General features: G+C 43.6%; 1 protein-coding gene across 3 annotated transcripts; it reads left to right on the top strand.

Moving 5' to 3' along the window:
* Positions 1–25640: 25640 nt before the first annotated feature.
* On the top strand, positions 25641–140834 carry ADAM11 (ADAM metallopeptidase domain 11). Of its 3 annotated transcripts, none has more exons than XR_005779850.1 (27): positions 25641–25738; positions 40601–40788; positions 44962–45038; positions 48264–48327; positions 75778–75872; positions 76829–76889; positions 79903–79957; positions 81171–81226; positions 82124–82198; positions 82639–82707; positions 85738–85904; positions 95380–95464; positions 104153–104243; positions 104326–104377; positions 120098–120197; positions 122434–122505; positions 123907–124002; positions 125547–125627; positions 127436–127486; positions 129382–129445; positions 131718–131817; positions 132365–132484; positions 135747–135785; positions 136204–136318; positions 136686–136776; positions 137206–137223; positions 139340–140834. XR_005779850.1 is itself a non-coding variant. In XM_040437472.1 (27 exons), the coding sequence occupies exons 1-27, from the start codon at positions 25681–25683 to the stop codon at positions 139353–139355; spliced, it is 2268 nt and encodes a 755-aa protein (XP_040293406.1). In that variant the 5' UTR covers positions 25641–25680; the 3' UTR covers positions 139356–140834. The 3 variants fall into 3 exon arrangements, 2 of the variants coding, with proteins under 2 accessions (XP_040293406.1, XP_040293405.1); XM_040437472.1 differs by having other exon boundaries at positions 135747–135897; XM_040437471.1 differs by having other exon boundaries at positions 135747–135915.
* Positions 140835–144179: the final 3345 nt, after the last annotated feature.

The raw sequence follows: 144179 nt of genomic DNA, 5'->3' as shown, positions 1-144179 counted from the left end.
TACTTTTTTGCGGTGCAGAGGCACAGCCAGAAGCACCACCGAAGCACACTGTAGCACTCATATCCCCGATCCTGGACCCATTGGAGTGAATGGGTCCATGATGCGGGCTGCACACGGCCGTGTGCAGCCCGCATCATGGACCCATTCACTTCAGCATGTGCTACTTTTTTGCGGTGCGGGCAGTCCGATGCGGATCGCGAACCCCATTCAAGTGAATGGGTCCGCGATCCTCATGCAGCTGCCCCATGGTCTGTGTCCGTGCATTGCGGACCGCTATTTGCGGTCCGCAGCACAGGCACGGCGCCCTTACATTCGTGGGCATGAGCCCAGAGTGTGTTTTTGAATACTTTTATATGTACTTTCTTTTATTTGGATCTTGATTATTATTTCATTTTATCTTTATCATTTTTTACTTTTCTTAAACTTGTCTGCAGATGTGGATGTAATGTGGATGACGCACTTATGGGGGATATCTGTGGATGACGCACTTATGGGGGATATCTGTGGATGATGCACTTATGGGGGATATCTGTGGATGACGCACTTATGGAGGATATCTGTGGATGACGCACTTATGGGGGATATCTGTGGATGACGCACTTATGGGGGATATCTGTGGATGACACATATATAGCATAAGATGCTATATATGTGTCATCCACAGATATCCCCCATAAGTGCCCTCCACAGATATCCCCCATAAGTGCCCTCCACAGATATCCCCCATAAGTGCCCTCCACAGATATCCCCCATAAGTGCCCTCCACAGATATCCCCCATAAGTGAGCCATCCACAGATATCCCCCATAAGTGCCTTCCAGTAAGTAATGTATTAGTGGGGTGAAGGAAGGGGGCAGGGACACTTGCGGTGGGGCCGGTGCACACACCGGGGGCAGCTCCTACCTTTCTGCTGCAGGACATTTCGTTCCTCCTGAGCGGCGGCCTCTTCACCCCTCCACCCCTCCTCACAGTGGGCAGCCGAACTAGAGCCGCGCTGCCCGCTCTTCTGCTGCTGTGCGCAGCGTGACATCTCTCCCTCCGTCATGCGCCTCCTGCCCCACCTGCCTGCTTCATTCATAAAGTGGAAGGAGCAGACAGACGGGGCAGCAGGCGCATGACGGACAATTTACAAGCAGCTTGAGTGGCGCGATATGGCTGCGCGGCCGCCCACCCGCCAGCCCAGTGGCGTAGCGTAGGTTGCCAGCACCCGGGGCAAGCCAAGTATTGCGCCCCCAACCTGTGACCACTCCCCTTTTTACAAATAATGCAGTAGATGTCATCTGCAGTCCTATGTAACACCACAGGTAACACAGGGATAACTCTGAGTACAGATAATGTAGTAGATGGGTGATGGGTGTGAGCCCCAGAATTCAGGACACGCACAGTGTGACCTGAAGTCTGGGGCCAGGCGTCGGCAGTGTGGCCCAAATTCTATATCCACCCCCCCCCCCCAAACAGATATTTGTATGGACATAACATACATTGCTATGAAAAATACAGGAGAAGATCGCACCATACCTGTTACATCCAGTGACCTCTCCTGTGATGTAGACTTTCCTCAGCATCTTCATTCGGAGATAGGACCGTCATGATACCTTCTTTCAGCCGCGTCTCATCTCTGTAGAGTTTCACAGAAAATGTTTTGGATTTCTCACTTTACTATCATCCTCAGATAACAGACCTCCCCTGTAGTTCCCATAACTATAATGCCCTCTGTATAATTATAATATATACTGGCCCCTCTATATTATTATTATTATTTCCTCCTCTGTATTAATATTATTAATATTAAAATGGCCCCCCCTGTAGTATTATAGTAATAATTATGCCCCCCTTCAGCATACAGTCCCATGTAAGATACAACCTTCCCCCTGCCTTCAGCCCCTCCAGCATACAGTCCCATGTAAGACACATTACTTCCCTGCCTTCAGCCCCTCCAGCATACAGTCCAATGTAAAATATATCACTCTCCTGCCTTCAGCCCCTCCAGCATACAGTCTCATGTAAAATACATCACTCCCCGCCTTCAGCCCCTCCAACATACAGTCCTATGTAAATAATATCACACTCCCTCTCTTTGCCATCTGTCTTCAGCCCCTCCAGCATACAGTCCCATGTAAGACACATCACATCCCTGCCTTCCAGCCCTCCTTGCACAGTCCCAGCTACTTTCACACTTGCGTTTGGGGTTCCGCTTGTGAATTCCGTTTGAAGGGGCTCACAAGCGGCCCCGAACGCATCCGTCCAGCCCCAATGCATTCTGAGTGGACGCGGATCCTCTCAGAATGCATCAGTCTGCCAGCGTTCAGCCTCCGCTCAGCAGGCAGACACCTGAACGCAGATTGCAGCGTTCGGGTGTCCGCCTGGCCGTGCGGAGGCAAGCGGATCCGTCCAGACTTACAATGTAAGTCAATGGGGACGGATCCGTTTGAAGATGACACAATATGGTGCAATTTTTTCAAACGGATCCGTCCCCCATTGACTTTCAATGTAAAGTCTGGACGGATCCGTCTGAAGCTACTTTCACACTTAGAATTTTTTCTACAATATAATGCAGACGGATCCGTTCTGAACGGATCCCAAGTCTGCATTATATGAGCGGATCCGTCTGGGCAGACACCAGACGGATCCGCTCTGAACGCTAGTGTGAAAGTAGCCTAATAAAATGCATCACTCCCCCTGCCTTCAGCCCCTCCAGCATATAGTCCCATGTAAAATACAACCCCCCCCTCTGCCTTCAGCCCCTCCAGCATACAGTCCCATGTAAAACACATCACTTCCCTGCCTTAGCCCCTCCAGCATACAGTCCCATGTAAAATATCACCCCCCCTGCCTTCAGCCCCTCCAGCATACAGTCCCATGTAAAACACATCACTTCCCTGCCTTAGCCCATCCAGCATACAGTCCCATGTAAAATATCACCCCCCTCTGCCTTCAGCCTCTCCAGCATACAGTCCCATGTAAAACACATCACTTCCCTGCCTTAGCCCCTCCAGCATACAGTCCCATGTAAAATATCACCCCCCCTGCCTTCAGCCTCTCCAGCATACAGTCCCATGTAAATAATATCCCCCCCCCGATTCCTTCTCCCTTCAGCCCCTGCAAAAAGCCCCCCCAAGTAAAAATAACAGACAGTCACTATTCTCCTCCACATACTTACCTTCACACTCTGCTCCTGCTCTGTAGAATCTCCCGCACATCGTTAGGCCACGCCCACTGGACGACGAGACTCCGCCTCTTCCCTTGACATCATCATACCTCCCAGGATCAACTACATTCTCTTACACTACGTTCGCTCTACTGCCTTATAGGCTTCAGGCTGAAACCTATGAGGAAGAACCTCTCATGACCCTCATTGAAGTGTTTGCCGCCTGGCGCCCCCTGCAAATTTGCGCCCGGGGCAATGGCCCCCCCCCCCCCACGCTACGCCCCTGCGCCAGCCCAAACCAAAGAGCCGCAGTGAAGGATCAAAAGAGCCGCATGTGGCTCGCGAGCCGCGGCTTGCCGACCACTGCTCTAACCCCTCAGCTAAGGTGTTTATCAATGGGGCTCTATCTTCATCATTTCCCTTAACTAATGGCACGCGTCAGGGGTGCCCTCTCTCACCCTTGATTTTTATTCTAGCGATGGAGCCCCTGGCCCAGGCCATTAGACTCAACCCAGATGTACCTGGAATACAGATTGGGAAGACTAAACATTGCATTTCCATGTATGCAGGCGACGTGCTTATGACACTCTCATCACCTCAAACTGCCCTTCCGGTAGCTCTTACTATTATTAAAGAGTATGGTCGCCTATCATATTATAAGGTCAACGAATCCAAGTCCCAAATCCTCCCTCTAAACATGGAAAGTAACATGATAGACTCCTTAAAAAGTGCCTTCCCTTTCGATTGGAGATGTGATAGCATAAAATACCTGGGTATAAATTTACCTCCAACCTTTTCCACTATGTTTAGTACCAATTATCTCCCCTTATTAGAGATGATCAAGCAAGACTTTGCCACATATAGCAAATCTGAAATATCCTGGGTGGGCCGCATTGCGACCTTCCAAATGTTTATTTTACCTAAGCTTTTATTTATTTTTAGAATGGTTCCTATAAAAGTCCCCAACTTCTTCTTTTTTAAGAAGGCACAAAGGCCTACTCAGCTGCTTTGTATGGTTGGGAAGTAAACCTCGAATCGCAACTAGCACTCTCACAAAGCACAAAACCAAAGGAGGTCTTAGCCTTCCAGATCTTAGGGATTACTTCCTGGCCACCCAAATACAGGCATTGAAGAGGTGGTGGAATATGGACGTTCAAACTCCCTGGGTACAAATTGAATCTACGTCAGCCCCAAACGGTCATTTAAAAATTCTCCTGATTAATAGCCTGAGTGTCACTAAATCTAGGGTTCAGCCTTTACCTCTTGTGATGAAGACCTCAATCTACCATTGGTGTCTCTTTCACAGGAAATGTGCTCCGGTTCCGGTCTCACTGCTAGATTTATCACCTTTACAGCTAGTGGAATTACATATTCCAGAGTTAGACTTATCACCATGGGGCCCCTTAGGTATCAACACACTGAGTCAACTATACAGTAACGGATCCTTAAAGTCCTTTAGTGAACTCCAGGAGGAATTTATGATTCCTAGAGGAGATTTCTTTAAATACCTACAGGTTCGGCATCTCTTACAATCAGTATCTCCTTACCAAGTGTTAGCGTACAAGGGAATTTTTGAAATGTGGGCCTTACCAACAAGACCGGATAGAAAGGAGGGAATAAGATTTCTATACCAAGCTATAGGCATGAAATCCACTTTTACCAAATCTGCACCACTTCTGGCATGGGACAAGGAACTGGAAGCAATTATACCTGAGGTTGATTGGATGGAAACATTCAAATTCATCTCCAAAACCTTTCATAGCACATCTTTATATGAGGCTGCTATAAAGTCATGTTTAAGATGGTACTATACCCCTGACAAATTGAGCAAAATCTATCCTGGTACATCTCATCTTTGTTGGCGTGGATGCGGACACAAGGGTACACTACTACATATCCTTTGGGGGTGCCCGTTGATTTTAAAGATTTGGTCAGATATATTTGAAGTTGCCTCTAAATTTTGTGGTATTACAGTTAACAAAAATGTGAACACTGCTCTCTTTTTCAAGGGCATACAAGCTATTCCACCCAGGAGTAGAATTCCGGTGGCACATCTGCTACTTGTGACTAAATTAGCTCTGACCAAATATTGGAAATCAGTAACCATCCCTTCTGAGGCTGAAATTCTTGCCAGAGTCCAAAATAACTGTGCTTATGAAAAAGTAATGGCATACAAAGATCATAGAGTGGATAAATTCTTGTATCAATGGGAGCTATGGATGTTAATCATGCCCAAGCCTTCAAACCAACCCCATGATGTGTCTCTCTAAAACTGTCTGATCATTATACTACTGTAATGTTATTAGCATCAAGGCAATATTTATTCTTTGTTTTTTATCTTTTATTTTACTTTTTTCTTTTGAGTTATTTGTGTTATTATTAGTGTGTGTTATTTTATGTCCTTATAACACTTGCTTATATGTGTTGATACTTGACACATAATTTATAATATTACCATCTATGAGTATCCATATGTATCATCGACTATCTGGATTGTATTGATATTATAATTGATGGTATGCATCTTTGTATTGTTAAAAATTTTCAATAAAAATTATTGAAACAAAAAAAAAAAAAAAAGAAGAAAGCCTAACAATCCTTTAATCAAACGAGCCAGAAAGTACAGGAAGCTTACTCCATTTTTATGAGTAATCCGTCTGAAACAAATAAACGGAGGTGGGTGGTAGAGCGTCAGGCATTTGAAAATTGTGTGAGAGAAAAAGAATCTTTAAAACAGTCAGAAATGGAAACAAAACTGTACAAATACGGTAACAAGTCGGGGAGGCTATTAGCAAACCTAGCTAAAGGGATGAGAACCCCCCAATATATTGCTTGCTTGAAAGACACTGAAGGTAACTTGAGTCATGACCCGGCGGTAATTAATTCTATAGTGGGAACCTACTATGAGGCATTGTATAAAGATGAGGCACAATGCGACTTGACAGACACTATTTTAAATAGGGTTAAATTGCCCAGATTAACTGAAGAACAGCTCCATTTTTTGGATGCAAACATTTCCTTGCAGGAATTACAGGGGGCCATTAAACACCTAGTTAGCTCTAAAGCCTCAATCCCTGATGGATTCACTGGGGAATACTTCAAGGCTCTTATAGCCCAAATATCCCCTGTTCTGCTGGAACTGTTTAATGGTGTCCTCCAGGGCCGTATCCCATTGGACAATGAGAATATGTCATATATTAAGCTGTTGCCCAAGTCAGGGAAGGACCTTTTGACACCGGGTTCATACAGGCCCATTTCTCTGATAAATGTTGATGCGAAATTGATGGCCAAGATTGTTGCAGATCACTTGGCTACGTTATTGCCTCAGCTAATAAGACAAGAACAGGTTGGTTTCGTCCAAGGCAGGTCCGCAGTGATGAATATAAGGACTGTTCTGACGGTTTTGGACAGGTTGCAACATCTTGCAGTAAGGGGGGAGCTCCCTGCCATGCTTACCCTAGACGCTGAGAAGGCATTTGATAACGTACGGTGGGCATGGATGGGAGCTGTACTGGATAAGATGGGCTTCACTGGAGCTTTTAGGACATATTTATCCCAGATGTACCATAACCCGAAGGCAAGGGTCTATACTCAGGGCTTCCTATCTAAACCCTTCAATCTTCAGAAGGGCACCCGCCAGCGGTGCCCCCTATCTCCCCTTTTATTTAATCTAGCCCTGGAACCACTAGCTAGAGAGTTGTGTGAATCCAATGTCTTTGAGGGTATCAAGATTGGGGGGTCTCAGGCAAAAGCGGCATTGTTCGCAGATGATATAATCTTATTTTTGGCCCGCCCGAAACAACACCTAGGGAGAGTGATGGAGCTACTGAGTGACTTCGGAATATATTCAGGGTACTCAGTAAACAGGTCCAAATGTGAATTACTTCCTTTGGCGCAGGGCGATGATGGGGTCTATATCGGCTCTATGGGATTTGGTATTGCTAAACCGTCGACACAACTTACATACTTGGGGATTAAAATAGGAAAATCACTGCATTCCATATATAGATTGAATTACCCACCACTGTTCTCTAAAATTAAAAGGGACCTTGACAGATGGAGAAATTTACCCCTTTCCCTGATGGGGCGATGCCACCTGATTAAAATGATGGGGGCGGCGAAGCTGATGTACCCCCTTCAAACTATACCCTTGCTTCTACGTCACGCAGATATTGCAGACCTAGAGAAAAGGTTTACACATTTTCTCTGGGGGAAGGCGAGAGTCGCATTAAAGAAGCTGAAGCTTAAGAAGGAACAGGGAGGACTTAATTTTCCAGATCTAAGGGGTTACAATTTAGCGTGCCTTAGCAGACATATATTAGATTGGGCTAACCTGACGTCGTTTGATTCTAATTTACGTATAGAACGCCAGCTGGTGTCACCTTGGAACTTGATGGCCCACTCCCGCCTATAGCAAAGTGATCGCTGATACTCCGAGACACAATCATTACGTGGAAAAATGTGAGAAAGCTTTTTGGCCTCCCTTATCAGTTTTCAAAGCACCTACCACTACAGGGTAATCCTAAATCCCCCCTGGACACAGTGAAAAGTCTTTTCAATCCTGGGCGACCAGGGGAGTGACTAGGATAGGAGATTTGATACATGAAAGAGAGGCTAGATGGGCATCACCGAGTGAATTGGAGGAGAAATGGAATTTACAGGGACCAATTCAGTTTCCTTATCTACAGGTACAAAGCTATGTAAAAGGCTTAATAAGGGACTTATCTACTGAATGGCAGCGGAACAAGTTTGACTCATTTCTGGGGCATAAGAGTAAGATGTCTATCTCAGGGATATATAACATACTTAGAGCTACCTGGGAGGATTCCATTGCTGCAACTTTGTACAAAAAATGGGAAACTCAACTGGGGGTGACGGAGATTGAGACAGTTGCTCGTTTGGGTATTCAGGCAGTGTATAAAGCAATCCCTAATGAGCAGATGAGAGAAACCCAGTTCAATTCTTCATCGGGCAATATATGGGTTTGACTTACCGTCATTGTCAGTTAGACCTGATAGACTTACCGCTTGTCCTAAGTGTGACACTCCAGGGACGGATTTATATCACGGTCTTTGGGCATGCCCCAGATTGGGCAGATTTTGGTCTCAAGTGTCTTCAATTTTGAAACGGCTCGGTAATCGCCGGTCTGAACTAACGCCATTATTAGGAATATTTCAGGCAGAAGCAAAAGAGACAACGGAAAATGAGGAGGGCAGAGGGAAAAATAGATTGTCTGTACTTGAACATAAGATATTGCTGGAAGCAAAAAGATGCATCTTGACATTGTGGTTGTCAGCAGACATCCCCAGTTCTGAAATGTTGCTGGGTCGAATCAAGCATTTATTTCAGTTAGAATGGCGTGATGCTACCACCAGAAAAGAAATACTGGGGAAAAAACTATACAAAACATGGAGGGTATTTATCTTGCATTATGTTCCTAAATCAGAATATTCCACACTGATGGATCCCTTTAAACTCACAGCATGGTACCTAAAAGAAGATTTGAAGGGCCAGTTGGGGGACCTAAAAGTTTGAATATGAGGTCATACAAGGGAATAAGAGTTGACTGGGATATTCCCAGAGAAAGGGCTAGTTCTGATATAGTGAGTGGCCGAGACGTTCAGAGAGGACAAAAGAGGGGGGCTGGTTAAGAAGGGGAATAAAATGAAAAATTGTATGTTTGGCTATGTCAAGAATGAATCCAATGCAAATTGTGAATTGAACAAGTATATGATTTATTGAGTACATTGTCTACAATGGTGAGGTATTATAATATTCGCTTTTGGCATGGCAATAATAAAAATTTGGTTAAAAAAATAAATAAAAATAAGTTCCTGTGGGTAAAGAGACTCTGAGGTCACCTAACTATAACAACAGCCCAACTGTCATTGGGCAGCATGTAGAAAGAGTGGCCGTGTAGTTTGGTGACCTACACTTTATCCCCATGATACTGGTTGATATCAGCAGTATTAGATAATGGGGGGGTGAGGTTATGGAGGGTGGCGGGTGAGTCTGCCTCGACCTTAGATATTGGAGTCAAAACTGGTGAAATAGGAGAACCCTCAGAAGGTGAAATAGGGTGAACCAAGAATTGTGTTGCTGGTAGATTAAGCGGGGTACAGGCTGTCAGAATGTCATCACTGAATAAGGAAGTCAGGGGGACAGGTATAATATGAATCTGTATTATATGAATCTGTAGCTCTTACTAGCTTTTAACTCGGCACCCTCCAATAATACCACAATCTTTGATGGACAACCCACTGGCCCCTCCACATTGTTTTCTTTTTGAGCCCTACCTCCCATCATCACCCCCACCTCGCTGTATCCTATCAGAGAGAGTCCGAAAACAACCACTATAAAAAATTTCTTCTATCCGTTGGGCCAGAAACCAACCTCAAAAAGAAAAAATCTAGAAGAGGCTGCGTGGTGGGGGGGGGGGGGGGGGGCGGACATCGCAAGAAATAAATATACAATAGAACTATCAATACAGTCCATCAGGGCATTAGGTATATTCAATCTATCCACCCACAAATTATCCAAAAATGAAATATCATTATTAGCTAAAGGCCTTTCTTTTTGCCCAATGGCTAAAATTGACGAATTCAATCTGTTTTTCGATTTAAACAAATATCGCAAGAAACTTACAATAAAGAGACACTTTAAAATACTTAAGAATGCCCAAAAAAAAAACAATACCACCAATAGGAAATTCACGACCTACACAGGAGACACCAACAGCCATAGCATCTGGATTGATCCCTACTTCAAACTTTTATCCCATACATCACAAGGGCAACTTTATTGATACCTTTTATATGGTAGTTGCGGATGAGTTTCGAAGTCCCGAACACCAAACATAACCTCTCGCCTGAAGAAAATTGAAGTCTAATATCAATGTAGTTATTCGGAATGCGGATAAAGGGAGTGGTATTGTCATACAAGATAGAGCTGATTATATCAAGGAAGCCGAAATAATTCTTTCAGATACCCAATGCTATATGCGACTACGAGAAGACCCTTCCGCACATAAGAGAAAGAAATTCTCTATGCTCATCAAGTCAGGTGAAGCTTTTTTGGACAAAAAAAAGAAAGGGAATATCTTGAAGTCAAAGAATCCAACCTAGCACTGTTCTATCACTTACCCAAACCCACAAGAATCTGGATAACCCCCTAGGAAGACCAATTGTCACGCTTCGGTGTGTGGGAGGGAAACACCACACCGAGCATAGGAGGGAAGGGGGGAACAGGGAATCAGGCCTGAGAACTAGTGAAGGAAAATGGACACCTCCTAGTGAAACCCTAACCAAAATCCTGACTGACTACCAGTATGAACAGACCCCAAAGGTAGGTGAGTTCATACGCAGGAATACCTAGAGTCCTATCAAGCCCTACAGGACCCTGGTACTAATGGCAGGGATGAGACTACCTGTTCCTCCAAAAGGAAGGACGAACAGGAGTCTCCTTCAGGCCTAATGCAAACAATTGGGAAATGCAACACAGAACCCAAACAAAATACAAAAGCGAAAGGAAAGACTTAACTTCAAAGAAGCAATAGAAGCATCAAGAACTCAGCCGAGATCCAACCACAATCTATCCAAAGATCCAAACAGAAGCTATAAACCGCACAGCATTGTGGGAGAAGCGACTATAAATAGAGAAGGTTAAATTACCCTAAATTACCTAAATTACCCCTGGGGAAATGAGGTGTGGCAAGCACCAGAAACAATACAGACGTCATTTGATCCAAACGGAAAACATGTCAGATCAAACCACGTGTTGCCAGTCTCACCGATCTCCTGCCACCTGTTGCGGGAACGTCCATGACACTAATAATCTCAGGGGTAAACTCTTTGACACGTAATCCTTTCCATTACATTGATATTTTTTACAAAAACACGTACTAGGACTCAGATCTTATCTTAAAGATTCCACCTCAATAATACTTGAATTACAACAAATCATATGACAGGACAATAACTATTGGTTGACCCTTGATGTTTCAGCACTCTACTCTAACATACCTCATTCCCTTTGGACCAAATGTGTAGCTATTTAACCTTAGATCACACTATGCCTACTGATCAAAAAGAGTTTATCATCAAGGGTATTCAGTTTATCTTCACACATAACTTGTTCGTCTTTGAGGATCAGATATACCGACAAATAAGGGGGACTGTAACGGGCGCGAGATTTGCAAATCTTTTTATGGGGGCCTTTGAGAAAAATTACATTTATGATACTGACTTTTGGACACAAAACATATTCTTTTTTAAAAGATATATTGACGATCTGATATTCATATGGAAGGGTGACGAAACATCCATAAATCAGTTCCTTTCCCATATTAACAACAATGACTGGGGGCTGGCATTCACAGGGTCATTCAACCAATATAAAATCGAATATTTATACCTTGAGGTTTACTCTGAAGGAGGCCACATTTGCACATGTATTTTTTTCAAGACTGTCAACAGTAATAGCTTTATTACATGCTTTATATACATTATAACAAATGGAAATGCAATATCCCCTATACCCAGTTGAAAATTATTTGTCCCAATTGCACTAGGGAAGAGGATTTCCGTGAACAAAGTGCTATATTATCAACTAGATTTACTGACAAAGGATACCCAGCTTGACCTCATTTTAGGTGCACTGAAAAAAGTATAGTCACTGACACAATTAGAATGCTTATTACCACTGAAAGAAAAACCCCTTGAAAAAATCAACACCTTTGAATAGAACTTTGTCACTGCATATAATGAAAACCACAATATCTCCGGAAAATTCAGGGTGACGTGGATAGATGGATACATCTTCCTCTCTCCTTACTGGGCAGATGCTACTTATTAAAAATGATTAGTTTCGCACGGTTATTATACCCTATACAAACGATACCATTATTACTTAAACATGCGGATATACAATCTTTGGAAGCAGCGTTCCGCTACTTTATCTGGAAGGGCAAGCGTCCGAGGATTTCCCTACGAAAATTGCAGCTTCCAAGAGAGAAGGGAGGAATGAATTTCCCAGACATTAGGAGATATAACCGCCAGTAATCTTAGACATGCCCTGGATTGGTTGTCAGGAAGAAGTAGTTATTCGAATTACAAGTTGGAATCACACCTAGCCGCCCCCTGGTTACTGACAGCGTTGCTCCATACTAAGTTTGCTAATCTGCCTCAACCCCTGAAGAAAAGCCTTATTGTAAAAGACACGGTGGCAATGTGGAAAGCGGTTCGTAAGGAATATGGGCTACCGTTTACCTTCTCGAAACATATGCCTCTTTGGGGACATCCTGAATTTTTGGAAGGCAGATTTAACAAACAATTCCATGAATGGAGGGATAAGGGAATATGTACAGTCTCTGATGTACGGCATAGTACAAGCCTTCGTTATCTTAGCTTTGAAGAATTGTGCACCAAATATAACTTAAACTCTGGTCACTATTTGGCATATCTTCAGGTGTACAATTTTTTAAAACACAGGATTATTGACCTAAGAAAGGAATTCCCCACTAATAGATTTGACCTCCTTAGAGGTACAATGACTTCCCCATTGTCCCTATCAGATATACAGGGTAGATTACATGGAGTTCGGCAGGAGAGTTCACCTCTTCAGCCATTCAGGGCATGGGATAAGGAGCTGGATGAACAAGGGGTGCATGACGACATCCTGAAGGGGTGGTTATGTCTGAGGAAAGTGACCCCTAGTGAAGTTTGGCGAGAAACACAATTTAAGATAGTGCACAGAGCCATATATGGTTTTTATAAAACACAAACTACTGTTCAGGCAAATAGGATAACACATTGTCCAAAATGCAAGCTGGAGAATTCCAACTTATTCCACGGATTGTGGAATTGTCCTAAAGTAATGGAGTTTTGGGGGACTTTCAAGGAATGGTTAAAAAACGTAATGCGCATCACGATTACATTGACTACAGGGTTAATTCTATTCCACTATGATTACGAAAACTCGAAAATAATACAGATTACACATGTGTGCATCCTAGCAGCAAAAAGATGCATACTAAAGAAATGGTTGCTACAGGAGACCCCCTCAATTGAGGAGATCATCATACAAGTAAAATGGTGCTTGCACAGAGAGCTCTTTCTAGCAGAGCAAGGTACTGAGAAGTCACTGCAAAAGTTAATGACCAGATGGAGGGGATTTATCATTAATGTATTAGATTCCACGGAAATTAAATTGCTTATGGATCCTTTAAAACAAACATCCTGGTACTTACTGGAACAGATGAAGGGTTCTTTGGGTAAGCTAGAACAGTAAGATCTTTGAAAATCTTAGGGAATCAGAAGAACGTTAGTGTTGGATAATAATTTGACCTTCGAGAGGCTAGGGGAGGGGGGAGGGGTGGGATTTTGAATATGTTATGACTACTATGTTGGTTACTTTAATTCTAGGTTGTCCTTGTGATGAGACATCCTCCGATTGATTTTGCTTTATATCACTCGTCACAATGCTTATGCAAAATGATATTGTAAACATTGGAAGAATGTATATTGTATATGCAACTGATATTGGTCAAACTAAATGAATAAAATTTGGTTTAAAAAAAACCAAAACACAATATCATCAAATCGGTTTTGGCCAAACACTGGTAAATCCTGAAGAAGGATCCAGTGTTGAGCAAAATCAATTAGATGGGCACGTACCCTCAAAAATACGTTGGCCCCCAGTAAGCTTAAATGAATATCTAAGACTGAGGATATAATATAGGATGCTATATAGAGCAACACATACAGCAAGCAGTAAATTTGACCAACCTAAGTGTTTATGTTGCAACTCTATATTCCGGAGAGAGTTTTTTTCAAACCGAAAAGATGGGGAATTATTCCCAATCAGAGGGTCAGTAAATTGTAATTCTACACACGTGATATATATCCTAGAATGTCCGTGCAGTTTACAATAAGTGGGTCGCACTGTCCAAACACTTCGAAATAGGCTTAATAAGCATAGGTCAAACATTAAGAAATAAACATAGTGTGTCTAGACATGCGGCAGAAAACCATGATGGTTCCTTTTTAGGTTTTAAGGTAACACCTATCGAACAGGTACCAGTACATGAGCGCAGTGATCTCGGTTATATAAGACGACGTGAAATGTACTGGATTTTTTAACTCAACACTCTGAATCCATACGGACTTAACAAGGCTTTCGAAATTAACCTGTGATCACTGAATTTCCTTCAGAAAGCGAGATTGCCTCTCCCCCTTTGTTTTAAACAGGAGCTTTTATTTTTTATGTATTCATTGTATAGTTTATATTATTATTCATTTTACTAACAATCTACCCGTCCATAAATTACTATTTCATCTGGTCTCCTAGATAACAATCGAATTGACACCTGGATTTATATCATTTACTGTCATTACGGTAGATGTGCTCTTGTACCATTGTATGTTGTATCTTTTTTTTTTTTCTCTCCCACCTCGGACAAAGTCTTGGTCCGAATAGACAAAGTATACAACCACTCTTTCTACATGCTGCCCACTGACAGCTGGCCCGTTGTTATAGTTATGTGACCTCAGAGTCTCTTTACCCACAGGACCTTTTTATATACTAGCCCTAGTGACCTCACACACACATACACCTACTTTCTATTATTCACATACTTCTTTTATTTCTATCAATAGACAATTTACTTTATATTGATATACTCTTACATACTCTCATAGGAGCCATGTGACCATAACCACAACATATGCCAATTATTTTCTTCTAGGGAGCGACGTCGAGCCGCTCCCCCTCTTATGATGTGTCATATGTTCCCAAGTTCAACATGTGTTTTCTGGAGGTTTTTTTGAGTATTTATACACCCACATGTGTGTTATACCTGATGTAGGCAGCTTTAGTACCCCCAAAATGTGTTGTCCTTTACCTGTTATATCAATTATACCTGTAATAAAGAAGATCTATTCATTCCAAGTTTCATTGGCATCGGATTCTTTGCTCCTGAAATAGGATTTATTACTTCTCCACATTGTTGCCTTGAGGGATTGGGCACTCTCTTCACCAAGGATCTATTCCTACTGCAGCATATCCGGCCTCTGGTTAACGAATCTTCTAAATGCCTACAATAGGATTGTGGCTATTTATAGCACAACCTCATAGGGTGAGCCTTCACTTTTTTTTGGTCTGATCCTCACTGAATACAGAACGTGCTCCCCTATTTTGCGCTCTCACTTGTGTTCAGTTTCCTCTGGACACGCCCACTGTATTTTTCATCAGACCACAGGACATGGTTTCAGTAATCCAAGTCTGCCTGTCTTCATCAAACTATTTGTATCTGCTTTCTTATGCATCATGTTTAGAAGAGGCTTCCTTCTGGGACGCCATGCAGACAAATTTGATGCAGTGTGCGGCGTATGGTCTGAGCACTGACAGGATGACCCCCCACCTCTTTAACCTCTGAAGCAATGCTGGCAACACTCATACATCTATTTTGAAAAGATAACCTCTGGATATGACGCTGAGTACGTGCATTCAACTTCTTTGGTCGACCATGGCGAGGCCTGTTCTGAGTGGTACCTGTCTTGTTAAACAGCTGTATGGTCTTGGTCACCATGCTGCAGCTCAGTTTCAGGTTTTGACTATCTTCTTATAGCCTAGGCCATCTTTATGTAGAGCAACAATTCTTTTTTTTTCAGATCCTCAGAGAGTTCTTTGCCATGAGGTGCCCGCCATGTTGAACTTCCAGTGAGCAGTATGAGGTAGTGTGAGAGCGATAACACCAAATTTAATACACCTGCTCCCTATTCACACCTGAGACCTTGTAACACTAACAAGTCACATGATATCAGGGAGGGAAAATGATTAACTGGGCACAATTTGGCCATTTTCACTTAGGGGTGTACTCACTTTTGTTGCCAGCGGTTTAGACAATAATGGCTGTGTGTTGAGTTATTTTGAGGGGACACCAAATTTACACTGTTTTACAAGCTGTGCACTGACCACTTTACATTGTATCAAAGATTTTGAAAAAATAAAATAAATGTGAGAGGTGTACTCACTTTTGTGAGATACTGTATGTTGTAATACACCCACTGTGTAGTGGCACAGTTACGGTAATTGACAGAGGGGAATAGTAACACCCCTTTCAAACATTTTCAGGAGACACAAATGCAGACTTGTAAGGATAAGTGATTCAAAATAGATTTTTCTTGGGAAATTCGACTATAGTATTTACTAGCTGAAGGACCCGGCTTCGCTCGGGTATATTTAATCTATGTCATTTAATGTTTGTGTGTGTCGTTAAAAGATATCAACACTATCCACTATAACAGTGACATCTACAGCACCCCGCCCCCAAAACAGTGACCTCCACAGCCCCCACCCCTTAACATTGACCCCCCCCACAGTGCCCCGTCCCTTAAAATTGGACCTCCATAGCAGCCCACCCCCTTAACTTTCACCTTTACAGCAGCCTTCCCCTTTAACAGTGACTTTCACAGCATACCACCCCCTTGACAGTGACCTCCACAGGGGCCCGCCCACTTAACAGTGGCCTTTACTGGATCGGGGGCGTGTCCTTTTGAACAGCTCACTCTAAGACAGCAGCACTGTACTGTCTGAGTGTGAGCTGCAGGGCCTGCAGCTGACAGAAGTTGATTTTTACCTTCATTTTTTCAATCCCTGTCGGCTCAGGAGTGGGAGGGGGCATGGCCTAACTGGATCATGGGCGTGGCTTTGCTGGACCCGGGGGCGGGGGTTTTAAGTTTGTCTTTTGAGGGTGGACACATTGTGGCAGGGGGCGTGTCTAGGCTCCTTCCTGCAAGAGTGACGCCCCTCTGTGCACCTTACTGGCTCATTTGCATACCAAATAAACTGGATTTTCAGAGGATAAAAACATGTATTGCTGGAACAAAGGCACGTCTTGGAATAAGGTACTAAGTGCTATTAGGCCATGGCTTTACTTCAATAGCAGTTACCCTTGTGACAGATTTCCTTTAAAGCTCTCCTAAAGCAGTGAAGAAAAATGGCTGGGTTGTTATGGCAACCTGGAGTAAAACTGTGTATGTGAAGACTGGAGGACCTGCCAGCTTCTAATGGCTGATAAGAGTCATGTGACCAAGCTTCTATTGGCTAATGCATTTTTTGGGAATATCTCGGTGCGGATTCCTTTAGCGGACATACATACTCACACATACACTCAGCTTTATATATTAGATTAAAACAGATGCTCTATACTACACCACACAGGAGAGCCGACAGATCCTCTATACTACACCACATAGGAGAGCCGACAGATCCTCTATACTACACCACACAGGAGAGCTGACGGATCCTCTATACTACACCACACAGGAGAGCTGACAGATCCTCTATACTACACCACATTGGAGAGCCGACATATCCTCTATACTACACCACAAAGGAGAGATGACGGATCCTCTATACTACACCACACAGAAGAGCTGACAGATCCTCTATACTACACCACACAGGAGAGCTGACAGATCCTCTATACTACACCACACAGAAGAGCTGACGGATCCTCTATACTACACCACACAGAAGAGCTGACAGATCCTCTATACTACACCACACAGAAGAGCTGACAGATCCTCTATACTACACCACATAGGAGAGCTGACGGATCCTCTATACTAAACTACACAGAAGAGCTGACAGATTGTCTATACTACACCACACAGGAGAGCTGACAGATCCTCTATACTACACCACACAGGAGAGCTGACGGATCCTCTATACTACACCACACAGAAGAGCTGACAGATCCTCTATACTACACCACACAGAAGAGCTGACAGATCCTCTATACTACACCACACAGAAGAGCTGACAGATCCTCTATACTACACTACACAGGAGAGCTGACAGATCCTCTATACTACACCACACAGGAGAGCTGACGGATCCTCTATACTACACCACACAGAAGAGCTGACAGATCCTCTATACTACACCACACAGAAGAGCTGCTCTATACTACACCACACAGAAGAGCTGACAGATCCTCTATACTACACCACACAGAAGAGCTGACAGATCCTCTATACTACACCACACAGGAGAGCTGACAGATCCTCTATACTACACCACACAGAAGAGCTGACAGATCCTCTATACTACACCACATAGGAGAGCTGACGGATCCTCTATACTACACCACACAGAAGAGCTGACAGATCCTCTATACTACACCACACAGAAGAGCTGACAGATCCTCTATACTACACTACACAGGAGAGCTGACAGATCCTCTATACTACACCACACAGGAGAGCTGACGGATCCTCTATACTACACCACACAGAAGAGCTGACAGATCCTCTATACTACACTACACAGGAGAGCTGACAGATCCTCTATACTACACCACACAGGAGAGCTGACGGATCCTCTATACTACACCACACAGAAGAGCTGACAGATCCTCTATACTACACCACACAGAAGAGCTGCTCTATACTACACCACACAGAAGAGCTGACAGATCCTCTATACTACACCACACAGAAGAGCTGACAGATCCTCTATACTACACCACACAGGAGAGCTGACAGATCCTCTATACTACACCACACAGAAGAGCTGACAGATCCTCTATACTACACCACATAGGAGAGCTGACGGATCCTCTATACTACACCACACAGAAGAGCTGACAGATCCTCTATACTACACCACACAGAAGAGCTGACAGATCCTCTATACTACACCACACAGAAGAGCTGACAGATCCTCTATACTACACTACACAGGAGAGCTGACAGATCCTCTATACTACACCACACAGGAGAGCTGACGGATCCTCTATACTACACCACACAGAAGAGCTGACAGATCCTCTATACTACACTACACAGGAGAGCTGACAGATCCTCTATACTACACCACACAGGAGAGCTGACGGATCCTCTATACTACACCACACAGAAGAGCTGACAGATCCTCTATACTACACCACACAGAAGAGCTGCTCTATACTACACCACACAGAAGAGCTGACAGATCCTCTATACTACACCACACAGAAGAGCTGACAGATCCTCTATACTACACCACACAGGAGAGCTGACAGATCCTCTATACTACACCACACAGAAGAGCTGACAGATCCTCTATACTACACCACATAGGAGAGCTGACGGATCCTCTATACTACACCACACAGGAGAGCTGATAGAACCTCTATACTACACTACACAGGAGAGCTGACAGATCCTCTATACTACACCACACAGGAGAGCTGATAGATCCTCTATACTGCACCACATAGGAGAGCTTACAGATCCTCTATACTACACCACACAGAAGAGCTGACAGATCCTCTATACTGCACCACACAGGAGAGCTTACAGATCCTCTATACTACACCACACAGAAGAACTGACAGATCCTCTATACTGCACCACATAGGAAAGCTTACAGATCCTCTATACTACACCACACAGGAGAGCTGACAGATCCTCTATACTGCACCACACAGGAGAGCTGATAGATCCTGTATACTACACCACACAGGAGAGCTAACAGATCCTCTATACTGCACCACGCAGGAGAGCTGACAGATCCTCTATACTACACCACACAGGAGAGCTGACGGATCCTCTATACTACACCACACAGGAGAGCTGACGGATAGAGATGTCCTTGCGGTTCGCCCGGCGGTCGTTTCGCGGCGAACTTTGCTCGTTCATGGTTCGCCGAACAGACGGACATATGGCAATGTCTGCCGGCGCCATATTCTTTGTATTGTGCAGAACTTTGACCCATGATACATCCATCAGGTGGGACAAAACAGCCAATTGAGACGTTTCAGCACATGGACGCACCCCCTACCCTATAAATAAACCCGATCTGGCCGCCATTTTACATTAAGTTTTTTGCCAGTGTAGAGAGAGGTTGCTGTGTGGAGCAGGGACAGACTATTAGGGACACCAAACGCTAGCTAATAGGGCCACAAAAGTCCTTTTAAGCACTAGTATAGGTGTGCTATCGATAGGTGTGACATACAGAGGGGTGTGATATACTTATAATATACCTTCTAACATAGAAAGTATATTATAGTGCATTTGTATTGTGCAGCAGTTGTGTGCGGTTCTGCTGCGATACCGCAGCTATATAGAGGGACAGACGCTATTCGAATAACTAATTGCAACTGGTGTGATATACCTGTTGCCCCCAAAAAACTGATTAAGGGGTGCGATATACCTGCTCCCACAAAATATTGATTGAGGAGTGTGATACATCGGCTTCCACCAAATATTGATTGAGGCCTGCGATACACCGACTTCCACCAAATATTGATTAAGGGGTTTGATATGCCAGCTTCCAGCAAATACTCATTATTGGGTTCTATATACCTGTTTCCACAAAATACTGATAGAGGGATTGATATACCAGCTTCCACCAAATATTAATTGAGGCCTGCAATACACCGGCTTCCACCAAATATTGATTAAGGAGTTTGATATACCAGCTTCCAGCAAATACTCATTATTGGGTTCTATATCCCTGTTTCCACAAAATACTGATAGAGGGGATTGATATACCAGCTTCCACAAAATATTGATTGAGGCCTGCGATACACCAGCTTCCCACAAATATTGGTTAAGGGGTTTAATTTACCGGCTTCCAGCAAATACTCATTATTGGGTTCTATATACCTGTTTCCACAAAATACTGATAGAGGGTATTAATATACCAGCTTCCACAAAATATTGATTGAGGCCTGCGATACACCTGCTTCCAACAAATATTGATTAAGGGGTTTGATTTACTGGCTTCAAGCAAATACTCATTATTGGGTTCTATATACCTGTTTCCACAAAATACTGATAGAGGGGATTGATATACCAGCTTCCACAAAATATTGATTGAGGTTTGCGATACACCTGCTTCTACAAAGACTGCTCTTCCATAGGGACTTTGTGACAGAGTCATTTTGAAAATGACAGGCAGAGGAAGAGGCAGGCCATTCCGCAGGGGTGGTAGGGGTCGGGCAGGTGCACCAGGCCGGAGCCTAAGTGGGAAGTTGGAGAAGGTGCGTGCGATTACGTCAAAGTACGCACCAGAGTTGGTTGAGTGGCTCACTCAGCCTTCCGCTTCTGCACCCTCCTCATCCTCTGTATCAGCACCCTCCTCACTCTCTGCTGTGTGCACCCCCAAAGACACCACCACCACCATAGCCCCTCCACTCGAGTCAGAGGAATTATTTTCCCATCCATTCCCAGATCTTACCGATGCGCAGCCATTCTTGGCATCGGATGAGGAAGAGGAGGTAGCAACGGCCACCACCCAGCGGTCTGACGACAGTATCCAGATCAGCCCAAGGAGAGTGGTCCCCGTTGTTGCTGCCTACTCCGAGATCTCTAGTGTCAGTGGTGGTGAAGGTGACGATGATGACGAGTCGATGGACGTCACATGGGTGCCCACAAGAGAGGAAGAGGAGGGGAGTTCAGAGGAAGAGCTGGAGCAGCAGATAGGGAGGAAAAGGAGGAGAAGCAGGCAGAACTCGCAGTGCACAGGAGGCAAAAAGCAGACTGCAAATGTATCTGGAGCGAGATATCCACCATGCACGGTCACATCTTGCGCTCCCAGGACGCCGGCACATGGCTCCGCAGTGTGGGCTTTTTTTAATGTGTCAGCTGCTGACAATAGTGTTGCCATCTGCAGCCTGTGCTGTCAACACATAAGTCGCGGTAAGCCCAACACTCACCTAGGGACGACCGCCTTAAGAAGGCACCTGGCCTGCCATCACCAAGCCCAGTGGGAGCAACACCGTCAGAATCCACAAAGCCACACTCCCGGCGCTTCACATGCTGCCTCTTCTCCTTCTCCTCCCATTTGTCCTCCACTCCAGCTTCCACTGTGCCGTCGTCGTGTTCATCTGACAAAAGGCAGGCTTCCGTGGCCCAAATGTTTGAACGTAAAAGTTGATGGCGCCGGATAACCTTCTTGGCCAACGCTGACCGCCGGCTTGTCGGAACAGCTAACCCGCCAACTATTGCTGTATAAACTGGTAGACTTGGAGGCCTTTAGAAAATTTGTTGCCATTGGCACACCGCAATGGAAGGTCCCTGGAAGGAAATATTTCTCCCAGAAGGGCATCCCGGAGCTATATGGCCATGTTTAGCGGCAAGTGAATGTATCTCTGGCACTCAGTGTCGGTGCCAAGATACATCTGACTACAGACATGTGGTCTAGGAAACACGGGCAGGAAAGGTACATAACTTTTACTGCCCACTGGGTGAACCTTCTGACGGCTGTCAAGCATGCAACTCGTGGCACCTGTGTGGATTTGGTGTTACCGCCACGGATTGCATGCAGGCCTTCCTCTTCTTCTCCTACTCCAATTTCCGTCTCCTCCTCGGCTGACTCCTCCTTTTCCACTGCTACCACCTCTTCCGCTGCACCCACCCAGCTCCCCAGAACCTGTTCGACGTGCCAGGTGAGACGTTGCCAAGCTGTGCTGCGGCTGTTGTGCCTGGAAGCCAAGAGCCACACCGGTCCTGCACTCCTTTCAGCTCTGCGGTCACAGGCCGATCAGTGGCTAACCCCGATCAATTTGACAGTTGGTAAAGTGGTGTGCGACAACGGTGCCAATCTACTGAGCGCGCTGAAACAGGGCAAAATGACACATGTGCCATGCATGGCACACGTCCTGATTTTAGTCGTGCAGCGATTCGTTGGAAAATACACCGGGGTCCAGGACGTCTTGCGGCAGGCCAGGAAAATCTCTGGCCATTTTAGAAGATCTTACACAGCCATGGCTCGCCTTGCTGACGTTCAGTGGCGACACCACTTGCCCGTCAGACATCTGATTTGTGACTGCCCGAAGCGCTGGAACTCCACCTTGTATATGCTTGATAGGCTGCTCCAGCAGAAATGTGCCGTTAACAACTACCTGTACGAACTCTGCGGCAGGACAGGTTCCGGGGAGCTTGTTTTTTTTTTTTCACCGCGCCAGTGGTTGCTCATGAGCGACGCATGCAGACTTCTGCGACCAATTGATGAGATCACCAAACTGTTCAGTCGCAGCCAGGGCGCCATCAGTGACATTGAACATTACGCCTTCTTTCTGGAGCATGCATTGTGTTGTGTCATTGATCAAGCCATCGAGGAGCAGGAAGATGAGGAAGTCACAATGCTGAATAAATTTCCAGGGGGGCTACTTCATCTGGGACAAGTCAGCAGGAGTCTGAAGAGGAGTCAGAGGAGGATGGTGCCTGGGGGAGGAGGTGGAGGAGCAAGAAGAGCAGGCTTTAAACTTTTCTGGGATCCCTGGTGTTGTCCATGGCTGAGGGGAGGAGACCGAGGACAACATTCTCCTGTGCGATTAGCAGGAGCCAGGCTTCCACAGCTTCCAATTTAGTGCAAATGGGGGCCTTCATGCTCCAGTGTTTGAAGAGGAACCCCCGTATAAAAAGCATAAAGGGCAAGGACCAGTACTGGGTGGCAATGTACTTAGACCCCCGGTACAAACACAAAATGGCGGACATGTTACCAGCATCCCAGAGGGCTGTCAGAATGCAGCATTTCCAGGCCTTGCTTTGAGAAATGCTGCATTCTGCTGTTGCGGGCGCTGGCAGAGGAATTTCCACCCACAGAGAAACAGTTGCGGGTACCAATCCTACAGCGCATGCAAGAAGAGGGCGGTTTGAAGATGTGTTGGTCACTTCGGATATTGAAATCATTCTTGCAGCCAACCCATCAACAGCCGCTCACCGGATCCAGTCTCAGACAACGCCTAAACCGTCAGGTGTCCGACTACATCGGGTTAATGGCCGATGTGGACGCTTTGAGAAGCGAGGAACCTCTTGACTACTGGGTGTGCAGGCTTGAACTGTGGCCATTTGCCATGGAACTCTTGGCTTGCCCCTCATCGAGTGTCCTGTCCGAAAGGACGTTCAGAGCAGCAGGGGGGAATTTTTGGGGCCTGTAGTGCACTGGCCTGCAGTAAAATTGATATCCAATGGCCGTCTAATATACCTCCAGCCACATAATCACTTGATGTTTTCTGTCCGGTGAATGCCTAATGTTTGGGGCCTGTACTCCCATGGTCTAAAATATAAATTTTCTAGGCTCCAGCAGGGCACATTTTTGACAGTTTCCCTTTAAGATGGATAAAAATGGCCCCTGATTAAAATACATATTGTTTGTGGGAATTTTTGCCATTGATCCCCTTCTGGTATGTCACTGTCCATGTTGTGGGACGATTTGTGCACTTCTAGTAAGTATTTGGTGGCTGCAAATATGACCTTGTAACAGCGTCCTCGGTGCGACACTGTCCCCCTGCCCGCCGTCACGGTTCCGGGCACCGTGCTCACCTGTGATCATGATCTGTGTTTCTCTGTCTCTGCTGCTGCTGATCTAAGTTTAGGCCAACTAACTATAAATTGGTGTAGTTTTACTCAAAAAATTGGGGCACATTTTCTGGCGCATGGAGGCTTATTTAGGCCATGCCTCTTTCTCAAGGAGCCATATGCCTTTCCTACAAAGCCATGCCCCTTTGTTGGGCGAAGTGTAAAAAGATTAGAAAAGTTTATAAAACAGTTTGTAAGTGTGATGGAAAGCACACATGCAAGTTTTTTTTTTTAGAACTAATGTCAGCAAAATATGGCTTTCTTTCAGGAATCTTCATCTCTATAGGTAAAAACAACATAAAGAAAAGGCTAGCGGGCAATCACACTATTTAAAAAAAACACCTGTAAAAGATGTCACAAAAAACGGGGTAAAAAAAAGGGTGGTTATTCTGGAGTTTTTACAGACAAGTATAGGACATTTCTGCAAGAATTTAAAAAAAAAGGGAGGCATGCGCTCGGTCGGTAACCCTGTTTCGCGGAACTGCAGTTTGCGGATTGCAAAAAGGATACAGTCAAGTGCATGAGCCCGTCATATTACACTAGTGCAAATTTGTGTGCATATGGACCCTATATAATGACCACTTGAACCCATCTTTTTGTACAATGGTGGGTGGCTAATTCTGATTCACATATAACGCTATATAAAATAAAATTTGAATCATTTTTTTAGTGCAGAAATGTAATATTCAGACTCCTCTCCATCTCACCATGACATGGGGCTCCAGGGTCTAATCTATAAGAAGCTGACTGTATCATTCATGAAGCTCTAGGCATCTTACACCAAACTAAGGGTTAATGCAGTTTCCCTGAGCAGCAGGTTTTCTGTGGACTGTCGATGTATCAGGGATTATCATCGGGATACAGGTTGCACGATCAGTGTGTATGTGATATAATGAGGGAGACATGGGGGAGCAGACTGATAGGTATAGCAGCTGAGTGCAGGGGAGGGGGAAGGGAGAGGAATGATGAAGATGAAGGTGGAGGAGGAGGAGGAGGGAAATATTCCTCACGTGTCTCCTCTATGGTAATACTGGATCTCCCCACACTGCAGAGCCAGCATCCAACCTCCTGCACACTGCAGCCCGATGGTGACAGGCACACAAAGGAGCCGGGCTCATGTCCACTGCCACCAGGGCGAAGCTGCCTCCTGTGCCCGGGGCTGAGTGATTATGTATGAAGGATGCGTCTAGGGCTGCTCTGGGTTGTAGCTGCTGTGATCTGTGCCATGTCAGAGCTGGGTGAGTGCTATTCCGCAGAGGGGGAGGAGGTGATGCTTCTGCTCCCTGACATCTGCCCTAATTACCCCCATTCACCCTAACCCTGTGGTGACCCTCTTCACATCTGTAGTACTGAGCCAATGGAGCATCTGCCATCAGCAGAGACCATCAGCAGCAGCAGCATCTCCCCCATCTCTACTACATGTTGTCTTCTACAATTCCACCTACCTGCTGCTTTACTCCTTCCCTTGTATCTATAGTTCTCTATGGATTACTCTCTACCCCTTGTTCTGTCATGCCTGTACCCTCCTGATCTACATCAAGCCTACACCCTGTACCCCTGATCGTGCCATTCCTGCACCCTGTACCCCTGATCGTGCCATTCCTGCACCCTGTACCCTCCTAATCTACATCAAGCCTACACCCTGTACCCCTGATCGTGCTATTCCTGCACCCTGTACCCCTGATCGTGCCATTTCTGCATCCTGTACCCCTGATTGTGCCATGCTTACACCCTGTACCCCTGATCGTGCCATTCCTGCACCCTGTACCCTCCTGATCTACATCAAGCCTACACCCTGTACCCCTGCTATTTCTGCACCCTGTACCCCTGATCGTGCCATTCCTGCACCCTGTACCCCTGATCGTGCCATTCCTGCACCCTGTACCCCTGATCGTGCCATTTCTGCATCCTGTACCCCTGATCGTGCCATTCCTGCACCCTGTACCCTCCTGATCTACATCAAGCCTACACCCTGTACCCCTGCTATTTCTGCACCCTGTACCCCTGATCGTGCCATTCCTGCACCCTGTACCCCTGATCGTGCCATTCCTGCACCCTGTACCCCTGATCGTGCCATTTCTGCATCCTGTACCCCTGATTGTGCCATGCTTACACCCTGTACCCCTGATCGTGCCATTCCTGCACCCTGTACCCCTGATCGTGCCATTCCTGCACCCTGTACCCCTGATCGTGCCATTCCTGCACCCTGTACCCCTGATTGTGCCATGCTAACACAATGTACCCCTGATTATGCTATGCCTACACCCTGTACCCCTGATTGTGCCATGCCTACACCCTGTACCCCTGATTGTGCCATGCCTACACCCTGTACCCCTGATTGTGCCATGCCTACACCCTTTACCCCTGATTGTGCCATGCCTACACCCTGTACCCCTGATTGTGCCATGCCTACACCCTGTACCCTATTTGTCTTCTGCTCCTTCCTTGCATCCATTGGATAATTCTCCTGCATGCTTCTTAGAACATCTGCTTCATCTCCAGCCTACACAGTGTACTCTGCTTACTGATTATTCATCTCCATATAACTGTGACTATTGCCTCTCCTGCCTGTATGCACCTTCATACATCTGTGATATTGGCCCTCCACCCCAATGTACTGGAGATTACTGACCCTCCAGCTCCCTATACCCATTGTCACTTCCCTTGCTATATCTCCTTTTCCTTACATCACCTTTTTTTTTACTCCTTTCATTGCTCATCCATTCCATCATCATCCCTCCCTTTTCATCATACATTGCCATCTTCCCTTATGAGAGCAATTACATGATCTCTCTGCATTGGCATCATCAGTGGAGAGGTGCAAGCTGTCTTGGAGCAATCTAGGTTAATAGGAATGCTTGTAAGGATCTGAGATGCTAATTACCACCATCAGATAAGAGATCTATGTGGGATCACCAACATAATCTGTGCACCATGTAACCCTAGTTTATGAATCACCCTACTCATATTTTCCAATAATTCTAAGAAGGGACCATAACACCCTTCCCCCTCTTTCCTGCCATCATCAGGCTTTCTGTAGTATCAGCAGATATACTGCAATGCATCAGGTAGATGATAGATGCTGTGCTGGGAGGGTGGGAAGAGGTAGCAGCTTCTTACAAGGGGGGATTGTTCTCTGTGCTCCTCATAGGACGGCTAATTGAAGTATCCAAACTTCTTATCCCAGTGGATGCAGTAACAATACCAAGGATTGATCAAGTGTATTGAGGATAGTTTCCAAGTCTCGATCACAGATTTTACATTTATCTCTCTCTGTATGCTTCTACCTCGTTGTCTCATCTCGTAAAGGACGGAGCTCCTATGTGCTCCCATAGTAATCAATGATAGTTTATGACTTGTGGTTAGTTTCCATCCCCACCCCAGAAACAGTCCATTACCAGATAAAAATGCCACTGTAATTTCAGTGATTTATGTATACATTTTCAATGGTGGGTGCAGTTCTTCTCGGACTACAGCATAGAGTGGAGGCCTTCTGTGCTCATCCCATTTATGATAGGGCAGGAGTCATCTTGTGAATAAAGAGGCTTTTGTAAAGAACAGATTCACGACAGACATAGGATATCTGACCTTCAGTTGTCCATGTTAGCCTCTCTGAAAGCACTTTTTTATGTAAAAGCACAAAAAGAATCATAGAGTCATCTTGTGAATAAAGAGGCTTTTGTAAAGAACAGATTCACGACAGACATAGGATATCTGACCTTCAGTTGTCCATGTTAGCCTCTCTGAAAGCACTTTTTAGAACTTTCACTTGGATAAAAACCTATGTCTGTTTGCAGCTCTCTTCACATCATGTTTGGGGCGTATGTGCCATTGAGCCAAGGCTGCTGTACGCCTTTCGAATGGCATATGTCTGCCCTTGATCACAACTGGAAAAAGTATAATGTTGAGATGGAATATGCATCTATTGTAGGACACTGCTGCATTAACTGAGCTTTTCCATATGGGAAGTGGTATGGCCCATGGGTAAAAAGGGTATTCCAGTTGTGAGAAGTTATCCCCTATCCACAGGATAGGGCCGGGATAACTATTGGATCCGTGAAGGTCCTCCCCCAGCAATCATGCCCAACATGCTGCACTGTTCATTTCAGGAGCCCCCGAAAGGGCATGGGGTCCCTGATCTCGTGATCAGTGATAGGATCTGTGGATAGGGGATATCTTCTCACAACCTGAAAACCCCTTTAAGTCCAGTTTAGGAGGGCCACTTCATTCAAGTCAATGGGACTGAGCAGCAATACTAGACATAGCAAGTGGACAACAATGGTGCTGTTTCTAAGGGGAAACTACAGACCCCTTTTTCTGATCCTAGACGACAAGCTTCCTGTCCGCTTTCCCATGTCTTTTTGGATCAGAAAATCAGAGTGTGGCACAAGAGGAAGAGGAAACATTGCTTGAAGAAGATACAGGATGATGTGTAAAGCAGTGCACGCCAGAATTCTGGCTCGAAAAGTCAGAAAAGAGGACTTTTGCAACTGTTTGGGCTCACTTGTGCAAAACTTTGTGATTCTTTTTGTGCTTTTACACTACTCACTCCAGTGAGTGGTAAGCTTTTTTAATGAGACGTAGGGCAGATTAGCATAGTAACGTAGTTTGTAAGGGACGTTTGAGACATTTGGTGCAAATAACGGCAATGCAGACTCAAGAAAAACTGACTTTAAAAGTGACCATCATAATAAATTCCCCCGCTGTATGTATTAGGAACTGTTTAATATGTCCCCTGTGCAGCAATGCAATCCGTCATTTGATCTAAACAGACGTCTAAGAAAATGGATCTTCTGTAATGTGATGTGAAAAGGGACTTTAAGGTGTTTCTGATAGTTTTTAAAATCTGCAGGGGAGCAGACAGTCTTATAAAAGCAAAGACACACCTGCTAAAAGTCCCTCCGTTTCAGTGTTGTGGTGGCAGTCTCAAGGGCTTCCAGTACCCATTGGACTGAAAGTGCTTTTTCTGACTTCAGTTGTACATGGGGAGGTGTTATCAGTGCATTCAATAGACAGTCAATATTCTTTGCCTCTGACCAGGACTTCTTTAACTCAATGTGGCAGATTAACAGTTTAAAATGTAGAAAGCCCAAACTTAGGCAGTCTACAGATGCACCAAATTTATTATGCTGCATAATACATTTGGGCATTGCAGGACACTTTCGTCCAACATTTGGAACTAAATTGGTTGGCTTAGTTGGCACGAACATTTTGGCACATTTTTGGCAAACGTTGCATCCTAAGCCGTGGCCTTTTTTGAGCTTTAAAGCCGAAACAGATGTGCAATGGGCCTGATGCAACATTATGTGCCAGAAATGCATCAAAATGTGGTGCATTTTACGACAAGCTGTAGGTGCAATCACATTAGTAAATTTGACCCATGCATGAGCAACCATGAGTCAGAATTATGGCACTTGTGGGGTCCCAGCATGAATGCCCAAGCAATCTAATCTTTCTCAATGACATGACTATAAATTTGGGTATACCCAATAAATAAGTGACTACCGTGAGTCATGTTAGTACTTAGGTGGCCTGTTGCCTAAAAAATCCAGCCTTTCTTCTGCCCTGAGTAAATACAGCAGAGAGTGTGGCATTGGCAGCACAATTAGATGGGTAAGAACTACACAATCCTTCCTTCACAAGGCAGAAGAAAGTCCAGGTTTTATAAAAAGCCCCCCAAAAAAAACTTTAAAGGGGTTGTGCAAGTTTGGTTGGGTAAAAGGCGTTTAAAATCTCCCCCTGTTGACCAGACCTTTAAAGGAAAGATTACTTACCTGTTTCCTGGCGCTGGGTCCCCGCTCCTTCTCCTCCCGGCCTGCGATGCTCTGCTGGACTCCTCACTGTAAACATCTGGTTTGACATGGCTGCAGCCAATCGCTGGCCACGGAGGTGACCTGCTCCCCTTGCCTCATGACAAATGGTCACGTGACGCCAGGGGATCCGGTCACCGTGTGGCCAGTGATTGAAAGCAGGTGGCGTCAAACCAGATGTTTTCAGTGAGGGAGCCCAGCGGTGCATCACAGGCCAGGAGGAGAAGGAGCGGGGACCCAGCGCCAGGAAGGAGGTAAGTAATCTTCCCTTTACAGGTGCGGCCAAGTACACATTCTTGCACAACACCTTTAAGGTTTAAACAGGGTTCTGGTATTATATAAATAAAGTCTAAAGGGGTATTCCCATCTGTTAAATTCATTGCCATGAAGTTATGATAAGTAGGTTGGACCTCTTGCCTGGCCCCCCCAAATGCTGAGAACGAAAAAGCTTCAGCACTGATTCAGCTGGTGCCACTGTACAGGGAAAGACTGTGACATGGCCAGAGAATTCGAATCATAGTTTCTATCCCAGAGGTGAATCAACCACTTTTTATAAAGTGATGGCATTATGATAAGGGAATACCCATTTAAAAGCTATTTTTTTAGATGGGTTGTCCAGGTTTTTTTTTTTATTATTAAATCCGCCCCCCTCCCCCCCAGGGTACCAGTAAAGGGAAATATGCTTACCTGGACCCAGCCACTCTATTCCATTTCTGTGGCTCCCAGCTGTCTTCACGGCACTTCTGATCCCCACCTGTTGACCTCCTGCATGGACATGGTCATGAGTGCCGCTGCGGCCAATGTCTGTCCTTACCGGTGACGTATCCTCAAGCGACACATCACTGCTGGGTCACGTGCGGCTTTGGGACACTGCTGAAGCCAGTCATTGATTGCAGTGGCACACATGACCTTGGCTGTGCAGAAGTTGACAAGTGAGGACCGAAGGATTAGTGAAGACAGCCCGGAAACCATGGAGCCGAAACAGAGCAGCATGGAGCAGGGAGGTATGGATCTCTTCATAGGTACCATTGTTGGGGGGATTAAAAAAAAATCTTGGACAGGAGGCACTAAAATGAAAACGAACAACTTTGCAATAGGTCATTTCTGTTTGTTTTCCTTCTACAGCTCCAGTTCACACAATGCATCTCCATGGTAACAGGCAACTCAGTATATTCTCTAAGGCTTCGTCCTCATCTGCGACTGGAATTTTAGTATTCTGTTACGGCATAGGAGCAGAATGCTGGAATTGCCGTATCCAGGCAATGCGGGACACTACCAGACGGATCCCATTCACTATAATGGGGTCCATCGGCATTCTGCTGGACAAAAGACTGGTGCACGCAGCGGTATTTTATCCAGCTGAATGCCAGAATGCATCCCAAAACCTGATGGACCTGACTGATTATAGTGAATGGGATCTGTTAGGCACAGGCAGTGCGGCTATTCCGGTATTATGTTCCTATGCCTATGTTCCTATATTCGGTATGTTAGCAAGAAGCAAGGTACCGATAGAAGGGAGTACTTTCACACAGCTTTGCATAAATCAATAGTACAGGCATGAAACTTTGTAATATATCTTATCAGACAAAAATGCATCGTTCTTGAGTTATCAGCTGTTCCCTCCCCCCTCCTTTTTTAAAACCAATTTTCTCTCCAAACTCTGTGTCAAATTTCTCTTATGAGATGGAATGCCTACTCGCTGGAGGATCAGATTACATCATCCCATAGAACTCTATGGAGAGTTGAGGGGAAGAGCACTGAGCTGCAGTCAGTAAGAAACAAGTAGAGAGAGAGGGACATAATTCAGCAGCTCATAATAAGTGGTATATATCACCCAAAGTGCTTTATTCACATCAACGCTGCTCAGCACTTCATTGTAATGTCCTATATAATGAGAGTTAGGAAGCAGAATTGTCTGTCCCTATGTGTAGTCTGTAGGTAGACATCATTACAGCTAGTCTCCACCCATCAGCTCAGAGACAACTGAAAATTAGAGACTGAGCCCACAGAGGGGAAAACGGCTAAAAATGCCAGATACAAGTCATATATTGGTCAGATATAATGCCATCATTCATCTATACACACATAGCAGCTTTTTCTTAAAAGTAATCCGAAATTTATAAATATTATTTACGTAACAACTGTAGAAAGTTAAAAAAAGGAACAGCTCACCATCTAGCTTAAGCTAGTTTCACATATGCGGCAAGAGATCCGACGCGCTTTGTCCGGTCGATTCTCTGCATATTTGGCAGTTTGCGTCCGGATTTCATTACTGTCTGGTAATGCCGGATCCAGAGAGCTCCGGCAGGCTGTTCTCTGCAGGAACAGCCTGACAGATTTTGTGCCGCATATGTGAAACTAACCTTACAGAGCAAAAGCACAGTCCACATGTCGACAACAAGTCTCAGCCAGTGTCCTCAACAACAGAAGGTCCTGCACTCCACTCTATTAAATCCAAAAATCTTTTTCCATATAGTTATAAACGGATTTGATGGGACATTACATCGGGTTGACTCGTTTCAGGCGTCATGCACCCTTACTCAAAGCCAAATCTCAACCACATTATTCTTTTTAACAATATGGAATATAGATTTTTGGATTTTATAAGCAGTTCAGTGCTGGAACCTCTATTTTGAGGGTTAAGATTTTTGAGGCTGCTGCCTTAGTGCTGCAACAGGAATGAAAGTCCCATTAGACCCGATTCACACAAGAGAATTTTCTGACTGCACAAGGACTGCTTACAGATCCATTAAGATCAGTGGTGCAGTTCATATGTCCATTTTTCAACACAGGCTGTTGGTCCATACCAAGAAAATAGTAGTGTCCACTATTCTTGTTAGTTTTTTGCTACTCATTCATTCTCGTATATATGGAAGTGGGAATGAAACAGAAGCACCTGGATGCCATATTGAAATCCCCACAGAATGTCATAGGCTCATTTTTTTATGGATGTAACTTGGAACGTCTGACTGAGCCAGGCTTTAAGGAGGACCTGTAACCTCTCCTGACATGTCTGTGTAATTGCATGTAATTCTGGAGCATCTATTCTTATGACTCTTTGATGTGCCATTCCTCTATTATTCCTGCTAGATATTTATAAATTGTAGAGAAGAAGGTTTCTGGTCAGGCGCAAAACACATAGGATCCAATCCGTCTCTTATAGGTGAATCTTTTTTAATTCCATAAATAAAATAAACTAGAACAACGCGTTTTGGGGCTCAAAGTGTCCCCTTCATCAGGTTAACAATAGTCACAATGAATAATCTCAGTACAGGTATAAGAAGATACAAAAAAAACGCCAAAAAACGGATTACCTGAGAGCTGCCCACAGATGGGAGGGGCTAGCTGCAGGTAATGTGTCACAAATATACATATAACTATTCAAATTATACAAGTGGTCACAGTATATAGTTGCAGCCAATACTTAGAGTTCATAAAGAGGGGTATATTATATATAATTTGCGATTCTCTCTTGAGTTTATTATAATTGAGAACGGAGGACAGGAGTCACATGACCGCAGTGATGCGGTCATGTGATCGGAGCAGAGTAACTTCTGTGTATGATACCCGGCGCCTGCGCTCTGTTTAACTATCCTTATTGTCCGGGCACCCGGTCATGTGATCGCAAGCCTCATGATCACATGGCCAGTGTCCATGGCTACAGAGACGCTGATCTGGGGAAGATATGCGATCTCACTATCTACACACCGGGCGGCTGCTATAGTGGGGCGCAGGACTGCGATCAAGGTCAGAGACACGGGGCTTGTTATAGTGAAATAATACTGTACATATATTTCTCACAATTAATAAATAAAGAGGGTGCATATGAATGTTGCTGTGGATTCATCAAAGAAGAAATACAAATAGACATATATATATATAGAAATAGACATATATATAAGGCAAAAATCGATGTCCTTATATGATGAATAAATATATAGTGCAGAGATCTCAATCAGAGATTAAAATATATATATAGTATGATAAATGAAGCAATAAAAAGAAGGGGAGAAATCTACACATTGTTGCTAAAAAGCGCTAATAGCCATAAGGCACGTTATTTTCTGGTAGTTATAATGTATAGGTAAAAATATAAATATAAAAATATAAATATATGAGTATACATATGGAGGCGTGTCGGCATGCGAACCCCTCCACTTTGTTGGAGGCGAGGGGTTAGGTGAATAAATATCACTGTGATGAAAGATAATTGTTGCTATACGTTTAGACACAAAGATAAAAATAGAACTAAAATGTAAAAATGGAGATAAAACCAGAGATAAAGATGAAAAAATGATAATAATAATAAAAAATAGAATAAAATTAGATTAGTACAGTGAATACAAAGAAATATATATATATATATATATATATATATATATATATAGATACATATATATATACCGATAAATGGATACGCTAGCCGATCTGATCTTTCTTATAAATTGATTTCAAAAGCTTCGTTGAGGCCATATGGATGCAGACTATTCAACTTGAAGATCCAGTACATTTCTCTACGTCTAATGTGTTGGATATCCTTATGTAGATGACACGGGATTTTCTCTATTGGGGTTACCTTAAATCCAGCTGAACTGCCCTCATGGTGTTCCGCAGTATGTCTAGATACACTATGTTTCCAAAATTTCTTCTTGATCTTAGATCTATGCGTATTTACTCTATTGCGCAGTGTCTGGATCGTGCGTCCCACATATTGTAGGTTGCATGGGCATTCTAGAAGATATATAACATGACTGGATTCACAGTTGAGTGCGGACATAATGGGGAAGGATTCCCCACTCACTCGGCTGTAAAAAACAGACGTTTGACATATATTAGAGCAACATAGGCATTTTCTATGTCCGCACTTTGAGCTACCCATAGGGGCGGCAGCATCATCACTCACGATATGATGTGAAGCAGAATTGAGTTTGCTAGGTGCCAGGATATTTTTGAGGGTACGTGCTCTTTTGTACGTAAGTCTAGGAATTTCAGGAATAATTTGATTCAGAATGGGGTCTCTTTTTAAAATATGCCAATGCTTTTCTAAAATTGCTTTGATCGATAGATGGTTTTGATTGAAGGTAGTAATGAAGTTGCAGCCATATTTTCCAATACTAATCTCTTTCTCCCTTTTAGACACTGGGATCAGACATTTATCTTGGGTGAGTCCTGTGGCTTTTTTTTCTTGCGCCAGAGATGATGTTAGAGGGATACCCTTTCTGAGTGAATCTGGAGCTCAAAATATCGCACTGCTGGTGAAAATCTTCCTCGCGGGTACAGTTTCGTCTGAGTCGCTTAAATTGACTGAAAGGGATGTTTGTTTTCCATTTTCTATAATGTGTACTTTTGAAGTCTAGATAGCTATTGCTATCTACCTTTTTAAAAAAAGTGCGTGTGTTTATTCTGTTGTTTTGGATAAAGATTTCTAGATCAAGAAACTCGGTCCTTTTGTTGTCAGACGTACCCGTGAAAGTAATACCCCAATCATTGGTATTAATATATGAGATGAAATTATCTATAGATGTTTGGTCCCCATTCCAAATGAGGATCAGATCATCTATATATCTGCGGAAGAAGACAATGTTTTTATTGGCCCAGAAGCTAGATTGGTATATGAATGCCTCCTCGAACGCCCCCATAAACAAATTCGCAAAACTGGGCGCGAAACGCCCTTAACATTCTTTCCAATGATAAATATTATTTACCGCTTGAGTGTGACCCCTCTGAAACGTATCTAGGAGAGTTTCAGACTTTAATAAAATCTGGGGATCTCTGTCTAAATAAGAAAGAAAGGGAATATATTATGGTCAAAGAGTCCACACCGGCGACCTTTTACCACCTTCCCAAAATCCACAAGGACATTCAAAATCCACCAGGACGTCCCATAATATCGGGTGTCTCTTCTCTTACACGAAATTTGTCACACTATATTGATATTCATCTACAAAAACACGTGCTTTCTCTAAAATCCCACCTGAGAGACTCTGCATCACTCATCTCCATACTCAAAGACATTGAGTGGTCAGATGATTACCATTGGGTGACTTTGGATGTATCAGCACTATATTCGAACATTTCCCACGATTTAGGGATGAAATGTACTTCCAGTTTTCTCGATAAGGATCCAGATATGCCCGATGCACAAAAAATATTCATTATGAGAGGTATTGAGTTCATACTCACACATAACGTGTTTACATTCCAAAATTACATTTATAAACAAATACGCGGAACCGCGATGGGGACGCGTTTCGCACCCAGTTTTGCGAATTTGTTTATGGGGGCGTTCGAGGAGGCATTCATATACCAATCTAGCTTCTGGGCCAATAAAAACATTGTCTTCTTCCGCAGATATATAGATGATCTGATCCTCATTTGGAATGGGGACCAAACATCTATAGATAATTTCATCTCATATATTAATACCAATGATTGGGGTATTACTTTCACGGGTACGTCTGACAACAAAAGGACCGAGTTTCTTGATCTAGAAATCTTTATCCAAAACAACAGAATAAACACACGCACTTTTTTTAAAAAGGTAGATAGCAATAGCTATCTAGACTTCAAAAGTACACATTATAGAAAATGGAAAACAAACATCCCTTTCAGTCAATTTAAACGACTCAGACGAAACTGTACCCGCGAGGAAGATTTTCACCAGCAGTGCGATATTTTGAGCTCCAGATTCACTCAGAAAGGGTATCCCTCTAACATCATCTCTGGCGCAAGAAAAAAAGCCACAGGACTCACCCAAGATGAATGTCTGATCCCAGTGTCTAAAAGGGAGAAAGAGATTAGTATTGGAAAATATGGCTGCAACTTCATTACTACCTTCAATCAAAACCATCTATCGATCAAAGCGATTTTAGAAAAGTATTGGCATATTTTAAAAAGAGACCCCATTCTGAATCAAATTATTCCTGAAATTCCTAGACTTACGTACAAAAGAGCACGTACCCTCAAAAATATCCTGGCACCTAGCAAACTCAATTCTGCTTCACATCATATCGTGAGTGATGATGCTGCCGCCCCTATGGGTAGCTCAAAGTGCGGACATAGAAAATGCCTATGTTGCTCTAATATATGTCAAACGTCTGTTTTTTACAGCCGAGTGAGTGGGGAATCCTTCCCCATTATGTCCGCACTCAACTGTGAATCCAGTCATGTTATATATCTTCTAGAATGCCCATGCAACCTACAATATGTGGGACGCACGATCCAGACACTGCGCAATAGAGTAAATACGCATAGATCTAAGATCAAGAAGAAATTTTGGAAACATAGTGTATCTAGATATGCTGCGGAACACCATGAGGGCAGTTCAGCTGGATTTAAGGTAACCCCAATAGAGAAAATCCCGTGTCATCTACATAAGGATATCCAACACATTAGACGTAGAGAAATGTACTGGATCTTCAAGTTGAATAGTCTGCATCCATATGGCCTCAACGAAGCTTTTGAAATCAATTTATAAGAAAGATCAGATCGGCTAGCGTATCCATTTATCGGTGTATATATATGTATCTATATATATATATATATATATATATATATATATATATATTGATATATATATATTTCTTTGTATTCACTGTACTAATCTAATTTTATTCTATTTTTTATTATTATTATCATTTTTTCATCTTTATCTCTGGTTTTATCTCCATTTTTACATTTTAGTTCTATTTTTATCTTTGTGTCTAAACGTATAGCAACAATTATCTTTCATCACGGTGATATTTATTCACCTAACCCCTCGCCTCCAACAAAGTGGAGGGGTTCGCATGCCGACACGCCTCCATATGTATACTCATATATTTATATTTTTATATTTATATTTTTACCTATACATTATAACTACCAGAAAATAACGTGCCTTATGGCTATTAGCGCTTTTTAGCAACAATGTGTAGATTTCTCCCCTTCTTTTTATTGCTTCATTTATCATACTATATATATATTTTAATCTCTGATTGAGATCTCTGCACTATATATTTATTCATCATATAAGGACATCGATTTTTGCCTTATATATATGTCTATTTCTATATATATATATATATATATATATATGTCTATTTGTATTTCTACTTTGATGAATCCACAGCAACATTCATATGCACCCTCTTTATTTATTAATTGTGAGAAATATATGTACAGTATTATTTCACTATAACAAGCCCCGTGTCTCTGACCTTGATCGCAGTCCTGCGCCCCACTATAGCAGCCGCCCGGTGTGTAGATAGTGAGATCGCATATCTTCCCCAGATCAGCGTCTCTGTAGCCATGGACACTGGCCATGTGATCATGAGGCTTGCGATCACATGACCGGGTGCCCGGACAATAAGGATAGTTAAACAGAGCGCAGGCGCCGGGTATCATACACAGAAGTTACTCTGCTCCGATCACATGACCGCATCACTGCGGTCATGTGACTCCTGTCCTCCGTTCTCAAATATAATAAACTCAAGAGAGAATCGCAAATTATATATAATATACCCCTCTTTATGAACTCTAAGTATTGGCTGCAACTATATACTGTGACCACTTGTATAATTTGAATAGTTATATGTATATTTGTGACACATTACCTGCAGCTAGCCCCTCCCATCTGTGGGCAGCTCTCAGGTAATCCGTTTTTTTGGCGTTTTTTTTGTATCTTTATATACCTGTACTGAGATTATTCATTGTGACTATTGTTAACCTGATGAAGGGGACACTTTGAGCCCCGAAACGCGTTGTTCTAGTTTATTTTATTTATGGAATCAAAAAAGATTCACCTATAAGAGACGGATTGGATCCTATGTGTTTTGCGCCTGACCAGAAACCTTCTTCTCTACAAGCATCCTTTGGGGGATTGGGCCTCCGATCCCAAAGATACCTCTTCTGCGGCTGCATCCACGGATCCGAAAAATCTCTCTGTTTTACTTAAATACCTACAATAGAGTTGTGTCTATTTTTGCACAACCTAAAAAGGTGAGCACCTTTAACTTGTTTTACAATTAAGTTTGTATTGAACATACTACCCTATTGTGCGCCCCCCATACCCCATCTTTTGTCTCCACGTTCCCCTCCTGACCGAGGGGGACTCTAGACTCGCCTGTGGTTTCCAAGATATTTATAAATTGACAGCAATCTTCAAAAAAGCTCCTCCTGGGTGTTACAAGATAGGGGTGTGTCCCTGCATGGTCTGGCACTATTTATTCAGTGCTGCCAGGGTCAGACTGTGCAGGGACACACCCCAACTGTTAACACCCACATGGACCTATATAGCAAACTGCTGGCATTTCATTCATGACTTCTAGAAGAAATAATAAAGGAGTGGCACATCACATAGTGAACAGATGATCCAGAATTGTTCTTACATGGGGAATTCAAGTAGTTACTAAAACTCATGTCAGGAGAGGTTAAAGGAACCACCTCCACAAGTGTTTCAAGGTTTCAAGAGGTTCCTTCCAGAGTGATAGTAAATGCAGGTGTGGCAGCAGACTCAGTAATCTAGGAATCCTTGACAGAGTCACACCACTACCAAGTACTAGCATGACCGTATAGATAAACGTCCTACATTACACAACACTGATCCCTTGCAGGCACTTTCTACCAGTGAGGTATGCAGGATGAGGAACCCTGTTAGATAATGCTAAGCTCAACTGAGTAGTGATCAATACTCGGTCGTCCTCCATGGAGCCCCTGCCACCATGCCCCCTTTCTCCACTATTCCATACTATGAAATCCCAGCTCATCTGGGACATACAACGGTGTTCTCTTGGCAAATGAAGTCTGTGAACACATTTCCATCACTAAGGCCTCTTTCACACATCAGTGAATCACAGACATGTGCTGTCCATGACCTCCACAAACAGCACACATACCCATTGACTTTAATGTGTGTATTCACACAGCAGTGGTTTTCCATGGACCGTGGGTCACTGTTGATACCACGTAAGCATGCCCTATTTTTTTGTCCGTGATTACAGATCCCTTACGCATATTATAGTCTATGGATCCATGAAAACCATAGACACAACACGGATGCCATAAGTGTTTGGTCTGTGGTTTTCACAAACAATTGGGGGGAGATCCTCTGGAAATTAATTTTTAGCCTAGCATTGTCCAAGGAATACGGGTGACACACAGAGGATAAAAAATGGACACACGGAAAAGAAAAAGAGGTCTAATTGGAGGGTTTTATCTTTTCTGAACATAATGTGAGGAGCACTTCTGATACTGAAAGCCTCTAGGAGTCACCACTCATAACTATATATTCCTCTATGTTCTTTACTTTAGGGCTTCCTCTAGAAAATTCTACTTCCCCCACTGATACTGGTCAGTCTCAGTCTGTTACCAAATGGCACCAGACCCTGGAACTTCCCCAGATCACGCACCCTAGCCGATTAATTGGGCGGACATCAGGAGCAGAAGCTCGAAGATACCAGCTGGACACCCAGGTCAGAAATGACAGCAACCCTAATCTAGTAAGTGTCCTATTTTTAATTCTTTTCAGTATCTACAGAGAAAACACAGATTGCCAAAAAGACCATGTTATCCCGTGAAAGTCCCAAATTGTTGTCTTGAGGGGAGATTACTTATTTATGGTGCATTTTGGGTTTAGAAGTAAGGATTTGCTTTTTATTTCCAAAAGCAGTGCCCCTCTTGTCCATGAACTTTCCCTGGTATTGGAGCTTAGCCTTACTAAAATGAATGGTGCTGATCTGCAATACCAGACACAGCTCATGCCCAAGAGGGGAAAAAGATTTTTTTTTAGACAATCCTGTCTTGTGGCGCACATAGCCTCTGTGGGTCTGTTTGCCTCCATTAGCACTGCTCCTGGAGGAATGGACCTCCGTAATATGGAATGTGCTGAATTAGTAAAAATCCCATGTGTCTCCATATAAATTCAGAGGCATACCGAGCTCCAGATGGATCTTTGCAACTCTTTTTGGATCCACTCTCAATTATGAGGGAGGGGGGACTGCATCAAAATGCAAAGTGTGAACATAGACACGGATGGATGCCGAGTAACCTAAACTTCATTCAGTCAGTTGTGTTAGCGCTGAAATATGGACATGGAGGAGACCGTTGCGTGTTTGGTCACCTAACTGTGCAGTTTTCACCCCTATCCTTTAGTATTTGATGCCTCCATAGATAGCTAATTTGTGGGTGTAACACTTTTTTGCTTCATGCTCGTTGATACAATTTGTATCCTTCTTCTGGTTCATTATTTTGGGCTTTATTCCAGGACACAGATGTAAGAAGAAGAATGTGTGAGAACCGCCACATGTCCCATGTTGTCCACAAATCCTCATTAAAAGTTTGGCCTCATTTTACATTCAAATACGATAAAACCTTATGTTTAATATAACTTTATGAGATTGCAACTAGACCAGAGCAACACATCTACAGGCTGCATGTATCTAAGGTTTCTTCTTTCAGTGACCTGTGATTAGAGAGTAACATGTTCCTCTGGAGATCTTCTTTGGAGGTCTGCACAGTCCAATGGTCCTTAGCTGTGTAGCCATGAGCCACACAGAAGAATTATAATGTGCAGGACAGGCCCCGTTTTTATGAAGTGCTACACCAAGGGCTGAGAATTGTCTTCGTTTTTCCTCCCTTCTTTGAACCCCTTTTGATGTACTGTACTTCCTTATGGCCGTCCCTTAAGAAATATGCTGGGCCCTTTAGCTAAAGGTGGCCCTACACTTAACATAGCTGTCAGCCAAACACACATTGTAGGCCTCAAGAAAGCATTGGGTAGACAAGATCTTTCCCATTCGTGATGTTTCAGTAAAGACAGCTGCTGCTTAATACCATGGGGGGCATGGATTCGATCTCTTTATTGTTGGATTAAACAAACATTTGGCTAACAGCTATTCCTTCCGACCCCACAAGCACACAGGGGACAGGAATGGAAGCTGATCATCTTTTGTAATAGCAAAGGATCAGACATATTAAAGAGGACCTTTCATGGGAGTTTTCTAGTTTAATTAAATACCTTTCCTTGCTGATGCTGAAACCCTGGTTGTTTTTTTTAAATACCGCTTGTATGCCCCACTGTGGCAGGAGACGCAATCCAATCACAGCGGACAGAGTCACAGCCAGGGAGAAAAATATAGCTCACCTTCTCCCTGGCTCTGACGCTTGTTCCGCTGCTGGGTTTGGCAGATGTAAATCTACCACGTATAGGTACCTTAAGAGATTGTCCCACGAAAAATATTCAAAATTATTCAAGCCAGCACCAGAATCTCAATACATTTGCAATTGCATGTAAAAAATATAGCATAAAGCCACTGTAGCGCCAACTGCAGTTTGTTTTGTTCCTTTTTATTTCTCTGTCCACCTGAGTAACATAACTGAGGTGGACGCACATGCTCAGCTCTATCCTTCAACTGCCACCAACTGGATCTTCTTTTGGAAGCTGTGGCAGTTACAGGGAGAGAGCTGCAGCAGAAAGGACATGCCCACTGAGAAATGATACACCCCCTGATAAGAGACAAGCCCCCTGAGCTGCCAGCTTGGAATAAATCTAGTAGAGCAATTAGAACAATAAATGGCATACTTACCAACATTTCAGTTGGTAAAATTGGGGCATATAAGCCCCACCCCCAGGAATGCCAGAACCCGCTCAGAAATAACTACTTATGGGTGGGGTTTGTGTTAACCCCACCCATTTTTGGCATTTATGGGGGACTGTCTATGAAGTGGGACGATATCTCGATCCATGTGATGTGCAGGGCTGCTTCTGACTTTGCCTGATTAACGTTTTTTACATTAATTACAAACCGGATTCCAAAAAAGTTGGGACACTATACAAATCGTGAATAAAAACTGAATGCAATGATGTGGAGGTGCCAACTTCTAATATTTTATTCAGAATAGAACATAAATCACGGAACAAAAGTTTAAACTGAGAAAATTTACAATTTTAAGGGAAAAATATGTTGAATCAGAATTTCATGGTGTCAACAAATCCCAAAAAAGTTGGGACAAGGCCATTTTCACCACTGTGTGGCATCTCCCCTTCTTCTTACAACACTCAACAGACGTCTGGGGACCGAGGAGACCAGTTTCTCAAGTTTAGAAATAGGAATGCTCTCCCATTCTTGTCTAATACAGGCCTCTAACTGTTCAATCGTCTTGGGCCTTCTTTGTTGCACCTTCCTCTTTATGATGCGCCAAATGTTCTCTATAGGTGAAAGATCTGGACTGCAGACTGGCCATTTCAGTACCCAGATCCTTCTCCTATGCAGCCATGATGTTGTGATTGATGCAGAATGTGGTCTGGCATTATCTTGTTGAAAAATGCAGGGTCTTGCCTGAAAGAGATGACGTCTGGATGGGAGCATATGTTGTTCTAGAACCTGAATATATTTTTCTGCACTGATGGTGCCTTTCCAGACATGCAAGCTGCCCATGCCACACACACTCATGCAACCCCATACCATCAGAGATGCAGGCTTCTGAACTGAGCGTTGATAACAACTTGGGTTGTCCTTGTCCTCTTTGGTCCGGATGACATGGCGTCCCAGATTTCCAAAAAGAACTTCGAATCGTGACTCGTCTGACCACAGAACAGTCTTCCATTTTGACACACTCCATTTTAAATGATCCCTGGCCCAGTGAAAACGCCTGAGCTTGTGGATCTTGCTTAGAAATGGCTTCTTCTTTGCACTGTAGAGTTTCAGCTGGCAACGGTGGATGGCACGGTGGATTGAGGTCACTGACAATGGTTTCTGGAAGTATTCCTGAGCCCATTCTGTGATTTCCTTTACAGTAGCATTCCTGTTTGTGGTGCAGTGTCGTTTAAGGGCCCGGAGATCACGGGCATCCAGTATGGTTTTACAGCCTTGACCCTTACGCACAGAGATTGTTCCAGATTCTCTGAATCTTCGGATGATGTTATGCACAGTTGATGATGATAGATGCAAAGTCTTTGCAATTTTTCGCTGGGTAACACCTTTCTGATATTGCTCCACTATCTTTCTGCGCAACATTGTGGGAATTGGTGATCCTCTACCCATCTTGGCTTCTGAGAGACACTGCCACTCTGAGAAGCTCTTTTTATACCCAATCATGTCGCCAATTGACCTAATTAGTGTTAATTGGTCTTCCAGCTCTTCGTTATGCTCAAATTTACTTTTTCCAGCCTCTTATTGCTACTTGTCCCAACTTTTTGGGGATTTGTTGACACCGTGAAAATTGGAATCAACGTATTTTTCCTTTAAAATGATACATTTACTCGGATTAAACGTTCGATCTGTCATCTACGTTCTATTACAAATAAAATATTGACATTTGCCATCTCCACATCATTGCATTCCGTTTTTATTCACAATTTGTTTAGTGTCCCAACTTTTTTGGAATCCGGTTTGTATATGGGATAACCCCTTTAAGAAGGAAGAGAAGAGGATTTATTCATTTTTCTTTATGTTTGACACCTTTGATGATATTCTTCAGTCACTCTATTTTAAACCAGCTGTTTTATGGCATTCAGGCTATTTATGTTTTTTAAAAATGTAAAAAGTTCTGTCCTGATCCCTGCGTCACAATGATAGATAAGCCAATAATGCTCAGAAAAGTTTCTCAATCTCTGCTCTTCAGGAGACATAATTACTGCCTGATTTCACGTTTTCTCTTTGACTTTTGTGCAGCCGGCTCACCTCGCCAGTGTCAGCTTCCTGGTGCCAGCATTCAAGAAAGAATTTATTCTGGACCTGGAACTTAACCAGTGAGTGTAAATGAATATTCCCCCCTTTACCTGCATCCGCCTGAATCTGGGTCTGTCTGGCACGTGTTTTCTTGGTCTACTAAATGGAGGGGAATGAAGAATTGTACAATATACACACATAGGGATCAATGTCCACAAAGTGCAGCCAAAGTACTGTATAAAGGCCTCCTTACAGAATGCATGAAGGAACATGGAAGGCGGAAAGTAGGACATGTTCTAGTTTCTCCTCCCATTCTTTCTGCATTGAAGTCTATGAGATACGATCAAATATTCATCTGTTCCCACATTCAAAACCAGGCAGGAACACATAACAGCATGGGTAATCTTTTTTCCCTCTATGGAAAACTATCTATCTATCTATCTATCTATCTATCTATCTATCTATCTATCTATCTATCTATCTATCTATCTATCTATCTATCTCTCTTATATCTAGCCATCTATCTATCTCTCTATCTATTTCTGTCTGTCTATATCTATCTTTGTCTGATATCTATCTCATATCTAATATCTTTCTTTCTGCCTATCTTTCTATCTAAAAATGTTATATAAAGAGATGATCGAATTTCTATAAATTTGATTCAGGTCTGATTCAATTCGGACCAGAATTGATTGAGCCTGAATTGAAAGTGCTTCAATTTCCCTGAAAAGCTGTGACTCTCTCTCCAAAAATATTCCCAAACTGAATCATCTAAAATTCTGATTCTATACAGTCAGGTCCATAAATATTGGGACATCGACACAATTCTAACATTTTTGGCTCTATACACCACCACAATGGATTTGAAATGAAACAAACAAGATGTGCTTTAACTGCAGAGTCAGCTTTAATTTGAGGGTATTTACATCCAAATCAGGTGAATGGTGTAGGAATTACAACAGTTTGCATATGTGCCTCCCACTTGTTAAGGAACCAAAAGTAATGGGACAGAATAATAATCATAAATCAAACATTCACTTTTTAATACTTGGCTGCAAATCCTTTGCAGTCAATTACAGCCTGAAGTCTGGAATGCATAGACATCACCAGACGCTGGGTTTCATCCCTGGTGATGCTCTCGGCCTCTACTGCAACTGTCTTCAGTTCCTGCTTGTTCTTGGGGCATTTTCCCTTCAGTTTTGTCTTCAGCAAGTGAAATGCATCCTCAATCGGATTCAGGTCAGGTGATTGACTTGGCCATTGCATAACATTCCACTTCTTTCCCTTAAAAAACTCTTTGGTTGCTTTTGCAGTATGCTTTGGGTCATTGTCCATCTGCATTGTGAAGCGTCGTCTAATGAGTTCTGAAGCATTTGGCTGAATATGAGCAGATAATATTGCCCAAAATTCCTCCTGCTGCTTTTGTCAGCAGTCACATCATCAATAAATACAAGAGAACCAGTTCCATTGGCAGCCATACATGCCCACGCCATGACACTACCACCACCATGCTTCACTGATGAGGTGGTATGCTTAGGATCATGAGCAGTTCCTTTCCTTCTCCATACTCTTCTCTTCCCATCACTCTGGTACAAGTTGATCTTGGTCTCATCTGTCCATAGGATGTTGTTCCAGAACTGTGAAGGCTTTTTTAGATGTCGTTTGGCAAACTCTAATCTGACCTTCCTGTTTTTGAGGCTCACCAATGGTTTACATCTTGTGGTGAACCCTCTGTATTCACTCTGGTGAAGTCTTCTCTTGATTGTTGACTTTGACACACATACACCTACCTCCTGGAGAGTGTTTTTGATCTGACAAACTGTTGTGAAGGGTGTATTCTTCACCAGGGAAAGAATTCTTCGGTCATCCACCACAGTTGTTTTCCATGGTCTTCCAGGTCTTTTGGTGTTGCTGAGCTCACCAGTGCGTTCCTTCTTTTTAAGAATGTTCCAAACAGTTGTTTTTCCACGCCTAATGTTTTTGCTATCTCTCTGATGGTTTTTTTTTTTTTTTTTTTTTTTTTTTTTTTTTCCAGCCTAATGTTGGCTTGCTTCACTGATAGTGAAAGCTCTTTGGATCTCATCTTGAGAGTTGACAGAAACAGATTCCAATTGCAAATAGCACACTTGAAATGAACTCTGGACCTTTTATCTGCTCATTGTATTTGGGATAATGAGGGAATAACACACACCTGGACATGGAACAGCTGAGAAGCCAATTGTCCCATTACTTTTGGTTCCTTAACAAGTGGGAGGCACATATGCAAACTGTTGTAATTCCAACACCGTTCACCTGATTTGAATGTAAATACCCTCACATTAAAGCTGACAGTCTGCAGTTATAGCACATCTTGTTCATTTCATTTCAAATCCATTGTGGTGGTGTATAGAGCCAAAAATGTTAGAATTGTGTCGATGTCCCAATATTTATGGACCTGACTGTATATTCCAATTTTTTCCAAGATCTGATTCTATAGAATCGATTCACTCTTCTCTAGTTATGTACAGTGACAATTGTTAAAGAAAAATGCGCACATCATTTAATAATGGTAACAGGTAATATTTCCGTGAAGTCTTCAACATACCCTAACAAATTCTCTACCCTGGGAGGATTCCAGTTATCTGTAATAAACAGTTGACCTCTGTTAAAAGAATGTAATTTGCATGTGACTGACAATCCCTCACCTGCCGAAATTTGTATTGTGGGAGTAACAACACAAAGCCTAAAATGGGTGTTCTGGGACCCAACAGGAAAGTTTCCAATATACAGTACTAACTGTCTTGAAGTTGCCTGGATGGGCCACTCTTGAGCTCATATGACATGCCTTACTTTGGAAATCCTACATCTACCGACATCATGTCCTTTAGCCAGATTACCAGGTTTTCACAGCCAGGACGTTAGAGGTGTTGTGGACGGGGCCAGAACCAATTGTCTACCTGGTGCATGCGCAGGTGATCTGGATTCTGCAGAAGTGACCTGCCTGTCCATAGACCAGGCCGGAAACCTGGCATTCTGACTAATGGAAGTGATGTCAGCAGATGAAGGATTTCCAAAGAGATGCGCTTCACATGGCCAGGTTCCAGAGCGGCCAATCCATGCAACTTCAAGACGGTAAGGATTTTAAAAACTTTTCTCTGCAGACAAGTTGTAATTAAAGATGGTGTGATGGGTTTCACTAGGTCCTTGACTGCGTGATAGATAGAGCATAGGTAAGCAGTATGAGATAGCTAATTTTTTACTTTTGACTGAAGTCTGTTGTTTTTGCAATAATTGCCTGACTGTGCATTATCTTTCTCTTGTCCTAGTAATCTCTTGTCTTCTGGATACGTAGAAATCCACTACAGTGATAACAACAATTCTCGTGTGCTGGTGAGTGTTTCACTATGTATTCTTAAAGGGGATGTTTCATGACAGACATTGATGGCATATTGACAGGATTTACCAGCATTTTCAGCATTTATCTTGTTGTCAGGAGTCTGGCTGATGTTAACCTCCTTAGGTGAAGTGGAAAACAACATGTTCCTTAGGGCGGCAAAACACATTCAGTGGCCGTCGTTTGGAGAACAGCTGTCTCTCCAGACTCCCCCATACACATTCGGTTTGAATGAACGCACATGAGTATTGAATGCGGAGGGTGGAGAAAGTGGCTGACAGACACTTTTGGCAGCAGCTTATCTCCTGGGAGAACAAAAGGATTGGACAAAAATATTCAATCCTCACAATCCTTCTCTTCCCCGAAATCCCCACACACACGTCGACCGAACACACTGTTCTCAGCAGGTTCAGCCGACAATACACTAATATGTATGGGGACCTTTAGTTCTCCTGTCATCTCTGCTCAGCTTTTTATAGATACAATGGAACTTAAATTGGGCCTGGAAAAACCTAAAAGTAGCCTTGATGTTTTAGGCAGCTCCAAATTGTCAGAAGGTGGGGCAACACAAATAGGCAGGGTCAGCAATACCACAGTGCAGCACAGAATACCATCTCAAAAGAGCCAAATACCACAGTGCAGCACAATATACTGTCCCTCTGTGATGGCCATCAATAGTTGCCACATTCTGTCCTCCTCCTCCACTTGTCTCTAATTAAGATATGGAGCAGGGGGCTTAAGAGGTGATATGTGGGCCACATCACCAAGCCAGCTCTACCTTCAGCATGCTGCCTAGACTTCCCCTACTAATAACCCCTATAGTGCCCCCAGTAGTATTTTATTTATTTTATGCACTTAGTCAGGTCCATAAATATTGGGACATCGACACAATTCTAACATTTTTGGCTCTATACACCACCACAATGGATTTGAAATGAAACGAACAAGATGTGCTTTAACTGCAGACTGTTAGCTTTGATTTGAGGGTATTTACATCCAAATCAGGTGAACGGTGTAGGAATTACAACAGTTTGCGTATGTGCCTCCCACTTTTTAAGGGACCAAAAGTAATGGGACAATTGACTTCTCAGCTGTTCCATGGCCAGGTGTGTGCTATGCCCTCATTATCCCAATTACAATGAGCAGATAAAAGGTCCAGAGTTCATTTCGAGTGTGCTATTTGCATTTGGAATCTGTTGCTGTCAACTCTCAAGATGAGATCCAAAGAGCTGTCACTATCAGTGAAGCAAGCCATCATTAGGCTGAAAAAACACAACAAACCCATCAGAGAGATATCAAAAACATTAGGCGTGGCCAAAACAACTGTTTGGAACATTCTTAAAAAAGAAGGAACACATCAGTGAGCTCAGCTACACCAAAGACCCAGAAGACCATGGAAAACAACTATGATGGATGACCAAAGAATTATTTGCCTGGTGAAGAAAACACCCTTCACAACAGTTGGCCAGATCAAGAACACTCTCCAGGAGGTAGGTGTATGTGTGTCAAAGTCAACAATCAAGAGAAGACTTCACCAGAGTGAATACAGAGGGTTCACCACAAGATGTAAACCATTGGTGAGCCTCAAAAACAGGATGGCCAGATTAGAGTTTGCCAAACGACATCTAAAAAAGCCTTCACAGTTCTGGAACAACATCCTATGGACAGATGAGACCAAGATCAACTTGTACCAGAGTGATGGGAAGAGAAGAGTATGGAGAAGGAAAGGAACTGCTCATGATCCTAAGCATACCACCTCATCAGTGAAGCATGGTGGTGGCAGTGTCATGGCGTGAGCATGTATGGCTGCCAATGGAACTGGTTCTCTTGTATTTATTGATGATGTGACTGCTGACAAAAGCATCAGGATGAATTCTGAAGTGTTTCGGGCAATATTATCTGCTCATATTCAGCCAAATGCTTCAGAACTCATTGGACGGCGCTTCACAGTGCAGATGGACAATGACCCAAAGCATACTGCAAAAGCAACCAAAGAGTTTTTTTAAGGGAAAGAAGTGGAATGTTATGCAATGGCCAAGTCAATCACCTGACCTGAATCCGATTGAGCATGCGTTTCACTTACTGAAGACAAAACTGAAGGGAAAATGCCCCAAGAACAAGCAGGACTTGAAGACAGTTGCAGTAGAGGCCTGGCAGAGCATCACCAGGGATGAAACCCAGCGTCTGGTGATGTCTATGCATTCCAGACTTCAGGCTGTAATTGACTGCAAAGGATTTGCAACCAAGTATTAAAAAGTAAAAGTTTGATTTATGATTATTATTCTGTCCCATAACTTTTGGTTTCATTAAGAAGTGGGAGGCACATATGCAAACTGTTGCAATTCCTACACTGTTCACCTGATTTGGATGTAAATACCCTCAAATTAAGGCTGACAGTCTGCAGTTAAAGCACATCTTGTTTGGTGGTGTAGAGAGCCAAAAATGTTAGAATTGTGTTGATGTCCCAATATTTATGGACCTGACTGTATATAGCGCTACTATATTCCACAGCACTTTACAGATATTATGATCACTTGTTGTCCCCAATGGGGCTGACAATCTAAGGCTGTTTCCTAAGTGGCCAAGGAAAGAAGAAAACAGTAAAATACTTGAGTCTGGTTCATAATCGCCATCTCTGGTGCAGGCCACAGACGTTTTCAGCTGCGGCCTGAGATGCCTGCGTCCTTGCCCCATTTCTACACTGCTTCATATAGTGGCCTATGATGGTGAACAGCGGGTCAAGGCTTCCATGCTACACCTTGGTATTCAACTGTATCACCGTCCTGAGGACAGCAGTACAGTTGAATTCAGGAGGGCCCCTACAGTCACCAGCCAGGTACATAGTTACCTGATTCTCCTAGCTTTCATTAACACTGAGAGTATTGGATCATTACGTACCTGGCCAGTAGGAGTGAAGAGGGCTCGGATAGCCCTCTGGCCATCGTCTCACCGGGATCTATAGCCAGTCCACCCATGTGCCCCACTAAGCAGCCCCGAAAAAAGCCATATGACACAGCAATTTTTTTTTCTTTCCAAAAATAGCTTTGGCCCCCAGCAATATGCGATCATGTATGCAATGACATAACCCCTATATTTTGCAAAGATCCTTTAGATTTTTCTGTATGTTAAAAATACTTTGCGCTAGAAGTTCTGGGACCTTAGCTGCTCAGTTTGAGCCTTCAGTTCAGACTCCAGTGACTTCAGTGGAAGTCTTGCTTTATTTTTGTATGAATCATATAATCTTCAGTCTACTGTCACTATACCTACGCTTGTTCATGCACCCCCTATACAAAGGTCTTCCCATTATGCAGTTTCTAAAATTCTAAAAAATAATAATTAAATTGTGAGTAAAAGCATAATTGTTAGCACATTTGCCTGCCTCAGCAATAAAAATGTACTACCCTTCTCCTGGTTCATTTTAGTTGTACTGTAATTTCTTAATTAACGAAAAAATTAATTTATTCCAAAGGGACGCAGATGTAAGTACAGTTTATGTAATGTAGTTTTTCTTAGCATTTTTAAATAAGATCCCTATACTTACTTATCCATGTGAAAGTTAACAGTGTTGTGTAACCTGTATGGTAACCATAGGGGACAACAGACCATGGATAGGTCATCAATATCAGTTTGGTGGGGGTACGACTCCCCGCATTCCCACCAATCATCTGTTCAGTAGTAGCTCTGTTGCCGGAACTTGCTACTGCTTTATCCCCTGGTGTACTCAGAGCTGGTTACAGCAGCACTGTTCCCATTCACTTCAGTGGGAGCAGTTCTGCAGTAACCAGTTCTGTCCACTAGTCAGTGGACCGAGCTGTGTAGTTCTGGTGCGTATTTCCGGTACTGGTGGCAAGGGTGCGGGGTGTTGGACCCTCTCGGATCTGATATTGATGATCTATGCTAGGGATTGGTCATCAATTGTAAAAACCTGGAGAACCCCTTTAAGTCTTGGGACACCCCATTAAATTTGGATTTAGGAAATAAATGGACAGTAAAAAGGACCACTCACAAATGCATGCCTATATTGAAATGCTTTATTACAGTAGAAATGGCCTTTAATGTTCTTCTTTTATCCTTTGCTATACATATACAGTGTATACTGTGAACATAATATACTGTAATCTATAAATATCTACTTAGTGCATCTGTGTTATTCAATCCTTTTTCCCTCAAGATAAAATGGGTCATACAGAGAAGTCAGTGTTCACTTCAAGCCGCTCTTCAGCTTCTTATTTTGCACGTTCTCTTTCATCCGAGGCAGGACTAATAAATGAAGGTTCAGCTTACCTCAGGCCATGTTCTGTGGGAGGTGGAGAGACCCAGATATTGTTTTATCATTATTTCCGCTCCACTTAAACAGTTGGACCCGTTATATAATGAAACGTTAAGTACTAACACAGAGGACATGTAGACAGTGAAACGGGGCCAAGGATATTTTTGTTGTCTTTGCATTTTACCAATAATCTGTTGTCCTGTGTATGACCATTCACAGAATAGCAAAATGGCCAATTCTCCACTCCATGGTCTTTCAGTTGGACATTTATGGTGAAAAAGGTGTATGTTTTAGGATGAGGTTTAAAGCTGGTGACGTCTTTCAACAATCCCTTTTTTGTTAGGAAGGTCCCCAGACAATACGGTGATCACATAGTGTCCTGCTGCTGAAACCTCCAGTGATCAGCTGTAATCTCTGAAGCAAGGCATTTTCCAAACAGCGCCACCAGAGGAGAATTGAAGTATTACATAGTTTACTCATTCTCATCAGTGGGTGCAAAAAGGCGCCTGGTCCTCCAGAATGATAGATACTCTTTGCAACTACTCTTTGCTCTGGACAATAGATGCAAATCCTGTGAATGGATACTCTCTATTAACTCAGATTTCTCTAATACGGTGTTTGAAGAAATGCCTGGTTTATAGGACAATAAAGGGGATGTCCACCTTTAGGGTACTTTCACACTTGCTGCAGAGGATTCTGGCAGGCAGTTCCGGCAATCCTGGCGAAAACGGATGCATTTGTGAGACGATTCGGATGCGGATCCGTCTCACAAATCCATTGCAATACAGGATCCGTCTTTTCTGGTTGTCATCCGGAAAAACGGATCCGGTATTAATTTTTTTTCAAATTTTTAAAAGTCTGCGCATGTGCAGACCGCAAAACCGTATACGTTTGCCGAACACTTGGGGCATTTCAATGGAAATTAATGTCGGGATCCGGCATTCCGGCAAGTGTTCAGGATTTTTGGCCGGAGAGAAAACTGCACCATGCTGCGGTATTTTCTACGGCCAAAAAAACGTAAGAGGGACTGAACTGATGAATCCTGATGCATACTGAACGGAATGCTCTCCATTCAGAATGCATTAGGATAAAACTGATCAGTTTTTTTCTAGTATTGAGCCCTTGTGATGGAACTCAATACCGGAAAACAAAAACGCTAGTGTGATGAAAGTACCCGTAAGTGATGGCCTATCGTCAGGATAGATGCAAGTTAGTGAATTATTTTATTTAATTTAAAGGCAACGTACGTGTGGCATTTCGGTCACAATTGCCTTTTTCAAACACTATTACCCTTGGAGATATAGAGCAAGAGGCAACTGGCACTATGAGGGGTGAACGTCACCAAGGTAAAACATTCACATGAAAACATCACGTGTACACTGCCTTGACATTGAATAAAATAATTTACTAATTTGCATCTATTACTGCTGAATTACATCCTTTCTATGTATGAGGGTTGGGACCCTAATTCAAGCAGACATCTCCATCAGCATTGTAGTGGATGAGAGAGCAGGCTTGCTGACCAAAGGGGCAGGGCTTCACCGATAATAGCAAAGGCTGCATAACTTATTAAATGGTTGTATTATTAAGTGGTATGTATTCATCCTAGACACAAACTGGTTACCATTAACCCTAAAGTGGTCAACCCCTTTGGTGGGCGGCAAGCTGGAGGTTTTCAGTATTACAGCTGTCTAGCTCCCTGCTCCAAGCCGTCACCTGTTCTGTCCACTAACGGAGCAATCGCTGAGGCAAGCCCCTGCCAGTGCCACTGAGACATGGCGGTAGGTTTTCTACCTCCAGCGCCTCACCTTTTAAGCTAGACCAGTGGACATTGCTTTCTGTATTGCAGCCCTGCCTCCTGGTTCAGACCAAGCTGCTCTGCAGGGGGAAACATAAGGTAGTACCTGAGAAGCTGGCATCCCATCCATTGCACTACTCCTTTTCCTGCCCAAGCCTTGCCCACAGAATAGCACAATGCCTTGGCAGGAGACTCCAAAGGACCCATTCCCATCCGTAAAGATTCCAGTTTAACCTAAGAAACCTTGTGAGACATAAGTACAGGCCCCTGGACCTTCTTCTTTGCAGAATGCCCCATATACTGTGCCCTCTTCATACATAACACCAGCACGGCACTGGGACTGCCCCCAATCCCACATTGCTGGTCATCTGCCTCCACATACCTGTGTGGACCCCTGTTCCGGATGGATCAAATTTTACCTAAACTTTCTTGTCATAGAGCTGTGCACTAGACCTTCTTGCAGCCCCCCAACTTATATAGCAAACCAGTGCAAATCAGCTATGGTCTTAAAATCAAAGGCTTACAAGACCACAGGTCAGCTGGGCTTTCCTCTCCTAAATCTACTCCCTCATCCCACCACCCACTGATCTTAAAGGGCTTATCCCATGACTAATGTAAAAAATCAGACATCACATAGTACTTGACAACCTCTTTCTAATAAAGTTAGAACCAGCCCTGTACCTCACGTGGATCCAGAGATCTCCCCATTCATTGCTCTGCTAGATTTATATCAAGCTGACAGCTCAAGGGGAGTGTCATTTCTGCTGCAGCTCAGGGGGCGTGTCCATGTTCTCCCTATCACAGCTCAGGAGGCAGTGGAAGGAGGAAACTGAGCATGTGCGGCCATCTCAGTGTGCAGGACAAAGAAATAAGAAAATGAACAAACAGCAGATGGCGCTATACAGATACATTTTAGTGAATAACTCAGTGCCTATACTAAATTTTTAATTACATTCAATTACAAAAGTATTAAGATCCAGGTGCTGATTTAAAAACTGCTGAATATTTTTCTAGGAATAACCCCTTTAATATATCCTGTGTGGAAACCTGAAATCTCTCCCTATCCTGAGTCATCTTACTTGCCTGCTACACATTTTTTTTACACCCCCTGTGTTGTTAGGGACCGCCTCTTGTTGGTCCACATAATTTCCTGACTACTCATAGGTCCTACTATATTCACAGCACGTTTGAACTTGTAAACTCTTTGATACTATACTATGGGTCCTAGGTGCAAGACCAACTTTCTTATAGGCGGCTGCTGCAGGTGATTATCTGGAGTGTTTCTGCTGATCACTGAATTTGGGTCATATGCTGACCTAAATCACATAAAATCCCAATGGATATTTCTGCTGCTACTTGGGTAGCTACTTCCCACCCCTTGAGGTTGTCAACTGAGATACCTGTCTTGGTGAGAGGGGCACAAGGAGCATGCTGGATTACTTCCTCCTAAATGTTCTTCCTGTAATGACCCTGGCTTGTCTGAAGACACATGCATGGTCTAAGCTTCTACTCTTTTAACCTGCTTGGGTTAGTTTGGTTAGATGGTTTTTTGTTTTGTTTTTATAATTAAGGCGTTTATTGGATTTTATAAAATTTTCGGAAGTACAAGTTGTACAGAGATTAAAATGATGCAAAAATTACTTAAGCATCGAGAATTGCAATACAAAGCAGTAGTTAAACAAAGCTGAAGTCAGAAAAAGACATCATAAATCGGTATTATAACTTGTGCGCAACAAGCATTTCAATTAGAGACAAGATTCTTAGGTATTGTTATAAGCATAAGTAAGAACAGTATGAAACCACAAATCAGAAATGAGTACTATAAAGTGCGCCTGTCCTCTTCATATAGGTGGGACAGAGCTGTACTTAAACAAAACATTATAGTCAAGAACAATATGGAACTTAATAAAATGTTAAAAAAAAGGGGAGGGGGAAGGGAGAGTAGGTAACTGGTGGAGAAGTATAAGAGAGAGAGAAAGGGAAATCAGAGAGGTACAGAAATAGAAAAGAGGTTAGTTTAGAGTGTCCTATATGTCCCAGAGGCGCGGAAGTCATCCCAGGGGCCCCATATCTTCAGAAATCGTGTGTACATCTTAGGGGTGTGGGCTATTAGTTCCTCCATTCTCTGATATAACATTACTTCCTCAAACCATTCCTCGTGGGTCGGAGGGACTGTCGATTTCCAGTGGTGAGGAATCACTGCCTTCGCCGCTTGAATGATATATTTGAGAAGTGAGTTTTTATATGCAGGGATGGTGAGGTCAAATACATATACAGTAGGAGAAAGGATTCTGGCATGTTCGGTATCGGAAAGCCTGTTATTTTAAGAATGGCCTTATGGATAGAGTCCCAGAACTCACGTAGGGCCAGGCATTGCCACCAAATGTGCAACAGTGTACCCTCCAAAATCCCACACCTCGAACACCTGTGACCGAGGGGAACCACTTATGTAGCAATGTCAGTACCCTGTACCACCGGGACAGAATCTTATAACAAGTTTCCTGTGCTCTTGTGGCTAACAGTGCCTTGTGTGAAAAGATGTAACATCTAAGCCACTGAGAGGAGGTCAATTGAATACCTTGTCGGGAAGTAATAATTCAATTAAGAATTATTAATTATGGTCATAAAAATAATTAACCATAGAAAAAAAAAATGTATAAAATTTTCATAAATTCTTAAAATCATGACCTGGTGAATTGTAGACAAATTAATCGATACAATTCACATCTGAGTCTGACTATTTCCTCAGATAAATAAGTGACGTGAGATGACGTTAATGATAAAATGTAGTTCTGCATTATACAATAATACACAGGTATTATAAAAATATGCAGATTTATTGGTTACATGGTTATAAACATACATAAGTAAATAAACACAATGATACATGCAAATGAATATATATAGCGTTAATATAAAGCATTACAAGCTTAACAATACATGTGAGTGGAAATAACTTGTCACATTATAACCAAGCTATTATTAGGTTAGGATATCAAAATAGGAACATAAGTTATATATATTACTTCTGTTCAGAGAAAACCTCATGATATCAAGATGGGCATGTCTAATCCTAGACATCAATATGGAATGCTACATACATTCCGCCCCCCTCTAACCAACTACACATCACATGACTTCAAGATGGGCAAATCCATTCAAGGATATAACTTAGAAGAGATAACTGTATCCTTCCGCCCCATCCTGGACTATTAAGGCTATTAAGACAAATAACAGGGATCTAGGATCTTTGCTAGACCATACCTTGAATGGGAAGGACTTGAAACAAATCTTTCCTGTGGGAATCCATCACTTAGCTTGGCGAAGAATGTTCTATCAATATATATATATATATATATACACAGTACAGACCAAAAGTTTGGACACACTTTCTCATTCAAAGAGTTTTCTTTATTTTCATGACTATGAAAATTGTAGATTCACACTGAAGGCATCAAAACTATGAATTAACACATGTGGAATTATATACATAACAAACAAGTGTGAAACAACTGAAAATATGTCATATTCTAGGTTCTTCAAAGTAGCCACCTTTTGCTTTGATTACTGCTTTGCACACTCTTGGCATTCTCTTGATGAGCTTCAAGAGGTAGTCCCCTGAAATGGTTTTCACTTCACAGGTGTGCCCTGTCAGGTTTAATAAGTGGGATTTCTTGCCTTATAAATGGGGTTGGGACCATCAGTGGCGTTGAGGAGAAGTCAGGTGGATACACAGCTGATAGTCCTACTGAATAGACTGTTAGAATTTGTATTATGGCAAGAAAAAAGCAGCTAAGTAAAGAAAAACGAGTGGCCATCATTACTTTAAGAAATGAAGGTCAGTCAGTCAGCCGAAAAATTGGGAAAACTTTGAAAGTAAGGGCTATTTGACCATGAAGGAGAGTGATGGCGTGCTGCGCCAGATGACCTGGCCTCCACAGTCACCGGACCTGAACCCAATCGAGATGGTTTGGGGTGAGCTGGACCGCAGAGTGAAGGCAAAAGGGCCAACAAGTGCTAAGCATCTCTGGGAACTCCTTCAAGACTGTAGAATGAAGTCTCACAATATCCTAAGACTACATCTCAATATGGAGATGATCAATTAATTAATTTAGTTATTTATTCGCCAATCTAGATGGTATAATTTCACCCACACTATTAAATTAGTCTTAATAAAATGAAATATCATTCTCTGTGTCTCTTACCAAGTCCTAGTAGGAATCTCACTTCTGCTCCTAGGAAAGCTGGGTGGTCCATCATAGCGCATCTCACCATGGCTTTCATCTTGATAGACCCCTCTAGAGAGCTCAACTTCTCTCTTTCTCCCTCTAATCTTTTTCTTCTCCCCATAGATAAACCCATATCTTTAGCAATAACTTGAAAATATAATGTCCATTCATATTCACAATTATTATATTTTTTTTAATAAACTGAACTTGCCATGAACTCATCTTGGCCTCTCCAGCCACATAACAGAACTTTGGTTCAAACTGATTTTATTCTTAAAGGCAATTAGCATTCATTTTGGCTATAATATCATTAGATAATATTGTATACGTATGAAAATGCAACCTAAATCCTGTTACCATGCTGCACAGATCGGTGGGGGTGAGGAAGATCTCTGCTGGAGAAGTAGTTTATACATAAAGGAAATGTCTCGGAACACAGCCGAAGGGGCCAGACAGGCTTGCTGCTAGACTGTCAAATTCCTTGTAAGATTATGAGAAACACGCATAGAGGTATAGAAGTGTCGTAGTTCGAGATATTCAAAGATGTACCTTTGTGTGGAGGATGTATCACCTAGTATAGATGCCAGCAGTTTCAGAGAAGCCCCTGAGAGAACCTGGCAGAAATGCAGAGGAGAGGTTGTGGTGCCTGTGAGAAAGGGGTGAGGATCCTGGGGGGAATAGGGGGTGGTCAGTAATGCGGGTAAAGGGTCCCTGAGGGTCTATGAGAGAAGATTCTGACCCAATGGCCCCTAGTGTTGCAAACGTATGATTAGAAGTAAAAGAGAGAGAGGGTCGTAGAGTCCTTAAAACATTCCACAACCACGGGAGAGCAGTCAACGCACAGGGCATTAAGTCCCTTGCTATATTAACCCACGCTTTCTGGGAAGTAAGACGAAACATGTCCAGAAGCCTGGCATAAGCCGTAGAGTGGTAATGTAGCCTACAGCCTGGGAGACCAACCCCATCCACATCCTTCCCAGTGTATTCGTGGCTTACCAGGGGACCATGCAAATTTCAGGAAACATCTGCGAATCTGGATCCAGAAGCAGAGGGGGATCCAGATGGGGATAGTCTGCAGGAGGTAAAGCAGTTTGGGCAAAAGATTCATTTTTAATATGCTGATCCGTACAAACCATGAAAAGTCTTTCCGATTCCAAGAGTCTAGATTTTTTTGGAATCGAGCCAGAAGTGGGGCAAAATGATCTCTAAACAGATGCAACAAAAGAGAACTTATTTTAATCCCGAAGTAAGTAATGTCTCTAATAGGCCAGGAGAAAGGGAAGGAGGCTTTAAGTGAAGCAACTAAGTCCGGCCCTAGGGAGATATTCAGGGCATGAGATTTGGACATTTTGATCTTGAAGTTAGACCACTCCCCAAAACGAGCCACTCCCCAAAACGAGAGATACAGGGATTGGTAATATATAGTAATAGGTCATCCGCAAAGGCAGCACATTTATACTCCTGATTTCCTATATGGATGCCCTTAATATCAGGATTATCACGTATCGTGGACAATAGATGTTTTATGACCAGGACATATATTAAGGGATTGTCACGACTGTGACTGATCCAGACAGGTCTGGGAGGAGAAGGTCGCAGCGACTTGCTACTCGCGATAGCTTGTGAGTTTGCTCCGTGGTTCAGGGTATGTCATCTGGGTTTTGCCTTGTGAACCTTTTTGTCCTGACTGGGAGTTTGTAGGCATCTTCTCAGGTGAGTCCTGTCTGCCACTCCCAGCTACTATATTAGTTTCACTTTCACTTGCAGTCATTGCCAGATATAGTCCTTACTTCCAGTTCTATTCTGACCTTTGAAGGAGATCGTTTGATGGTGTTGCTGTGGAGCTCTTGTCCGGCGTGGACGGTCGTGATTGGGATCGCCTTCTCTGCTCGTGACTGGATAAGTCTATCTCTGATATAGTTTGTTTGTTGCTGTCTTCCCCTGCTGTTCTCCTAGACATGAGTGATGGTGACTAGTGCTCCCATCGGCCTTTCCCCACTCTAGGCTTTAGGGTGACTGAGGGTTTAGGCATCCTGCTCGCCGCACGGGTTCACACCCCGTCTAGGGTATCAGGGCAGACAGGTGCCAGCTTATAGTTAGTCAGGGGTGGCCATACGATTCCTATCCGTAGATAAGGGTCCCCCTTCCCCTCCATCTGGTGCGACACGACTGCTGCTGGGGTAGCCTTTTAAAAAAAAAAAAAAAAGAAAGTGACATTTCTTTTTTTTTTTTTTTTGCTTGCTGTTTTGCTTTGTATTTTTCTGTTCCACTATGGATCCGGTTACGGTTTTGGCGAAACAATTACAGGGATTATCCCTTGAAGTGGCAGGATTAAAAGCAACAGTGCTGCAGCAGCAGCAGCAGCCATCCTTGGGTTCCACCGTTGCTACGGGAAACCAAGGTACTCCTGAGCCAAAAGTGGCTTTACCTGATAGGTTCTCAGGAGGGAGAGACCAATTTGTAACCTTCAGAGAAGCTTGAAAATTGTTCTTTAGGTTACACCCTAGATCCTCCGGCGGTGAGGAACAACGGGTGGGTATTGTAATTTCTCTCCTGCAAGGAGATCCGCAGGCTTGGGCTTTCTCCCTACCATCAGACTCTCTGGCCTTACGATCAGTGGAGGAGTTTTTTGAAGCCCTGGGTCTCGTATATGATGACCCGGACAGGGTCTCACTGGCTGAGGCTAAGCTACGTGGACTTCGGCAGGAGAACCGGTCTGCTGAACTATATTGTTCCGAATTCCGTAGGTGGGCTACTGATACGTTATGGAACGACTCGGCCCTTAGGAGTCAGTTCTGCCAGAGGTTGTCTGAAAAATTAAAAGACGTGCTGGCGGTATACGAGGTCCCTGGGTCTCTGGAGGCTGCTATGTCTCTGTCCATAAGAATCGACAGACGACTCAGGGAGAGACTATTAAATTTTACGGAGGCCTCTATAGGGCAGGGATCGGTTTGTTATGATCCAGTCGAACCAATGCAAATAGGGGGCGCCACTAGATGGGTGAAGCCTCCTAAGTTCCGCTGTAGGTCAGAGGTTTGTTTTCGTTGTAGGGGGAGGGGTCATTTTGTAAAGGTTTGTCCCTCAGAACCCAAGAGACCACAAACAAAGGAGCCGCCGGGAAAACTAGAGTCCCCAGATTGTGCGGAGGATAACAGTCTGGGCGTATTCGTTTCCTCCATACGCATGTCTCAGTTTTTGTTGTCCGCTACCGTTGAGGCGGGCAATAAGACTGAGATCTGTTCCGTCTTTTTGGACAGTGGGGCGGGGGTCAACTTGGTGGATTCACGGTTTGCTCAGGCTCTGGGTTTTACTCCAGAACCGATACGCAGAACTATTCCTGTTTTTGCCATCGACTCCTCCCCTCTTACTCAGAAAGAGTTAACTCAGATCATTCATAATATCCATCTGCAGGTAGGGGACCTCCATAAAGAGCATATCTCGTGTTATGTCCTGGACGGTCTTCCGGCTCCTATGGTATTGGGGCTTCCCTGGCTGGTGACTCACAATCCAGTGGTGGATTGGCAGGCCGGGGAGATTGTGGAGTGGAGTGAACATTGTAAGGACAACTGCTTGAGTAGTAGGTGCTCTACACTCTCTGTAACATCTTTACCTGCCTTTCTGTCAGATTTTATGGATGTGTTCTCTGAGAAGGGTTGTCAGGGGTTACCACCTCATCGTCCATATGATTGCCCGATTAATCTACTACCTGGGGCCAAACTACCTAAAACCCGGTTATACAATCTTTCCGGCCCGGAGAGGAAGGCTATGAAAGATTATATTTCGGAGAGTTTGGCTAAGGGACACATCAGACCCTTTTCTTCACCTGTGGCTGCAGGGTTCTTTTTCGTTAAAAAGAAAGATGGGGGTCTACGTCCTTGCCTGGATTTCCGGGAATTAAACCGGATAACTATCCGAGATCCCTATCCTCTTCCTCTCATTCCCAACCTCTTTAATCAGGTTGCTGGTGCTAAATGGTTCTCCAAAATGGATCTCAGAGGAGACTATAACCTGGTTCGCATCAAAGAGGGGGATGAGTGGAAGACGGCTTTTAATACTCCGGAAGGGCATTATGAAAATCTGGTCATGCAATTTGGTCTTACTAATGCGCCTGCGGTATTCCAACATTTTGTCAACGATATTTTTAGTCACCTTATCGGGAGATTTGTTGTGATATATCTTGATGACATCCTGGTCTATTCCCCGGATCTGGATACACATAAGATCCATGTGAGACAAGTGCTGCAGATATTAAGGGCCAACAAATTGTTTGCTAAGTTAGAAAAATGTGTGTTCGCCGTAAAAGAACTGCCATTTCTGGGGTATGTGTTGTCAGATTCAGGTTTCCGCATGGATCCAGAGAAAGTCCGGGCGATTATAGACTGGGATCTGCCTGAGAACCTGAAGGCATTGCAACGCTTCCTGGGGTTTGCCAATTTTTATAGAAAGTTTATAAAAAACTATTCCTTGGTGGTCAAACCACTGACGGACATGACCCGAAAGGGATCCGATTTTTCCAAATGGTCACATGCAGCCAAAACTGCCTTTGCATCTCTGAAGGAGAGATTCACCTCGGCCCCTATTCTCGTACAGCCAGATGTCTCGCTTCCTTTTATTGTAGAGGTTGACGCATCAGAGGTGGGGGTGGGAGCGGTACTATCTCAGGGCCCGTCCCCTGGTGAATGGCGTCCGTGTGCTTTCTTTTCGAAGAAATTGTCTACTGCAGAAAGGAACTATGATATTGGCAACAGGGAACTTTTGGCTATTAAGTTGGCTTTTGAGGAGTGGCGTCATTTTTTGGAGGGGGCGGTTCATCCCGTCACGGTGATTACTGATCACAAAAACTTATTATATCTGGAGTCTGCTAAACGTCTCACCCCTAGACAGGCTCGGTGGTCGTTATTTTTTACTAGGTTTAATTTTGTAATAACCTATCGCCCGGGGGCAAAAAATACTAAGGCGGATGCATTGTCTCGAAGTTTTCCTGGAGGGGGTGATGTTGAGGTACCAGAGCCCATTTTGCAAAAGGGGGTGGTGGTCTCTGTATTACACTCAGGTTTGGAGGGGAGGGTGTTGGAAGCTCAGGGGGACGCCCCGGCCTCCTGCCGCTCGGGTAAACTGTTTGTGCCAGAAAATTTACGACTGGAGATACTAAAAGAACACCATAACTCCACACTGGCAGGACACCCAGGTAGTAGGGCAACCTCTGAGTTATTGTCTCGTCGGTTCTGGTGGCCTAAATGGCGCCAGGAGGTGTTGAATTTTGTGTCTGCATGTGCTACCTGTGCTCGTTCTAAGGTAGATCATACTCGTCCGGCAGGGCGTCTTTTACCTCTGGCCATCCCCAACAGGCCTTGGACGCACCTGTCAATGGATTTCATTACGGATCTACCAGTATCAGCGGGGAAGACTGTTATCCTTGTAGTTGTTGACAGATTCAGTAAAATGGTGCACTTTATTGCTCTTGCCGCATTGCCTAATGCTAACACACTGGCTCAGGTTTTTATTGACCACATCGTGAAGCTTCACGGGGTCCCTTCCGATATTGTTTCGGATCGTGGTACCCAATTCGTTTCTAAATTTTGTAAAGCTTTTTGTTCTCGTTTAGGGGTTCATCTGTCGTTTTCTTCATCTTTCCATCCACAGTCCAACGGTCAGACTGAACGTACCAATCAAAACCTAGAGACATATTTGAGATGCTTTGTTTCCGAAAATCAGGAGGAATGGTCATCTTATTTACCGTTAGCCGAGTTTGCCATTAATAATCGTCGTCAAGAATCCACCGATAAGTCACCATTTTTTGGTGCGTATGGTTTCCATCCTCAGTTTTGTACGTTTAGTGAGGGGGGGCCGTCTGGGATTCCCGAGGAGGAACGATTTGCGTCTTCACTTTCTTCAGTGTGGCAGAGTGTGCAAGAAAGTTTGAAGAGAATTGGTGGTAGATACAAACGTGCGGCTGATAGGAAGCGCTCTGAAGGTCCGGACCTTGGGGTGAATGACTTGGTGTGGTTGTCTACCAGAAATATCAAGTTGAAGGTTCCCTCGTGGAAATTTGGTCCGAGATTTATTGGTCCTTATAGGGTAATTAAGATCATTAACCCGGTGGCTTTTCGTCTGGAGCTACCTCAGACTCTAAGGATCCATAATGTCTTCCACAGATCTCTGCTTAAGAGATATGTAGAACCTCCTGAACCATTGCCACTACCGACTCCACCGGTGGTTGTTGATGGCAGTCTTGAGTTTCAGGTAGAAAAAATTGTTGATTCACGATATGTTCGCCGCTCTCTTCAGTACCTGGTGCACTGGAAAGGTTATGGTTCCGAAGAGAGAATGTAGGTTCCAGCATCAGAGATAAAAGCGGACAGACTCATTCGGGCTTTTCATAGCTCCCATCCGGAGAGGCCTGGTCTTGAGGGTCCAGGGGCCCCTCGTAGAAAGGGGGGTACTGTCACGACTGTGACTGATCCAGACAGGTCTGGGAGGAGAAGGTCGCAGCGACTTGCTACTCGCGATAGCTTGTGAGTTTGCTCCGTGGTTCAGGGTATGTCATCTGGGTTTTGCCTTTTGAACCTTTTTGTCCTGACTGGGAGTTTGTAGGCATCCTTCTCAGGTGAGTCCTGTCTGCCACTCCCAGCTACTATATTAGTTTCACTTTCACTTGCAGTCATTGCCAGATATAGTCCTTACTTCCAGTTCTATTCTGACCTTTGAAGGAGATCGTTTGATGGTGTTGCTGTGGAGCTCTTGTCCGGCGTGGACGGTCGTGATTGGGATCGCCTTCTCTGCTCGTGACTGGATAAGTCTATCTCTGATATAGTTTGTTTGTTGCTGTCTTCCCCTGCTGTTCTCCTAGACATGAGTGATGGTGACTAGTGCTCCCATCGGCCTTTCCCCACTCTAGGCTTTAGGGTGACTGAGGGTTTAGGCATCCTGCTCACCGCACGGGTTCACACCCCGTCTAGGGTATCAGGGCAGACAGGTGCCAGATTAGGGTTAGTCAGGGGGGGCCATACGATTCCTATCCGTAGATAAGGGTCCCCCTTCCCCTCCGTCTGGTGCGACACGACTGCTGCTGGGGTAGCGGTCGTGACAGGGATACGATGGACAGCCTTGGCGGGTGCCATTGTTTATGGAAAAGGAGGGGAAAAAAGTCCTCGCCGACGGTGTTTGATATAAACTGAGTATTTTGGACATGAACCTGGGGCCTAGACCAATGTGTGCAAGTGCAGAGCGTAAATAAGGCCACGAAATACGATCAAAAGCCTTGTCTACATCAAGAGACAGGACCATGAGAGGTATATTTTGAGTCTTAGCATAATGGATAATGTCCAGTGTCTTGAGGGTGTTGTCCCTAGCCTCCCTTCCTGGCACAAACTCCACCTGGCCTAAATGAATGAGAGATGGTAGAAAGACCTTCAGGCGATTCGCCAAAAGTTTTGCATATATTTTAAGATCAACATTTAAAAGAGAGATCGGGCGATAACTCACACATACTTGGGTATCTTTATCAGGTTTGAGGATGACCGCTATGTGAGCTTCAGTAGACTGTGCCGGAAAGGGAAGCCCAGACGACACTGAAGAAGGAAAGGAGTTACGTTTTCTTAAAATAACTTGTAAAACACCGCCGTAAACCTATCCGGGCCCGGGCTCTTACCCCCAGGAAAGGGTTTTAAGTACATCTTGAAGCTCTCCGACAGTGAAGGGAGCCTTGAGGCTAGCAGATTGCTCTGCCGTCAACCGTGCGGCAGATGACAGGGGCAAGTCCCTCGGCTCGGGCGGGGCCGGCAAAGTATACAGAGCAGAGTAAAAAGAATGGAAGGTGGATGCAATATCTGGAGTTATATGCACTGGTAGACCATGTGAAGTTTTAATGACCGGGATATAAGAAGAGGCCATTGAACCCCTAAGGGCCCTGGCCAGCAAGCGTCCACTTTTATTGCCAAACTCATAGAATTTGCTAGGGCAGGTCTGAATAATTTTTTGATATGAGCACTCTAGTAAACGCTTGGCTTCCAAACGAGCATCCTGAAGGTCTCGTAAAATAGATTGAGTAAGTGCTTGCTTGTGGGCCAGTTCCATAGAGGCGACCTTCTGTAGGGCGATAGAAAGAGTATGAGCCTTCTCCCTCTTGATACAGGTCCCATGTTTGAAAAGAATGCCCCGTAGAACACATTTAAAAGCTTCCCATTGCATGGGCAAGGGGGTGGCATCTGCTGAATGGTCAGCCAGAAAATCATTGATGGTTTGAGACACATCGGCTACACACACTGGATCAAGAAGGAGAGACTCATTAAGCTTCCACGTCCACTCAGTTTTGCATAGAAAGGGAAGTTGTAGAGAACAATAGATCGGGGCGTGGTCTGACCACAGGATGGAGCCTATATGTGTAGATTCCAACCACGTAAGAACTTGATGTTGGAGCAGAATATAGTCGATACGACTATAGGAAGAATGCGGTGAATAGTAAAAGGTGTAGTCCTTGTCCGCAGGGTGTTGTATACGCCAGGGGTCACTAAGCTGCAATTGCAAGAAAGCCTTCTTAACCTTCTTGATCGCCTGGTAAGAGATGGCAGCACGTCCTGAAGAATTATCTAGAGTAGGGTCGAGGGTGAGATTTAAGTCTCAACAGAAAATAACTGTGCATTTCAGCTTGGGGAGGACCTTGTCGACCAGGTCAACCAAGAAGGTAACTTGATTTTGATTAGGTGCATATACATTCAAGAATATGAACTCTCGGCCACCAATACACATGGAGAGGATCAGATAATCGGCATCAACCGTACAATCCAGCAGTTGATAAGTCAAGGATTTGTGAATTGCTATGGCAACTCCCTTAGACTTGTTGAGCTTATTGTTAGCAAAATGCCAGGTTGTGTAATGGCGATGCCGGATGCCAGAAACAGACCCATCCTTCAAATGCGTTTGCTGAAAGCAAATGAGATGTACCTTTTGGCAGTGGAAGTGATGGAGAACTTGACTTAGTTTTTGAGGTGAGTTAAGGCCCCTCGCATTGAATGATGCAATTTTGAGAGACGTCATCATAGGAATTGCACGAAACACTGTAAAGTGAGAGAAAGAGAGTAGAAAAGAAGAAAAAATAAAAGAGAAGGGAAGGGGAAGTTGAGGTAGGGAAAGAAGAGAAAAAAAGGGGGGTCGGAGTAAAACTAAATAAGGAAATAAAGGAAAGTTTACGGAGTAAAGGGACCACTCGGTCCAAAGAGACGGTCACCTGGGAGAGGAGTCCTCCTAAGAGAGTGTGTCAGACTATGTGGGGTCCGTCTGGCACCCCCAAATACCAATTGTATTAATTCAAAACAAAATGAAAAAGCGTCACCTGCTACATGAGAAAAAAAGACCAGCTAAGAACTAGAGAAGGGCAAAAGAAAAAAAAAATCATAGTAAGAGAGAAAAAGGCAATGTGAGCAACAACATCAGAGTTTCTCAGATCAGGGTCGATGACTGGGAATTCCGCAGTGGACCAATGGACCAGCGTCTGGGTCCTCTGAGGGAACGGGAGGGTGTGCCATGGACATCTTGTCACGACCATGGTTATGGTCGTGACTCCTTGACCCGCATGCAGTTGCCCACGGTCTGCTCTTGTTGTTCAACCACTGGTGAGTACTGTTACTATGTTGCCTCACGTGTGGTTGCCACTGGAAAAATTTTAGTATTGGCAGTATAGCGGCCTGAGCTGTGGCTAGGCAGCTTGCTGTCAAGTGCATGCGGTTGCACCTGGCAACGTGTGTTTATATGTATGCACTTTCCCTGTCTGGTGTGCACGAGGTTTATTGTGTGTGTATTCCCCTTTAAGTGACTTCACTACCCTGTTTTGTGTGGAAAGGGTTAATTCCCTTTCCAGTGTGTGTCTGTGTGGGTGTGGCTACTTGGGTTATTTAGCCTCTGCTGGAGGCCTGTACTGAGGGGTACTTCAGCCATATGCTGGAGTCATCCTCCTGGTATTATACCATCTTCCAGTGAGGGCCACCCTTGTAGTCATAAAACCAATGTATGATGTTATGTTGATGTGTTATCCTTTCTATGTTTATTACAGCTATGGATATCCTGGTTACCTGTGTGTTTTGTGGTGTGCTGTCTCCTTAGTGTTTGTGTGGACAGCAGTATTGGTGCATGGGTTCCAGTCAGCAAGGCTGTGGCAGGTAGGTTTGGAACTAGTGTTGTTCACCTGCCATATCCATATGTCTGTATTTGTTCCCCCTTCCTTGCAGCTTGGCCAGTGAGACTCCTGTTCGTCCGTGTCCTGGAGGAACAGGTCGTCTTACCCTGCTCCTAAGTCCAGGGATTTCCTTAGGGCTAATAGGGACCCTAGGTTCCGGAGTATGAGCCCTCCTACCTTCTGGGTTGGCTCATACGGATAGGAGTCAGGGTCAGCATTAGGGACGCGATAGGAGGTGACCTGCTCCCTGATCCTGTGGTCGTGGCCTAGCAGCAACCATCCATCCGCTAACATCGCACGGCTGAGAGTTTCCCCCACTGTCAGCCGTGACACATCTCTTGCGGAAACTTGAGAAAGTGGAAGTCTCTGTGGAGGGATAGGGATAGGTGTGGTAAAGGCGGGCCACGGATCTATGTCCATAGGTGGTAGGTTGAGGCTATTAAGGAAACTTTAAAGGTCCGCGCTGCAGCGTACAGAGGCTGTATGACCTTTGTGGCCAGCTATCAAAGCAAAAAGGGAAACCCCAACAGTAAAGTATTCCTCTGTCTCGTAGTAGAGTAAGTAGAGGTTTTAATGCTGCTCTTTGAGCAAGCTGGTAGCGGGAAAGGTCTTGGAGGATCATGATGGGGGATCCTTCAAATGACAGAGACTGGTGTTGATGGGCCTTGAAGAGGATCTGTTCTTTCACGGCATAAAAGTGGATCCTACAGATGACGTCTCTAGGTCTTGAGCCCTCAGGCGCCGGTGGGCGCAGCGCACGGTGTGCCCTGTCAATTTCAGTGGGGGTGATACTGGGGCGCTCCAGAATGTTATTAAATATCGATAGGAGGGTGGGAAAAAGGTCAGCAGCAGAAACGGATTCTGGTAGGCCTCTGATACAGAGATTGTTGTGACGTCTGCAGTTCTCCAGATCACCCAAGTGTTGTTGAAGGGCATGAATTTGCGTCTCTTGGACCCGAGTGACAGCTTGAAGGTCTTTCACATCAGCGGACACCGCCGTGTGGTCTTGAGCAATGAAGTCCACACGGTTGGTAAGAGTAGATAAGTCTGTTCGGAACTGGGCAAATTCCTGCTTGCATTCTTGTAAGATATTAGCCGCAAAGCTAGAAAAGTCCTCTTTAGAGGGTAAGGAGCAAATAAGAGCACGTAAATCCGCTATGGTAAGTAGTCTGGAGTCCTCATCAGATGCTGTTGTAAATGACTGGGCCTTCGCAGGCAAATGATTTAAAGGGTTTTGAGAATGGGAGGTGGTGTGGAGGGGCCCCTGGGCTTTGGGGCTTGGCAGATGGGTATCAGGAGAGCGTCCTGGTGCCATGGCTCGGGAGCTGTCCCACGATGACCCAGTCGACCAATGTAGGGACACCGCTAAAGAGGTGCTAGGTGAGTCTGGTTGAGAAAGGGGGCCCTCTGGCGCCGCACGCGGTCGTCCAAGGCCAAAGACAAGTCCTGTTGGTGTCGGTATACGCCCTCGACGTTCGCCAGTTCCAGGGGTATAGGGCCTGGGTGCTGTGATGGAGGGGTACACAATGCTGGAGTGCAGGGGTGGGTGGACGAGCTGGGTAAGTTTTGAGGCCAAAAAGATTGTGCCCCGGGCCTCAGCGCAGAGCCTGGGGGGTTAGAGGGAGCAGGAGAGGACAGTGGAGCAAGGGAGGTGGGCAGTAGAGGGGAAGAGGGTACTTGCGGGCTTGCCTGGGGAGGTGCAAAGCTCTCGTCTATCGGCTGGTCCTCATCTTTGTCGATGCCAGCAGGAGCCGCGGCTGGTCCTGTGAGAGCGGGTGCTGGTGGCCATTTTGCGTTTCATGCGCTAGAGAAGCTGTTTGGTTGGTCGGCAAATCAGGCCCAGGAGGTGCCTCGCATTCAGGTCGGGCCGTCGGCGGTGCAGAGAGGGAGCGGCATTCCCTTGTATTCGCAGACCGGGTCCCATTTGGAAAGCCGCGTGGAGAGGGTGCCGCCCTCCAGGCAGGGTCGGCCTGCCTGGAGAAGTAAGCGCACAAGTCGCCCTGGGAAGCGGTAAGGGGAGCAGATGGACGGGCTTGACACTTTTTAGTAGTTTTCCCTATCATTAAAGGGGTATTCCTATCTTAGACAATGGGGGCATATCGCTAGGATATGCTTCCATTGTCTGATAGGTGCGGGTCCCACCACTGGGACCCGCACCTATATGGAGAACCGAGCGGAGAGCACTGTGGCTGGAGGACCCCAGATTTCCCGGGGTCCGTCCACCACCAAGCGCTAGTCCCGCCTCTCCCATAGAAGAGAATGGGAGCGTGCCACGCATGCGCGGCCCATGCTCCCATTTATTTCTATGGGGCAGACAGCAATAGCCGAGCCAGCGCTCGGCTATTTTCGGCGGCCCCATAGAAATGAAGGCAGCGCGGCTGCGCATGCGGGGCTCCGTTCTCGATATAAGACAATAAGGATAGAGCCTAGCGATATGCCCTCATTGTCTGAGATGAGAAAACCCCTTTAAGAGCAGGTGCGGGCTTGTTTTAATCAGGGGTGCAGCGGAGCTCACATCGAGCGCGTCCTCACACTTCCATCGCTGGCCACGCCCCCCTGGTTAGATGGTTTTATTGCCAGATTTTTTTGTATATGCTGCTGAAGTTCCCCACTAAATACCCCAACACTTTTTTTTTCAGAATTATAGGGGATCATTGCGCCTTTTATTTGACCATGCCTCACCATATACAGTATGTAGGTCATGGGAGACAGTAGACGTTGCATTACCAGACTTTAAACTATAATACTGGGATGCACAATCATTCAGGTCTAGAAGGCAGAGCCTGGAATAATGTCATTTAGCTTTGGCAGATCACTAGTGATTTTGGTTAGTGAGTTTTAAGGTTTGTGGTGGGGTCAGAAATCAGATTGTAGCTTGTCAAAAAATGAGTTGGATGAGGTGTTGGGAGTCAGTTCAAGGTGGACATGTTGTTAAAGGGTTTTGTGGCAAACATGATTATTGAGAAGCCCCAATTGCTGGACAAATACTGTAGGACAAATTAAGGGATGGCTTCTTCTTAAAAAGAAATGGCTTTGCTTCACAGATTATAGATGATTACTATGGTTCCAGCAGCAGGATCATGTTATTGTCAGGGGACCTTCCTAACAAAAAAGGGATTGTTGAACACACCTAAACACTTCCTAAAACACACCTTTTTGCCATAAATGCCCTTCTTAAAAGAAGAAGGGAAGCAGCCAGTAGGTAATGTTAGGGCTGGGATATATGCATTAGTAAGGTTGCTGATAAGGAAGGATGGGATTGGGTGAAGTGGACAGGTGGTGAGGTGTGATTTGGAGAGTAGAGTGGTAAGCTTCTTATCAGGAATGGTAGAAAAGCAGTATATGGGGAAGAGCATTGAGCAGTTGTGTAGACGGGGTGTGCGGACTGTTGGTTGAAGCTTTCTTTAATGATGTTACTCTTGTGTTTAAAATATGTAGCTGAGATGTGGGAGTGGGGGCAAAGGGGGGCGAAGTAGTTTGTTGAAAGTGTTAAATAATTGTTTGGGGTTGTGAGACAAAGATAGTACAGTATTTTGTCCACCCCTGTAATAATATCCATTAGGCTTCATGCACACGACCGTATGTATTTTGCGGTCCGCAAAAAACTGATTCACAAAAAATGCGGATAACGTCTATGTGCATTCCGTATTTTGGGGAACAGAACAGCTGGCCCCTAATAGAATAGTACTATCCTTGTCCATAATGCGGACAATAATAGGACATGTTCTATTTTTTTTGCGGAATGGAAATACGGACAAACGAAATGCACATGGAGTACCTTCCGTTTTTTTTTTATGAATGGTCCTGCATACGGTCCGCAAAAAACCCGAAATGGACACGGAAATCAAATACGTTCATGTGCATGAGGCCTTAGAGAGCTCCTTGGCTTGCAATAAGAATAAACCAGCTCACTAGATCCAATGTGACCAGTTTATCCACGTTCTCAAATTCCACTCTGACCAAGTGTGAATGCCAGATAACAAAAGATTTGATCCAGCTCTAGAGATGCTCTATTTTATTCGGTCCACTGGCACTGATCTTTCTTGTGTGCTGCGGTATCGCAACAGTACCGCAACGCCTGCTGCTTCAGGGGAACTAAAATCAAATAGATATATACACGATACTGAGCACTACCTTCCCCCGTCCCTATCCTGCTGGCTCTGCTAGGACGGGATAACCACTCTGTATCAATGTTTTAAATCAAGATTACCTTGTTATTGATTTTCGTTCTTCGGCTTCCTTTTTACTCCTATTGCAGATTTTCTTTACAGAATCTACTGTGGGTTCGGTGTCTGTTGGAGCACGCCCCGGCCGGTGGCGTAGCTCCGTTCTTCGGTTGCTCATGCTCACGTGGAGCTACCTAGTGACGTCACTTGTACGAGCTGTGTATCACCGTGAGTACCAAAAATCAGACGCGTTTTGAACAATAACGTTGTTCTTCATCAGGGATTCACTTTGGCACTACCAACACCCGTTCTTTTATAGACCTGTACTACCTTCTTGCATTAACTCTTACTCTGCCGCACTCCTTTTCACTCATATATACTGTTTAATATGTTGCTCCCCCCTTTTCTTTATTCAAATGCAAACAGCTCTATCTCCACATTTAAGCCTTTTGGTACCATTGTATCCATATTAAAGATCCATCTTGTTTCAGCTTTAGACATGCTTTTAATGGAATCCCCCCCTCGTGCATCCATTTTTACTATTTCTAATCCGCAGAACATAGATCCCTCAAATTTCCCTTCATGTTTGTCCTTATAATGTCTTGACAGCGGATGTCCCTCAAATGTCCTCCCACTCTCTTTTTTAATTGCCTTTTTGTATGGCCAATGTATATTTTATTGCAGGGACATTTAATTGCATATATTACTCCTCGGCTATTGCATGTTATGTGTTCTTTAATGTCATATTTATATGAACCATCGCTATTCTGTATTTGAAATAGTTTTTTATAGTTTTTTTTGCATCCTATGCATTTTTTACACGGGTAAAAGCCTATCGGTAGCCTTATATCTATTGTTTTTTTATTATTTTCTATTGCCGCACCTTTCCTAGTGGATGCCACTAGATTCCCTATATTTACTGCTTTGCGGTATACAAATTTCGGGGCTTCTGGGTTATGGTCTCCAATTATCTTATCTTCCTTGAGGATGTCCTAATATCTACTTACTATCTTCCTAAAGTACTTTGTCTGTCCATTGTACGGTATGATAATAGGTGGGATTAACTCCTTTTTTCCTTCCTGTAGTTCACATGTTTTTTTGTTGTTCTTTTTATTATTATCTATTGGATCTTCTAACAGTTGTTGTCTATCTTTTTGTCCTATTTGAATTCTTTGATTTATACATTTTTGTGTATTATATCCTTTTAGTTTGAATTTTTTTCAGCATTTTTTATGCCTCCTTTTCATAATCCTCTGCTGCGGTACAGTTTATTTTGATACACATAAAACTGGCTTTTGGGGATGTTTTCAAGCCACTGGGGTAGGTGGCAACTTTCTTTGGTGATAAAGCTGTTGGAATCTGTAGGTTTATTAAAAGTTTTGGTACAGATTTTTTCCCTTTCAGTATAAATTGTCAAATCTAAAAAAAAAAAAAAATTCATCTCTTTCCTGCTATAAGTTGGGGTAAAACCTAAATAAAACAAATTTTTATTTATATCTTTAAAAAATTCTTTTAATGCTATTCCCCCCCCCCCCCTCCATATAAAAATGACATTGTCTATAAAACACCGCCATAGCACGAGGCCCGCCCGGAGCTCGCCATTGGGATGTATGTATTCATGCTCCCACCACCCCACATATAAATTAGCGAACCCCGGTGCGAACCTCGTCCCCATCGCAGTCCCCCACATTTGGAAGTAAAAATCTTCTTTATACCTAAAATAATTTCTTTTAAAAACTAATGGTATGCATTCCCCGATGTATTCTATCTACGTTACTGGTAACTAACCCTTTTTGTAAAAAAAATTATTTTGCTGCCTCGCACCCTTTTTCGTTCTCAATTACAGTGTATAATGATTTTACGTATAGGGTTCCCAATTATGTATTCCGATTTCCACTTTATTTTGCTTAAAATTTGGAACGTGTGTTTAGTTTTTTTTTAGGTACGTGGGTAAGGATTGGGCACAAGGTTGTAAAAATTGGTCAGCATACCTAGAGAGGGAAATATACATTGGCTGTACAAAAAGGCAATTAAAAAAGAGAGTGGGAGAACACGTATATAATATTCAGAGGACATTTGAGGGACATCCGCTGTCAAGATATTATAAGGTCAAACATGAAGGGAAATTTGAGGGATCTATGTTCTGCGGATTAGAAATACTAAAAATGGATGCACGAGGGGGGATTCCATTAAAAGCATGTCTAAAGCTGAAACAAAATGGATCTTTAATATGGATACAATGGTACCAAAAGGCTTAAATGTGGAGATAGAGCTGTTTGCATTTGAATAAAGAAAAGGGGGGTGCAACATATTAAACAGTATGTATGAGTGAAAAGGAGTGCGGCAGAGTAAGAGTTAATGCAAGAAGGTAGTACAGGTCTATAAAAGAACGGGTGTTGGCAGTGCCAAAGTGATTCCCTGATGAAAAACAACGTTATTGTTCGAAACCTCGTTGGATTTTTGGTACTCACGGTGATCCATAGCTCGTACAAGTGACGCCACTAGGTAGCTCCACGTGAGCATGAGCAACCGAAGAACGGAGCTACGCCACCGGCCGGGGCGTCCACCAACAAACAGACACTAAACCCACAGTAGCTCCTGTAAAGAAAATCTGCAGTATCGCATATATCATTATGTCTTAAGATTCACAAAAAAAATGAAGCCAAAATCTTTTCAAGGTGAAGTAAGCAAAATAGAACAAAAAAATATCTAAAAGGAAGGATAAAAGTATTGAAACATTTTGATTTCGTTTTTAAATCCACTTTCTATGTAGTCTTATGTCCTTTTTATGTCATATATTTTTATTTTCCAGACTCCTGGTGAAGCTGGAGATCATTGTTACTACAAGGGCCATGTGCGTGGGTTTGAACAATCGTGGGTTGCAGTCTCCACCTGTCATGGACTTAGGTAAATGTGTGCCACTGGCTGGCGTTCTGTGCCCATAGAGGGAATCTGTCACCAGGGACCTCCCTCTCAAACTGCATGCACAGACACATAGCTGTGATTCACCTGATTTCTCTTGTTGATATCAGGCTCCATTTCTGAGTTATGATCCTAGCCCTTTGGTGCAATGAAGCTGTCACCATTGCTCTTGTTGCACCCAAGCTCCACTCCTTTATGTGGCCAGATCCTTCTTCACTGCTTTGCCACTGCCTGGCCCTGTCAATCAAAGCAGCAAGTGAGGGCCACAGAAAGGAGTGGAACTTGGGTGCAAGAAGAGCAACAGTGGCACCATCATTGCACCAAAGGCCTAATTTGCATATTGAGAAAAAAAGTGTCATAACTCAGGAATGGAGTGTCGGATCAACAGTCAGGTTTTAATCAGGTGAACCACAGCTATGTGTCTATGCAAACAGTTTGATAGGGAGGTCGCTGGTGACAGTAATTATTTCATGTGATGTGACTTATGTCTCCGGGACCATTTGGTCACAGCAGGAGATGTGTGTGGGTGTTAGAACAGAGCAGGATGTTACTGTGAAGCTCTTGCTTTACACCATGCTGGAATCTCTTCTTCTGATGTTGACTTTTGAATGCCAGGATTCCGAAAAATAAGTTGTGACTGATGATATCAGCGCCTCACACTCTCTGATATACATGAGACACAAGCTTGTTCCCTATCACTTGTAACAGAAGTGGGTAGCATTCTCTTCTACGTGTCTTCTCCTTCCACACATACCTGGCTCAGTGAAATGCCAGCAGATAGCTAGATGCCAACCTACTGTTTAAAACATGTGTACGGAGTCTTTCGCATCACTGGACTAATACATCATGACGGGCTATGTGACTTATTCATTGCCACTTTTTTCTTTATGTATTTTGAATGATTAATAGTGGGTTTTGTATAACATTTTGTTTTCTTACAGTGGAGCCTTTTCTGATGGAACATTCACTTATACAATATACCCCCAAGAGCAGAAAGCCAAGGTAACCAAAGCATCCATCTATAGCAGTGGTGTAACTACCATAGCGGCAGACCATGCGACTGCTATGGGGCCCAGGACAAGAGGGGGCCCAGTCTTTGGGATTGTCTCCTCTTCTACTGGAGGTGAAAACTTGGTCAGGACTCCACCCTCTAAAGGAACAACTTTTAGCAAATAAAGCAGTGAAAAAATGGCTCAAGGGTCATTAAAAAGGGGTTTAGGCAGAAACCCTTCTGTCCTGTGTGGGGGGCCTGGTTTGATCCTTGCTTTGGGGCCCTTACCGATGTACGCCACCGATATGTACGTTATGTACGCCACCGATCTATGGGATAGAGTACACTTGTCCTAGTAAAAGTTACAGCAGTTTCCTGACTTAGGGTCCATTCAGACATCCAAAGTGTTTTGCTGTCTGCAAATTGTGGATCCGCAAAACACTGATACCGGCCATGTATATTTCGCATTTTGCGGACCGCACATGGCCGGCCCCGTGATAGAAATGCCTATTTTTGTTCGTAATTAAGGGCAATAATAGGACATGCTCTATCTGTTTTGCGGGGCCGCGAAGAGGAACTACAGATGCAGACAGCACACGCTGTGCTGTCCACATCTTTTGCGGCCCCATTGAAATGAATGTGTTCGCATCTGATCCACAAAATTGTAGAACAGATGTGGACCCTGAACTATGGACGTCTGAATAGACCCTTAGGCCACATTTTAGCATGCATGTCCGTACAACTTTAGCCCTAGTATTTAAAAGGAGTCTGTAAAAGGTCTGAATGTACAGTGAGGAACAGAAGTATTTGAACACCCTGCAATTTTGCAAGTTCTCCCACTTAGAAATCATGGAGGGGTCTGAAATTCACATTGTAGGTGCATTCCCACTCTGAGAGACCGAATAAATAAAAAAAACAGGAAATCACATTGTATGATTTTTAAAGAATTTATTTGTCTTGCACTGCTGAACATAAGAATTTGAACACCTGAGAAACAGCAAGAATTCTGTCTCTCTAAGACCTGTTACTGTGCCTTTAAAAAGTCCATCTCTACTCTACTCATTAATCTAACTTAGTAGCACCTGTCTGAGCTCTTTAAAGACAACTGTCCACCCCACAGTCAGTCAGACGCCAACTACTACCATGGGCAAGACCAAAGAGCTGTCAAAAGACACCAGAGACAAAATTGTGGATCTCCACAAGGCTGGAAAGGGATACAGGGCAATTGCCAAGCAGCTTGGTGAAAATAGATCAACTGTTGGAGCAATTGTTAGAAAATGGGAGAGGCTAAAGACGACTGTCAGTCTCCCTCGGACTGGGGCTCCATGCAAAATCTTACCTCGTGGGGTATCACTGATAAGAAAGTGAGGAATCAGCCCAGAACTACAAGGGAGGAGTTGGTCAATGACATAAAGAGAGCTGGGACCACAGTTTTAAAGGTCACTGTCGGTAGAACACTACGCTGTCATGGTTTCAAATCATGCATTGCACGGAAGGTTCCCCTGCTCAAATCATCACATGTCCAGGCCCGTCTGAAGTTTGCCAATGACCATCTGGATGATCCAGAGGAGGCATGGGAGAAAGTTATGTGGTCAGATGGAAGTATAACTTTTTGTTCTAAACTTCACTCGTCGTGTTTGGAGGAAAAAGAAGGATGAGTTGCATCCCAAGAACACCATCCCTACTGTGAAGCATGGGGGTGGTAACATCATGCTTTGGGGGGTGCTTTTCTGTGAAGGGGACAGGACGACTGCACTTTATTAAGGAGAGGATGAATGGGGCCATTTATTGTGAGATTTTGAGCAACAACCTCCTTCCCTCAGTCAGAGCATTGAAGATGGGTCATGGCTGGGTCTTCCAACATGACAACGACCCGAAGCACACAGCCTGGATAAAGGAGTGGCTCCGTAAGAAGCATATCAAGGTTCTGGAGTGGCCTAGCCAGTCTCCAGACCTAAATCCAATAGAACATCTTTGGAGGGAGCTGAAACTCCATGTTGCTAAGTGACAGCCCCGAAACCTGACAGATCTAGAGGAGATCTGTGTGGAGGAGTGGGCCAAAATCACTGTTGCAGTGTGTGCAAACCTAGTCAAGAACTACAGGAAACGTTTGACCTCTGTAATTGCAAACAAAGGTTTCTGTACCAAATATTAACACTGATTTTCTCAGCAGCGCAAGACAAATAAATTCTTTCAAAATCATGCAATGTGATTTCCAGATTTTTTATTTTTTTTATTCCGTCTCTCAGAGTGGGAATGCACCTACAATGTGAATTTCAGACCACTCCATGATTTCTAAGTGGGAAAACTTGCAAAATCGCAGGGTGTTCAAATACTTCTGTTCCCCACTGTAATACAGCAAGTAAGCTGTCTTACATTTAGAAGTGGCAGAGAGTCCACCGAAGTTATGGAGAGGCTGACACCTCTTCATAACTGCAGCGATCCACCGCCAGCGATGGGGCTTTATTAAGACCAAAGTCTAAGATGCCGGTCTTAATAAATGTACCCCTTTGTTCTGCACCATCACCAACGCTAAACCTCTATTTGCCTCTTCCGTTCTTTTGTCTAGTGCATTTTTTTTTGTTTGTTTTTTGGTGTGTGTCTATTCCATGTGCAGTTTCGGAGTATTTGGCTTTGTCCAGCCCCAGTATCAGTTAGTCAGTGCATCTGGAGCATGACATATACCGCAACCTGAATCACTAAGGCTACGTTTGCATTTATGACAGCAGATCCGGCAGGCTGTTCAGGCAGAGAGCAGCCTGACGGATTTTGCTGGATCCAGCATTGCCAGATTCTGTTAGTTCACTGCCGGATCCTAATTGACTGTATTGAGGTCCTCCAATGATCCGGCCACTTTCCTGCATAAATGCCAGGATTTGGCCGGACAAAAACCATTGTATGATCAGGCAGCCGGATTAGCTTGCTGCATATGTAATCGTGGCCTAACCCACAGTCCAGTGATTGAATCCACACAGTTTATGCCATTACTGCTTTCAGTAGGTGATGAGTTGTTTCACTTTACAGAAGTCTCTCCAGTGGCCTCATGTGATTGAGCGGGCAAAGAAATGCCAAGAACCAGGTACATACGCATTTTGAGCAAAAAATCACCTAGTATACCATAGTAGATGTGTGGTAATTGTATGGATGGCAGATCAGAACTGTCATTTACTGGCTGGAGTCTGGAAAAGTACGTGGTACAAGTTTGAGCTCTTTTCTCTGAAGCTTGCAAACCTAAAACTGTCAGTAACTAGTAAGAATTTTTTTTTTTTGAAGAGGACCTATAACCTCTCTGGACATATCTGTTTTAGTAAAAATGTATTCCACATTGAAGGACAATTCAGGATGTTTTCTTATGACTCTATGTTGTGCTATTTGTCTGTTATTCCTGCTAGAAGTTTAAAGGGGTTGTCTGAGATTTTGATATGGATGCCATCCTCAGAACAGGTTATCAATATCTGATCGGTGGGGTCCGACTCCTGAAACCCCCACTGATCAGCTGTTTGAAGAAGGCTGTGGTGCTCCGGTGAGTGGTGCAGCCTCTTCCTAGGCCAGTGACATCACATTCATTCATCGGTCACATGGTCTAGATCCAGCTAAGTCTTATTCGAGTGAATGGAGCTCTGCTTGGTAAGCTGAGAGGAAGACTGAGGAGACTGAAATGCCTCAGTAAAATTGGGCGTTACCAGTTGGGGATAACACTGATTGGAAACTGTCAGACTGTGTAGTAACAGACCCCCCAACTGGTAACACCCAGCTGTGCATTTATTGGTAAGCTTCGGGTAGTAGTAATAGAGAAATGGAACACAATAAAGTCATAAAAAAACATGGGGAATGAAAGCAGTTACTAAAACACACATTCCATGAGAGGTGACAACTCCTCTTTACAAATCACTTACAAAAAAAATCACTTACCTCTTTTTTTATGCCAGGATTAGTGCCGCTCTCTTGTCCATGGGGGTATATGGTATTTAAGTGAATGGAGCTGAGCCACAAGACCAGACATAGTCCATGGACAAGAGTTGTACTGTTCCTTTTGAAAAAAGCACATTTTTTGCATTCACACTGTTCCAAAATGTGTAATGTCTTGTGGTGTGCATATGTTGTTTCTGCTTTTAATTGTCTAAAATCCAAGAATTAGTAGTACTCACCTAATCTTCTTGTGTTACATCACTCTAAAAAAACTAAAACCCATATTTGCTGGACGCGTTACTTTCGTGTCTGCATTGACTGCTTGTGTGTGTTTGACCTTAATATATATATTTTTTTTTTCCGCAACTTTTTGGTTTCCCCAGGCTGTATGAATCTTCAAGCAATTCCCAGAAGCTCAAAAATACGCAGGAAAAGACAGGTCTGTATAATGAGGAATTGGTATTCATCTTTTGAATCAGGATTCATTTAATGCAGTTTTTGAGGTTTCCCCCCTTTTTTGATCAATTTCTAGCTTTGACTGAAAAAAAAAAGAAAATTCATTGTGCAATGAAGGACATTGTGATTTGCTTATGAGGGCTTTGGCTAGCACTCTATGGGGGATAGGGGCACTGTAATATGCTTCTTACCTGTGGCAAACTCTGGTTTTGAAGAAATGTCCTTCAAGCGGGTACCTTTTCATGGACACTGTGGTTAGAATGGTATGGGGGGCATTTTAGTTGGTATTGTAACAGACACTTTACCTGCTGCAGAACTTCTTGGAGAGGAAGAGCATGATTCATGCAATTGTAATGATTTAAGGGGTTATTCCAGTAATTTCAATGTATCCGCTATCCTCAGGATAGGAGATAACTGATAGGTGGGTGGAGGTTCTACCACCACGACCCACACTAGTCACAAGAACGGAGGCTCTGTACCCAAAAGGAACAGGGCGGCAAGTCGAGCATGCACACTGCGACTGCATTCATCTCTGTGGTCAAAATAGTCGAGCGCTGTACTCTGCTATCTCTGGCAGTGCTTGTCTTGCTGCCCCGTTCTTTTAATTGGTAGGGTCCCAGCAGTATGACCCCCACCAATCTAATAGTAATCTCTTAGCATTTTGACAGGGGATAACTTGAAATTATTGGAATTCCCCTTTTATCAGGAGCTGAGTTATGCATTTTATGGGATTATGTGTGTTATATGGGATGTACCCACTACTGCTATAAGTTATTAAGAATATTATAAGTCGCCTCAGAGTGACCTAAAAGTTTAAAGTGCTGTCACAGTATGTAGAGCACATGGCACTCATGTTTTCATGCATATCTCACACCTCCAGGTCCGCACAACTGCGCACTCCGCTTTGTCTGAAACCAAATACATTGAGCTTATGGTGGTCAATGACTGGCGCCTGGTACGTGTTGCAAACATTGGTCTGTGGTTATGTTTGTAAGAGCCGCACCTTCGTAAATTTAACAATGCCGTAACTATAAGTGCTCCATTAGTCCTTTTATGTCATGTTATTACACTTCATATGTATCCATTGTAGTTATAGCTGTATCTAGGAAAGCTTGACTACCAACATGGCCATTATTATAAATCCCAACATAGTTGTCACCAGCAATCCTGATTACTACTGTAGTATATCTCTTGCTGAATGGTAGATTTGCCATTCTGGAGCCTGGGAAATGGCAACATATTAAGAGACAGAAGAGGACAACAAGAGGACATTTTTGTTAGCAGTGATCTAGAATTTATCTGTGCTATCATTACTACAAATTATTATCATGCCTTTCTATTTGTCTACAAGAAATAGTGAGAATTTCAAAACTCTCACACCTTTCTTCCCTCTAGTTTCAGGTCCGACAATCTGTGGGTCTTACAAGTAGTTATGCCAAATCAGTGGTGAATCTAGCTGATTCTGTGAGTACAGCTCCACCAGGGTTATTATGCCTTTTCCGTAGTGGCTTCACTGACTTCTATCATCTGTTTTTATTTTTAACTTTATTATTTTTTTACTTTGTGATTAAAGGGGTTTTCTGAGATTTTTGATCTGATTGGTGGGGTTCTGACACCTGGGACCCCCATCGATCAGCTGTTTGAGAAGGCACCGGCACTCACAATAACGCTGGAGCCTTCTCCCACCTTTCCCTAGGGCATGTGAGGTCACATCCATTGGTGACATGGCCTAGGTGCAGCTTAGCACCTTTCACATGGTGGCCTAGGGAAAGCTGCCATGGCACTACTGTGAATGTCAGTGCCTTCTCAAACAGCTGATCGGCAGGGGGTCTCTGGTCTCAGTCCTCCACCAATCAGATACTGATTATCCAGAGGATAGGTCAGCATTTCAAAAGTCTCAGAAAACCTTTTTAAATCACCAATAAGTTATCTGCTTCCTGAGAAGATAATCCAAGGTGCAAGAAGTGGCCTTTTATTCTCCTTTCATTTCTATCATGTCTGTACGTACACAAAATTTAAAACTCTTTATTTGCTGAGTCCTTCTTTCCGTCCTCTAATTCTAGACTGTTGGAGAACCAGGAAACTTGGAAACCCAATGGGTGAGATTTATCAAAACTGGTGAAAAGAAAAACTGTCTTAGTGGCCCATAGCAACCAATCAAAATCCACCTTATATTTTTCAGGGTACCTTTGGAACATCAAAGGATCAATCTGATTCTTTGCTTGGGCAACTAAGCCAGTTTCACTCTTCAGTGTCCTTCCAGGTTCACTCTTGAGGGTCCTGCAATGTCTACTTCAGACATGTGTTACAGAAAGGTGCCCTTAGTAACCCTCTCTGGGTCAGTTGTGTTCAAAATAATAGCAGTGTGTTTAAAAAAGTGAATAAAGCTCAAAATCCTTCTAATAGCTTTTATTTCCATACACACAAATGCATTGCGAACACTACACATTCTATTCCAAATCAAAACATGAAGAAAAATATATACAATTTGTGTTGTTCCTCTAAAAAAATAAATTTAAGAAAAGTGAATATTAGACTGTTCAAAAAAATAGCAGTGTTTGTATTCTTCTTTACAAACTCAAACATTCACTATATAAACTGAAAAATGTTTGAAGATTTTGCTTTCCTTTGAATCACTTAACTAATATTTAGTTGTATAACCACTGTTTCTGAGAACTGCTGTACATCTGTGTTGCATGGAGTCAACCAACTTCTGGCACCTGTGAACAGGTATTCCAGCCCAGGATGATTGGACTACATTCCACAGTTCTTCTCTATTTCTTGGTTTTGCCTCAGAAACTGCATTTTTGATGTCGCCCCACAAGTTTTCTATTGGATTAAGATCCGGGGATTGGGCTGACCACTCCATAACGTCAATCTTGTTGGTCTGGAACCAAGATGTTGCAGGTTTACTGGTGTGTTTGGGGTCGTTGTCTTGTTGGAACACCCATTTCAAGGGCATTCCCTCTTCAGCATAAGGCAGCATGACCTCTTCAAGTATTCTGATGTATTCAAACTGATCCATTATCCCTAGCATGCGATAAATAGGCCCAACACTTTAGTATGAGAAACATCCCCATATCATGATGCTTGCGCCACCATGCTTCACTGTCTTCACAGTGTACTGGGGCTTGAATTCAGTGTTTGGGGGTCATCTGACAAACTGTCTCCGGCCACTAGACCCAAAAAGAACAATCTTATTTTCATCAGTCCACAAAGTGTTTCTTTAGGCCAGTCAATGTGCTCTTTGGCAAATTGTCACCTCTTCAGCACATGTCTTTTTTTCAACAGTGGGACTTTGGGGGGCTTCTTGCAGATAGCTTGGCTTCACATAGGCGTCTTCTAATTGTAACAGTACTCACAGGTAACTTTAGACCTTCTTTGATCTTCCTGGAGCTGATTGTTGGCTGAGTCGTTGCCATTTTGGCTATTCTTCTATCTATTCGAATGGTAGTTTTTCGCTTTCTTCCACGTCTTTCAGGTTTTGGTTGCCATTTTAAAGCAGCTGCGATCATTTTAGCTGAGCAGCATATCATTTTCTGCACTTCTTTATATGTTTTCCCCACTCTAATCAACTAATTTTTATCAAGGTACGCTGTTCTTCTGAACAATGTCTGGAATGACCCATTTTCCTCAGAATTGAGAGAAATGCACTGTAACCAGGATGTACAAAATTTGCTGCCTTCCTTCCTTAAATAAGGGCAATCATTTCCACCTGTTTTTCAAAGAATGAATGACCTCACTAATTGAACTCCACACTGCTATTATTTTGAACATGCCCCTTTCAATTAGTGATTCAATTACACAGAATCAGCAGCATGCATGTCATGACTGTTGGGTCTGTTGGGTTTCTATTACTCTACTACACCTGCTAGTAAATTATTTGCCATGTAGAAATATCAGTTCTACCAAAAACAGTGATTGATCAGGTTAGTGATGTCTGACTGCTATTATTTTAAACACAACTGTAAGTCCATAGGATGTGTAGAGACCAAAGGATGTTTGACCAAGCCAGAATATTTTTTAGCTAGTGATATACTTATTTTACCTAAATAAATACAAAGAGCACTTGGGGCATTTTAGTAATGATCCCCATCTAATAATCCAAGCAAAGAGCTGCTTGTGTTTGGTATGGCTCAGTAGGACTATAAAGGCTAAGTTAGATTAGCAGACATGATAAAAAAAACATTGAGTGAACTCTCTCATCTCCCATAATCAGCTTCACTTCGGGAATACTATTTCTATATATTTCAATGGTTTGCTGTTATCTTTACTAACAATATTATCTGATGGGTTAGTATAATGTTGTAGACAGTGCTAGGTACTTGCATGTATTACATTTTATTAGCCTTCCATAGCTTGTTAGTGCCTCTCTGAACTGGGATTGTCAGTATCCAGCACCTCTTTACCCCTTATACCTCCACAGTCTCCCTTCTTGGCTCCCTGCCCACCTTTTAATACCCACCCTCGTTTATTCCTGGCTTTTCCTCTTAGATTTTTAGGGAGCAGCTGAACACCAGTATTGTTCTGGTGGCGATGGAGACCTGGACATCTGGGGATAAGGTTGCTGTCAGTGAAGACCCTCTGCAGACACTGGCTGATTTCATGAAGTATCGGAGCATGGAAATACCGGAGCACAGCGATGCCACTCACCTCTTCTCGTGAGTCCAATGGGGTTAGCGGCACCTTATTATATAATCCATTGAACATGCCACTGTCATCCAGTCTGTCTCCCATCACTCACCGTTGTGTTTAGCTCACTGTACACCAATGGAATATGTTACTGAGGATCATGTCAGCAAGAGAAACGCTTTGTATAGCGTTTGCGTATTAGAAGGAAATGTATTCATTATTGTAATTTCCTTTGGGGGGTACACTACTAGATATAGCTTTGTCAGCAATTGTATCTGCAGCAATTTAGTGTCTCCTGTGTGCATCGAAAAACCTCTATTCACTTATGCTTGGATATTCAATTGTTCAGTGCTCTTTTTTCCTGGTTTTGTTTTTCCGCTGGTAAAAAATACCATGATCGTTTTGAGCTTTTTTTATTTCTTACTTACATTTTTCTTCCTTTTTTTTTTAAGAGTTTTTCCCTATACAGAAGGCTATGGGTAAACATCTTCTCTAGAGTGTGCTGGAATTTAAAGGGAATGGGTCATCAGAAAATGACCTATTGTTTAAGTCACATTTGTATGTTAAAGGCAACCTGTCACCTGGATTTTGTGTATAGAGCTGAGGACATGGGTTGCTAGATGGCCGCTAGCACATCCGCAATACCCAGTCCCCATAGCTCTGTGTGCTTTTATTGTGTAAAAAAACGATTTGATACATATGCAAAAAAAAAATGCAATTTTTCCATGTCACTATATTGAAAAAAATTTATAGAATCCTGCTATTTTTCACTGGCCACTAGGTCTAACAATAAGGCCTCTTGCACATGATTGTTGTGCATTGGGGACCGCAATTTGCAGTCCCCAATGCACGGGCAACGTCCGTGCGGCGGCCGGGACGGATTGAGACCCATTCAACTTGATTGGGTCCGTGATCCGTGCGCACCGCAAAAAAATAGAACAAGTTCTATTTTTTTGCGATGCGGAGGCACGGACAGAAACACCACGGAAGCTCTCCGTAGTGCTTCCGTGGGGTTCCGATACATGCTTCCGTTCAGCATCTCCGTGATTGCGGACCCATTCAAGTGAATGGGTCCGCATCCGTGATGCACACTGCACATGGTTCAGTACCCGTGTATTGCGGACCCGCCGTATGCGGGCTGCAATACGGCCACGGGGGACACACGGTCATGTGCAAAAGGCCTAAGTCATGATTTCCTGTTCTGTGCTGGTAACCTTTTTTAGTAGCTGTTCTCGTTATCACCACAGACAGAATTACAATGACAAGTAACCCCTCTATATAGATAAGACATGATCCACAATTCACAATACAGATGTAGTAGAGTTTACACTCATGTTTTATGAGACGTTTTATCTAAACTAAATGCGTTTAGCAAACACCTTCAATTGCTTTTCAATGGCTTTTGTCTCAAGATAACGCGATTTACTTAAGAAATTTGAGTTAAGGGCTGGAGTGTTAACCCTGCTACATCTGTATGTGATATCACAGTTTATCAGCTCCCTCCTGACCTCTGCACCCGCCACAGCAGAGCATGCCTAGAAAACTCTCCCATAGAAGTCAATAGGGTCAGCTCCTGTCCGTTGTGTCTATAGCCCATGTGGCTGCTTTCAAAAGACAGGAAGTCTTAACATATTGTAGGCCTAGTGGCTAGTGTGAAACTTACAGGATTATATACAGTTTTTTAAATATAGATAGTGACATGTAAAAATAAAAAAAAAATAAACTCACCAAAAATCTAAAAAATATGTTTAACATAAAAACGTGGTTAAAACAATAGGTCATCTTCTGATGACGCATTCCTATTACTAAAACTGCCAAGGGAGCACACAATGCCCCTCCAAAAAAAAAGATTTTTGAAAGATATAGTGGGAAACCACCTTCAAAGTGGTTGTCCGCTTTGGGCAATCAGCTTCTGTTAGTTGAGTCCTGAGATTATGTGGTATCCTGTTGCTAAGACCCGCAGCAAGTTGGTGTTACATGGTGCATTTATGGCAGTTTTTGATGCAGTTTTCTGAGCCAAAACCAGATGTGTTTTTAAGATGTTAGGCCCCTTTTACACGGGTGAGAATTCCGTGCGGAGTGCAATGCGTGAGGTGAACGCATTGCACCCGCGCTGAATCTGGACCCATTCACTTCAATGGGGCTGTGCACATGAGCGGTGATTTTCACGCATTACTGATGCATTGCGTGGAAATCGCAGCAAGCTCTATATTGTGCGTTTTTCACGCAACGCAGGCCCCATAGAAGTGAATGGGGCTGCGTGAAAATCGCAAGCATCCGCAAGCAAGTGTGGATGCGGTGCGATTTTCACCCATGGTCGCTAGGAGACGATTGGGATGGGGACCCGATCATTATTATTTTCCCTTATAACATGGTTATAAGGGAAAACAGTAGCATTCTTAATACAGAATGCTTAGTAAAATAGTGATGGAGGGGTTAAAAAATAAAAAACAATTAATAAACTCACCTTAATCCACTTGAACACTCAGCCTGGCATGTCTTCTTTATTTTATTGCTGAAAAGGACCTGTGGTGACGTCACTGCGCTCATCACATGGCCCATCACCATGGTGATGGACTATGTGATGAGCGCAATGACGTCAAAGGTCCTTTAGCCAGGTCCTGAAGAAAGTAGAAAGAAGAGGAGATCCGCTACGCGATCAAGTGGATGGGGTGAGTTAAATTTGTTTATTATTTTTAACCCCTCAATGGATATTTTACTAAGCATTCTGTATTAAGAATGCTATTATTTTCCCTTATAACCATGTTATAAGGGAAAATAATAAAATCTACACAACTTCGATCCCAAACCGAACTTCTGTGAAGAAGTCCGGCTTCGGGTCTGGGTACCAAACATGCCGATTTTTCTCACACGCGTGCAAAACGCATTAAAGCGCTTTGCACTCATGAGGAAAAATCGTGCATTTTCCTGCAACGCACCCGCATCTTGTCCATACCTCACACGCAACGCCCGTGTGAAAGAGGCCTATAGTGTGTTCTATCACCTTTCCTCTTTTAATGGTGTTTTACATGCCTAGTATTTTTTCAGTGGAGACTATAATGTCTAAAAAGACACCATTTAAAAATCATCAACACAAAAAGACTCCAGACTCAAATCATGCTGTGATTTAAAAACAAAAAACACCATTGACACAATGAATCTCAAGAGTGAAAAAAAGCTACTACAATAAACGCCTGTTTGTTCTCCATTTGAGGCCACTTGTACACGAGTGCAAGTGAAAGCACATTTCTGCAGCATATCCACACCAAAATCCATAATTTCTAAATTGCTAATTTTGGTGCGGATTAGATGCGGTTTTGCCGCAGATCTCACCTTTCCATTAAAAAGAATGAAATCCGCAGCCTAAACCGCAAACATAATTGACATGCTACGGATTTGAAAATCTGCAATGCAGGTAAATTTCTGCACGGAAACAATCCACAAAGTGTACAAAAAAATTGCGTAATTTTATACACTTTGCTGGTACTGTACTGCACTGACATTTTTCCACCCGGGAATCCGCCCAGAAAAATCGTGCGTATTCTGCAGCGTGTGCAGGTGGCCTAATATTTCTCAAAGACTTTCATGCAACATCTGAAACTGGGGTTTTTCCCTAAAACTCACCAGAAAACAGCAAAAGCCCTCAGGAACGCCAGAAATAAACCTATGTTTAAAAAAAAGCTCTGGTGTTCTTTCCACCACTTGCAGTTTTCTCAATATGTCATTTTTCAGTGGTGTTTTTTGAAAAAAAACATTCGTTTTTTGCTGGCATTTTTTCTCTCTAGAGAAGAGGATGAAAAAACACCTGGAAAAAAAGCCAAAAGCTTCAAGACAAAAAAAATGCCACCATTTAGAAAATAATAACAAATGCTTGTGCATCTGGAGCTGTTTTACAGCTAAAATTGCACCAAAAACCACATGTGCAAGACAAATGCTACTAAGGGCTCATGCACACGAACGTATTTTCTTTCCGTGTCCGTTCCGTTTTTTTTGCGGATCGTATACAGAACCATTCATTTCAATGGGTCCGCAAAAAACAAACAAAGGTACTCCGTGTGCATTCCATTTCCGTATGTCCATATTTTGGTTCCGCAAAAAAATAGAACATGTCCTATTATTGTCCGCATCACGGACAAGGACAGTACTGTTCTATTAGGGGCCAACTGTTCCATTCCGCAAAATATGGAATGCAGACAGATGTCATCCGTATTTTTTGCGGATCCGTTTTTTGTGGACCGCAAAATACATACGGTCGTGTGCATGAGGCCTAAAGCAGGAAAAGTGCAATACCACATCCGCAAAAAGGTCCGCACCCGTTCCGCAATTTTGCGGAATGGGTGCGGACCCATTCATTCTCTATGGGCCCGGACGTGAAGCGGAGAGCACACTATGTGCTCTCCGCTTCCACATTTGCGGAGCGCGGCCCCGAACTTCCGGTCCGCATTTCTGCAAAAGATAGAACATGTCCTATTCTTGTCCGCAGCTGCGGACAAGAATAGGCATTTCTATAGGGGGTGCCGGCCGTGTGTGTTGCGGATCCGCAATTTGTGGGTCCACAACACACCACGGACGTGTGAATGGACCCTTAGGGCTCATGCACACGAACGTATTTTCTTTCTATGTCCGTTCTGGGTTTTTTTCCAGACCGTATGCGGACCCATTCACTTCAATGGGTCCGCAAAAAAAACGGAAGTTACTCCGTGTGCAAAATATAGAACATGTCCTATTATTGTCCGCATTACAGACAAGGATAGTACTGTTGTATTAGAGGCCAGCTATTCCGTTCCATAAAATACGGAATGCACACGGATGTCATCCGTATATTTTGCAGATCTGTTTTTTGTGGACCGCAAAATACATACGGTCGTGTGCATGAGCCCTTAGGGGGTGTCACACACTACTTTTTGTGTATTCTTGATGTTTTTTGAGCCACTTTCTAAATAAATAAATTCACTACATTTTCTTGAAGTTCCCAGCAGGGAGAGCACAGTGCAAACTGATTTTACAGCTGCCATTGAGTTTACTGGTAACTGTATTAAATCCTATGCTAATTCCTCTTGTGGTGGTTGCAGGCAACCAGTTTTATAATGTACTATGTGAAGGGAAGCAGGAAACAGAGCTGTATGGGGGACATTTATGGTATAAATGTAATTATGCCAGTTGTCAGGCGTAAATACATTGAGAAATATTCTATTCAGAATGAGCGCCCTATTTAGAAAAAGCAAATGTTCAACTCTTTCCAGTAGGTGTTGGGTAAAGTGAGACAGAGCTCATTTTCATTTTTTTATTAAGAAATTCCTCCACTTAAAAATATAAGTACCTTCTTTACATTTCTCACTGGGATGTGGTCCTTACGAAATTTTGCCATGGGGCTCTATAATATAAGCGTATGGCCCTTTTACACAGGCCGTTCATCTGGAATGAAATACACTTGTTCCTGATCATTGTCCTGTGTAAATGTGCCGAATATTGTGTAAAATTGTGAGTATAACTGGCAATCAGCTCGTAGCAATACAACCACTAAAGTGCAGAGAGCTAAGAAATCTGCCTATGAATGCCCTCTCCTACTGGGATGGCATAGCCTTGTCTGGAGGTGAGCCTGTAAGCTTTTAAATGCCAGGACTGATTTTTTTTGTTTATTTGTATAGGCGTACAGTGGATAGAAAAGCATAAAGAAAGCGCACCATAGGGTAGTATGTTCCAGTTAGATATGACTGGTTGATAGAACTAAAAAATTGGAGGCTCGCCTTAAAGAGTTGTGCTATCAATAGGCACATCTCTACTGTGGGTTTAGTAGATTCGTGCAAACTCATGCGTCCACTTGTCGGTTTATGCTGCCGTGGTATCCAAAAGTTCCGGAGAGGATGCCCAAAGACAATATAGTAGGGATATATCAGGATACAATTAAGGCGCAAAATACACCGACCAGGACACTCGCATGAAGAGTAAGAGTCTTCTTCTTTATTGAGTTTTTTTCTTTTTGTATCAATAAAATAACCAAACAACTCGTTTCGGGGGTACTAAAGCCCCTTTTAACCTGATGAAGGGGGCTTTAGTACCCTCGAAACACGTTTATTTTTTTTATTTTATTGATACAAAAAGAAAAAAAACTCAATAAAGAAGAAGACTCTTACTCTCCATGTGAGTGTCCTGGCCGGTGTATTTTGCGCCTTAATTGTATCCTGATATATTCCTACTAGGACTGATCTTTTGACGCAGACAAGTCCTGCTCAGGAGTCTAGTGTAGTCCTTTCTCTGTATGGACCGCCATACAGTTGGCCGTCATGGATTAGAACTGCTCACTGGAGTAAAGGTTTTGATCAATAAATAGGGCTATTTTCTCACTTGCGTTGTTAATTCCGGTATTGAGATCCATTAAAGGATCTCTATACCGGAATTAAACAGATCTGTTTTGATTTTGTACATCAGGATGCATCTGTTCCGTTAGGATGCAATTGTGTGAAATAAAAACGGAAAAAAACGGCTCCAAGAAAAACAGATCTATCACCATTGACTTACGTTGTTTTCAGTGCCGGATCTGTTTTTCTTTGTTCTTATGACCGTACACAAAACCGCACCTTACAGCGGTTTTGTGTCCGTTCACAAAACGGAATGCTGACGAAACAGAAGACATCCTAATGCATCCTGTACGGATCTCTTTCCATTCAGAATACATGAGGACTATAAGGGAAAAGTTTTTTTTCAACAACGCAAGTGTGAAATTAGCCTAACAAGCGGCAGAATCTTCCTACTAAACGACCTATCTTCTCACTTCATCCAGCTCTATAACATTGCACTAGAAATGTGACAGGTTGTCTTTAATAACGAACATTTTTAGTTTTGCCTCCCTTTTTCGCATTGATGTTGCTGTTTGAAGCCTCATTTTATGCAGGAGAAATTATATCATTTTTAGCGCTGTTTTTTTGCGGCTCGACTTTCTATATTGTTTTATGCTGTTCGCTGTTTAATTCTTCAGGTTATTCCGTCTAGATATTACTATGTGTAGGTTTTATTTTATGTAATGTATGAACAATATAATGTATTTTATACTAAATCTTTTTTTTTGGGTGACTTTGTTAATGACATTTTTAAATATCATTATGGGAATACTCTTAGGTTTCTTTTTTTTTTTTAAACTTGATGCATTAGCATACATTTCTCCTGTATACTAACACCTTATGCTGTGTGTCTCTGTGACACGGGCCACTGTCACTACAGACTGAGGACCCCACTGCCCTCTGTGACAAGACCGCGGACTGTTAAGGGATTTTAAAGAAAAACATGAAGGACATTTTAAGGGAATATATTTTCATCTATGGCCACACCTCTGCTGGGAACATGTTGTAGTATGCATCTGTAATATAAGCCCCCCGCTATGTGGTAGATTGACCACCACTGGTAGACATACATAACTATCTACAGTAGCACAATAGTTTATTGGTGTTCATGAAATACAATACAAAAGAAACCTACAAAAACATTACCATGACACTGTGAATGATCATTCCCACCACAAACCATGTCTTTTTGACCATATACAACAGTTATTATTATATAAGAGGATCCATCACCTTTAATAATACTGTATATCGGTCTTAGAAATAATTGTATTTCCCATAATATAACAATTCTGGAACATCTTCCAACTATGTTATACTGTTGCTCTATTATTCCAACTAGAAATTTATGAGTGAATTGACAACTGCATCTTAGCAGTTGAGGATGTGTCCCCACACACTCTAAGGCCTCTTGCACACGGCCGTTGTTTTCCCGTGGCCTTATTGCAGGCCGTATATATGGCGGTTCCCAATACACGGGGCACCGGCCATGTGCATTCCGCATCACAGATGCGGACCCATTCACTTGAATGGGTTCGCAAATCCAGAGATGCGGTGCGGAACGGCAGCACAGAACAATCCGTGCTTCCGTTCCGCAAAAAAATAGAACTTGTTCTATCTTTTTGCGAAACGGACGGATCACTGACCCATTCAGGTCTGGATCCGTCCCAGCCGCCGCACGGACGTTGCTTGCGCACAAATGCATGGAACAGAGCCACAACGGTTGTGTGCAATAGGCCTAAGGACCCTTTGAGACGAGTGAATGTCTTGCTGCGGACGAGACACCCGGCCTGAACTCTGCAGCACTGCTGGGTTCACATAGCATTATATTGATTTATGATGCTATGTAACCTTTACAATTCTGGAATGTGTTGGATAACACTGACAGCATTATATCATCTAATACATTCCAGACCTCTATGGGTTACATAGCATCATAAATCAATATAATGCTATGTGACCCCGGCAGTGCTGCAGAGTTCAGGCCGGGTGCCTCGTCCGCAGCAAGACACTAGCTCGTCTGCAAGGGTCCTAACACTAACCAGTCAGTGTTGACGGTTTGTAGGGATACACCCTGTTTTACGGCGGTGGGGAAATGGAGATTTACCAGTAGTTAATGTATTTATAAACTTCTGGGAGGAATGAACGAAGGAATGGCACAATCCAGACTTCAAGAAAAGAGGCTTCAGCATTGTTATTTCATGGTGAATACAGTTCAAGTATTTACTAAAACATAGCGGTCAGGGGAGGTGACAGGTGCTCTTTAAAGGGTTGTCCGAGATAACTAGAAGTTAAAAATGATCATTACATATTCATCTCTTTCTCCAGTGCTGTTTTCTATGGCGCCAGTCTGGTCCTTCACCTGCTGTTTGTTGACAGACTGCAGTGGTGAGATGCAGATATACAGCACATGACCACTGCAGCCAATATGGCATGTGACCACTGCAGCCAATTACTGTCCTCGCCAGTATATAGCATGTGACCACTGCAGCCAGTTACCATCCTCGGCAGTATATGGCATGTGACCACTGCAGCCAATTACTGTCCTCGGCAGTATATGGCATGTGACCACTGCAGCCAAAAACTGTCCTCGGCTGTACATGGCATGTGACCACTGCAGCCATTTACTGCCCTCAGCCGTATATGGCATGTGACCACTGCAGCCAATTACTGTCTTTAGTGGTGTATTGCATGTGACCACTGCAGTGAATTACTGTCCTCAGCGGTACATGGCATGTGACCACTGCAGCCAATTACCGCCCTCGGCAATATATGGCATGTGACCACTGCAGCTAAAAACTGTCCTCGGCTGTACATGGCATGTGACCACTGCAGCCAATTACTGTCCTCGGCAGTATATAGCATGTGACCACTGCAGCCAAAAACTGTCCTTTGGCTGTACATGACATGTGACCACTGCAGCCAATTACTGTTCTCAGCGGTCTTGTGCTGTATACAAAAGAAACAAAACGGTGGCGCAGAGAAGAGTGCCAGAGAAAGAGGTGAGTATGTAACCTCTTTTATTTAAAGCATTGCTCAAATTTCTAATTATCTCGGACATCTCCTATAAAGATGACCTGTCACCCACCCTTGACCTAGTCAGGTCTTGATCCTGACTAAAGAATCACTACATTCTTTACTAACGTTCTCTCTTCTCTGCATTTAGAGGACGCACTTTTAAAAGTAGCCGCAGTGGAGCAGCTTATTTTGGTGGGATATGCTCTCCAACCAAAGGCGGTGGTGTGATCGAGGTGAGTATAATATAACCAAATCTGTCATTACGACAAAAAGAGAATCTTTGAGCAAAAACACGAAATTCAGTTTTGCCTGATGGATATTTACTCTAAAATGGGGTCTTGCAATGCAGAGATAGCTGGACTGCTTCCTACCTGCCTCTTCCACATCACGCCTCATGAACTTGTCTGGTCATCTGTATATATAAATCCTGCCTTTGCTAGACTGCAGCTTTCAGCAGAGGGTGCACTTATTTATACATAGGGCAGGATGAAGCTCACACAATAAAGGTCATTTCCTGATCTAAGTGAAGCAGACATAAAGAGATCTTTGGGTAAGATTGGTTTAGAGATCATGCTTCCAGGACAAAAACTGAATTTCTCACCCATATTCATTTGGGGGACACAGGAACCGTGGGTATAGCTATGTCCTCTAGGAGGCGTTGACACTAGTAAAAGCTGTTAGCTCCTCCCCTGGCAGCTATACCCCCTCCAGCCTGGAGAGAGAGCTTCATTTTTTTCTAGTGTCAATAGCAGGCAAGACCTCCCTGCTTTGCAGAGAAGCTCCTGAAGATTTTTTATTTTAGTTTGTTTTTTTCTCTTCTTTTAGGTGGGAAACAGTGGTCGCCTCTCCTCCCTGTTCTCCCGGGGGAGCACGCCAGTGTTGGTTCGCCACGCTGCCTCCTCCCCCCACAAGAAGACAAGGTGGACCAGGGCAGCCTCCCTCCCTGCATCCTGCCAGCCAAGGGGTCACCCGTCCAAGTCCCTCTTCCAGCGTCCTGCCACTACGGTGCCATTAGCTGAAGGGGTGACCCTGCTGGAACAAGAGAAAGGGTGAAGATGGCGGCTGGACAGATAAGTAGATGCCTGCTCCAGGCCATCGATGCCTGCTCCAGATATTGTGAGGGGCGTTTTCCCCTTTCTTAGGGGACGGTATTGCATTCCACTGGGTACAGTACGTACTGTTCTGGCATTATCACCGGTTACAGTGTTTACTGTAGACATTACCCCTTCCTTAGTGGGGTAATTGCACTCTCACTGGGTGCTGGATTCACCATATGCATTTCCTTCCATAAACGCGTAATCTCTCTGCCGTTGCATTCTGTTCCTGCCGTAAGCATGACCACTTCCGCTGGCAGCACTTGTCGTAGGCATCACCCCTTCCATAGGCGGAGAAATTTCACTACTACAGATACAGTACTTGCCTTATGTTCTGCCCCCTTCGGTAGGTGGACTATGTACAGTTACACTGGATTTAGTGCTGGACGTATGCATCTCCCCTTTGGTAAGTGGCGGCATTGCATCTCCACTGGGTTCTGTACCTGCCGTATGCATTAGCCTTTCCCCATAACCGTGCTTCCTGTTGCATTCCCCTTCCACAAGTGATCCGCTTACAGGGGAATACCTGAGCATCTTAGATTACTACAGTTCAACTACGCCACAGCGCTAGATGCCTTAGCTTCTTCTGTGGGGCGTGGCAACAGTTGATACCCGCGGATGCCGGTGCTCTGCATCGGCGGTGTATGGGTGCCGCCAGTGGATACAGTAGCTGTTTACACTTGGTATCCTTCTTATCTTCGGTGCTGGTTTGGAGCATGGTTGTGCCATCCTCTGTCTCTCAAAGGAGTTGCCTAGCAACATTTATGGGTCCTACAGACCACCCTTCTCCATGGGCATCCTCTGTTCCAGTCGGTCAGGACATTGTCCTCATCACTACGTAGTGCATGTGCCATTGCGCATATTCTGGAAGTACGTTTAAGTGAGTCGAGTGTTCACTGACTCTGTAGTCCCCCCTCAGTTGGGGGTTCTACCCTGACGCTAGCTTGCTGTCGCTCCTGTTCAGAGCCTTCCAGGTAAAGTGTTAAAGCTAGCTCTTCTCAACTGGGGCAGTATGGTGCCATGGCTCCTACGGATGGCCTCACGGCTTACCTTTAGTTGCGCCGACGGGGCAGGCGCTGGCTACTTCTGAGAGAGTGGTATTTGCGTTACCACTACATACTATGGTTCTTACTGCACAGCTCCTTCGTCAGGTGGCGGATTCTTCTAGATCTGAATTGGTGGCCTCTGCGGTATGGCCCTGTCCTCCGCTGGAGTATGGGCTAGCGATACAGTTGTGGCTCCCCTTACTTAGCTTCCTCCTCAGGCGGAGTTTTAGCACAGCCACTCAGTCCCTGCCTACATCTGCATTGCATGGGGTATTCTTTAGTGGCCTTCTATTCCAGAGTTCTGGACCCGGCTGGTGGGATGTGGCACGCTCCACATCTCTCCTTCTGCAGATGAATCCTTCACATTGGTCCTGGGTGACTTACCTGTATAATATATTCCTCTCTTAAGACATCACTAATGTCTAAGTCACGTCAGCCCTCTGGTGATCTTACTTCCCACCGCCCATTCCGGGGGTAGACTGAGAGACTCCCTACACCAGACGGAGCGGGGTTGCTGTCACGTCTTGCCGTGATGATAGACGTTCCATTCCTGGTACGGAACACCCTTCTATTTCTTCTTCCCCCTCGAACAAACGGCTGCCGGCCTCTCCCTTCTGTATTCCTGGATTGCGGAAGGTGTTCGAGGCGGGCTTTCTGCGTTGGAGTCACCCGGACGTGGACTTGATGGCTTCAAGACTGTCTCGGAAGTTTCTTACCTTCCTCTCCCGAGCAGAGATCCGGAAGCTTGCGGCGTGGACACCCTGATTCCCTGGTAAGGGTTCTCCCTCCTTGCGTTTTCCCCCCTTCCCCTTCCTACCCAGAGTTCTACGGAAGATCCGGATGGAGGGTATTCCGACTATCCTAGTCGCCCTGGGGATTGGCCGTCGCACGTAGTACGCCGACCTCGTCTCCTTCTAGGGGACGTCCTGGTCACTGCCACTCAGAGATGTCCTTCCTTCAGAGTCCGGTCTTCCATTAGTATTTTAGGTCTCTTCGTTTACCGGCGTGGCTATTAAGACCGCCATTCTATGCGAAGAGATTTTTTAGGCGGATGTCATCCGCAAGCCTGCATCGTCCAGGATCTATTCAGGACCTGGAGGTCCTTCCTGCGTTTCTGTGGAAGCCGAAGTGCTCTGCCAGATAGTTTTTCCCCACGGTCCTGTTCTTTCTTCATCAGGGTTGGACTTTGGTCTTAGTTCTTGCAGAGTCAGGTGTCGTCGCCTTCTATCCTTCCAGCGCTCTCAGGTTCCCTGGGGCCTGTGAGGACCTTCTTCAGGGAGTAGCTCATATGGTTACTCTGTACCGTCCTCCTTACCGCCTTGGAATCTGAGTTTAGTACTCTCAGCGCTCCAGGTTTTCCCTGGAGCCCGTGTAGGAGAGTTTCCCCGATTCCTGTCCTGGAAGGTAGTTTTTCTGGTCGCTATTACTTCCATCAGAACGGAATTACACCTTTGGACGTTGTCAGAGCTCTGAAGATCTGTTTAGTAGCCTCCGGTCCCTTCTGCCGTACGGATCCCGTTATTGTCATTCCGAAGGGTCCTCGGAGGGGATTGGCGGCTTCCAAGGTGGCAATCGCACACCAAATTCGATCTACAATTGCTGAAGCATACCGCGCCCGAAGCAGGGTTCCAGCCTTAGGTGTCACGACTTACTCCACCAGAGCGGTGGGCGCATCTTGGGCGCGGAGGAATCCCGCTTCGGCTGCTCAGTTGTGTAAGACGGCGACTTGGCCCTCCTTACACACATTCACAAATTTTACCAGGTACATACTTATGCATTGGAGGACGCTGCCTTGGGCCGCATGGTCTTGCAGGCGTCAGTTTCTTAGATGCCTGCCTGGACGCTTGTTTCCATGGGGCTGTGTTTTTTTCCCTCCTGTGGACTGCTTTTGGACGTCCCACGGTTCCTGTGTCCCACAATGAATATGGGCGAGAAAAGGAGATTTTTGTATAACTTAACTTACCAGTAAAATCTCTTTCTCGCTCTTTATTGGGGGACACAGCACCTACCCAGTATTGTTGTTCGACCACAGTTGAGCAGCTGCTGGTTTGAACCCCGTTGGGTCCTTTTGGCATGATTGGTGTTCCATGTTTTTTCTTGGTTGGCTTGCTTCTCCTACTGCTTGTACACAAACTGAAGCTCTCTCTCCAGGCTGGAGGGGGTATAGCTGCCAGGGGAGGAGCTAACAGCTTTTACTAGTGTCAACGCCTCCTAGAGGACATAGCTATACCCACAGTTCCTGTGTCCCCCAATGAAGAGCGAGAAAGATTTTACTGGTAAGTTATACAAAAATCTCCTTTTTAATTTTTTTCTTCAGGGATTTCTTTTAATTTCTGCATCTTTCAGTTACTTAAAGGGGTTCTTTGGGCATTATGAAGAATATAAGCATTCTGCAGACCTATGGAAAAAAGATGGTTTTGCCGTCCCTGCTGCACTCGCACAGGCTCCAGACTCTTCCTTTTGGGTCCTGACCCGATGTGTGCGCTTCTCTTCCTGTTCAGCTGAATAGCAGTATACGCACAGGAAAAGAAGTGCACACATCCGGTCGGGACCCAAAAGGAAGAGCTAGCAGTCTGTGCGAGTGCAGCAGGGACGGCGCCATCCGCAGTGCTCATGAAACCATCTTTCTTCCACAGGACTGGGGAATCATTGTATTTTTCAGAATGCCTGGACAATCCCTTTAAAGTAGTTGGCCAGTTTACTGTATAAATTCCGAAATGGCACAAACTGCTCCGTACGGCCATGTTATGCTATAAAACTGGTCAATTCTTGTGAAGTGTCCTCTCCCACATTATCTGGAACATTTATCATCCCCTATACAACATAAAACGGGCAGCAAAAAGTCGCAAAGTTTGGTTCATGCCATGGTTGAGCATAGTTTTCCACATTTCTAGTGGTTTAGACCCCTGGCTTGCCGCTATTTAAAAAAGTTACCAGAATGGGGCGGGTAATGGGCAGTGCAGGGGCGGCTATAGCCAGACTGGCACCTTTATAATAATCTACTCCAGAAAACTGACATATATTATAGTGGAAATCTACACCAGCTCCCTTGTCGGTGTGGATTTCCGTTTTGGCGCACAGACCCACCACGATTATTAGGAGGCTTGCGCCTCTTAATAAGGCTACATGCACGCGTGTTTCTGTGTCCGTTCCGTTTTTTTTTTGAGGATAGGATGCGGACCCATTCATTTGAATTGGTTCGCAAAAAATGCGGAGAGCACACCGTGTGCTGTCCGCATCAGTGTGTCCGTTCCGTAGCCCCGCCAAAAAAATAGAACATGTCCTATTCTTGTCTGTTTTAAGCATTGTTACAATGGATCTGCAGACCGCAAAACATGGTCGTGTGCATGTAGCCTAATTGTGGTATATCTGATGTCAGCTGGGGATAGATTAAGACGAGTGTGTAATATGCCTGTCCTAATAAATGTCTCCCTGTGTTCTTCATTTATGCAATATGAGAACAGTTGCAGTACTACACCACTAGTTGGAGCTGTGTGCACAAGAATAATTCTGTTTTTCCAGATACTGATGTGGCATGGATGAACGGATGAAGGGAACTTTAATGTTGTTATTATTATGACATAGATTTTTTTTCCTGAAAATATGCCAGAAGTACACACTGAGTGATGGCTTATTTAAACTCTATATTTTAAGATTTTCTTACCTCGTATATATCTGAGATGTTGCGTGTATAATGTAGTAACCATTGTTGATATATTTCATTTTGCGGTTTCTACCTCTAACCTTACAAGATAAGACCCAATTGTCTTTTGGAACAGTGAATTTGGACAACACTCAATATATTAGTTCACTCTCAGAATTTCAATAAGCAGCACCTTTTAATGCAAAATCTGTGTGGCTTCTGCACGCGAAACTCTGCAGTAAATATGTTGTGTGTGAAATTTGCCTTTAAAGGGTTTTCTCATGAAGACCTTAGTAGGGCAAATGGACATCATAGAGGGGGTTGGAGCAGAGAGATGCCAAATAAGAGCAGCTCCCGTTGCGGCAGACCTGGCCCACACCTATATATGATGGCCTGCCACATTTTAACCTGACTATATCAGCTAGACTTAGGTCACTTTTTCTGAACCAAGTAATCCTCCCCTACTCAAATATATTATATCAAAGTACCTTCAAGCATATGATTATGCACTGTACACATTATAAGGAAAGTGTGAATATCCTCCAAGATATGGAGTGTAGCTCCTAGGGTACACTTATAACAGGTTGAGAAACTGAAGTTTACTAGTTCCTTTTTTAAAGAAGGGGTTATCTTGGAGAGATACCCTTTGAAGTGTCGGTAGTCTTGGCCAAAACAAGTACTGCATGCTGATCATCCTAGACATCTAGACAATGGGAGAAATTTACATACTCTGAGACATTTGATACTCTGCCTTTAGTCCAAAGTGTGCTGTTGTAAGATGCAAAAAAAATATTAAACAGATGCTAACCTTTCAGCACACTTTGCATAAACAAATAGTATAAATGAACACAAGAAATTTTGTAATATATGTTATCAGAGAAAAATAGTTCTTTAATCTCATTCCTAAACTAACATTCTCTATTAAGTCCTTCTTGATGAACTGTCAGCTCACTGAAGGATCTAATTATATGCTGCCCATCAAAGTCTATGGAGAGTGGGGAGAAATAAGCTACTAGAGGGAGAAAAGGACATTTTTGTCTGATCCTGTGTATTATACAGTTTCTTATATTTGCCTGTAGTTCCTGTAGTATTGATTTATGCAACGTTAGTGACTATTTAGGAGGCAAAAGCTCTTAGTCTGTCCGTGAGCCAGAAAATCTAATCTGTGGCAGCTATGAGCTAACATAGATTTGTGCTATGATTTACACCAATTTCTGGCATAAATTATAGTTCATCTGTTGTTCCACAGGTAAACCACAGACACTTTTATAAAAGAGGTGAGAACGCTGGAAAACAACCAAAGGGCACAGATGAGGCTTTTACCAAAATTTGCAACTTTTGTGTACCAGTTTTCTGGTGTAAAGCCATTGATAAATTCCCCCTTTGGGCCTTGTATATTAAGGTAGTGAAAGAGTTTGTACTATTGTAATGAAATTAAAGGGGTTGTCTCACTTCAGCAAATGGTATTTATCATGTAGAGAAAGTTAATACAAGGCACTTACTACTGTATTGCTATTATCCATATTGCCTGCTTTGCTGGATTTATTTTTCCATCTCATTATACACTTAGTTTCCACGGTTACAACCACCCTACAATCCAGCAGTGGTGGCCGTACATGCACACTATAGGAAAAAGTGCCAGCCTCTCTGGTGGCCACGGGAGTGTGCCTAGGACAGCTCTTTTTTCTATAGTGTGCAAGCAGGGCCACCACTGCTGGATTGTAGGGTGGTCGTGACCATGGAAACTAAAAGTGAATAAGGAGATGAAAAAATGAATTCAGCCAGCAAAGGAAGCAATATGGGTAATAACAATACATTAGTAAGTGTCTTGTACTAGCTTTATCTACATGATAAATGCCATTTGCTAAAAAAGAGACAACTTCTTTAAAGGGAACCTGTCACTGGGATTTTGTGTATAGAGCCGAGGACATGGGTTGCTAGATGGCACATCCGCAATATCCAGTCCCCATAGCTCTGTGTGCTTTTATTGTGAAAAAAAAGAATTGGATACATATGCAAATTAACCTGAGATGAGTCCTGTACGTGAGATGAGTCAGGGACAGGACTCATCTCAGGTTAATTTGCATATGTATCAAATCGGGTTTTTTTACACAATAAAAGCACACAGAGCTATGGGGACTGGATATTGCGGATGTGCCATCTAGCAACCCATGTCCTCGGCTCTATACACAAAATCCTATGGGGACTGGGTATTGCGGATGTGCTAGCGGCCATCTAGCAACCCATGTCCTCGGCTCTATACACAAAATCCCGGTGACAGGTTCCCTTTAAAGAAAATGTGGTAAAATAAGGAATAATTAAACTACATAATCAAGAGTTAATATAAGAAACTGCTGCCTTTAGATTCCTATATTTTGCAAGAAGAGTTCTATAGACCCTTCACCATGACCCTTTTAACAAAATGTCCTGCTTCATCAGTTTCCTAGTACATATACCTTGGTCGAATTACCAACCTGAAAAGCGATTTCTCACATGAATTCACATAATGAATTTTCTGAATCTAGTTCATTACGAAAGAATAGAATTCCCTTGTCCCACTACCCCATCACAGAGCATTTTAGGTTCTCAAGACCCCTCTTAGTCTACTAGTAATTGTTCCTTGTAGGGCTAGAAATAAGTTTGCCTCTAATTTCTGTCCCAAGTGCAAATGTTTAAATAACTGTTTCAGACTCTGTCCACGCTTGGCTAAGCTCTTTTCCATCAGGTTTAACTGGCTCTCACTGGGTGCTCGTCTATATTAGTTCCCAGATCCACCTCAGGAACACTTACATCCGTATAGATATATAAATTGACAGCACTCCAAAATCCGGCGCCCGCTTTTATTTTGCCTGCAATTTTGGAGTGCTGTCAATTTATATATCTAAGTGGATAACAATGGATATGTCATATCCATCTTGAAAAAAATAAATATACAGATCTCATGACATCAGTGTGAACAGGCCACTTGTAAAATGTAACAGTCAAGATGCTAGGAAGTGGCTTGTACTAACTTTCTGTACATGATAAATGCTGCTTACTGAAGTGAGAAAACCCCTTTAGTATGGGAATAAGAAGCAAAGGGTTTTAAAGGTAAAACTGTCTGTTTTTTAATATGTGTACTGTGTTTACTGTATTCAGTTTGGAAGCATTGCTGCCATGGCGGTGACTTTAGCACAGGCTCTGGGACAAAACCTTGGCATGATGTATAACAGACCACGCATGGCTGCAGGTATGGTATCTCTGTATGGCTGTACATGTATGTCTTCTGCTGCTGGTATATAGTAATAATCGCTTTACTGTATTCCCTGTAGGCGATTGTAGCTGTCCAGACCTGTGGCTCGGTTGCATCATGGAGGATACAGGGTATGTGATGGGTCCTAACACTGTTAAAACTTTATGGCCACTCGGAGCACATGATGATGCTAGAAATAGGTTGTCACTTGCCTGAAGTTGAAAGACTGGCATCTTATCTTCAATTGGGGACATTTGTAAGAGTAAGAGCATGTGTAAGAAGTGTGGAGCTTAAAGAAAATGGTTTTGTGAGATGTCTCCCTGGGGCTACTGCTAGAAGAGATAGAAGACGTATTATTAATATTGTTAAGCAAGCAAAGCAGGAAGGGGACGTGGATGTTCTTGTCCATCTAGGGACAAATGACCTGGCTTGCAATGAAGTGTCAGAGGTGAAAAAATCTTTTATCACACTTGGTAATGACGTACAGGATTTTGCATCCACCATTTCATTTTCTGAAGTTCTGCCTGTGCATAATTGTCACAACCAGACAGCTGAGAAGCTCTGACAGGAGCCGTCCAGATCCTCCTCCTTGAGTTTCTTTGTTTTGGTTTCTGTTCCTCACCTCGTTAGTCTATCTCAGCTGTCATGCAGTCGGACTGATTACTTCCCTTTAAATTCCTACCCATAAGGCAGTAGTGTGCGGCTGATACAACTTCCTGGAGTGTGTGTGCATGCTGTTCCAGTTCCCAGTTCCCAGCTCCCAGTTCCCAGTTCCCTGTCCACAGTCGTCTGCAAGATAAGTTCTGTTTATGTATTTATGATTTTCTGTTTTCTGGATCCAGGTGACCCTGACTCCCTCCGTGTCTGTGTAGGGAGCCGGTGGTCGTGTCCCCTCACTATTGTAGGGCCTTCAGGTCTAAGATAGCCGAGGTACGTGGATATGCGCCCATCCACCTTTGGGGTGGTCGCATAGGCTGAGCAATAAGGGAGAGCGGCAGGTCGATTGCAGGGGTCTCCCTTTTGTTCCTTAGTTGTGGGTCCAGTGAGTCATTGTTTGTATTGTATTATCTTGTTTCCTGTACACCATCCGTGACAATAATGTTCAGAATGATAGGCAGAGGCGCATAAAGGAGTTCAACATATGGCTTGGTAAATGGTGTCAAGAGCAAGGATTTGGCTTTGTTTCTCATGATAGCTCTACTTGGAATAGAAAGGAAGTGTACAAAAAAGATGGTTTGCATCTTTCTCTCAAAGGAACAAATGTACTTAGTGAACAACTCCAAGAATTTGCGAAAGAGTATTTAAACTAGGAAGGGGGGGCAAAAGAGTGAAAATAAAAGAGTCAAATTGCCCCCCGAAACAATGCCAGAACAGGTCAGAAGCACAGAGGTTAAGAAATGATAAGCTCAGAGTCCTGTCTACAAATGCTCGCAGTTTAGGTAAAAAAATCAATGAACTTGGGTCAATAATGGCATCTGAGAATGTAGATTTAGTGGCTGTTACGGAGACATGGTTTAATGAAAGAAATGACTGGGACATAACCATACCAGGGTACTCTTTATACAGAAGAGACAGAGAAGGCAAGAAAGGAGGAGGAGTGGCCCTGTATGTGAAAGATAGCATTAAATCTAACCTAATACAAGTTGGTGAGGCCAACATAGAGTCAGTTTGGGTTACGTTGCAGTTTGCTAACCATGCAGTAACTCGTGTAGGTGTGATATATAGACCACCTGGTCAAGTTAAAGAACTAGATGATCTACTAGTTGAAGAAATAGCTAAAATGACAATGAAAGGAGAAGTTATCATTATGGGAGATTTCAATCTTCCAGGTATAAACTGGAAAACCAAAATAGCAAGTTCTACCAGGAGTACAGATATTCTAAATTCCCTACTGGGGTTATCTCTACAACAAGTGGTTGAGGAGCCAACCCGGAGGGAGGCCATTTTGGATTTGGTATTCACAAACGGGGATTCGGTATATGATGTCATTGTAGGCGAAACCTTGGGATCTAGTGATAACCAGTCAGTGTGGTTTAATATAAGAACTGTGAAAGAGTCCCACTGTCATGGTCTTACCTGCTTGCTGCTCTCCTTCGTTTGACATGTGCTGGCGGCCATCTTAGGTTTCTGGGTTTCTTGTAGCCTTCCACCCTGCGGCTCCTCCTTCCCCTGGGAGGAGCTGGATGCCTAGCTCATATATATAGGAGGTCTGTGGCTTCAGTTCCTTGCTTGGTCCTCTTGTGTTCACATGCTTCTAAGACTGCTGCTGCTTCTGGTTCCTGATCCTGGCTTCGTCTGACTACCCTGCTGGTTCCTGATCCTGGCTTCGTCTGACTACCCTGCTGGTTCCTGATCCTGGCTTCGTCTGACTACCCTGCTGGTTCCTGATCCTGGCTTCGTCTGACTACCCTTCTGGTTCCTGACCTCTGGCTTCGCAAAGACTCTGCTCGGTTTCACCATCCGTTTGGACTTTTGCTTTACAGCTTTATTTTCAATAAAGCCTTCTTATTTTCACTTATCTCTTGTTGTACGTCTGGTTCATGGTTCCGTGACATTAGGACCAAGCCATGAATTCTGACGGTACAGGGCCATCCTCGCTACCCACGCTGGTTGCCAGACTTGATCAGCAGGATCACCTGTTGGGTCGGTTCGCTGTGGCGTTGCAAACCCTGCTTGAACGCACGGCTCATTTCGCTCCCGTTGCCGATGGGTCGGTTGTCGCTCCTGGGCTCGCTCCTACTGCCGCTCCGGTTGTTGCGCCAGAGTCTACCCCGACACCTGTTGTTGCGCCTGCGGTGTTTCGGGGTATGACCGGTTCTGCCCCTCCTTCACACCGCTTTGGGGGAGAGCCAACTCAGTGCCGAGGTTTCCTTAACCAGGTGGGCATTTATTTCGAGTTGCTGCCACATGCCTTTCCTACTGAGAGATCAAAGATGGGCTTCTTGATCTCGCTGCTCTCGGACAAGGTCTTGGCCTGGGCCAGCCCTTTATGGGAGAACAACAATCCGGTGGTTGCCGAGTTTTCCGGTTTTGTTGCTTCTCTTCGGAAGGTATTCGATGTGCCGGCTCGTGCTGCCTCTGCTGCGAAGCTCCTTATGTCCATCAGACAGGGTTCACGATCCGTAGCTGAATACGCCATTGAGTTTCGTACCCTGGCAGCAGAGGTGGGCTGGAATAATGAGGCTCTGGTCGCTGCTTTCTCTCATGGTCTCTCGGATGCCTTGAAGGATGAGGTTGCAGCTAAGGACCTACCAGTTGAGCTCGAGTCTCTTATTTCTTTCCTGATTTTGATTGACACCAGACTCAGGGAGAGACCTTCCTTTAAGGAGAACCTGCGGAGGTCTTTTAACAGATTGGTGCCTACGTTTTCTGTCCCACCCGTGCCTCCCTCTCCTCCCACGCCTCCTGGGGATGACTTGTCTGGGGGTGAACCCATGCAGCTGGGGTTTGCTCGCCTGTCCGAGGGGGAGAGGGCACTCCGGAGACGCGAGGGCCGATGCATGTACTGTGGTCTCGGTGGGCATTTTCGGTTGGCATGTCCGAACCGTCCGGGAAACGCTCGTACCCTGAGATCCTGTCGGGGGCAGATCTTGGGTGGAGTCTCCTCGTCCCCGGTTTCCCGTGTTGACAAACCACTGATCACTGTTGTCCTCTCCTGGGTCGGGGGCTCGGTGACGACCCAGGCGTTGGTGGACTCTGGTGCTGGTGGTTTGTTCATTGATAGTGTGTTCGCTGCCGCCAATTCCATTCCTCTGCAGGCTCGAGGTTCCCCACTGGCTCTTGAGGCGATAGACGGCAGACCCCTTCTGCCGCCACACGTGACTCATGAGACCCTTCCAGTGGGGATAGCCATTGGTGCCGTTCACAGAGAGTCGGTCTGCCTCCAGGTTATTTCGTCTCCACACTACTCGGTGGTCTTGGGGTACCCCTGGCTCCAGAAGCATAATCCGACTTTCGATTGGAGATCGGTCGAGATCCTCTCGTGGTCACCGCAGTGTGGGGCTAGTTGCATCCATGGGTCTGTCAAGTTGCTGTGTACTTCCTCGGACTCTCTGTTGCCTCCTGAATACGAGGAGTACCGGGATGTATTCGATAAGGTGCGCGCGGTTGCCCTACCTCCGCACCGCCCATACGATTGTGCCATAGAGTTACAATCTGGTGCCGTTCCTCCTCGTGGCAAAGTCTATCCACTGTCGGTAGCGGAGAATGAGGCCATGGAGGAGTACGTGAGGGAGGCGCTTTCACGCGGACACATTCGCAAATCTTCGTCCCCGGCAGGGGCTGGATTTTTCTTTGTGAAAAAGAAGGGCGGTGAGTTGAGGCCTTGCATCGATTACAGGGGTCTCAATCGCATCACGATCAAGAACGCTTACCCGATACCCTTGATTTCCGAGCTGTTCGATCGCCTTAAAGGGGCCACGGTCTTTACCAAACTCGACCTGAGGGCGGCATATAACCTGGTAAGGATCAAGGCGGGCGATGAGTGGAAGACCGCGTTTAACACCAGGACCGGTCATTACGAATCCTTGGTTATGCCCTTTGGGTTGTGCAATGCGCCCGCAGTCTTTCAGGAATTCATCAACGATGTTTTCCGTGACCTGTTGCAGCAGTGTGTGGTGGTCTATTTGGATGACATCTTGGTATATTCTGAATCCATGGAGGCCCACATTCTGGATGTCAGACGAGTGTTGCAACGGTTACGAGAGAACAAGCTGTTCGGTAAGCTTGAGAAATGCGAATTTCACCGATCCCAGGTAACCTTCTTAGGTTACATCATTTCCGCTGAGGGGTTCTCCATGGATCCTGAGAAGGTTTCGGCTATCTTACAGTGGCCCCAGCCCAGTGGTCTTCGTTCCCTGCAGCGCTTTTTGGGCTTCGCCAATTATTATCGGAAGTTCATCAGGGACTTTTCCATGCTGGCCAAGCCTCTCACGGATCTGACCAGGAGGGGCAGTAATTCCCAGGTCTGGCCGCTCGAGGCCATCCGAGCTTTTGAGGCCCTAAAGTCCGCCTTTGTGTCGGCTCCGATTCTGTCGCATCCCAACCCTGGGTTGCCCTTTGTCCTCGAGGTGGACGCGTCTGAGACGGGAGTAGGCGCCCTTCTGTCTCAGCGTAGAACACCAGAGGGTCCTCTGCTTCCTTGTGGGTTTTACTCCCGGAAACTGTCTTCCGCGGAGTGCAACTATCAGATTGGTGACAGGGAGTTATTGGCCATCGTGCAGGCCCTTAAAGAATGGAGGCACTTGCTCGAGGGTTCGGTGGTTCCGGTTCTCATCCTGACGGACCACAAGAATCTGACCTACCTTTCTGAGGCCAAGAGATTGACACCACGTCAGGCCAGATGGGCTCTGTTCTTGTCACGTTTTAATTACGTGGTCTCTTACCTACCCGGTTCCAAGAACATCAGGGCGGATGCCTTATCACGGCAGTACTCCGAGCTGTCCAGGGAGGAGTCGATTCCGACTTCGGTCATACCTCCGAATCAGATCCTGGCCGCCATTCGCACCAGCCTGACCTCTCCCCTGGGTGAGCAGATTTTGGCGGCTCAATCTGGTGCTCCCTCTGGGAGACCCAACGGCAGATGTTTTGTGCCTGAGGAGTTGCGCACTCGGTTGTTGCGAACCTACCATAACTCCAAGACCGCGGGGCATCCTGGAAAGAATCAGCTGTCCTGGGCTGTTTCACGTCTGTTCTGGTGGCCTTCCCTACGTTCCGACATCGCCGCATATGTAGCGGCATGCTCCGTTTGTGCCCAGAGTAAGTCCCCTCGGCACCTTCCGTTGGGCCTTCTGCAACCCATAGCCACCGGGGAGCGCCCATGGTCACACCTGGGGATGGATTTCATTGTGGACCTCCCTGCATCCCGAGGCCATACGGTCATTCTCATGATTGTGGATCGGTTTTCCAAAATGTGCCACTGTGTTCCTCTCAAGAAGTTACCCTCTGCACAAGAGTTGGCCACGATTTTTGCCAGGGAGGTCTTCCGGTTGCACGGTTTGCCTAAGGAGATTGTGTCGGATCGGGGGAGTCAGTTTGTGTCCAGGTTCTGGCGCGCCTTTTGCTCCCAGTTGGGGATTCATCTCTCCTTCTCCTCGGCCTACCACCCTCAGTCCAATGGGGCCGCAGAACGATCCAATCAGGCCTTGGAGCAATTCCTTCGTTGCTATGTCTCCGATCACCAAGACAATTGGGTTGACCTCCTGCCTTGGGCTGAGTTTGCCAGGAACACGGCAGTGAACTCTTCCTCTGGGACGTCTCCCTTCATGGCCAATTATGGGTTCCAACCTGCCGTGTTACCGGAGGTATTCTCTCCCCAGGATATTCCGGCTGTGGAGGATCACCTTTCCGTCCTACGTGCTTCTTGGGTACAGATCCAGAAGTCCCTTGAGGTCTCTGTGCAGCGCCAGAGACTCCAGGCTGATCGCAGACGAGCGCCTGCTCCTTCCTACCAGGTCGGAGACCGTGTATGGTTGTCCACCCGCAACCTCAACCTTCGAGTGCCCACTCCCAAGCTGGCGCCTCGCTTTGTTGGTCCCTTCCGAGTGCTTCGCAGGGTAAACCCGGTAGCCTATGCCCTTGCGCTTCCTCCTGGCATGCGGATCTCCAACGTGTTTCATGTCTCCCTGTTGAAGCCACTGGTGTGTAATCGTTTCACTTCCTCGGTTCCTCGGCCTCGTCCGGTCCAAGTGGGCAATCGTGAGGAATATGAGGTGAGCAATATCCTGGACTCACGCCTGGTCCGCGGTCGGTTGCAGTTTTTGGTCCATTGGCGTGGTTATGGTCCAGAGGAGCGTTCCTGGGTTGCCTCCGCAGATGTCCATGCTCCTGCCTTGCTCCGAGCCTTCCACGCACGCTTCCCTCAGAAACCGTTTTGTGCTCCGCGGAGGAGGGGCCCTTGAGGGGGAGGTACTGTCATGGTCTTACCTGCTTGCTGCTCTCCTTCGTTTGACATGTGCTGGCGGCCATCTTAGGTTTCTGGGTTTCTTGTAGCCTTCCACCCTGCGGCTCCTCCTTCCCCTGGGAGGAGCTGGATGCCTAGCTCATATATATAGGAGGTCTGTGGCTTCAGTTCCTTGCTTGGTCCTCTTGTGTTCACATGCTTCTAAGACTGCTGCTGCTTCTGGTTCCTGATCCTGGCTTCGTCTGACTACCCTGCTGGTTCCTGATCCTGGCTTCGTCTGACTACCCTGCTGGTTCCTGATCCTGGCTTCGTCTGACTACCCTGCTGGTTCCTGATCCTGGCTTCGTCTGACTACCCTTCTGGTTCCTGACCTCTGGCTTCGCAAAGACTCTGCTCGGTTTCACCATCCGTTTGGACTTTTGCTTTACAGCTTTATTTTCAATAAAGCCTTCTTATTTTCACTTATCTCTTGTTGTACGTCTGGTTCATGGTTCCGTGACACCCACCACACAAAAACAAAAGTTTTAGATTTTAGAAAAACAGACTTTTCAAAAATGAAATTAGTCATAAATGAGTCCTTTTCAAACTGGAACGGATTACATGGAGTCCAGGAGAAATGGGACTACTTAAAAGGTGCATTATTGAAGGCAACAGAAAATTGCATTAGACTTGTCAGTAAAAGCAAAAAAAGGAGGAGACCAATGTGGTACTCAGCAGAAGTGGCCCAAATCATTAAAAATAAAAAGCTAGCATTTTGTAATTATAAAAAAACCCAGAGCAATGAAGATAAGGAAATCTACAAGATTAGGCAGAGAGAGGCCAAGCAAGTTATAAGAACTTCTAAAGCGCAGGCAGAAGAAAAACTAGCTCAGTCTATGAAAAAAGGGGATAAGACAATCTTCAGATATATAAATGAAAAAAGGAAATTAAAACAAGGAATAACTAAATTAAAAACAAAGGACGGAAGGTATGTAGAAGAGAATAAAGGGCTAGCCGACTGCCTTAATGAATACTTCTGTTCAGTTTTTACAAAAGAAAAAGGAGAAGGACCTCCACTAGAAAGAATGACTATTAAATCGTTTGATGCATGTATCTTTACAGAGGAAGATGTTCTAAGTTTGCTGTCTAAGGTGAAGACAGATAAGTCACAGGGGCCTGATGAGATACACCCAAAATTATTAAAAGAGCTTAGTGGTGAGCTGGCAAAACCGTTAACAGATTTATTTAACCAATCATTAGTAACAGGAGTCGTCCCGGAAGATTGGAAATTGGCAAATGTCGTGCCCATTCACAAGAAAGGTAGTAGGGAGGAATCAAGCAACTATAGACCAGTGAGTCTGACATCAATAGTAGGCAAATTAATGGAAACCCTATTAAAGGATAGGATTGTGGAACATCTAAAATCCCATGGATTGCAAGATGAAAAACAACATGGGTTTACTTCAGGGAGATCATGTCAAACAAATCTTATAGATTTTTTTGACTGGGTGAATAAAATAATAGACGGTGGAGGTGCAGTAGACATCGCATATCTAGATTTTAGTAAGGCTTTTGACACTGTCCCACATAGAAGACTTATCAATAAACTGCAGTCATTGAGCATGGACTCCCATATTGTTGAGTGGATTAGGCAGTGGCTGAGTGACAGACAACAGAGGGTTGTAGTCAATGGAGAACATTCAAAACAAGGTAATGTTACCAGTGGGGTTCCACAGGGATCTGTACTGGGACCGATTTTGTTTAATATCTTCATAAGTGATATTGCAAAAGGCCTCGCTGGTAAGGTTTGTCTTTTTGCTGATGACACAAAGATATGTAACAGGGTTGATGTTCCTGGAGGGAAACGCCAAATGGAAAAGGATTTAGGAAAACTAGAAGAATGGTCAGAACTCTGGAAACTGAAATTTAATGTGGATAAGTGCAAGATAATGCACCTGGGGCGTAAAAACCCAAGGGCAGAATATAGAATATTTGACACAGTCCTGACCTCAGTATCTAAGGAAAGGGATTTAGGAGTAATTATTTCAGAAGACTTAAAGGTGGGAAGACAATGTAATAGAGCAGCACGAAATGCCAGCAGAATGCTTGGATGTATAGGGAGAGGTATAAGCAGTAGAAAGAGTGAAGTGCTTATGCCGCTGTACAGAACACTGGTGAGACCTCACTTGGAGTATCGTGCGCAGTACTGGAGGCCATATCTCCAGAAGGATATAGATACTCTAGAGAGAGTTCAGAGAAGAGCTACTAAACTAGTACATGGATTGCAGGATAAAACTTACCAGGAAAGGTTAAAGGACCTTAATATGTATAGCTTGGAAGAAAGAAGAGACAGAGGGGATATGATAGAAACTTTTAAATACATAAAGGGAATCAACTCGGTAAAGGAAGAGAGCATATTTAAAAGAAGAAAAACTACCACAAGAGGACACAGTTTTAAATTAGAGGGGCAAAGGTTTAAAAGTAATATAAGGAAGTATTACTTGACAGAGAGTAGTGGATGCATGGAAAAGCCTTCCTGCAGAAGTGGTAGCTGCAAATACAGTGAAGGGGTTTAAGCATGCATGGGATAGGCATAAGGCCATCCTTCATATAAGATAGGGCCGGGGGCTATCCATAGTATTCAGTATATTGGGCAGACTAGATGGGCCAAATGGTTCTTATCTGCCGACACATTCTATGTTTCTATGTTTCTATGTTAATGATGGGGCCCAAATAGCAAAACTTGGAATGGGCACATTCTGTAGCAGTGGGTTTAGAAAATGAAAAAAAATCATTATTTTGTTGTCAGAGCGATAAAGCTTAAGTTGTAACAATGTAGGTATAATGTACACAGAGATTTCTACAGTATAAATATTTTCATGTCAGTACAGAGAAAATATACAGTACACTGTACACTGATGTCACAGTGCAGGGATCATATACACAGTGATGTCACTGTATAGAGTGGGATTATAAACATGGTGATGTCACTGTACAGATAAAAATGCATATAGCAATGTCACAATACAGTGATAACACAGTACAGGGACAACAGACAGTGGTGTCATAGTTATAGTGATAATGCACACAGTAATGTCAGTTATAGGGATAATGCATACAGTGATGTCACAGTTATAGGGATAACACACAGTGATGTAATGGTTATAGGGATAATACACACAGTGATGTCACAGTTATAGTGATAATGCACACCATGAGGTCACTGTTATAAGGATAATACACACAGTGAGGTCACAGAAATGCATTCAAGAAAGGTAACCGAATACACATTGACACAGCACAGGAAAAAAAAATAACATAATGATGTCACAAACAAGTTTAAAGTACACGTCACAGTACAAATTTCACAGAAAAAGGCATAAAGCAAATAGTAGGAATAACTTTTGGGCTCCATGGAGTAAGGAGTCATTCAATTCTCCACTCATCCTTTCATCAATAGTCATCACTATCTGTCGCCTGTGTGTAACATACAGAGAGTTCTAGACTGCCTCTTGTCACTGTCCCTGACTATGTACAGGTTATGTCATAAATGTCTAGGATAGGAAATGGGACAGGGAAGTGGTGGCTGTATCTTTAAAGGGTAACTGTCATATATTTTTTTTTTATGTAATTGGATTGGTCTGACTAAGTTTACCTTAGTTCCCTCGTTAATACTTTTGTATAGGTATTGAGTCACCTAGTATTTGCAGCATGTTCTTTCTACCCCCAGGCATTTCAGTGGGGTGGGGGTAAAACAGCGTTCCTAGGTGTCCTCCGTCTCCTATAATCTATATACAGAAGACGGAGGACAATAGTAGTGGGCAGTCCCGATCGCTGCGTGCACGCTCCCGTCGGACCGGGATAGTGCCGTTATTCACGATAAAAATTAGCGATTAGAATATTTGCGATAAAAGTTTGCGATTACTCAGGAGGAAGAGGGCATGTTTAAGTCTGGAGAAAGCCGATTGGTTGGGGTGAGGCTGCGCGTTCCCAAGATGAGCCAAATGAATTCTGGGTAGTTAGGGAGGGAGGTCTTAGCCTCAGGGTAAGGGCATCGGTGGCCATCTTGAGAAGATAGTCAGAAAGAAGTCTTGTGAGGAGCGCTTGCTATGGACGGAATCTTATTAACCTCCTCAGGACCGCCGTACGCAGGATTGCGTCTTTGCGGCGGCCCTGCTCTTCTGGGTGGACGCGCCGGCGCGTCCTCTCGCGAGACGCGAGATTTCCTGTGAACGCGCGCACACAGGCGCGCGCGTTGACAGGAATGGAAGGTAAGAGAGTGGATCTCCAGCCTGCCAGCGGCGATCGTTCGCTGGCAGGCTGGAGATGTGTTTTTTTTTAACCCCTAACAGGTATATTAGACGCTGTTTTGATAACAGCGTCTAATATACCTGCTACCTGGTCCTCTGGTGGTCCCCTTTGTTTGGATCGACCACCAGAGGACACAGGTAGCTCAGTAATATGTTGCACCAAGCACCACTACACTACACTACACCCCCCCCCTGTCACTTATTAACCCCTTGATCACCCCTGATCACCCCATATAGACTCCCTGATCACCCCCCTGTCATTGATTACCCCCCTGTCATTGATCACCCCCCTGTAAAGCTCCATTCAGATGTCCGCCAGATTTTTACGGATCCACTGATAGATGGATCGGATCCGCAAAACGCATACGGACGTCTGAATGGAGCCTTACAGGGGGCGTGATCAATGACTGTGGTGATCACCCCATATAGACTCCCGGATCACCCCCCTGTCATTGATTACCCCCCTGTCATTGATCACCCCCCTGTAAAGCTCCATTCAGATGTCCGCATGATTTTTACGGATCCACTGATAGATGGATCGGATCCGCAAAACGCATACGGACGTCTGAATGGAGCCTTACAGAGGCGTGATCAATGACTGTGGTGATCACCCCATATAGACTCCCTCATCACCCCCCTGTCATTGATTACCCCCCTGTCATTGATCACACCCCTGTAAAGCTCCATTCAGATGTCCGCATGATTTTTACGGATCCACTGATAGATGGATCGGATCCGCAAAACGCATACGGACGTCTGAATGGAGCCTTACAGGGGCGTGATCAATGACTGTGGTGATCACCCCATATAGACTCCCTGATCACCCCCCTGTCATTGATCACCCCCCCTGTCATTGATCACCCCCCCTGTCATTGATCACCCCCCCTGTCATTGATCACCCCCCCTGTCATTGATCACCCCCCCTGTCATTGATCACCCCCCCTGTCAGGCTGCATTCAGATGTCCGTATGATTTTTACGGATCCACAGATACATGGATCGGATCCGCAAAACACATACGGACATCTGAATGGAGCCTTACAGGGGGGTGATCAATGACAGGGGGGTGATCACCCCATATAGACTCCCTGATCACCCCCTGTCATTGATCACCCCTCTGTAAGGCTCCATTCAGACATTTTTTTGGCCCAAGTTAGCTGAAATTATTTTTTTTTTTCCTTACAAAGTCTCATATTCCACTAACTTGTGTCCAAAAATAAAATCTCACATGAACTCACCATACCCCTAAAGGAATCCAAATGCATACATTTTTTTAGACATTTATATTCCAGACTTCTTCTCACGCTTTAGGGCCCCTAGAATGCCAGGGCAGTATAAATACCCCACATGTGACCCCATTTCGGAAAGAAGACACCCCAAGGTATTCCATGAGGGGCATATTGAGTCCATGAAAGATTGAAATTTTTGTCCCAAGTTAGCGGAAAGGGAGACTTTGTGAGAAAAAATAAATAAATATCAATTTCTGCTAACTTGTGCCAAAAAAAAAAAAATTTCTATGAACTCGCCATGCCCCTCATTGAATACCTTGGGGTGTCTTCTTTCCAAAATGGGGTCACATGTGGGGTATTTATACTGCCCTGGCATTCTAGGGGTCCTAAAGCGTGAGAAGAAGTCTGGGATCCAAATGTCTAAAAATGCCCTCATAAAATGAATGTGGGCCCCTTTGCGCATCTAGGCTGCAAAAAAGTGTCACACATGTGGTATCGCCGTACTCAGGAGAAGTTGGGGAATGTGTTTTGGGGTGTCATTTTACATATACCCATGCTGGGTGAGATAAATATCTTGGTCAAATGCCAACTTTGTATAAAAAAAATGGGAAAAGTTGTCTTTTGCCGAGATATTTCTTTCACCCAGCATGGGTATATGTAAAAAGACACCCCAAAACACATTGCCCAACTTCTCCTGAATACGGCGATACCAGATGTGTGACACTTTTTTGCAGCCTAGGTGGGCAAAGGGGCCCACATTCCAAAGAGCACCTTTAGGATTTCACAGGTCATTTACCTACTTACCACACATTAGGGCCCCTGGAAAATGCCAGGGCAGTATAACTACCCCACAAGTGACCCCATTTTGGAAAGAAGACACCCCAAGGTATTCCGTGAGGGGCATGGCGAGTTCCTAGAATTTTATATTTTGTCACAAGTTAGCGGAAAATGATGATTTTTTTATTTTTATTTTTTTCCCTTACAAAGTCTCATATTCCACTAACTTGTGACAAAAAATAAAAACTTCCATGAACTCACTATGCCCATCACAAAATACCTTGGGGTGTCTTCTTTCCAAAATGGGGTCACTTGTGGGGTAGTTATACTGCCCTGGCATTCTAGGGGCCCAAATGTGTGGTAAGAAGTTTGAAATCAAAATGTGTAAAAAATGACCAGAGAAATCCGAAAGGTGCTCTTTAGAATATGGGCCCCTTTGCCCACCTAGGCTGCAAAAAAGTGTCACACATCTGGTATCTCCGTATTCAGGAGAAGTTGGGGAATGTGTTTTGGGGTGTCATTTTACATATACTCATGCTGGGTGAGAGAAATATCTTGGCAAAAGACAACTTTTCCCATTTTTTTTATACAAAGTTGGCATTTGACCAAGATATTTATCTCACCCAGCATGGGTATATGTAAAAAGACACCCCAAAACACATTCCCCAACTTCTCCTGAATACGGAGATACCACATGTGTGACACTTTTTTGCAACCTAGGTGGGCAAAGGGGCCCACATTCCAAAGAGCACCTTTCGGATTTCACTGGCCATTTTTTACAGAATTTGATTTCAAACTCCTTGCCACACATTTGGGCCCCTAGAATGCCAGGGCAGTATAACTACCCCACAAGTGACCCCATTTTGGAAAGAAGACACCCCAAGGTATTCTGTGAGGGGCATGGAGAGTTCCTAGAATTTTTTTATTTTTTGTCACAAGTTAATGGAATATGAGACTTTGTAAGAAAAAAAATAAAAATAAATCATCATTTTCCTCTAACTTGTGACAAAAAATAAAAAGTTCTATGAACTCACTATGCCCATCAGCGAATACCTTAGGGTGTCTACTTTCCTAAATGGGGTCATTTGTGGGGTGTTTGTACTGTCTGGGCATTGTAGAACCTCAGGAAACGTGACAGGTGCTCAGAAAGTAAGAGCTGCTTCAAAAAGCGGAAATTCACATTTTTGTACCATAGTTTGTAAACGCTATAACTTTTACCCAAACCATTTTTTTTTACCCAAACATTTTTTTTTTTATCAAAGACATGTAGAACAATAAATTTAGAGCAAAATTTATATATGGATCTCGTTTTTTTTGCAAAATTTTACAACTGAAAGTGAAAAATGTCATTTTTTTGCAAAAAAATCGTTAAATTTCGATTAATAACAAAAAAAGTAAAAATGTCAGCAGCAATGAAATACCACCAAATGAAAGCTCTATTAGTGAGAAGAAAAGGAGGTAAAATTCATTTGGGTGGTAAGTTGCATGACCGAGCAATAAACCGTGAAAGTAGTGTAGGTCAGAAGTGTAAAAAGTGGCCTGGTCTTTCAGGGTGTTTAAGCACTGGGGGCTGAGGTGGTTAAACAAGTGGCATGTGAACACAATAATTAGTGATTATGGATTATCACCACAGCAGCAACAACATATTCGAAAATTGAATTTTGAGTGAAAATATGACAGTTATCCTTTAAGTCCTAGCTGCATGGTACATATATATATATATTGTGGGGGGTTAGCTCTTCTCCGGGGGTCATTCACACAAATATCTTTGCCAGACACCAAATTTAAGGTCCAAACTTCGCTTTTATTTGGCACCTTAGCAAAACAAACATAATACAAAACAAATACCTGCCCGGCTGGGCTCTAACTAAACATAGTGCAGAATCCCTGACTCACCTATAGAGTGCTGTTCAGACACGGTCATAACATGCAGCTTTCTCAGCTAGCCCAGCAGCCTCCAGGCTGTAGCAAATGCAAGTCCCTTTGGGGGATTGTGGTCCAGCAGTCCTCCCGACTCTGACCTTGTGGCCCTTGTACCCCAGGCGTCACTGTGTCCCCCAAATTCCAGGCTGTCACTTAGCCTCGTGGTCCCTCAGCCTAGCCCAGCTGAGGCCACACAGACAGAGCCTCCAGGCCTCTGTCTACAGGTAACCCACTCCCCCCTTTCTGAGACTCTGGGAGGTGCTTTATGCCAGGCTGAGTACCTCCAGCTTGTCTGTGGTGGAATAGGGGCGTGGACCGCACTATCCACCCCTTCCTTGCCTCCAACCTGCGTGAGACCTGTCACTGTCTCACAATATATATATATATATATATATATATATATATATATATATATATATATACAAGTGATGGGGTTAATTCAGCTTGACATACTCCATACAGTTCTGTATACAATGCCTGGACGTATGTGGTAATTGTCCAGAAAAAGGCATTCATAAATACATATTTATGCACACATTAATCTAACATTCATTAAAGAAATTCCAATAGTCCAGAATATTACCACAACAGGTTTTAGCATTGTGCTTCTGGTTGTTTTAAGTGGTTTTCTATGACTGTTTGTTGTATTGGTGTACATGACATTAGGATCAGTGAATCAATAAATCAGGAGCACGGTTGTATTTGCCACTGACAGTAATTAGCTTTTTTTCAGGTACTACCTTCCCCAGAAATTCTCCCGCTGCAGTACTGATGAATACAGACAGTTCTTGGAAAACGGAGGAGGGAAGTGCTTGTTTAACAAACCCAATAAGGTAGAGACCTTTTATGCCTAACATGGCATTATTTGTTATTTCCACAGAATCCTAACTAGTCCTACATCCTCACATAGCTTATTCCTTTAAAACGTGTCCCTATATATAAGACTGGGTTTGCATTTTGTCCCCCAGCTGCATATCTGCCTTCACATACCTATTATAATGTTCCTTTGTCCCCATGTTTCTATCCCTTCACCTCCTACAGCTTGTTATTTTGTTCACATCACCCTTGATCAGACATATAGGTCAGGAGCCTCTGATGGAAGTCTAAGACCATAAGGTGGCTTACATCACCCTTACGCCCCAGTGTTGAAAAAAAAAAAAAATTGTATTTTTACATTTTTTTTTCCATTGGTCCACTGTATAGTGTGCTTTTCTGTACAGTTTAAATAAATGGATGCTGAAGCATACCAGCCTGACAGAGGCCAAGAAGACACTCTATTAGCCTCTGTCGGGTAAGTGGGGTCTATGGATCAGTTTGAAATGTGAACATTCCCACCTGTCTGCCTCCTGTAACTGATATGTGCTCTAAGCTACATAGCACATCAGAGTGGTTTATGGTTTCTCAGCATTAGTCAGTTTAGATTCCATGTGAAAATATATACATAAATTCATATAACGAATAATCTGCATACATTACTGTATTGTATGCATTACGTATGGAAGTGAAGTATCCTTGAGTGTGTGTGCTGGTGGATCACAATAGAACGCAGTTTAAAGGGGTTGTCCAGGATTGGTGACATTTGCTTAAGTGCACTACCTTTATTTTGCTCTTCTGATGCCCCATTTTCTAATCTCCAAATTCTGAGCCGGAAGTGTGGTTACTCTACAAGTTAGTGACGTACAGGGCCTCTTTGTGGAGAGCGAAGCCTCTTCCGCCTCGCAAGGAGCCCGGTGACGTCACCAGCACCCACGGAGATTATTCAGAGCGCAGGGAGGGCGGGTACTCGGCAGGAACAGGCTGCGCTAAGTAACACCCCTCTGGTCCGGTGACATCACCGGCAGACAAGAATATTATGCAGAGCGCAGGGAGGAAGGTATGTAGGAGGTCACATCAGGGATATGTAAAGCCCCTCTGGTCCTGTGACGACACCGGGCATTGCGCAGCCTTATCTATGAAGATAGAGAAGAGGGATATGCGGACAGGAGGCGGAATATCAATGAGGGGGGAGGATGCACGGAGGAGTGGAGACTGATCTGACTGACTGCCTGGACGCCACAATGCTGCAACACATATACACAAACATGTCAATACTTAGTGTAGGAGCACTGGAGAAGTGCTAAAAATACAGGAACACAACAGGGGGACCTTGAATCAGCTAGACATGGTTTCTAAATATCTATTTGATCCTGGACAACCCCTTTAAATGGTTACTGTCCTTTCAAAAAACTTTACACAAGTCAATAGTTCAGGGGAATATAAGAAACTTTGTAATAGGAGAAACATGACTTTTTCTCCACTAATCTGGCTCATTCCCTCCAGTCCCCTCAATGTTTAACTGTTCACTTATTCACTCTGAATTCTCTGCTAGACAGACTCACCCGAGTGCTTTATTCACACCAGTACTTTTTAGTAAACCTCTGTAATGGCCTAAATTGTGCTGCTGCTACTACCTCTGAGTGAGGCAGTGAGTGAGTGTGTGAGAGAGAGCTATGGAGCAGAATCTCCTGTTTTCTCCAGGTGCTATGTATGGGAGACATGATAGTAGCTAGTTTCCACCTACTAGCTCAGGGGAAACGGTTTTGGTACGTTCACATACGCGGCAGTGGATCTGGCAGGCTGTTCTGGCAGAGACCAGCCTGCTGGATTTCACAAGATATGGCATTGCCAGTTTCTGCCGTTCACCGCCGGATCCCCTTTGACTATAATGAAGTCTAGCAGTGATCCGGCCACTTTTCAGCATAAATGCCGGGTTTCAGAAAAAACCTTGTATGTAAAGGTTTTTTTCTTTCCTACAGTCAGCATTTGTGCCGGATCCGGCATGCGGTAGATGCAAACGTACTCTTATATAATGTCATACATAGATATTGCTGCTGTACGCAAACATGGTAGCTCATCCTGAACAGTCATCTGGAAGTGTAGGTACATTTTAACTATGGTTGCTACTCACAGTGTAATAGACCTTACACCACCAAAGCCTTCGCAAATGTTTCACTTTAATTTGCCTTTTTTTGCCATCATGCATCCAGTTTTTAATAATGTATTTTTATTCTTTTAATTTTCCTCTGTTAGCTATTGGATGCTCCATCTTGTGGAAATGGATTTGTAGAAGTGGGAGAAGAATGTGACTGTGGTTCACCTACTGTGAGTATCCAAGTGGCAATTACTATTTTGTGTTACAGTTAATGTTGACATTAAATGACCCCCTCAATGCCTGGGCACCTCATATAGCTTATACTTACCCCGCTCCCCAATAACCGCGTCGCTCCTGATCCCCGCACTGCCGCCACTGCATCTCCCTGTAGCATTGCCAGCCAATAGCAGACCGCGACGGGGAAAAGCCTCCGTAGTGTCACCCGCGATGCTAGAGAGGCTCGTCCCCGTCACAGCCTACTATTGGTTGCCACCCCCTTTGCTGGATGTTTTGATCTGCGCATGGGAAGATTCAGCTGCAGCCATGCGGGGATCAGGAGCGACGTGGGTGTTGGGGAGTGGGGTAGGTATAACCTATATTAGGTGCCCAGGCATTGAGGGGTCATTTTAGGGGTTGGATAACCCCTTTAATGATAATCTGATAAGTCGGGCATGCAGTCTTACCTGTGGGCAGCATGTTATAGAGTAGGTGAAGCTGAGCAGGCTGATATATAGTTTTTTGTGGGAAAAGATTCAGTATAACTTCTATTCTAGTTTATTTAAATCTCGGTTCATTCTGGGTTTAGGAGTCCAGTGGGCGGTCCTATCAGAGATTGACAATTATCTTTTTATTCACAGTCATACATAGACAGCTGTATAGGACGTTTCTTTGGGCTTAGGAGTCCAGTGGGCAGTCTTAATCAGTGATTGATAGACTGTCCTGTATCAGCATGCATACAGATAGCTGTCAGTAGGTCTGCTTACTAAACTAATAAGTGACCAGTTATACTACACCCTTTCCCACAAACTATGGGGCAGATTTACTAATCCCGTCTAATAATTAGAATGTGTAAATTTATATCAGGCAGTCTAGAAATTCACCAAATGTATCCCAGTGAATTTGGTGCATCTTGGTAAAAGTTAGATACTTAAGCCATGACCCTTCCTGCTAAGCCACATCCCCTTTTCTAGTATGGTACAAAAAGCGTCTAAATCACATAAGAAATATGGTGCAAGGCATGTACACTAGCGTTTGGTGCAAATTGAACCAGGATTCTAGAACATTTAGCTTAATAAATCTCCCCCATATTTCGATCTGTTTTTTAATATCTACTATCACGGACACTATGGAGGAAATTTATTATGCAACTTTCACCAGTTTTCTAGTGTTCTGGTTGCAAATGTTGGCTCTTAGTTTTGCATTAAAAAAGTTGTGACTTTTTTTCGTTTTTCTCTACTCCCGTTTTTTGTATTGGGCGGGGCATAGAATAGAGTGCCAAGTCTCCACAGGCTGAGAAATATACTGCAGTTTACATCAGAAACAGAAACTGGTATAACTTATACAATATTAGAGCAGCCGTTTTCTATAAAACGCCACATAATGGTCATTAGCGCTATTATTGTTATTGACAGGAATGTAAAAAGAGTGGGGCACTGAACTGCTGTAAGAAGTGCACACTCAGCCATGATGCCATGTGTAGTGACGGGCTGTGTTGTCGGCGATGTAAGGTAAGAGATCTCTCCTCTACAATGATCATTTAAGTCTGACCAGTATATACTTGAGAGATGTTAGTACATTTTTTTATTGCATATTAACACAATATACATCATCAAGAAGAAAAATAATGACTACTACTACAAGGAATATAAAATGAAGGGACATTTAAGGTGTAACTGCCTTGTTTTTTTTATTTGCTAATGTGTAGGGACAGAGATGAGGAACATTTTTCTAATATAGTTTATTTAGAGAAATCGTATATTTATAGTTGAAAACTTGCCCTGAAATGTTCCTTAGCAGTGCTCTGTTAAATGAGTGTTGCTAAGGCACATCTGTCTTCCTAGTACTGTACAGTGCAGTACTTTTGACAGGGAAGACGGGCTGGGCTGGGAGCTGCTGAGATTTTTGCGAGATTTTTATACTTATGACCTATCCTCTGGATAGAGCATCAGTTTCTAATTGGTGAGGGGCTGACACCCAGGACCCCCACCGATCAGCTGTTTGAGAAGGCATCGGCGCTCCTGTGAGCGCCGCAGCCTTTTCTCTGCATTTCCTAGACGGAGTGATGACACGTTCATGTGTCACGTGGCCTAGGAGAAGCTCAGCCCTATTCAAGTGAATGCTGGGCTGAGCTGCAATATCAAGCACAGCTGCTATACAATGTACGGCACTGTGCTTGCTAAGCGGCGAGAAGGCCGCAGCGCTCACAGGAGTGCCGGTGCCTTCTCAAAACAGATCGGTGGGGGTCCCAGGTGTCGGATCCCCACCGATGATGACCTATCCTGAGGAAAAAAAATCCTGGAAATCCCTTTCAATATCTAAATATATATTTATGTGCCTTGCTCATTCTCACTGATTCTGCTGTATTCTCGGCGCACTGAGTAACTAACTATAGATCCATACAACTCTATAACTTTCCCTATATACAGCAGAATAGCTTCCCCCTGCCTCCCTGCATTGACAATAGTGAGCACTTACTGCTATCCTATCATGTATCTCCCTGCGGCTGGTTAGTTACTCCGGGTATCCAGCAGAATCACTGACTGACCGCGCTGGCCACACTGATCAGTGATAAATAGCAGGGAAACGAATATATATTTAGATACAGATATCAACCTATTGTCCACTATGTGAGGGCAGCCCAGCCCGTCTTTCCAGTCAGTACTGCACTAGGAAGACGGATGTGCCTTAGCAATGCTCATTTTAGAGTCGCTGCAAAGGGTCATTTCTGGACAAGTTTTCTACTATAAATGCACAATTTTTCAAAATAAATTATATTATATAAACGTTCCCTATCTCTGTCCCTACACATTAGCAAAAAAAAAACAAACACAACAGTTGCACTGTTATGGTGCACATTATAGCACCATATTATTGAGCTGTAGGCACTGTGTGTGCCGCAATACAGCATGAAATGGAAATTGGGATGTCGGATTCATATAGAGGTGGACAGTAAGACGCTATAGGCTTGCCCCATCTAGACTTCAAGATAATATGTGATGCTGCGTTCATAGACTCTTTTAGGATATATCTTTCTTCCGTGTCTTGATCACAGTATGAACCAAGGGGGAAAATTTGCCGTGAGCCCATTAATGAATGTGATGTACCAGAGATGTGTCCTGGAGACTCCAGTGTGGTGAGTCAGTCTTATCGTGTGTTAATTGGATAGTGTGGCATCCTTAGACCGGTTCTGCATGCAGCATGTCTGAGGATCTCCATTTTACTGTCTAAACCAGCATCTATTATGGGACCTTTTATATTGTGCAGAAGTGAACTCGTACAGTACATCATTAGAATATATTTATTGCCTTCACTACAAAGGCTGGGACCATGCCTGCAGACGGATTTCCTGTACCAATGATTTATGCTATCTGCATTCTGCATTTACTTTCCCGTTTTGAGCTAAACAAATACCTTATGACTAGAGAACTTTCATAGTAGACACAGAATATTGTTCTTTGACTATGGATATTTTCTTAATAATTGTTGATCCCAAAAACTCAGCTCTGAGAGTCAATGACATCCCCTAAATGCTGGAGCCATTAAATTGGTTGTCCAAGGGGTAAATTTTTTAGAAAGGGCTACGCTCAAGTTACAACTTTTACCAGGTCCTCACTGGTTCCTGGTCCCATCTCAGCAGAAAATGCCTGCTCATCCAATCACTGACGGTGACAGTGACCTGCCTCAGCCTTTGATTGGTTGGCGATAGGGAAGAAAGCTGGGGACTCTAATGCGGTGCTGCAGAAGCATCATGACTCCAAGGAGGTAAGGATAAGAAAGCATTTATTGGTGACAACACGTTTCAGGGTTGGAATGACACCTTCATCAGGCTACGTACACCATAATGATTATAGTGTACCTAGCCTGACGAAGGGGTCATTCCGACCCTGAAAAGCATTGCCTTTTGTCACCAATAAATGCTATCTTATCCTTACGTCCTTGGAGTTGTAATGCTCCTGCAGTGCTGCATCAGAGTCCCCAGCTATCAAGTTAACGAACCTGCACCAGGAGGGGGACAGGGTGCATAGCCCGCTCGGCTCCATCATTTAGCGTTTTAGGTAGTTGTGCCCTCCTCACAGCAACAGAAGGTAAGCAGTCCTTGTACTCAGGGGCCTCTTCTACTCCCTAGATTCCCACACACCCTACTCTCCTTTCTTTCACCAGTACTGCCAGTGATTGGTTGCGCAGGCATTTAATGGATGTTAAAGGGGTTTTCCGAGTGTTTAATAATGATGACCTATCCTGAGGTTGGGGTCCAACACCTGGCACCCAGGTTGATCAGCTGTTTGGAGAAACCATACTGTTGAGTTCTGTTGAGTGCCGTGGCCTCCTCACAGCTTACCAGGCACAGTGCCGTCCATTGGATAGGGTCTGTGCTGGGTACTGCATCTCTGCCCCATTCACTTGTGTTCAATGAACATGATGCCAGTGGCCTAGGAAGAGGTTGCGGCACTTACCAGAGGTCTCTTCGAACAGCTGATCGGGGGTGCTGGGAGTCGGATCCCATCAATCAGATACTGGTGACATATCCTGACATCCAGGATAGGTCAACAGTATTAAACACTGGGACAACCCCTTTAAGACCAGGAAGCAGAGACAAGCAGTAACTCAGTAAACATCGGAACGTGAGTAACGGGGGATAGTTGAGGGCGAATATCCCTTCTTTCATTTTTTTTTATTCCACTCTGAGCCATTTCTTACCACCCTGGACAACCCTTTTAAGGTTCAGGTAACTTTGATCTTGGGCAATGATATGAAATTACTAGACATTGACGTTTTAGGACACATCCATCCCTGTTTTACTACACAAAGAAAAAAAATTCCCTCATAGAACAGAGGGAGAAGACGTCAACGAATAAAAGATCAAAATGAATAAAACGATTGGATTTGTGAATGTGAATCTGTCTTATGTAAGGTAATCCATGTCTCCTTGTGTTTACACAGTGCCCAGCAAATCTACACAAGCAGGACGGATACTTCTGTGACAATGAACAGGTATTCTCACAGTGGCTTTGAGTGTATATCACTGTTTGTAGAACAATTCCTTGTCATGTTCTAGATTATTAAATCACAGGTGGCTTTCATCAATATTACTGCCAGTTTATATGCCAGATCCACCAGGTTGTACCGCCACTTCTTTAATTCCTAGACACAGGTGCAGGAGTGAATTATGAATAAAATTCACGTTTAAATAATCTTAAAATGACATGATCAGCAAGAGTTCTCACCAGAAAATACTAGGATATAATTATGTAAAACTTCTGTTGGTAAGGTGCTAAATGACGGGACACTTCTCCTTTCTCGTAAATTTGATCTGTTTTATATTTCGTATTCAGCATATTTTGTTTTTAGTTAATGTGGATGTTCCTTATTCCTCCAAATCAGCCTTTATGTTTTTTACTTTAGTGTATAAGGCAACAAAAATGATATTCCACATTTTATGAAGTTAAATGATGTCCTTTATTTGGAATGCAAATCTTCTCACAAGTTTATTGTGGGAGAATGATCTGGGGTAGGCTGAGTGGTAACTAGCTTGCAATTGGATAAGCAAAGTCTCTAAAAGTATCACCCGTTGGGAAACGACACAAACATATTTCCTTTAATAGTACTTGACCCCTGCTAGACTGGCTACATCTAAACCATTGTACTCTAGTCCTTGTTGGAGCGGCTTGTGGCCTAAAAGGGTCTATTTTCACATGTGGTGGGAATGCATGACGGTTAATACATTTTGGCTTTCTGTATTTGATCTTATTTGTCGTATTACCAACTTGCATTTGCCTCCTGACCTGGACCCTGAGCTCTGTATTCGCCAACTTACTTCACAGGCAACACAGGGTAGTTATCAATGTCAGATTGGGGTTCTTGGGGCCCACCAGTGCAAATTATTCTCAAGGCAAAACCCCTATATCATAAATGAAGGATAAGGACTACCATCACACACAAACTGCGATAGTGGAGCCCTAAAACTGCCTGGACCGCTATTCCTCCCTACTCGCACCCTAAGCATTGACCCCACAACTGGATGACAGTCTCTACACTGCAATACGAGAAAGGCGACACAAAAACATGGACTAACAAACAAACATCCTGAGAGTTGGCGTACAGAAAAAGGGTCAAATGCCAGTTGGACAATACAGGACAAGTAACGCTAGGCAAACTAGAAAACCAAAATACGCCAAAGAGTCAGAACCAGGAGTCACAATACCAATAAGAGATCCAAGCCAGGGGAGTCTTCAATAATGCAAGGACCCAGTAGGGGGAGCTAGAGGACAAGAAATTCACCGTCACCTGCAGATGCAGGTGCTGGCCTTTTATACCAGAGGAAGGCAGCTCATGCCGGTGTGGCAGTACGCCACATGGAGTTGCCGCCCGCACGGCCTGACGTTCAGGAGCCCCGGGGCTCCGACGTCAGCGAGGGCCCTCTGGCCCTGGTTCCTCTGGCAACTGGCCAGGGGAACCATAACAAGACACTAGTGGCAAGTGATTGGCTCCATAGGCAGCTAAATTGTTTATTTCTCATGGATCTTTGGATCCCATTAGGATATCAGACAGACGTGTGAATGGACTCTTACTGAAAGGCTGGATCCTATAGACAATGTTTAGAGCGTTATAAAAATTTACTTTTATATTACTCTCCTTGTTGGGTTTATACCCTATTTTTTAAATTGGTTCATTGCATGCATCTCATTGACAGCTTGTAGTTAGTCATGGTTTTTCTCTGAAGGCATGATTTGAATGCCTTATTTTTTGTTTCTTTTTATACTTGAGAAAAATCGACAAACATATTATGAAAAAAGAATAATTGTTTAACTTACACTATGTGATAGAATTATAAATTTTTTAAAAGATGTTTGATTTTATTGATAAAAACAGAAATGTATGCTTAACAGGGTCGATGCTATGGAGGCCGTTGCAAGACCAGAGATCGTCAATGCATTGCACTATGGGGACGGAGTAAGTGTGACCTCTGTAGCTAAATCTATCAGATTATTTTAGTTTCCTCTTGCTCTGTTTAGCCCTAGTGCATAAGAAATAGATTAAATACACAGCTGAACTAAAAGCAATAGAGTGCAAAAATAAATGACATGCAATAATCAAGGGAGAGATAGGTGGAGAATGGCATATGGAAAGTCAAAGTCTAGGAATGGATCATTGTTGATGACAGAGTTTTGACATGGAATAAATGCTACATATCACAAGCATAATAAGCCAGATGCACAGAGATCATTTTGCAAGTACTATACTGTGCGCTGTTATCCTTGATGATGGATACAGGGGATGGTATATCATGTACTGCAGACCTTAAAGGGGTTGTTCCATGAAAAATATTCTACAGTGTTCAAACCAGCACCCAGATCTGAATATTTTTTTAACTGCATGTAATTAAAATTTTGCATATCCATTGAGTTATTCAATAAAATCTGTACAGCGCCACCTGCTGTTTATTCTTTCTCTTATTTCTTTGTCCTGCTCACTGAGAAGGCCGCACATGCTCAGTTTTATCCTTTAACTGCCTCCTGAGCTGTGAGAGGGAGAGAGCATGGACACACCTTCTGAGCTGTGATAGTGAGATCTGAGACACTCCCCCTGAGCTACATCAGAAAAGACACTCCCCCTGAGCTGTCAGCTTGATATAAATCTAGCAGAGCAATGGATGGGGAGATCTCTGGATCCATGTGAGGTACAGGGCTGGTTCTTGCTTTGTTAGAAAGGGATTTTCATGTACTATATGATGTCTGATTTTCATTTTTTACATTAATCATGGGATAACCCCTTTTAGGCTACCTGCACACATTGGTATTTGTATGCAAAAAATCAGTGTGAAAACCGCGTAAAAAATGCATATAAATCCACACTATTTATCGCATTTTTTTGTGCGGTTTTTATGCCGTTTTTGGTGCGAGTTTTCTGTTTAACAACCCTATTGAAGGCTATAGGAAAACTACTCTACATAAGGTGCAAAATTGCACAAACAACTGATATGCTGTGGATTTCAAAATCTGCATTGCAGGTCAGTTTCCGCACTTACCAAATACGCAATGTGTATATGAGATTTGGCAAATCTCATTCACTTTGCCGTTACTGTATTATGCTGTTTTTTTTTTCCTGGATGAAAATGAGTGCAGAAAAAAACGCATGTAATCCTCAACGTGTGCAGTCTTAGTGTACCGTTACAGGGTCCTATGCACACAGAATGGCTATGTACATTAGGGAATTGCTCAAAATACAAATCTCCAGTATACTAATGTGATGCCAAGAGTGGAGCTTTGCTTTTAAAATGCCATGTCTTCACATCCACTTAAAAAGATGATAAATGAACTGAAATCTTGGTTAAAGCTTTAGACATTCTGAAATTCCTGAATAGCTCTACGGCCCTTTCACACAGGCGAATAGGCGGCTGAAGAAGCATTCGTAAGAATGTTTGTTCCCAATCATTGGCCGTATAAACATGTGATCAGATCACATCTTTTATGCAGACATAGTAAAAATCATCTTTTATGTGGCACATAAATCATTGTTTGTAAACAGCAATCGCAGGGCTGATCATTCATCCCCATACAGAGGATATGATTGCCGCATGTAAATGAAGCTATCACCTCCACTTACAATCAGGCGATTATCAGGGACGTTCCTCCCTCCCAATAATTGCCTGGGCTTCAGCCCATATAATAGAACCTTTTCTGTATATTTCCTCATTATCTACTAGAATCATCTTGTATTGTCCAGATCGCTTCCATTAAATCTCAGTAGTAGTCTCCTGCCTCAGGACAATTAAATTAATAAAAAAATCACTCTTTCCAGTTGTTTATTGACCTTCGTAAAATGATCTTATTATTCTCACTGCCTCCTAAAGTGACTTATGTCAGACTGAGCCAGAATCAGGAGAGGAGTTTTCATTTAACATGAAGTTTATGGGATTTGGCAAACATATAAATGAAAGATCAACTTAATCACTGTATAAATTTAGAATATAAAGAGGCCAATACCTAAACATTATAGTTAGTGTGTCCCTATATTGAAAACGAAGGCACCTTGCAGGTTTCATACATGCTTTAGCACTGTACATATAAAGACTGATGTCCGTAGTCTGGAAGAACTGATGGTACATTTGCAGCATCACACTCAAGTAATCAAAGCTATTTTTCGGTCCCATCTATTCAAACAGTGTGACAAATCAAGAAGATGGACCTTGCAACATCTAATGTACCGTTCTTACTTTTTCTAGGTGAATCAGACAGGTTCTGCTATGAAAAACTAAACATTGAAGGGACAGAGAAAGGCAACTGTGGAAGAGATGGCGATAACTGGATTCAGTGCAGCAAACCGTAAGTGAGAACAGCGACCTGATTACGCAATCTCTATTGTATGACCTGACTTAGGGCAGCGATGAACACCGTAGGGTACATGCACGAGGTGGGTATTACGTGTAGATTCACCACACGGATATTTGTTCGGACAATCCACAGCATAATACAGTACCACCCAAGGCAGTAGCACCTAAGTAAATGAGAATTTAAAAATTTTATGTACACATTTTGGAAATATTCAGTGCAGAAATTGACCTGAGGTGCAGATTTTGAAATCCGCAGCATATGAATTTTTTGCATGGATTTTCAGGCCAGGTTTTTGCCCTTTGCATTATCTCTGGCAAATCCCAATCAAAATCCGCTAGTAACACATATGGATTTGGTGTGAAAATGCAGTGTGGTGTGAAAATGCAGTGAAGACCACACGGAAAAACTGTATAACTGCACTGCTGTGTGCATGTATCTCTACAGTTGACTGGTAGTCATTACTTGTTATAAGCAATTTGAGGTGTGGGGTACAGTATGCTGTACAGGTGTTCAGAGATGTCCTCTTTCTGTCCATTAGAGATGTGCTCTGTGGCTACCTCCTATGTTCCAATATCTCTGGATTACCAAGAATTGGAGAGCTGAATGGTGACATCACAAGTATGTCTTTCTATCACCAGAACAGATATATTGATTGCAGGTAAGACACAATCATATACGAGTCCTTTTAAAAATGCCAACTTTCTGCCCATAATGAGTGCCGATCGATGAGATGCAAATCTGTCATTAATGTGCCCACTCATACCCCCTCCTCACATCCACTTTACACTATGTCGGCAGCACATCCCCTGTTTACATGGGGAAATATACTGCCAACCAGCAAGTAGTTTTTATGGACGCATGAGCAATGACAAGTCAGCGCCTTGTTGGATCATGGCTTCCTTACATATGATGGGGAATAGGTGTCTGAATGAGCGATTGTTCCACTGATCAAAGCAACTGTTTAGGCTAGTTGGACAATACTCAATGAAGACGCCAAGAAGTCAACACAATGTGACATTACTGTGTATAAAAGACATTGGCGATGACATCTCAGGAAATAGATGGGTGGATCAGGAAGCCAGGAAAAAAGTTATGGCTCTAATTCAACAAAATTGCAGTACTTAAGCACAGATAACAACTATGGAATTTCCAGGTACTCCTGTGTAGTCAATGTATAGTTATTATTGCAGTCTTTGAAATCTCATGAAAGGGACATAACAAAATTTCAGTAACTTTCAACTCAATTATTTTTATTTGTTATTTTTAAAAGGCACCTGAGTTTTCAAAAAAAATAAAAAATTGCATAATGGCAGTGCTTCTTTGTACAATCATAACTGTTAATGTATTTTTCAGCCATATTATCCCCTGTTTCAGCTGCACAGCTAGATGCATTTCACTCAGAAGCAGGGGATGTATCTCTCTGTGGAATAAGCCAGCACCGTACTGCTGTGATGTTTTTTTCCTTACTTCCCACTGTTTGCTTTCATCTCTGTGGCTCACAGAACGGATAAGAAGGGGAAAATCACACTTATTGTAGGGCTCATTTACACGACCATAGGCCATCCATGTTAATCCTGTATAGTGGCGCATACCGAAACAGATAGGACTTGTCTTATTTTTTGTTGTGCGGAGTAACGTTTCGGGGGCCACGCCCCTTTAATCATGCATGAACCTCGAAACTTCGCGCAGCATGGGCAGCAATCCGTTCAGCGCTCTCAGGAATTCTATGCATTATAGCGATTTATTAATATGAAAAATAAATGGACTGAAAAATACAAGCAAAGCTTCAAAAGAGTAAATATTATTTATACCTCACGAATCACCTTTTGAATAAGACTAATACGACTGAGTGGATTATGTGGATATAATTGTGGAGCCTGAGTGAGGTTCTGAATCAGGTCGTGGTATACTACAGGTGGAGCAACAGTTGATTGTTGTGCGGAGGCCCGGACCCAAAAGCCCACGGAGGAGCTTCGTAGTGCTTTCATGGGCTTCCGATCCATGCCTCCACGCTGTATCTTGCAGACCCATTCAATTCAATGGGTTTTGTGTTTGCGGTTCGCAATACAGGCACAGACGGCCTACCGTCGTGTGAATGAGCCCTTACAAAAAGGCAGGAGGCTCCTGTAATCTTTAGAAGCTTTTTAGGAGCAGTCCTTTTATCAGTCTAAGCATCTCAGATAGTTCTGAAACCCCCCCCCCCCCCCCACTTCACCTCTGCCGCCTCTGTTACTAAGGATGGATCTTGCCTGCTGATAACAGGCAGAGGAGTAGGTGAAAGTGAGACCCCTAGTGGCCATGATTTGAGCTTTTTTCAGGTGGATACAGGCATATTTTTTTAGATTAATCAGATTTTATTAAAGTTTTCATCAGATTAAACTTTACAAAATAACAAAAACTCCTTGTAGGAGCTCCATGTCAACTTATGACAGTACTGGTATAAGATATCATGACATCAAGTACATACATAAAGTGCATAACATTGTCGATGCTATTCCATTCTGTCATAATCTGCTGCTCAGTTTGTCAACCAAGCACATAAACCTAACTGAAAAAATATAGAAACAGAAAGAATGTCGACAGGTAAGAAAGGAAAGAGGAGGGTAAGGGCAAGGGGGGGGGGGGGGGGAAGGAAGGGGAAGGAACCATATCCCTGTCACTAGGGGAGATATAAAGCCTGAGGCTTTCATCACCACCATAAACCAAAGTCATCCTACCTCATAAAGCCAGAAGAGAGAGAAAATCTGGGGATTCTATTGCAGTAGCCCATCCAGCCCATGTCTTGCTATATTTAGCCAACAAATCGAACGCCTCAGCCGAAATCTCCTCCATTCTAGCTATTTGTTGCATTTCTTGAAACCAATCCCTCATCGTGGGAACCTGTGTTGAGCGCCAGTATCTGGGGATCACTGTTCTGGCTGCTGTAATAAAAAATCTTAGTAAGGACCCCTTTTGAGACGACATAGATCCCGGAAGTATGGAGAGGAGCGCCACCTGAGGAGAATTATTCGCTGGTTTTGGAGAAATTTTATTAAATGCTTGGAATACTGAGTCCCAAAAGGGTTTAATCAAGTCACAGCCCCACCACACATGAAGCATCGTACCTCTTTCTTTGCAGAATCTCCAGCATAACTCTGAAACTGAAGGGAAAATTCTATGGAGTCTGACCGGGTATCTATACCAACGGGATAATATTTTGTAGTTCTTCTCTTGAGCGGCACACGCCATAGAAAGCTTATGAGAGTATAGGAAAGCTTTTTGACAATCAATTTCTGCTATGCTAGTACCTAAATCTGACTCCCAGCCCTTTATAAAATTCGGGCTGCCTTTATGTGAGTCCGTTAGAAGAATCTGATACAGGTAGGAAACAAGGTGAGTCGGTGGAGAAGACAAAGTAAACAATTTTTCAAACTCTGTGAGTGAGGCCCCGAAAGAACACTGTGCTCCCCTGGACAAGACGAAACATTTAATTTGCTCATATTCCAGCCAAGATATCCTCTTGTCCGGAAATTTAGTGGACATAACTGATAGAGACGGAAATGCACTTCCTTGGATCAAGTGATGAAAGCGAGGGTCGTCCGAGGTCCTAAAGCCCAGAAAATTAATCCCTACCCATTCCATCAGGGAATGCTGGGTTATGAAAAATAGGAGTGAGCGGGCTAAGTCCTCTGATACCCATCCCCTTATGGGTTAATGTGTCCCAAAGTTTAATAGTATGTTGTAATAAAAAGGAGTGGTTAGACAGGCATATTTATTTAATGAAGTGATTTAGAAATTTGCTATTTGCACCATTCTCTATTAAATGAAATGAAATTGTGTGAAAGTACAGTGACTCTTTAATATGTATCCTGCCCCCCTGATTATAACGTACCGTGGGAATGTTTTGACACCACAATGTTATGATGTTTTCTTACTTACAGAGGAGGACAGGTGATTCTACCAGATGGCTCAAGATTGGGGTATGTTGAGGATGGGACACCGTGTGGACCTAACATGATGTGTCTAGATCGGAAGTGTATATCAGCAAATGAGTTCAACTTTAGTACCTGCCCAGGCGGTGGACGTGGAGGGGTGTGCTCAGATCATGGGGTATGTTCAGTTTCATATTCTGGATGAAACTGCTTTCTTCCAGCACCAGGGCAACATTTGTCCATGAGTGGTGGGTGGTATTATACTTGAGCCCCAGAGACTTACAGTAGCTGCAATACCCAAAACACTCATGGGCAAATGGGGTGTTGTTTCTGGAAGAAAACAGCCATGCTATTCTAATCTCATGCAGATCTTTTAGTTTTAGGCACTAAAAGATCCTGATGCACGTTGGTCAGAACTGGCCAAAAGCAGGCTTAGCACCATTTAGATCCTCTCTGTCTTAATCAGGTTTGCAGTAACGAAGGGAAATGTATTTGTCATTCGGACTGGACTGGAAAAGACTGCAGTGTATACGATCCCGTTCCTGTTCCTAAAACCACTGGAGTTGTGGAGAGATCAAAAGGTACGTTATGTATTTCATCTATAAGTCAAGACTAATAGTACTCTCGGTCTTCATGGACTATCTAGTATGATGTTTTCAGGACCAATCATTGAATGTTTCATGAGAGAAGAAAAATGTCCACACAATGTAAATGTTTGCATAGCATCAGTAAATTGTTTCTGTTGGATCGTGGAAACAGGACAAATGTCCTCATAATTTCACTTGATGGAATGAGAACAGTAAAAAAAAACTTGAGAGATGAAAACTGCAATTTCAAATTGCGTCAACTGTGAACTTTCTTTGTCTATATATATATGATTTATAATAAGCCCTACAGCTTATTCTTCACTGGGGAATTACTTTTACTAAAACCATATTATTACTGCAGGTCCCAGTGGTACAAATATTATCATCGGATCTATCGCAGGGGCTGTGCTCATAGCTGCCATTGTATTAGGAGGAACCGGATGGGGTTTCAAGTAAGTAACCAACAGGTTATTTTTTTTACCAATCATTTTTAGAATTATGCAGAAAGAAGTTGAGAAAAATCCAGCTCCACTTTAAAGGAATGTGCGTTTATTCAGTTTGCGGTTAAAAAGTCATCCATGAAATACAAAATTTAGCAGTCTTGTCAAGACTGCTAAATTTTGTATTTCGTGGATGAGTTTTTAACTGCAAGCTGAATAAACGCACATTCCTTTAAAGTGGAGCTGGATTTTTCTCAACTTCTTTCTGCATTTGCTGCCCGCACCTGACACGGGCCATCCGTGCTCACAACTAAAGGAAGGGCAGGTGAGAGCTGCTACATTTCTCTTTTCCTATTTTTAGAATTATATATTGAGAAAGGGAAAACCTGACATTGTGTGTTAATAATGGTATTTCTTTCTTTCTCTCTTCCTATCTGCAAGGAATATCCGGAGAGGAAGGTATGAACCATACAATTACAGCCAATTGCTGTTCTTTCTGCACCCTGCTAATGACTCTATAGTCTGATCAGCATTACTCAAAATAGATATGTCAAATGTGAATCCTCTTCTAGTAAAAATCTAGAAATGTGAACATACGAAGACCATCACCCATCCAGAATTATTGCTGTTAAGTGCGGCCTAATTTTGCGGCTGGCTGCATACGGTAAAACCACACCCATGCTCAGCAACCAATGGCCGTGTGATTTTGCCGCAAAATCATCCGACAGTTGTTTGCTGTGGATGGACATAGTTTGCCCGCATGTAGCAAGCTACCCTGCTGGGCTGTACTCTAAGGGCCCATTCATTTCAACGGGGCCGCAAAAGATGCAGACAGCACATGGTGTTAGTTCTGTTCCACGGCCCTGCAAAAAATATACAGCATGTCCTATTCTTATCCACAATTGTGGACAAGAATAGGCATTTTCTGTATAGGGCCGGCTGTGTGCGTTCCGCAAAATGCAGAACGCACATGGGCGGACCGCAAAACACCCACGGAAGTCTGAATGAGCCCTTATTCATCCAATAGTAACTGATGAAACGATAAAATCTGCTACATCTGTCCATAGGCTGTGTTTGCAGCTCATGGCCATTGAAAGGAATGGCGATGAACTGTAATACCAGACAGAGCTGTTAGAAAAACCACTGCCTTTGCTGTGTAGTAGTCCCAAGCATGTGGGAGGGGTGAGACTTATCCTCGGGACAGGTCATCAATATCAAAACGGTGGGGGGTCCGACACCCTGCACCCCCACTAATCAGCTATGTCAGGCAGGCGCTGGAAACTATACAGTGTAAGAGATAAAAGCAGAAGGCTTCGTACACCGTGTAGTGGTCATGCCTAGGTATTGCAGCCTTCCATACACTGTATATTTTCTGGGGTCAATTGCTGCTCTAAACAGCTGATTGGTGGGGGTGCCACCTATCTAATGTTGATGACCTATACTGAGGATAGGCCATTAATATCTATGTCCTGGAAATCCCCTTTATGATCAGGCTGGAAAAGGTCTTAATGACCATCAAAATATTTATTTATTTATTTTTTTAACTGATGTGGCTGCCTGGAGCATTATTTTATGCCGGAGAAATATTGGTATTTTTTTACATTGTTCAGTGGTAAATATAAATTAAAGTGTAATTTATTATTGCTGCGGAAATATAGAAAAACTAATTTTTTTTACAAGTTTCACAGTAAATAACCTGATAATTTTATTCTTCAGGTCATTACGGTTTTATGGATTTTTTAATTTTTTTTTAATCTAATGTGTGCACAATAAAATGCATTTTACACTGGAGATTTTATAATGGAGATTTTTTTTTTGAGGGGGGAACATTTTTTTATTACCTTATGGCATTTTAAAAAAAAATCCCATTATGGGATTAATGTTTTATAACTTAATTTCACATTTATAATGTATTAACAGACTCCTATATGCTAATACATTATGCTCTGTGCCATTATGACACAGGCTGCTATTAGGGCAACGATAGTGTGCCCTGACAGCAGGCTTACAGTGCAGACAGCCCTGGAGACCATCATAGGTCCCCAGGGCTGATTGAGCATTGCTCCCCCAGCTACGATCAGGTCACTGGGAAACCTGTTGACCCGATTGCAGGAGGGAATCCCTATTGATCATACTGCTGTATGGATCATGACGTGATCAAAAGATTAACAGCCAGAGTTGGCGCTTCCACTGACCCCGGCTCTTATGCAGGAGGCTGCGCTAAGAACTTTTAGTAATAGCTCCTTCTTAGTGCAAAACCGCTTCAGCAGCCCAAAAGACGTTGTTGCAGACTGAAGAGACCTGCACCGTCAGAAGACAGTGGGCGGTCGTTAAGGGTTAACCCCTGTTAATGTTCTACAGCAATTTAATGGTACAAAGTAGTACATTCAAAAATCTGAAAAAAGATAAGTTTGGTATGGCAGGAAAACGTTCTTAATTTTTTCCATGTAGATAACAAGGACCAATGGCACTTCCAATAAAGTTGGTGGCTACTCAGTTTTTTTACTTTACTATGATGACTGTCTGGAAATGATTCTTTGCATTGTACAAACAGCTTCCTCTGCTTGTTTTCCAGGTCTGGAGGTGGATAGCGGTAGCATATCCTTGGTGACACCTTCTCTCGCCATTTGTCAATCAATATTCTCTATCATTCCCATGACACCTCTAGGCCTTGCTTGATAAAGCAAAGATGATGATAATCCATTGGAGTGAGAAACGAATGACAAGTCTGCAGCAGGGACCACTACAGTGAATATTTATGGGAACTTTCTCCCTGTCTTCCAGGATTGGAATTAGGCTGTCTCTCTGGGACAGTAATAGACTCCAACATAGCAGGTTTCTGTTGGCAGAAGCCGTATTGAACTTGTCAGTCAGTCCCGAAGGCTGCCGCTGCAATTTAAATTCAAGAAGGATTGACCCTTTAAAATGTGTCACTGCCAATCGTACACTTTACTGGGAAGGAGCGACCACTAAAAACAAGCCAATTATCCTGAGTACATTTTAGTTTTTACAATGGCTTCAACTTTTTTTTCTTTTTATTGGTCACCTCATTGTTATTTGTAGATTGAGACAATTTAAAGTATATTTCCAGCGGCGGACTGGGGACTAAAAGTGACCCTGGAAAAAAATAAACTAACTGCCCCACCTTCTGTCCAAATTGACAGAAGGCGGGACAACACAAGTAGTCATGGAAGTAGGGCTGGCAATATTGTAGTGCAGCACAAAATACCGCCCCAGCAGAACCAAATACCACAGTGCAGCACTAAATACTGCCGCCCTCACCACAGTATTCCACTGTATCACCGTCCTATGCGACTGTTAGCCAGGTGCATAAGTACCTGATACTCCTAGCATTGATTAATAATGAGAGCATCAGATCGTTATGTACCCAGCCAGCAGCCGTCAGGAGGACATCCGCCCACCAGGAAATTTCCCTGTAGGGTCTATGGCCAGTCCGCCCCTGGATATTTCTGAGGCTTCAGCATCCCAAAAGCTTGTGAATATTGGCTCAACTAATAAAAAAACCTGGCACTCATGAAGGTGAAAGGGACGATTTAAATGTCACTGCCATTAGGAAACTGATTGTAGGAGGGACTGTTCTTAAATACAGCATTGCCATGGGACCCCATGTACCATCCTGGAATTTAGCGCTTAATTAAATTACTGCCATGAATAAGCTTTGATTCCAGGTACCAACTTCTGCCTTTATACCCAGTGGTAGAAGAAGGTTCCAACTAACAGTGTTTCCTGAAAATAGTCATATATATGTATAATTTTAAGAATATCTATAACATTCAAATATAAAAATAAGAAAACTGATAAAAATCCCCCGTTGATTGCACTAATAGATTAAGCAGATGGGAAGGGTACGGGATGAGTTTATAATTTTTACGGGATAGAAAGACCAATAACTACACCACCCCTGAAAAACATAGAATGCATTAATACTGGATTATGATGCAGACTACTCAAACTTTTAATAACACAGCTAACCCTGGCTTACGCCAACTGTATTCACATTTTGAAAAAAAACAAAAAAAAAATGGCAAGATATCAGATATCTCTTGCCTTGAATGCAATGCTGATATAAACACTGCTGCCTGCAGCCGGCTATCTGATTACTGCATGGATAAATCTGTATATGACACCATATTCCTAATGAGGCGCTGGAGATTGGTTTTGTTACCCCAAGTCAAAATACAGAAAGAACAGAAAGTCCATATATGAAGAGGTTCTCACTAAGTTCCTAAACCCGATGTAAAATCCATCAACTTGCGTTGTCTTCTTGGCTCCAACATCACTAGAAGCGTTCATGTCGTTCTCCAGACCAGACATTTGCCATCATTATAGATGAGCAACTCACTGCCAAGATATTTTCCGTTCCAAGTATCTGCACAGAATACAATACAACATATAGACAAAAGACTGTACTTGAGGCAGCACAACACTTCAGGAATACAGCTCGACCAAGAGTGAAATGGAAGGAATCATGCAGCTACTCAAGAAAGATCATACATAATATGGATGCTACACAGCACAAAACGTGGTACCCAGCAAGGAGGGGACACAGCACAATGGGTTAGAACTTTCCTCAAAGGATCATAGATTTGTGCTAAATGAAATGAATATTAAATAACCTTGGAAAATGGAGTACCTGGCATCTGTGAGTACTGAAGATGGAATCATCAGGAACACTTGGATAAATATAGTCTATCTAGTCTATTACTTGGATCCAGTCCAGAAAGACTCTTTTACAATGCAGCTCTGAATGTCTTTCTTCAACAGTGGGTTGGGTGAGCTTGGTTAGGTAATTGGTTTTTGGGACTGAAGCAGAAGTTGGGGTCTTAATTTCTTTTTTTTTTTAATACAACAAAAAGAATAAAGTGAATGTTCTCACAATGATGGAATTAGAAGAAGTTGTTTGTTCCAAATTCTTTTTTGTATACATCTAGGGAATAACTGATTGGTGGTGGTCGAACTGGTGGGAGACAATGAATGGAACAACAGGGTTCATGCTTGGCCTGCTGCTCCATCAGGATGGGAATGTAGGATCTCTGTTCTCGGGACTGGTAGGGTTTACAGTGGTCAGACCCTTATCAATCATTTAGTTATCCCGTATCCTGTGGATACGGGATAATTTTAATACTTGTTATAACCTCTTTTAGCAAGGGGTCGGGTGACCCCTTTAAGCATGTGACATCATCAAAGTACAAACCCACCTTTGAACACCATATATTTTTATAAATCTAATTAGGACCAAAATTGTGTGCCAATTACGTATTATACTTTGAAAGCAGCTGGTGCACTGTTTTTCATGAGATTTAGACAGCCGTATCAGAAAAACAACTCCAATCGCTATAAATATATGTTAATATACAGTATGTATATATATATATATATACACACACACTATATTTTTTGCCCTATAAGGACGCACCTGCACATAAGACGTACCTAGGTTTTAGAGGAGGAAAATAAGAAAAAAATATTTTTCATTAGACCTCAGATCAGACCACCAATCATGCCCCCAGTGTTAATAAGACCCCCACTCAGACCTCACATCAGACCCAAAATGTTAATAAGACCCCACTCAGACCTCAGCTCAGACCCCCACTGTGAAAAGGACCCCCATTCAGACCTCAGATCAGACCCCCGATTTGAATGACCCCCAATCAGACCTCAGATCAGAGCCCTACTGTGAATTAAACCCCCATTCAGACCCCAGATCAGACCCACAATGTGAATAAACCCCATTAAGACCCCAGTTCAGATCCCCATGCTCACACAAACAAAAAATCAACTTACTCCTCCTGCTCCAGACACCGCCGCTCCGAACATCTAGTGCTCTTCCTGGTCTTGATACAGCACTGTGCTGTGACTCGACTTTGCACAGTATGAGGTCATACAGCCGGCAGGAGAAGACTAAGAAGCAGTAAGTACAGAGCTTGGGGAGCGCTATATTCACTGCTTCCCGGTACTTCTGTACTAATGAGAGCTTCCATAATGGAAGCGTTCATTAGTATTCACCCTATAAGACGCACTGACTTTTCCCCCCCACTAGGGGGAAGGGGGGGTAGTGAGTCTTACAGGGTGAAATTTTTTTTTTTATATATATAGTTATATTTATATCCAATATAAACAAAGTTTATGACATAATGCACTCACATGCAAATCTCAGCAAAATGTTGCATACATTAAGACATCAGAAAATTGCACTTCATTTTTCAGTTCCATTCTTAGGCTACTTTTACACTTGCGTTTTTGCCTGATCCAGCAAGGGATCAGCAAAAACACTTCCATTACTGATAATTCAACCATCTGCATCTGTTATGAACGGATCCGGTTGTATTATCTTTAACATAGCAATGACGGATCCGTCATGAACACCATTGAAAGTCAATGGGGGACGGATCCGTTTTCTATTGTGTCAGAGAAAACAGATCCGTCTCTATTGACTTGCTCCGTGGGTCATGCCGGTTTGCTCTCCGGTATGGGAGCTGAACCAAACGGAACAGAATGCATTCTGGAGCGTTCTGTTCAGTTATGTTTTGTCCCCATTGACAATGAATGGGGAAAAAACGGAAGCATTTTTCTCCGGTATTGAGATACGTCAATTCTAGAAAAGAGAAACGCTAGTGTGAAAGTAGCCTTAGATATGGGTATTCTGGCGTTCAGATAAGAAACTTGAAAGAAGGTTCCAGCATCATTACACACCGAGCAACACCCAGACTTTTATTGCAGCCTGTTAACAATTCGTTCATAAACTTATAGTAGGAATAGTAAAGGAATTGCACAACTTAAAGTAATTTGAAAGATACATGGACAATGCAAGTAGTTACTAAAATAAGTCAGGAGAGGACACAGGTCCTCTTTAAAATATCACAGGGTGCACAATAATAAGAGACACAGTAGAAAATCATAAAAAAGTCTCACATATTGCAAAATATGGATACCGGCAGTGTGCATCCCGCACTTTCCTCAGTCCCCGTTATAGAAATGCCTATTCTTGTCTGCAACACGGACAAGAATATTTTCAATAATTTGCAGAATGGACAGCACATGGATGATAACCGTGAGCTGTCTGCATTTTTTACAGCCGCAATGAAATGAATGTGTCTGCCTGCAATAACAAAAAAAAATTGCAGATCTGACGCGGACAAAAAAATACGGTTGTGTGCATGAGGCCTGAGAAAGACTATTTATTTTTAGTTTTACCATGGCATTCATAAGGCAATGCAATAAAATATGATTAAAAGTGAAATAATCTCCCATTCTACAACAATAGGGTGGGAATCACAGGATTTAATAAAAAAACCTAGAAATAATGCACGAGCACATAAATGGAACAATAAAAATAATTAGATATATTCTGTTGCTGGCCAGATGATTTTAAATTGCTTCTTTCGCCACATGAG

This window comes from Bufo bufo, chromosome 6 (assembly GCF_905171765.1).
Source record: "Bufo bufo chromosome 6, aBufBuf1.1, whole genome shotgun sequence".
In the NCBI taxonomy this organism is placed as follows: Eukaryota; Metazoa; Chordata; class Amphibia; order Anura; family Bufonidae; genus Bufo; species Bufo bufo.
The sequence above is the reverse complement of the archived record's forward strand: the minus strand, read 5'-3'. Positions and strand labels throughout refer to the sequence as shown.

Excerpts from the sequence above, each read along its gene's own strand:
- ADAM11 (XM_040437471.1), top strand. The coding sequence starts at position 25,681 with ATGCGTCTAGGGCTGCTCTGGGTTGTAGCTGCTGTGATCTGTGCCATG. Across the intron at positions 104,378-120,097 it reads TGCATCATGGAGGATACAGG|GTACTACCTTCCCCAGAAAT; the intron begins GTATGTGATGGG and ends GCTTTTTTTCAG. Across the intron at positions 132,485-135,746 it reads AACAGATATATTGATTGCAG|AGGAGGACAGGTGATTCTAC; the intron begins GTAAGACACAAT and ends TCTTACTTACAG.